This window comes from Phragmites australis, chromosome 4 (genome assembly GCF_958298935.1).
Source record: "Phragmites australis chromosome 4, lpPhrAust1.1, whole genome shotgun sequence".
NCBI lineage: Eukaryota > Viridiplantae > Streptophyta > Magnoliopsida > Poales > Poaceae > Phragmites > Phragmites australis.
The window spans coordinates 9,406,875-9,551,053 of NC_084924.1; the positions used below are offsets into that span (position 1 = coordinate 9,406,875).

Sequence of the window (144,179 nt, forward strand, 5' to 3'; positions counted from 1 at the left end):
CATTTCACATGTGATATTAAAATATAAACAAAAAACGACAAATTACTAACAATGATATATCTCTTGCATTAGCAACAAGTTACATCATATTGTAATAAGCACACAACATACTAAGAATTAAATGGTATAAAGTTTTGTAAAGGTAAGATCAGTTGACAGAACAAACAAAGATTCATGACTAAAAAGTATATATTGTTTCACAATTCTGGCATGTGGAAATATCAAATAATACAAACTTGAATAGTTGTTCAACTACACACAAAAGAAGAAACAAAATATGAGAAGTTCAGGAAGTGATAACACTATTACCGTTCATTCTCCATAGCTTCACCTGCCGGTCATCTGCCCCAGAAACAATGAGTGGCAACGTGGGATGAAATGAGGCCCAGTTGACCCCACGGTCATGGCCTTCCAAGACATATTTCACTACTGCATCAACACCTCCAAACAGATCTGTGTTCATCTGGGTGAGACGGAGGATGTCATCTGCAGGTGACACTGTCTTCTTCCTCAGAGCTCCAATATCCCAGACACGTACAGTCTGATCAAGTGATGCCGATACAACCAGGTCCTCTTTGAGATGGAAAGATGCACACATGACATAGTGGTTATGCCCAGTCAGCACGGCCACACAGGTGCGTGACTGCCAGTTCCAGATCCGGATTGTCTGATCATCGCTAGCACTTACAATCCATGGATACTCATGATGGAATTGCACAGTGCGAATGTAGTCAAGGTGCCCATGAAGTGTGAAGAGGCAGCGGTGTGTCTTGTAATTCCAGACCTTAATCTTATAATCATCACCTGCATCACATCAAAGTAACCGAAAATCTTAGAAAAATCCATGAGTTCAAACATTTCATGTCCAAAGCCTATAGGTAGCTGCTTTACAAGTAACAATGGTAGATGTGCCAAAGTATGCATTAGTTTCATTAGTCTCAATTCTATGATTGCCGGCACCATCACAGCAATCGTTTTGGTTTCAGTGTGTGCTAATATGAATGTATTTGTCTCATTTTCTATTCTACCTCATGTTTCAAGAGATAACAGAATGCACAGCGAATCCAGTCACAGAAAAAAATCAAACACTAAGGATTGGTAGGAAATACTTATCAAACAGATTATCGTAAGCACAGATGATAAAACAAATACCAGATCCGACCAACCCATCCTACCAACTATATTTCCTTACCACCGCCACTCCTAACCAAACGTGAATAGGATTTATAAACAAGTCAAGTCCAAGCGTCCACGATTACACAATCAACGGATCGCACAAACATCTAACGGCCTCGTATTCGCGCGCATGCCTCGAATCCGAGAGAGAGATAGAATTGGGCTAAACATGCGACGCGACACCATAGCCGCCCGTGACGAATCACGCACAGGACGCGCGAGCCAAGGCGAGATCTAGCGGATTACCTCCGGAGACGAAGAGCGGCTGGGTGGCGTGGAAGTGGACGCCGCGGACGGGCCCGTCGTGCTCGTCGAAGCGGTCGAGGAGGGTGCCCATGCGGTAGTCCCACATCTGGATCACCCCGCTGTGGAGGCTCGCCAGGATCCATGGCCGCCGCGGGTGGAAGCTCAGGCCCTTCACCCGGTTGCTCTTCGTCTCGAACTTGGTCAGCATCCTCTGGGCCCGGCGTCCCCGGCCACGACGGCGGCGAAGCCCTAGCCCCCTAGCCCTAGCCGCGGAGAGGAGCGGAGGAGAGGAGGTGGTGGATCTGGGAAGAGGAGGGAGGAGAGAGAGAGAGGGGGAAGAAAGAAATGTGATACTGCAATGGATGGAGTGGGCGGGGGAGGAGAGAGAGAGGTTTTAGATCTCGGAGGAGATCTGATGAGCCTCGCGGCGGTGTGAGGTGGTGGGAGGGGTGCGAGCCCGTTGGATGCCGGGGTATGGAGATATGGGCCGTTGGAGAGGATGCGCCCGGTTGTCAGCGAGGCGTTTGCTTACCGTAATGCCGGCTTAAAGTCGTCCCGAAGGGTAAATTGCAATTCGTAGTTGTTGTGAGACCGCAAGTATGTCCGGTTTTTATGGTAATGGGATTAAAAATGTTTTCTCCACAATCTATAATTGTGTGATAAAATTGACGCTAAATCTGTACTTTGTGAATTTGTTGCTTAAATCTGTAGTTTTATAATAATTTTACTAAAGTATATGAAGTTTTACGATAAAATTGACATTAAATCTGTAGTTTTATAAAATTATTACTTAAATCTGTATTTTTACAATAATTTTATCAAAATATCTATAGTTTTATAAAATTTACTCATTGTAATTAACCCATACATTTAAAAAAAATATCAACGCTTCTAAAATCCAAAAAATCGACCCTACAAAGTTAAAGTTCTTAGAAATATACCATTATACACTAATTTAAACCATATCACACTTGTATTCCTTCTCAAATCCCTCACCCCCAACTCTTTCCATCTACTCCATGGCCACCGCCATAAAATCTCATGCCTCTAGCGACCTCCTCTCTCTCTCATATGCAATATGCTGCCTGCTTAGCATTGGTAACCCAAAGGAGCTCGTCACCTCGATCCACCATGGATCTAGTGCTACAGGAGCTCAACGATGGCGACGGCTTTTGGAGTAGCTTATCAATGGCTGGGTTTGGTGGGAGCGCTTCGGGGATGACTAGACTTGGCGGAGGAATGAGTGATAACTACTAGATGCACTTAGGACGACTTTGCTCCCATCATTATGCGGATGTCATCACCACCACATCATGCATCTCCTTGCCTCTTGGTGGTGTCCCATCTTAATTGGCATCGCGGTCTCCTCAAGCATCAAGCTCGGGTAGCAGGGTGAGGGAGGGGGAGCAGGGAGGATATGTGAGGAGGAAGAGTTCGGCGACGCCACCTCTCACCAGTGGTGGTGGAGTTGAACATCGTCACTGGCAACAGGGAGGTGGGGATGAAGATTAGTAGGATGAAGAAGATGGTGAGGGTCTGAGGAAAAGGAGGAGGAAGAAGGAGGTGGAGCTTTGCGGTGGCATTTTCATATTTCGGAAGTGATAATGGTATATTTCGAAGAAGTTGAACTTTGCGGCGGCATTTTCATATTTCGAAAGTGATAATGACATATTTTATAACTGGTAAAGTTATAGTGGCATATATCTAATTGATTCTTAGAGCATCTCCAAGAGTCTCTGTCGAGGTTAAATCTCTGACAATGATTTCGAGGTATGCTAAATAATGGCTACGTGATCGGCATTCTGGGTGTGTCTATGGAATGTGTTTGGTGGACTAGGGGACACAAGGATTTATACAGGTTCGTACCTCCCGGAGGATAATAACCATACATCATGTGTGTTATGAATGATCTCAGTTGATTACAGATGATGTTTTTTGCTAGTTCCCTGCCCCTGCCTAAGGAACGAGGCCCTCGTCCCTTCATATAGTAGGGAGAAGGAGCACTTATATGTGGGTCCAAACAGAAAGGCCTATGCTCATCCTAATATCTAATCCAAACCACCATTACGGAGGACCAGGCATGCCCACTTGCTCCGAGGGCATCATGTGTCTAGTTGCCGTGCGTTTAATGCCACTGGCTGCTGATGACGTCCCATCCTCCGTGTGCCATGCCAGTCTGCAAAGTTCTATCCCGCAGCATTTAATGCTACGGGAAGGGACAATGCCCTTTTGTGCCGACCCCGTCCACTTGCCTAGTCGGGTTGCTTACAACGTCCCATCCGTCGTGCGCCGCTGTCGGTGACATAGGAACCAGGGGTCCCCGAGTCCCGAGGCCAGAACAGCAGAGTGCCACGTGGTGCCCTCCCGCGGGGGTTATCTCCCCGAGGTACGAGAAGATCAAGTCCCGGGAGAGGATGCTCGGGGCAATAAACAGTGGTCCCCGAGTACCCGAGTTCCCCGATGACCCGAAAAGACCAAGTACCGGGAAGAGGGTGCTCGGGGCTGCGAACAGTGGCCCCCGAGCACCCAAGTCCCCCGACGACAAGAAAAGCCAAGTACCGAGAAGAGGGTACTTGGGGCTGCGAACAGTGGCCCCCGAGCACCTGAGACCCCTGAGGACCTAGGGGAAGTCAGTTCCGGGAGAGAGTGCTCGGGGCCGTGAACAGTGGCCCCTGAGCACTCGGTTCCCCGAGGACCCGAACAGTTAGATCCGGGAGAGAGTGCTCGGGTCCGTGAACGGTGGCCCTCGAGCACTTGGTTCCCCGAGGACCAAGAAAGGGCATATTCGGGAGAGAGTGCTCGGGGCTGCGAACAGTGCCCCCCCCCCGAGCACTCGGTTCCCCGAGGGCCTGAGAAGTCATTCGCCAGTGGTCCCCACAGAGGCCCAGCGGTGAAGTGTCAACTGGTGAGAGATCCGATGCTGCATTTAAGAGGACGTGTGGCCTGTCACTTCCAACTTCTCCCCCCACGCTTGCTATCAGTCCCTGCCACGGCCTGGCAGGGAGGCGTGAGGACATTTAATGCACGGGTCCCATCGCGCGTCATCCGGCGCGCCTCGGGATAACATCGCAGAGCTCGAGGTGCCCCGCCTGCCGCCCTGCCGTGTCAGACCTGCTCTAACCGGGCGGGCACGCCGGACTGCTCGGTGGCTGCCCGGTGGGCCCTCCCCGCGGCGCCCATTGAAAATGGCATGATGACGAACAAGATCGTACGGGGGCGCGTTTTTAACCCTCCACGTCACCTCGCGCAGCAGCCCATGATGGTTGCTTTCCATTTATGACGTCTTGGAACTCGCGCCATCCTTTCTGGGCACGCTATCGCTCCGGCGGGTATATAAGCTGGGCGGGCTCCCCGGAGAAAGACAGGTGGTTAAGAGCAGTTCGAGACCAGACCGAGCTGAGGACAAGTCTCGAAGAACACAAGACAGAAGCTTAGATCCATCGAAGAACAAGGAGCACGAGGCTCTAGACTAGACAAATATTCTTGTAACCTAGCAGATATTCAGAGAAATATTCTCAGAGCATTTATAGCATACACACAGGAGTAGGGTGTTACGCTCAGTAAGGCCCGAACCTGTCTAAAAATTCCCTAAGTATTTACTACTTCCTGCATCCGATCGTTTCATTCCACCTGTATCTCATTTACGCCCATTTATTTCACCTACAAAGCGGATTCAGAATCATCCCCCTGGCTGAATCTCAATGGGGGTCCCTCTGAATCCCCGCTTGAGGAGTTCACCCTCCGACAGCCGCCGTACCAGCCTGCAAAGTTCTATCCTGCAGCATTTAATGCTACAGGACGGGACAATACCCTTCAGCACCGACCCCATCCACTTGTCTGGTCGGGCTGCTGATAACGTCCCATCCGTCGTGCACCATCGTGCCGGCCTGCAAAGTTCTACCCCACCGCATTTAATGCTATAGGATGGGACAATACCCAACTATGTCGTCCATGACTTCATCCTCTGGTGCTGGTGCCTGGGGAAAGAACAACACTTAAGTGGATATTAGCAACTGCGCTTCCTCGACGGTAGAGCCCTGCTGCAGTGTCATTCGTATGAAAGGAAGACTTTAGCCCAGGCTACACACTGGCTTGAGCAAAGGAGCGGCTGCTCTGGACGGTGTTGAAGAGGGCCTGGTGGTTGTGGGCTTTCTTGATGGCGGACTCGAGTGCCCTGCCATGACCGATGTTGGAGCAAACAATTGCGTGCTCGGTTCACTAGATGGCAGAGGAAACACGAACACTAGGGAAGGTAGGAGCTTGCAGCAGTTGTTTGATGTGGATCTGGTCAGAGAAGAGGCAGAGGAGGATGGAAGCTGCTACTTGCCATGGTTCAGCCAAGAGAGCAAATGAGAGAGATAAGAGTAGGGAGAGCCCTAGCAGGAGGATAAGGTCGGTCACTCAGGTTTCTTGAGGGCAAGCTGATGATGTCGGTAGGCAGCGGGAGGAGGTAGGGATGAGGGTCTTCACGATGTTGGATGGCGTCAAAACGAGCGCAGGCGAGCTCAGTCGCATGGCGCGTGGCTTCTGTGTGTGGATGGAGAAAAGAGAGGGGAGAGAGATGACGGGTGGGATCCACTCATCGATGAAATATAAGAGGAAATATATGGAATTAGTATTGGTTTTAGAGAGTCTCTTGGAGATACTCTTAACCTGTTAAAAAAAGATATGATGTGTCACCGTCTCAGTGAGATTTCATCTTTTTTTTATTTGATATCGTAATATTTGTGTCACAAAGAATTCCAACATTTAGCTCCCAATAAAATTAAACTAAGTGGATTGCATGCAATAAGTACTAGTTTTGTCCTTAAAATACTTATGTAATATAATCATGAGGAGTGCTATGCGTAACGTAATACATGAGCCATTAGTATTTCTGATTTCGATCAGTATGGCTTAAGTGTTTCAGTGTAGTGGATTTAATAACACATTGGTAGTTTAGATATGTTGAGATCGGCTTATAAGCTTTTGCGCTCCAAACATAGCACCTCTGGGTTAACCCTTTTACACGAAGTGATGATGATAATGTAAGAGAGATGCTATGTATGTACGGGTCGGCCCCACAAGTGGACTTGGCAACATTGTACAATCCGCTTGCAACTACACTCAAACATCAATCACATGACTTATCATCACTTCACGTTGTCCAAGGTGAGGAGAAAATGTGAGACATTGTGACAACTTTTACGCACATCATTTCCTATAATGATTTTTTTACTAATTGCTAATGTAAAGTTATAGAAACCAATGGACCAAGTCACATTTCAAATACTTGAAAAGTGAAAAAAAAATATCACATAGAGAAGAATATGTGGTGTATTCTTGAAATTATGTAGGTTCTATAAATCATATGTTGAAGTTTTGAAATTTTCAGAAAAGAATCTCATCTAAGGTAAGGATATTTTTGTCTATACAAAATTTCAATAACGAAGGCAATGGAATTACAATCTGTTTCTTTCTCTAGACCAAGACATATACAACAAAACGAACTAAGGATAAAGTTAGAACGCTCACCAGTACTAACGCAGCACCAAGGGCTGCCTTCTAACAACATCTGCCAAAGCGAGCAACAAATAAAAACACTAATGTTCAAACGACGGTGCCAAACATATGGCCTATTGTTAGCGATATAGTTCCAGACCACATAGGTGCCCTCATACCCAAAAACTGTTACAAAAGCCTCCCGAAATATTCTTGCTCTCCTCGAACACCCCCTAGCTGATCTCAATGATTGCATCGGTTGTCTTTGTGGTGCCATCGTCCTGCTTCTTGGGGTGTAAGGAGAGTGCCGTTTCCTGCAAGGTCTACACTCCAACCTCCAACACGACTTTGTGCTGACCATCATGAAGACCTACCCAATAACAAAGAAAAGAACATGCACAATACACAATCTCAGTAGGAGATAGAATAAGTTTTTTTTTAATCTAAAACCACTATATTCCTCATTCTCCAGATGGCCCAAACAACAGCAGCTAAGCCTGACATATAAAGAGTTCCCCCCAGGGAGGAAATGCTTGATCCAAATAAAGTAATGATCAAAGTTTTCTGGGTGGGAGTTAGCTCCAATGACCAAACCAATCAAACTCCAGATATATTTAGCCATTGAGCACCCAAAGAACAAATGGTCTATGCTCTCAGGCTCATAACAGAACATACACTTTGGGTTCCCTTTCCATTTCCTTCTAATAAGATTGTCTTCGGTGAGGATGGCATTTTGATACATCAACCACATGAAGATTTTAATTTTCAAGGGGATTTTTGCTTCCCAGATTATGTTATGATGCAAATCAACCTGGGTTCTACATAAGTGGTTGTACATTGACTTCATTGAAAACTTTTCAGCATTTCCCCAATTCCAAATAGGCTTGTCCTCCTCAGGGGACAAAGCACAAATCATAAGAACATCCTTCTCATCTGGCTTTGAAGCCCTTCATTAAGCCATCTTCTATATGATAAATTCCAATGTTTGCTTGCAGCAGTGACAACAGACAAATTTTGTTCATTACAAATATCAAAAAGCCCCCTAAATTTCTCAATGAAAGGGACCTCATCACACCATCATCTCTCCAAAAATCAGTTTTTTCACCATTAGAAGTTCTTCACCTTTAGTAAGTCATTCCACACAGGGGAACACTTAGGATTTGGTTTAATTTGGGAGATACTTTTATCTGTGATGTACTTCTTTTTCACAATCTGTTACCACATATCATTATTATTCTCAAGTTTCCGCCACCATTTGCATAGCAAGCTGGTATTAAGCTTTCTTAGTTTCTATATTCCGAGTCCCCCTTTTATTTTTGGGCTACACACTTTATTCCATTTCACCAGATGATATCTTTTTTTAGCTCTACCTCCTTGCCAAAATAACTTTTTCCTAGTTTTATCCATTTTCTCATGAATAGTTTTAGGAGGAGGTACATGGACATATAATAAATGGGCACACTACTTAAGCTAGAGTTAACCAGGGTAGTTCTGCCACCAAGGGACAGTGAATTCCCCTGCCAACCATCAAATCTTTTAACTAATTTTTCATCCAATGCATGATACAAAGAGTCTGCTACTGGTAACTAGGACTCCGAGATATTTTATAACCCATTCACCAATGGCACAACTGAACATCTCAACATAGAACTTCTTTTTTTCCTCCTCTAGACCTATCATGAGCACTTCACTTTTTTTAAAGTTAATTTCGAGGCCAGACATAGCTTCATAATTGTAAAGGAGCAACTTTAAGTTGATTGCCATTTCTTCATTGTCTTTTAGGATTATTATAGTGTCATCCACATATTGCAGGATAGCAACCCCACCTTCAATGTAATCAGGAATCAAACCATGGATAATGTCACGTCCCAAATTCCATAATTATGTGATTAAGCTTAATCATGCATCATTAGCGTCATAATTATTTTTGAGGTAAATTATTTTGGCACACTAGAGCACTTCGTTTGAAATCAATTGTATGAGAGAAAGAAATTCGGGAGAGAAAAGAATTGAATTCGCAGTTGAAACGGATCTCTTTCTCTAGCATCTGGGACCCACCAGCTGACCGGCCCCACACCTCACTATCTCTCCCTCACTCGGCTGCCAACCCCACAACAACCCCACCTCACTCCCGTGCCTCTCTCGTGCAAGCCAAGGGAGCCCTCCTCTCTCACTCACTCTCTCAAGCCCCTCTCCCTTTCTCCCTCAAATCCATGCTCTAGGAGCCGAATCAAGGTATGCATGTGGTACCATTGCGATCACAAGCTCATAAGCATTCCATTCCTCCAATTTGTTTACTCATTCCCGAAGGACTTGAGCCGATTTGGATGTCTTTTAGTGTTAGGGTTGAAAAGTGAAGAACGCCGGAATTCTTCGATTTCCCACCGTTTTCTTCATCACCTGGCGGCCAATAACCTTCACAAGTGTCATGGGTAAGTCTCTTAGGCTCCCCATAGCAGGATTCGTGATTCGATTGGTCGATTTCGCAAAAGAGTGAAATTCATGAGTTTTTGTGAGTTTAACCCTAAATTGAGGAATTGGATGAATTTGAGTTAGGAATGGAGTTTCTAGGTTGTTAAATGAGTTCTAGAACCCTTGAACTAGCTCAAACATGTTCCCTTTTGGTTTAAAGAAGATCGTAATTCGTTTCGGGCATTTTTTTTTCCCTCAAAACAATCCAGTTCTGGAGCTTCCCCGGAGTCTCCGAGTGAGTCCCAGCCTAAAATAACAGAGAGGGTGCTGCCGGAGAGTCTCACGGAGTCTCCAGTACCCCGGAGTATCCGGCCTTCACCAGAGTATCCGGGTGCACTGTTCATCAGCCTTTGCTGATAACTTGTAAATTTCATAATTAGTTCATACGAACTTCAAAAATCACGAAACCAATTTTGTTGGTTTTATAATAAACTACTCTATCTATTAAAAATATCCACAGCCATTAAATATCGAATTAAATTTTTGAGGCTAATTAATTAGCCTTAAGCTTCATTAATTCACCATTAATTCTTTACAAGTCCAAAATGGATGAAACTAATTTTGCTATTCTTCTTATGAGTTTTTCTAGCTAGAAAAAAATGTTTTCCTACATTTTAAAGCATATTTTCATAGCATTTCATCATTTGCATCTTGTGGCTTAGATTGTTGTATTTCATTTATGCTTATCATTGCACGCGTTATGTTTCTTAGAACACGCCGATCCGTTGATCCCGGAGACCGAGGTCGATCCCGAGGTGCCGCACCTTTGTGAACCAGTGCATCAAGGCAAGCAACTAACATATTTCACCCATGTCAAATTTGAAAGTCTCAATTGATGAATATGCTTATGTATGTATGCATGTGTCGGGTACCCTTGGGTAGAACCTATGCCGGTTGCATCTTTCTACCTTGGTCAATTGTTCAAGTAATTTCCTTGTAGCCTAGAGATGGTGTTATGTCTAGGTACGAGTACGATATACATGCTTAGCAATGCTTATGTCTTTCGGTAGAAGTCGAACAACGGTGTTTTCTGTTGTTCACGAGTATAGGGATTACTATTGATCACAAATACATGCTGTTGGTGAGGTGGTTGGTGAGTGATGAGTATGAGACGAGATGTGGGCGGTGTTAGAGGTGTCATCTGCCTCAGTGGAAAGTCCAGGGGCAAGTCGGGAGAGGAAACCCGAGCACCATAGACTGCTTGCATCATTTAAGGCCATCCGTCGATACCGTTAGCTTTAGCACTTACCTTACTCACCACATGTCGATCTAATGGTAAGGCGAGCTAAATACCTTCGCAACTGTGGTTTTGTGGGCGTGAACATCGACGGTGTGAGCGGGCGGGTTTGTAAGCGGTACTAGTTTGCTCCGGGAATAGTTCTAGTATCGCCGCGTCGAGCGATGCATGCCCCACACGGTTGGGGCTGGTTGAGAAAGGTTGTCACGGGTACCCCCTTGTGTGCACTTTAGCAGGTGGCAAAAGCCGTATGATCCTCGTGTCGTGTGGGTCCAGGAGTATCCCCCTGCAGGGTGTATAAACAGTTCGAACTGCCGCGCTCTCGGTCATGAGCATACTATTGTTTCATCCGTATCGGTCGTAGAGGTTCGTTGTGGATTTATGGTTCGGGTTTGTGGTGGTGGTATGGACATGGTGGTTATGTGGGAGTGGTCAGAGTTGGTACTTGTTATACTTTTGATACACATGTTGATTTCAATTACTTATTTTCAGTTGGTGATGCAGGGTAGTTTCATATATGTTGGTCAAGTTAGTTGCACACACATATGTCTAGGTTCCTTACCGTTTTAATTCACTTAACCGCATGTTTAATCCTTGCTACTAGCTAATACATGATCCTTGGAGTCGAGCTATGTATATGTACTCTATATTGTGTAAGACTTGCGAGTACCTTCGTACTCAGGGTGCTGCCCTTAAGTTGATGCAGGTTTGCAGGTCGGTGAGGAAGAGGCGGTGTTCAGCTACTTTATGCCTGCCGATCAGGGTGGCGGGCAGGAGTAGCACACTCTACTCCGAACTCAGTGTTTTGGTATGGAGCCTAAGGGCATGTGGCTCCATATCCTTTTGTTGTATAGTTTTCTTCCGCTGCGTAGATCTTTGGGTAGTTAGGAGTTGAGGGGTTTTTGTCTCCTCCTAGCTCGCTTTTGTTATAAATTGTTGGAATCAGTTGTATGCTTAATATTTGTAATATAAATATTTATTACTTGCTCTTTATTAAGCTATGTTGTGATGTACTATGTTGGAGGCATGTGTTCCGATCCTTGGGCACAAAACACGTGCCGGGACTACCGGAATGGTATTCGAGTTAATCGTTGAGGTTGGATTATGAATAATGATTCTCCTTATGATTAATTCGAATACTGTTTGGACAGTTCCTCACAAATAAGTTGATTTTGTTTGGCCATAGCAATCATTTTAGCAAGGGTATCAGTAGCTATATTGAAAACAAAGAGGGATAAAGGGTCCCCTTTTTGCTCTGAAAATAGGTCCCAAAATTCCATTAAATTTCACACTGAGGGTACCACGAGTTATAACCACGCTCATCCATTTGCATCATTTCTCACTCAACCCCTTTTGCTCAAGACAATTGAAGAGGAACTTCCAACTGACCTTATCATACGCTTTTTCAAAGTCAAGTTTCAGCACCAAGTCTTTCTTTTTTTATTCTAGTGTCATGCAAAATTTCATGAAGACACATGACCCCCTCCATTATATTTCTATCTTTGGTGAATGCATTCTGGCATCTGTTAATCAGTTTGTGCATGTATTTCTCGAGCCTCAAAGTCAGCACCTTATTGAAAATCTTATAACTGATGTTTAGGAGGCAAATGGACCTATATTATTGAATTTTGTTAGCCTCTTTGAATTTTGAAAGAAGAATAATGGTACCATAATTTAACCTATAGATGTCTAGTTCATGTTCGTAAAAGGCATAGAACATATTCATGAGATCAAGCTCAATGATGCCCTAGCATTGTTGGTAGAACTCAATAGGTCCATTTGCTCTGGAGCTGTGTTTTTCTCCATAGAGAAGATAGCATATTTAACTTCCTGCACTATGAAAGGAATGGTTAAGGTGACATTGTCCTCAACAGATATCTTTTCATCATCACCCCAGTAATTTGCATCAAACTGGAAGAGAGGTTTATCTCTAGGGCCAAAGAGTTGTTTGTAATAGTCCGTGACATGAAAAGGAGCAAATTGTCATCGCCTTCTATGATCCTATCTTCTTGCTGGAGGCAGAAGATAGTGTTCTTCCTTTTTTTACCATTAGCTATCCTATGGAAAAATTCTATGTTGTTGTCCCCCTTCAGTAGCTACTCCGAGTTGGATCTTTTATTCTAGTGTATCTCTTCTTCTTCCAACATGTGCATCAGTTCTAATTGGATCTCACTTTTTCTTCTAAGCTGGGCCTCATTAAGCATATCATCTTCCTCAAGATTTTCAAGGATAAGTAGTTCATCATTGAGATTTTTCTTCTTTTTTCTGGTCTAACCTTTAATATTGTCTCCCCACCCTTTCAAAAAAAATTGATCCTCTTTTCTTTTATTGACCTCACATCTAGGTTAGACTTAGCTATAACCGGTTTACCCTACATTTCTGCTACTTTTGGCTTGAAATCAGGGTAAGAGAGCCAAAACAATTCCAAACAAAAATGTTTTGGTTGTCTGTTAGGGTCATCACTAGTGTTCAACACAAAGGGATTACAGTAAGAAGTATATCTGGGGATCTTTTTAAGAGTAGAAAGGGGAAACATTTGTTCCCATTTTTATTCATCAGGACTCTGCCCAATTTTTCCATTGTTGGATTCACTCTATTATTACTCCAAGTGTATCTACCACTAGACATAAATAGCTCTCCGAGCTCATATGAGTTTATAATGGCATTGAACATATCAGAGACTCTGTTCTCTTGAAATTTTTTATTTTTCCAGAGCTGAATCTAAGGATATTAAAGCCTCCACCAATTAACATGGGAAGAGTGGTAGCCTAGAAAATGTTAGATAGTTCAAGGAGAAATTGGTCTTTATCTTCCTGAGCAGGACCATACACAATGACCACAGTCCATTACTTACTAGATTTTTTGTCAGTCACAGTAGCAAAGATGTGAGCCTTTCCAGAAGAGAAGGCATCAACATCGAATATGTCCAAATTTATACCACATAAGAGGCCACCTGACCTACCAGTGGAGGGTAGCTAGTGCCAAGCATAGGATTTCCTAGCATCAATTTTTCTAAAGAATTTGTTCCCAAAGATTTTCCTAATTGTTTCTTGTAACCCAATAAAATCAGCTTGTTGTTCATGGATCAAGTCCCTCAAAAAGGTCTCCATTCCTTTTCTGGAGACCCCCCTGCAATTCCAAAAAATTCCTATCATTATTTATATTTTGGTTTGTTGATTGCCTTTTTTTTCTGAGATTCCACCCAGAGCAAATCATGGGAGTTTCTCCTTCGGGAGTGATTCGCTATTAAGAGGTTGGCTTTTTCACATTTTTGGTACACCTATTAACTTTTTTGTTTGCTCATACTTTTATGTTTCTTCTTCTTGTTCCTAGATGAGACAATTTGGAAACCCTCATTGTTAGATTCTTCAGAATCTAGACTGAGAGCTAACTACTCCTCAAAGGAAAGAGTATTTTGATCAATTTGCTCAGTAACAGATGATTATTGATCCTCCATAGCATTCCTGACCTTCAGGTTTTGCCTTGTCACCTCCAAATCCTTATTCACATCAAATTTTTGCAAGTCATTGATAGAAATATTTATACCCATTCCCCTAGATCTAGACATCAATTCTAAATTATTAAAATTAGCAAAGGAGTTAGACTCAGTTAAGGATGTACGTTTAAGATTTTTCTTCTTAGTCGGAAGAGAAGCTTTATTAGCAATGTCCAAGTTGTTGTGTAGCTGTTTTTGGATTCTTCACTCTGCCTAACTTGATTGCTACCTCTGTTTTGCTCCATTTCTACTCCAGCTGACATGGTCTGTTCAACCTACAGACAATCTTTCTCCACCCTAGCAATAGGTTTAGCTTTAGATTGTTTCTGTTGTTCCACTTCACCTTGACTGAGGTCCATAGCTGACCCTTCAGTTCCCCCCTTAGTGCTCAAAGAGACAGCCATTTCTTTTCCTTCAATTTCAGTTCTGAGCACAGAGGGCTCTAGCATCTCTTTGGTCTCAGCAGAGGTGTCCTCAAGGATAGGAGGATCTTTTCTTTTCTCCATTTTCCCAGTGGTAATGGCTCTTTTGGCTTCCACTACAGCCAAAGAATCAAACTTTGATTTGGTCCAGTTAGAGCCATATTCATTGATAACAGTAGTTCCAGAAGCTAGGGTTTGAATAAATCATAGTCTTCTAGTTTCCTCACTTTCAATCTGGTCGTTGGTTTGATCAAACATCAAGGAATCACCACTTAGGGCAATGATGTCCCCAATTAATAACCTTTCATCACTTTCCTCCTCTTCACCAGAAGTAGAATCCATTGTTTTTCCTTTGCCAGTGTCAGCTGCAGGGGTGGGAGATGGACACATGGTGTTGTAGGCTTTTTGGGCATCTACCATAAGCTTCCTCACCGGAGTCTCGGACTTCCCTCCCAACTGAGTGGAAGCTTCATTATTTTTTGGCTCTTCCTAGTGGCCAAAAGACTTGGGTTTCTTAGGGGAAGGCTCATCAGGTTGGTCCTTGTTCACCCTAACCTATTTGTTGTCGACAACATTTCTAGCAGCTTCCTAGAGGACTTCTCTTTGGAAGAGAAAGTCATATAGGTGAAAGTCAAGTACTCCTTCCACCACAGTTGGAACTTTGTTCATAGCTTTACAAGCTATTTTAGTTCTGATATATTCAAATTTACCAAGGTTTTTGATGTCCACCTCCATTACCAAGCCCACCAAGGAGGCAACATAGCAAACAATAGTTGTATCTCTTTTGCCAAAGGGTATGCCTTTGATTCTGGACCAAGCTATTTCAAGAGGACCTTTGGAACCAACAGAGGAGTTTCACTGACTTACTTTGATGGTTCTAGTTGGGACTGTTCTCATTCTCTTTTCCAGAAAGTGTGACAATTCCTCAACTTTCTTTTCAGTGGAAAACCTCAACTGAGACTATTTTTCATTCACTTTCTTGGCATACCATCTCCATGTAGAGCTGGGATCGGCTAGGGTTATAAATTTGGTCTCAATTTGCCTAGCAGTGACAATCCCCTCCTTGACAATGACCATGGCACAACTAGCCATTTCGCGGGCCTTTTTTAACACTCCATCCAGCAGGGATCAAGTAGAAACCAAGCCCCGAGACAACAGAGCCACAAGAAGGGGCGACATGCTCCCATGCCCCGAGATAGCTACCAAATGTATTGAATAGACCATGTACTCACACCAAACTATGGCAGGACAAAGACAAAATCAGGATTGTCTGTAAAAGCTTATGTAGTCGATTTAGCTTTGAGTCTTTGACACAACTATGACCTAACTGTCTAGATGCAGAAAGTTTTGTTGTTTATTTTCACTAACAAGAAAAACGATAATTTGTAATTTAAAGTTGATTCATAGCACTCTTCGATTCCCAATTCGCAAATACAACACTCTTAACACTTGTATTGTTATCTAGTAGAAGAGGTGGTGGAGGAGAAGGTGATGGAAAAGAGGTGGATGAGGGGGGGGGGGGAATAATAAAGAAAAAAGCTCCTTACACTTGGCCATTGCGTCCGCCACTGAAGTCATATATGTTAGCTCCATCCTAGAGCTATGGTAGTTAGAGCTATTTAGAGTGTTCAAAACCCCTTTTCAATTTCTCGTGTCCCAATCAATCATGATTTGACCATACCAAATCTAGTGGACCTATGACTTGACTAGAAAATTAGAGTGTTAATAGATAGATAATAGACAAGAGTTAAAGAGTTCTATTTTTACAAAATAGGGAACCACGAAATGCTATGAGAACTATCTATTAACTTTCCATGTAAGTTTCACAAATCAACAAGAGTTCCACTTAGTTTCACATAAATAATTTCAGCGCTTCCGCATCAAATGTGCTGAGAATCCACCTAGCTTTGATTGAAAGAAAAAATATGTCTAATTTTTGGGAGCAACCTTTTCTTTTAACATTGAGCCGCCCACTCTACCATCAGAAGGTGCAAAACATCAAAAGCTAAGCGGCAATGCTCTGTTCACTGCAGCTGTAACATACAACATGCCAGCCCATAAGAGCATGTGTATTCGTTACCCCCTAAATTAGGTGTTCAGGGTAGTTTTCTAGTATCATATCTGTCGGTGTATTGAGTAAAATGGTACCCTGACAAACAAGTCCCACGAGAGATATAACAGCCAGAGACGTATATTTTCTAAAACTAGTCGGTCATGCAACCAGGGTATGGTTCTCATGACTAATATAGGGCATATGCGACCAATCTCCCTGCACCATCACATACACTCACGACCAGCCTCATTGGTTGCAGGGCCGGATCTGACAAAACCTGTCCAATCGCATTTATTAACATCCACTTAAGTGTTTTTCTTCCTCATATGCCAACTCCAGTGGACGAAGTCATGGACGACGCAGAGGGACCTTGTCCTGTCTCGTAGCATTAAATACTACAAAGTGAGACTTTTACAGGTCGACACGGTGCCGCACGATGGATGAGACATTGTCAGCAGGCTGATCAAGCAAGTGGTCGAGGACAGTCCTCCATAATGATGGCTTGGGTTAGATATTAGGATGATCAGGATCTTCTGTTTGGACCCACACGTAAGTTCTCCTCCTCCTCCCTACTATATAAAGGGATGAGGACCGCGCTTGTAAAAAAAAGGAAGGTCAAGTCCGGCAGCCAACTAGAACTACCTATATAACTAATTAAGATCCTTCATAACACAACACACAGGATGTAGGGCTATTATCCTCCAGGAGGCCTGAACGTGTATAACTCCTTGCGTCCCAGAGTCCATCGTACGTGCACACATTGATTCTTGAAACGCCGTTCACGCACCCGCTATCTAGCATACCCCAAAATTATTATCAGGGACTAACCCTCGACATTTGGCACGCTAGGTAGGGGGCGTGTTTTCGACGTTTGATCAAGTTTGAAAAGCTTGATCAGATTACCCATGGCTGGATCCACGACAACTACTGAGTCCCATTCTGAGGACCCTGGCCGTTGTGAGGTATTCATCATGGGGTACCACCCGGACGAATCCGGTGTGCTCTAGGCATGGGACACCAGGACGGAGTCCGAGAGCTCCGAGACCCAACGCGAGGTTTGCATGGCGGACCATGCAGCAAGGGACGCTGGAGGTCCTCACGTCCCAAGCGCCTGTGGCGAACCCCTGGCTATATGCCTAGAGGGAAACCAATCCGGCGCCGGACAGGCAGGTGCTTCGAGACAACTCCGTATCTCCAGCATCGTCCTGAGGAGCCCCTGCATAGCGTGTAGTCTACGGTGGTGTCATCGCCTAGGCTATCGCTCCGCCCAAGCACCGGGATCTGTCCCCCCGTGACTTATCACCGCTCCGCACCCAACATCTCGACAACGAGACCATGATGCCAGCGCAGAACCTACAGACCCTACGAGTGCTCCTAGATCACCCACCGGTACTTATATCGGAGGGCTCACCTGTGGCACCATGGCTGTGTGATCTTGCCCTCATGGCCGAGGCCGCCCGATGCCAGACCACGTTAACATGCACCGTACCCATTGCAAAGGCCGGTGATGGTCATGGTTGCCAAGGGTCACGGCAGGTTCCATGGTGGAATAAGTCCTGTGCTCCCTCAAAAACATAGGGGGTACTCGTGGGCCACTACCACATCGAGATAGCCAACCTTCCAACCTGTGCGACTCTCTGCGCCAATGTGACCTCCGTGGCGTGATCCAAAGCCAGGTGGCCACTAAAGAGCAGGAGGACCGGGCTAGGCGGGAGCAGGAAGGGGCCAAGAAGACTTACCGCACGCTTTCCCCCTGCAGGGAGGCATCGGACAGCTCCACCTCGTCGCTGGGACCCCGAGACCACCGTCTCTCCCTCCGGATGCTTGCCATCGCCCAACAACAAGTGGCTCCCCGTTACGGGACAGTGTGCAACACCCAATCCGCCTAGTTATAGGAGGTGCGCTGGCCGGATAACTTTCGATCGGTCCTAGCCGAGAAGTATGACGGCTTGACCAACCCGGAAGAGTTCCTACAAATCTATATCACCAAGGCGCAAGCTGTGGGAAGCCATGGAAAGGTCATGGCCAATTACTTACCTACCGTCTTGACCGGTTCCGCCTAGTCCTAGCTGATGAATCTCCCCCACAGGTCGGTTCACTCCTAGGAGGACCTGTGTGACTAGTTCATCGCCAACTTCTAGGGGACATACGTCCGACCAGGGGTCGAGGACAACCTATATCAGGTCCGGCAGTGACAAGAAGAGTCACTACGAGACTTCATACGGTGTTTCACCGAACACCGGAATACCATTCCAAGGATCACGGGAGGGTCTGTGATCATAGCATTCAAGTGGGGGGTCAAAGATCAGAAAATGGTCGAGAAGCTGGCCACCCAGGTAATTTGAAGCACAATCGAGCTCTTCGAGCTCGCGGACAAGTGCGCGCAGGCTGTCAAGACCCCAGAGCGGCAGATCGACGCCAGGACATGACCTGCTTCTGACTAGCTCGCCACTTCCAAAGGGGTCGGCCGGAAGGACAAGAAGAGCAAGCGCAAGGCTGGACCTCCCAAGGTCTTAGCGGTAGAGAAAATCGACCAAACACGCTGGCGCTTCGAGGAGAAAGACAGGAAAAGGGGTCGGGGCTACTGTCCAATCCATTGTACAGACGCCCACAATCTGACCGAGTGTAAGGTCTTTCGAGGCATCATCGACCATGAGCTTGGGGAGCGCAAGAACAAGCATGGCAAGGACGATGAGGATGGGGCCGCCCTCGACCAGTCGATACTGGGATACTAGCAGGCCGATCACATGGTCCACCACATATTCAGAGACACCACGACATATTCTTTAATAGGGAATACAAGTTGGTGGTCTGGGAGGTATGGGCGACCGCATCGGACTTGAGCCCGCGCCTAAAGTGGTCAGAGGTCCCACTCACTTTCAGCCAGGTCAACCACCCCACGTGTGTCAAACGCCCTGGTCGCTACCCCATCATGGTCGAACCCACGGTGCATAACATCCGGCTGGGCCGAGTACTCGTCGACGGGGGGAGCTCGATCAACCTCCTTTTCGCCAACACATTGGATGCCCTATAGATTCCGAGAAGTTTGTTTAGGCCATCTCCACCCTTCTTTGAAATCACCCCGGGCACCTCGGCTAAGCCTCTAGGGAAAATCGAGTTGCCTGTTACCTTCGGCTCACGAGACAACTTCAGAACCAAAGTGTCATGTTTGATGTGGGCGACTTTGGGACCACATATAACATGATCCTTGGATGACCAGCAATGGCCCAGTTCATGACCATTGCCCACTAGTCATACCAAACGATCAAAATCCCTGGGCTAACAAGGACCATCACCATTATTGACAACACCAAAATGGCCCTGCACTGCGACAAGAGGAGCCTCGACATGGTCGAGCTGACTCTCGGATCGTAACTCATGACCGTTGTACCCAGCAGGTGACCAGTAAAGGTCCATGTCGTCACTAGCCCAGACGATCGGCTCAAGACAATGAGCCTGGACGACACCGACCCGACCAAGTCTGTCTAGATAGGGGCCGTATTGGGCCCCAAATAGGGACTCGCGCTCATCACCTTCCTCTAGACAAACGCGGATGTCTTTTCATAGAGTCCGTCTGATCTGCTCGGAGTCCCAAGGATATGATCGAGCACAAGTTATTTTTGTGACCAAATGTGCGTACAGTAAAGCAAAAAGCACGTCGATTCGCAGCCAACCGAAAGAAAGCACTTCGTCAGGAAATCAACAAGCTCCTGGAAGCAGGCTTCATCCGGGAGGTGCAGTACCCAGAATGGCTGGCTAACCCAATCATGGTCCGGAAGCACAATGGCAAGTGGAGAATGTGCGTTGACTTCACCAACATTAACAAGGCGTGCCCAAATGACCTTTCACATCTTCCCCAAATCACCCATGTCGGAGGGTGAACTCCTAAAGCAGGGATCCGGAGGGACCCCCTTTGAGATTCGGCCAGGAGGATGATTCTGAATCTGTTTTGCGGGTGAAATAAATGGGCGTAAATGCGATGGCAGGTGGGATGGAAGGATCGAATGCAGAATGCAGTAAATGCTCATGAGGTTTTTTAGACAAGTTCGGGCCGCACTGAGCGTAATACCCTACTCCTGTGTGTGCTATAAATGCTCTGAGAATGTCTCTCAGGGATGTTGCTGGTTATAAGAATGTTTGTCTATCCTAGAGCTTTGGCCTCCTTGTTCTTCGGGGGTCTCAGCTTCTGTGCCTTCTTCCTCGGCTTCCTTCGATCGAACCCCATCTGAGAGTCATTGTCCAACCGTCCCCTCTCCGGGGTGCCCGCCCGGCTTTAAATACTCGCCGGGCGATAGCGTACTTAGAAAGGGGATGGTGCGAGTTTCAAGGCATCATAAATGGAAAGCAACCATCATGGGCTGCTGCACGAGGTGACGGGAAGGGTTGAAAACGTGCCCCGTCCGGTCTTGTTCGTCATCATGCCGTTCTGCAACAGGCGCCGCGGGGAGGGCCCACCGGGCAGCCACCGAGTAGCCTGGCGTGCCCGTTCGGTCTTGTATGCCTACCACAGCAGGGTGGCAGGCGGGGTGCCTTGGGCCTTGCGAGGTTATCCCGAGGCGCGCCGGATGTCGCGGGATGGGACCCGTGCATTAAATGTCCCCACGCCTCGCTGCCAGGCCGTGGCTGGAGAAGTTGGAAGTGACAGGTCACGCGCCCTCTTAAATGCAGCATCGGACCTTTCACTGGTTGACACCTCACCGCTGGACCTATGTGGGGGCCACCGGCGAAGGACTTCTGAGGTACCCGGGGAACCAAGTGCTCGGGGGCCGCTGTTCATGGCCCCGAGTACTCTCTCCCGGATATATCCTTTCTTGGTCCTCGGGGAACCGAGTGCTCGGGGGCCACTGCTCGCGACCCCGAGCACTCTCTCCCGGAACTGACTGTTCGGATCCTAGAGGAACCGAGTGCTCGGGGGCCACTAACTGTGGCCCCGAGCACTCTCTCCCAGAACTGACTTCCCTTGGGTCCTCGGGGGACTCGAGTGCTCTGGGGCCACTGCTCGCAGCCCCGAGCGCCCCCTTCCCGGCACTCAGTCTTTTCTTGTCGTCGGGGGACTTGAGTGCTCGGGGGCCACTGCCCGCAGCCCCGAGCACTCTCTTCCCGGCACTTGGTCTTCTCGGGTCATCGGGGAACTCGGGTACCCACGGACCATTGTTCATGGCCCCGAGCACCCTCTCCCGGGACTTAGTCTTTTCGCACTTCGGGGAGATAATCTTCGCGGGAGGGCGCCACGTGGCAACCTGCTGATCTGGCCTCGGGACTCGAGGACCCCTGGTTCCTGTGTCACCGACAGACCAGCTAGTTGACTTAATGGCTGGCATTGATCTGTTATGTTTCTTAGATGCTCCATCGGGGTACCACCAGATTAGTATGTTTAGGGAAGATGAGAAAAATACGACTTTTGTTACACCCATTGGGGTCTTTTGCTATGTAAAAATACCTTTTGGCTTAAAAAGCGCAAGTGTCACTTACCAATGATTTATTCAACTCATTCTTCGACCACAGCTCGGAAGAAATATCAAGGCATACAGGGACGATATGGTCGTCAAACGTAGGACCAAGATAGACCTGGTCGCAGACCTTCAAGAAACGTTCGGGGTTTTGTCAGGGAAGTTGCTCAGATTCCTCGTTTCTCATCGAGGGATAGAGGTGAATCCTAACAAGATCAAGGCCATCGACCAGATAAGATCCCCGACCATGTTAAAGGAGGTTCAGAAACTAACAGGATGCATTGCTGCTCTGAGCAGATTCATCTCAATGCTAGGGGAGAAGGGACTGTTGCTTTTCAAACTCCTAAAGAAAAAGGACCACTTCCAGTGGATGCTGGAGGCAGAGGCGACATTCCAAGAGCTCAAAAGATATCTCTCCTCCCCTCTAGTACTGACTGCGCCTCGACCCAACGATGAGCTTTTGCTCTATGTTGCCTCAACACCACAGGTCACGAGCGTGGTCCTGATCGTCGAGCGAGAAGGTCTCTAGTGACCAGTGTATTACATCAGGGAGGTCCTGCACGACGCGAAGGCTTGGTACTCACAAGCTCATAAACTGCTATACGTCATCCTAATGGCCTCTCGCAAGCTCAGGCACTACTTTCTGGCTCACAGAATTAAGATGATTTTCTTGTTCCTAATTAGGGAAATTATCCATAATAGAGATGCGACAGGAAGAACAACAAAGTGGGTAGTAGAGCTTGGGGGATTCGATCTCTAGTTCATCCCCCGAACGTCTATCAAGTCCCAGACGCTGGCTGATTTTGTAGCCAAGTGGTCATCCTTCGAGCCCAAGCATGTGCAGCAACTAGAGGCAAACGAACACTGGACCATGCACTTTGACGGATCGTTCACACTAAAGGGAGCTGGGGCTGGAGTGGTTCTAACCTCACCTATTGGTGACATCCTTAGGTACGTAGTTCAATTATATTTTTCAGCCACTAATAACACTGCTGAATATGAGGGCCTCTTGTCCGAAATATGAGCATCCTCCACACATGGGATTAAACGACTATTGACAATTGGGGACTCGCTACTAGTCATGAACCAGGTGTAAAAGGAGTTTTAGTGCTCTGACCCAACAATAGCGGCATCTCTCGCTGAAGTGAAAAGACTAGAGCGACGCTTCATTGGCTTTGAGGTTCACGTCCCTCGCAAGGACAACTTCCTAGCCGATGAGCTAGTATGTCTAGCTTCTTCTCGTGAACCTGTCTCGGTTAGAGTCTTTGAAGAAAGACTCTCACGGCCATCCACTATGGTCTCAGGCCAAAGTGAAGGGGATGCTCCACTCGGAAATGGAGCACCTGAGGCAACACCTTTGGAGGCAACGCCTCCTTTGATGTCGTCGACCACATGCAGCCATCATATGGTCGCCCTGCTCGATTCGGGTATGACCTGGATAAATCAAATCTTAGACTACCTTCAAAATCAAGCAGTCCCTGATGATGATGCGTTAGCAGAAAAGGTCTTACGGCAAGCCCACAAATACTCCTGGTAGAGGGATGTCTCTACCGCCGAGGGAGAAACAACCTTTTACTGAAATGTATCATTTAGGAAGAGGGGAGCACAATGCTCTCTGATATCCACAAAGGCATATGTGGTAGGCACGCTTCATACTGCACCCTGGTCAGAAAATCGTTCTGGCAAGGATTCTACTGGCCAACTGCCATCCAAGATACCTACGAGCTGGTGAAACGATGTGAGTCATGTCAGTACCACAGCCAAAATATCAACCTACCAGCCCAGGCACTGCAAACCATACCACTCTCTTGGCCTTTCAATATCTGGGGGCTCGATATCGTGGGACCATTCCCTAAAACCCCATACGGTTTTGAGTTTCTTTTCGTAGCAATCGACAATTTCACTAAGTGGATCAAGACCGAGCTCGTTAGGAAGATCACCGCCATAGCCGAGATTAAGTTCATACGAGGGCTGGTAGTGCGGTTTGGCAGTCCGAACCGTATAATCACGGACAATGGAACTCAGTTTGCGAGTAGTGCTTTCCGAGACTACTGTGAAGAGATCAGAACCAAGATTTGCTATGCGTCTGTGGCTCACCCCCAAAGCAACAGACAGGTCGAAAGGGCAAATGGGATGATACCTCAAGGGATCAAAACTCGGGTCTTCGACTGACTTAAAAGATATTTGAGATGATGGGTGGACGAGCTCCCCACAGTATTATGGTTGTTACGAACGACCCCTAGCCGGGTCACAGCCGAAACCCCTTTCTTCTTGGTTTTTGGCACTAAAGCAATGCTCCCCTCTAAAATCGCCCTTCAGTCGCCCCGAGTCAACAATTACTCAGATAACGAACAAGTGGCATAACGGGAGGATGACATAAACCTGATCGAAGAGTTTCGCGATCGCACTCTAATTCGAGCCGCCCGTTAACAGCAGAGCCTCATACGCTACCACGACCGAAAGGTGTGGAAGCGAACACTGGTCGTAGGCGACCTCGTCCTTAGGCAAATCCAGAATAAGGCCGGTCAAAATAAACTCTCTCTTAAATGGGAGGGACCCTACAAAGTAGTCGCCATCACCCAACCTGATCAAGCTAGCCATGGAGGATGACCGTGAATTACACAACTCTTAGAACATCGCCTTGTTACACAGGTTCTATGTGTAGGGCCACTCGAAGACGGGCTTATCTTTATATTTTGTAGAACCTTCCGTACGAGCGTGTAATATAGCTTATAAGTTCTTATATTAAAAAAACCCAGACTCTCTTTTTGCAGGACTTCACAACCAAGCCATGGGCTCATGACATATTGATTCTCCGATCACAGCACGCGACCACGCTCAACGGCCACTACAGAACTTAGTGACCAAGATGCCAAACGACCAGGAGGTCTAAGACAACAACCACCAGGCCACAAGTCCTCACTAGGGCCGAGCACTACTCGCCCCTAACGGACTTGTCGAGTCGTGTCTTGTTCTGTGCACCAAGAACTTGACTAGCGTGCGGGTTAAACAAGAACAGGCGTTCAACCCCCACGCTTTTTCATTTATGGAAAGGTTAGGTTACATGATGACTAGTTGCATATGATTGGACTAACTATCCTGTTACATGCCTACCCTATCCTCCCTGTCTCAAGTGGCTAACGCAAAGTTGGCAGAAAGTGTCCGCCAAACTCTCGCTTCTATTTGCTCTTGAATGAGTCAAGGAACCTCTTGTACTCCTCCTTAGAGTGGCAGCTCACCACTCCAGGGATCGAACGACGACCGACATAAGGTCCAGGGAAGGTGGCAATACAATGACCCTGCTGGGGCTGTTGATCGGCACCGCCACACCCTACAGACCTTCCTTCTGCTTCATCTCCGACTCTTCCTGTTCATCGATTTCCTTCTCTAGAAGGTACTAATTGACCCCCTCCTCGTCATCAGAGATATTGATGACCTCGGTCGAGAGATCCGTCCGGGCTAGAGATCGAGATGGACCGGAAGTGGGGCAACCTTCTTTGGAAGGGTGTGAGCTTGATGGTCGCCGGCTTCAACCTCGCAAGCATACCCATGGCAACTGCCGTCCCTGGAAGCACCATGGCGAGAGGATCCGAAGCTAGAGCCGACTCTGCCACCGCCGAGTCATCTGAGGTCATCGACCTCTCCAATGAAGACAAGATGGAGGCGAATGGACTCTATGCACTAAAAGTTTGAGGGTGAGAAGGAAGACAAGGGGTGGTTCGAAAGACCATCAATCACTCCTCTTTTTTAACCACAACGACACCTCAACCAATGCGACCTCCAAACCACTCGAAACCTGAGGGGGCGCACAGAAGGAACCAAGAGTCCTTCAGGTCCAGTGACAATTAATATCTCTCTCCTGTACCCTCTTTTTTTCCCTTGGGACATTTAAACCTCTCCACATGATGCGAAGTTCAGAGTTGCACTCTGAGGACTGACAGCGTCAATGACCACTCTCTAGGCAGACTACGTCCGCCCGGGGCCCAAGTGGTGTGACCAGGCCAGGCCATGGTCACGAGGAAGCTCGAGGGCTACTGTCGGTGTATTGAGTAAAGGGGTACCCTGGTAAATGGGTCCTGCGAGGGATATAACGGCCAAAGACATATATTTCATAAAACTGGTTGGTCACACGACCAGGGTATGGTTCCCATGACCAGTATAAGGTATACACGACCAGTCTCCCTACACCATCACATAAACCCGTGATCGACCTCACTGGTCGCGGGACTAGATCTGACATAACCTATCCAATCGCGTTAATGACATTCACTCATGTGTTTTCTTTCCCCAGGCGCCAACTCCAATGGACGAAGTCATGGACAACGCAGAGGGGTCTTGTCCCATCTTGTAGCAATAAATTCTATGGAGTGGGACTTTTGCAGGTTGACGCAGCGCCGCACGACAGACGGGACGTTGTCAGCAGGCCGATCAAGCAAGTGGTCAGGGACGGTCCTCCATAATGATGGCTTGGGTTAGATATTAGGATAAGCAGGGTCTTCTGTTTAGATCCACATGTAAGTTCTCCTCCTATCTACTATATAAAGGGATAAGGACCCCATTTGTAAAAAAAAAAGGAAGATCAAGTCCGGCAGCCAGCTAGAACTCTTTCTGTAACCAATTGAGATCCTCCATAACACAACACACATGACGTAGGGCTATTATCCTCCGGGAGACCTGAACCTGTATAACTCCCTATGTCCCTGAGTCCATCGTACACACACATCGATTCTTGAAATGTCATTCATGCACCCGCTGTTTAGCATACCCTAAAATCATTGTCAGGGACTAACCCTCAACAATATATTTTTTATAACTTCCACTTTACCCTTTAGCATCCCTTTATATGTGCTAAAGTAATTTAAAATAATGATTTTTTTTCTAATATAAAGTTAACAACAGTAGCAAATCTGAGCATTTATGTAACATATTCTGTTAGAATATATGTGCTTAGCCCATTATATTTGTATAATTTTAAATAAATCTCAAACGCCCAACTATGTGAAGGAGATGTGTATTTTTTAGTCCCACTTTGCTAATGAAAGTGGATGGAGACCAACTTAAAAGTGTTTCTCTCCTCCACTCACTTAGCATGCGTGAATGAGAGGACGGGAAGAACACATGAGCGCGCTCGCTCGCATCGCAGGGGCGGGTCGGGGGAGCACGGCACTTGTGTGAATGGTTTGCCGAAATCAGATCCAGTTGCTTGAGTAGGTCCGACTTTCTTTTTGTTGATTTTTCTTTTTGTTGCATGGGCAAACAAATCAATATATGGAAATTGTGTTGGTTAAGACTCCGATCGTGGTGACGTAATCATCTCCGATCATGGTACGTTTCAACTGTGCGACTCTCCCTCTATATATATCTGCCAACTGCCACACAAAAAAGAGACACGAGACATCACACGCAAGTAGGGTTTTGCAAATTTCTCTGTGCTACGCCGCCACACGTAGTCTACTCCATCTTGCTGCGTCGGCGTGCACCAACAAATGGGAGAGCAAGTCTCTTGAACCCATCACCCTTGGAGTCATGCACCGAGAGAGGACGGATAAGATTTTTGGGAAACGCTCGTCGTGACTGCTCACGGTCTGCTTCCTCTACATCATTGTGATATACTTCGACTGCTTCATCTTTGTCATTGCCTATTGGATCAACATCATAGTGGCCTCTGTATCAACTACTTTATCTTCATCATCATCAACTACATCGAGCATTGACACCACGATTGCATCTGTATCTCACGTCGCCATCAGGTACGCATGTAAATCCTACTTGAGTACCTAGTCAAATACATCTGTTGGTTGAGTACCTAGTCAAATATCTTATCGATGACATGCACTAGTTGAGACATGTTGAGACTCTCGAATCCTACTCGATGCTAGTCGAATTTAGTCCGGGCTAGCCGGAATACAGTCGTTATTGATTATTTGCATCTGTTATTGTTTATTCTGTTGGTTGATTACCTAGTTGAATATCTTGTCGATGACATACACTAGTCGAGACATGTTGAGACTTGTCGAATACTACTCGATGCTAGTCGAATTTAATCAGGACTAGCCAAAACAAAGTTGTTATTAATTATTTGCATATGTTATTATTTATTTTATATTAAAAATTAAACTAAATTAAATCTGAAAGTACTATTATCTTAGCCTATTCTAGCATTAACCCCCTATCTATACCTTAATACCGGTTCCAACTTATACTCCTCCGATCAAAAATAAGTGTAGTTTTAGAGAATGTTCATCTGACAGCTACGGCGACACCCCCACGTTCCAAACCCACCTCGCCGCGCCGGTCAATGGGAAACCGAAAGCAACCGTGCCGAAAACGAGAACAGCGCGGCCTCACACCTCGACCCCCTCCCTCGCGTGCGTTTGTGCGTAAGGTCTCCTCCCCGCCCGCTTTGCTTCACCCACGGCCTCCTTCCTCGCCCCCGGACGTCCAAACCCAGAACCGCGACGAGGAAACCGACGCAGCAGCGCAGACGCGAGACGCGAGACCCGTTCCCCGCCTCCGCAGGGGGAGCGCCCGGCCGCGGCATTCCGGCCACGCCCAGGTTCGCTCGTTCGATCTGACTGCCCCCATCTCCTCCCTCCTCATCGCCTCCTCGATTCCTGCTCGCTGGGTGCGGGATTGGTGGGTATTAGGGCAGTAGTTGGTCGCGACGGAGCGGGTGCTGCGGTCCTGTGTGCGATTCGAGAATTTTGCTACCCCAGAATCACCTGAGAGTCGAGACGGTGTTGGCGGAGATGTTTGTGGGTTTGCTGGAGCTGGTATTGCTTACAGGGGATTTGAGCGCAGGTGGGGATGGTAGATATCGAGGCGTGGTGATGTTGGTTGTGGTTGGGTACTTCCATTTGGCGTTAATCCGCGTGGGAGGCGGAATCACGGGGCGGTGCATTTACCCGGATCAAGTTTAGCCCTTGCGATTTGAGGTCGAGTGCGTGGTGATGCTGTTTGTCGTTGGGTACTTCCATTTGGTGTTAATCTGCGTGGGAGGTGGAATCCATGGGCCTACCGGGACCAAGTTTAACCCTAGCGATTTGAATTTGAGTGGTGATTGGGTTTCTGTATGTAGGTATTGTACTTTCAAATTATCTTTAGCGGCCTATTCTTTTGCTTCAATCTGTTGTGGTCTGTTGGTGATGCAGTAGCCAAACGATAAAGGAATGTAGCAGAGGAGGAGAAGGAATCCGGTACTTACCATTTTTGTTGTTTTCTATTCTACTTTTTGACAGAAATCCGCAAATGCTTCTCGTACTCTGATGGTGTTTCACCAACTTTGTTACTTGTTTTATTGTACTAGGATTTCTGGTGCCTACCTGTTCTGAATGGAGGATCTAACCAACATAGGCTGCTGTAGTTGTTTTAGCTTTTTAAGGAACCCCAGTGTGTCCGTACGTCAACCTCGAAATGCTAATGGCATGTTATCCGAAGATTTGCTGAAGCATCAATCAACTGAAGATCCTGATGGAACCTTCTACACTGGAGATGATCCTGATGGAACCTTCTATAATGGAGATGATCCTGATAGAAGCTTCTATAATGGAGATGATCCCGATAGAAGCTTCTACGATAGAGATGATACTGACTATCTTGATGGATGTGATGATGGACCGCCAAGGAAGAGTTCTGAAGATATTATACAGTCAAGAGCTCAAAATGGCTTTGCATGTAGAGAGATCCCAGTTAAAGAGACTAAAAAAGTATTTCGCTCAGAGGTACCATCTTCTTAGGCTTCACTTTTTCTACCACTATCTTTGTACTTACTTTTTCAAATTTGAAGCTCCATCTATTGAGGTTTTGCCTAACCTACCCCACCACTTTCTTGTAAGCTAGCCCTTAATTAGAGAAGCCTCATGCACCAAATAGTCCGACTTCCCTCAAGAAGCTGGATTCTATTCATATCAGGCAACTGACACTTCCATTCAAAGTTGCAAGATGTTCTTACTATTTGGCCTTGCTTAAGTATATTTTAGGAGAAAAGAAGCTGGCTTTTTGTTTAGACGAAACATTCTCTCTTTATTTTTTGTTTGTTTTCGCCTTGGAATTATTTGGATATCACATCTTTGCTTTTGCTTATCGCATTGTGGTTGCGTTTGTTACTGGTCTGTTGATACTTAAATTATACATCGAACTTTTAGTTGCTCTTCTTGATGAGCAATGAAAATCAGTTGCACCTGTTATCAAAAGTTCTTCCCCCTAAGCAATTGCTATATACCCTTTCGGAAAATGAGTTGCCTGTTGTTATCCTTAATATCATTTGTGCCCATCAGTAGGGGTGCAAATTAATTAACCTAAGGGTACCTACCAACCCTCCTTAGTTCAACCAATAACACTAGTTTTCTCAAAAAAATGTTCAATTTGAGAAAAGTAATGTTATTGGTTGAACTAAAGAGGGTCGGTGAATACCCTTAGATTAATTATTTTGCACCCCTACCCATCAGTATTTATCAAAGCTAGATTAGCTAAGCATTTTGGCTTCCAAAACTCAAAACTGTACAAGGTGTTCAGTCCAATTCAGGTTGTTGGATCGTTTTTACAATTTACCTCTTTTGAACTGGATAAAACTTCAACTCCACCATGCACAAAGTATGCATTTTCACACCTTTGCTAGGGTTCCAACGTGGCATCTTTTGGGAAGATAACAGAGCCTAGTACCAGTACCAGATATGCCTCGTGCAGCTTCTTTCCTTTTGGAATGATTTAACTTTTAATCTGTTCTTTCCAAATGGTCCAAAGTTAATCTGATTTTAGTGTTTTACGCTGAGATTTGAATGTGGGACCCCCTGCCAGGAAAGCAACAAACTGAGCACCACTAACGGATTATAACCAGTGCAGCTTCTTTCCGGTTTCGAGTGGCAAATAAGTAATCCACTTCTTTCGGAATGATCAACAATTAATCATCATTGTAATTACATTATAGGAAAAGTCCTTTTTACTCCCCCAGCAAAACAACGGCGAATGTATTAGAAGCAAACACAAATTCTGTTACATATGACCTGTTAAAAGATACACATGCGGCGCTTGAAATTTAGTAATTAGTAATTCTGAAACTAAATTTTGCATTGGTGTCACTGTTCTGACTAGGAATCCAAGAGCCTGGCCAGGTTGATGGCCAGTTTAGTTCTAAACTTCTAATAATTAGCCTTTGCATGTCTAATGAAGGGTAGCAAGTTGTATTAGAGCATTTACCTTTTGCATCAAACACTATAATAAGCTTTTCCCTTTTGGCATGTGTAGGACGAAAATAGCAATAAGATGATTAATCAGTATGTCCACCTGGGAAAGATTGGTTCTGGAAGCTATGGCAAAGTGGTAAGATACCTTGAATGTGCTAATAATTAACTTTCCAGGATAGATGACTGATTTTATTTTATTTTTTTGCTCCCTAAAAGGTTCTATACAGAAGCATGAAAGATGGGAAACTATATGCAGTGAAGGTATTGCTTGGTAGTACATAAATGTCTTTTTATAAACCACTTTAACGATAAGCAGGCTTTTATGATTACACATGCTTGTTGAATCTCATGATTAGCTATTTCCTTCTGTTAGTTATTAGCTATACTTCCCCTTTCTAATATGCTGTACCCTATGCATGTTAAGGCTGCTACTTGAATTGCTTACTGCAGGACTTAGTTGTTAACCAACTGTTAAGCATAGCATTTCCTTTTCTTTGCTCAGCACTGTTTTTTTTAACACTTGTATGTGTGCTTTGTGCACGTGCTGATATCTAACTGATGGAACTTTAGTCTTTGCCCTTCTATTTCAGGTTTTGAATAAGCCTCACATGTTGAAAGTCCGTGTTGTACGATCAGAAACTGCAATGACAGATGTTCTTCGGGAGGTGAGTAACTTTGTCAGCTTATTTGTCCGTGTAATACTTGCCTTTTCTTTTGTCATGCATGTGTAACTTAGTTCTCTAGTAAGGTCGTTGTGCATGCTTTGAAGAGGGTATCTCTGTAGGATCTTTCACACATTCATACATACGATAACCATTTTGAGAATGCCAATTGACCTTGTTCTGTCCAATACATGAAATAGGATAAAAGACTTAACCTTTTTCAATTATTTGGTTAGATTGATTGAAATGAATCTGCTTTTGCACTGAGGAATCATTTTTTGGGGCACCCACTGTTTATGGTTACTGGAGAAAAACTAACTGGACGATGCCCTGCTCCTGAGCATATGAGAATGCCTACCTCATGTATCAGTAATGCATTTATCTGATAAAAAGGTGACTAGCAACATAGATTTGCAATATAGTTCTCTTCTGATCGCACCATGAATCTATTTCCCCTGGCTACTGATAAGCAGTTAATTCCACACTCCAGAAGCCCATTTAGCCTCTCAGGAGAAATAGATTCGCGGGAGTGTGGTACAGAATGCTGTATATTTGGGTTTCATCTCTAGCCTACCCCAACTTGTTTGGGACTGAAAGGCTTTGTTGTTGTTGTTGTTGTTGTTGTTGTTGTTGTTGTTGAAATTACCTGTTCTTTGCCATTGTCAGTTTCTTTTCAATTGTTTGGGATAGGCTTGCTCCATCCTTCCGCCCGGCTTTGACTGCCCATATGATTTTGCTGGACGAATGTCCAGCACTAACTACCATGAAGAGGTTGAGTTGTAGTTTCATTTCCTTTCCGAAGTCCTGTGAAATTTACTCTTAGTCTGGAGATGCCGTAAGCGGTTAAATGGATGGCCATCACCAATATATATGTGAACTTAGAGGTTCAACTATTGTTAGACATCAACAGGAATTTTCCTGTCAAAATATGGAAGCACATTACTATTTTACTTTTTATTTATTTTATTTCATCTATTGTGGCTCTTCTTGCGTTTCGTCTCTTGCCTACCCCAACTTGCTTGAGACAAGGCTCCGTTGTTGTAAAGTCTAAAGTGTAGAAGCATAATATTCTGGACAGTGACACTATGTTAGCACAAGTTGTGTGTATCTGCAGTGTGTACCTTGCCTCCTGATTTTACTTGTTAATTGACTGCATTATTTCATTGCGTACAGTATCTAATTGCTTGCCCCTTTTTTTTTATTGGATACAGGTATCCATCATGAAAATGTTGAACCATCCCAATATTGTAAATCTCGTTGAGGTGATTGATGACCGAAACATAGATAAATTCTACATGGGTATATAATTATGCTCCCATTGTTACACTTCTTTTATTTTATTACTCTAACATGGTATTTTGCTTTTTTTGTCAGTATTTTAACAATTGTTATTTACACTTTTCCTTTGGCATTACCAGTTCTTGAGTATGTTGAAGGAAAAATGGTCTGTGATAATGGTTTAGAAGAAGGTACCGCCAGAAATTATTTGCGAGACATAATATCTGGTCTTATGTATCTTCACTCTCATGTAAGATAATTATTTTTCATTTCCTTTAACTGGTTTATCATGGTGAATGCTGTGCCATGCCACAATTGACAATTCACAATTTAGAACACACCAATGGTATATAAGTTAAGCACTTAAGCTATATTATGTTAAAACAATTTTCTAGTGAGGTAGGATTTTGAAAATTTTATTTAAGAACCTCTTAGTTTCTTTTGCGCAGATTAATGCAAGCAGCCAATTTTAGCTTTCACAAATCCCCCCCCCCCCCGCCCCCCTCTTTCACTAGACTTGGTTGTATTTGGTGGCCTTGGTTATATTTGGTGGCCAAGTTGAGCTACAAACTCATCCCTTGCATGATCATTTCTCAGTCTTTCTTTTTTTCTTTTTTTTTTAAGGCTGTGAACTTAGCCATGCTTGCAACTGAAGCTGTAATTCTTTGCAAATTAAAATTGCTCATCTTGTTTTAGCCACTTAATCAATGTTTCAGTTACCTGATTGCATCAGCAAATATTAATTTGGGTTTGTAATGCATGCTCATTTCATGATTTAGGAAGGATCACATATTTGTTCAAGCTACTGCCTATAGCACATGGATAAGTACACTTGTGTTCCTTGTAAGCAACAGCTGCTAGAGAGGGTGCTGGCAATGCAGCTAGATATTTACATGGTTAACTATGTGGTTCATTCAACAGATCAGGTTAGGCATACAGTAGAGGGCAAGATGTGGGCAGGTTGGGCATGAACAGCAGTCCGCAACAAGAGTTTTGGAGGGTGTTTAGTCAGGACTCAGGAAGAGGGTTAGGAAGGCCGAGTTGAGTTAGTAATCGAGTCCATATAAGTTAGCAGTGGCGGATCCACCGGGGGGGCTATGGGGGCTCAAGCCCCCCCTACGCTGTGCTGCCCCTGAGGAGGAGAGGAAGAAAGAAGGGGGGCTGGAGGAGGAAGGAGGAGGGCTGGAGGAGGAAGAAGGAGATCAGCCCCCCCTTCCACTCAGACCTGGCTCCGCCACTGTAAGTTAGTAAAGTAGGCTGTATACGTAAGTTTTATTCAATCTAGACATAATCTATCTGGTCTCGACTCTATTTGCTAACTCTCAACCCTTCAAGTTGTCTCATCTCAATTTTGTAATACCCTAATTCAAGTAACCTCATCTGGCCATCCCCTGCACGGTAGTAAACTCGATACGAACCAAGTTTCACAACAACTCTAAATTTTTATTTAGTTTATTCATGCACTGAGGTGCATGATAGATCGTGCTTACCTATGAAAGTAAACCCCACAGTTCCCAGACTCCCAGCTGATGTTTCTCTCCCTGCTTGTTGGACACATTTACATGAAGTGGTATACATGTGTTTCTGATTGCCTCTGCTTGTTTCTCTATGCTATGCTGTTTGCACTATGTTGTGTGCTTCCCAGCTCGATTGAGATACTGAATCTTGTCATCTTTGTACACAGAACATTATTCATGGCGATATCAAACCAGACAACCTCTTGGTTACAAGTACCGGCAATGTGAAGATAGGAGATTTCAGTGTTAGCCAGATTTTTGAGGTGGTTTCTATAATCTTGTAACTCTGCATATTTTAGTGAATTTTATTATTGTTGTCTGGAAATAATGGTTTTTGAGTTGAATGAACTGTCAAAACAGATAGATGCCTAATTTATGGTTTCTATTGCTAAATTTATCTTGCTCTGATAAAACTTGGCACTATCCTAATAAAGTGCAATCTTGGGATTCAGAATTTCTAAAGCCAGGTCTGTATTGATCGAAACATTTTTAAAGATAATCTTCACTTCCTGCCTTCCGGAGGATTTTTAAGATAAGTTGAGTAGACAATGAACTAAGATGCTTCCATGTTCTTCTTTTGGAAGTATGTTCAGTAGGCACACAACTTTATTTGATAAAACTTGTTTCATTCTTTAACTGCACAAGTAAATCTACTTGATCTTTTCGTAGTATATGTGTGTGTTTTGGCAAATTCCTCAGGACTGCTTTACTGATAAAGTGATACAGTGATACTTACATTAGTGCATTGTAGGATGATGATGATATGCTTTGGAGATCTCCTGGTACTCCTGTTTTCACTGCGCCAGAGTGCTGTCAAGGTACAACTACCTGCCTTTGGTATTATAAGTTGTAAATGCTGCGCGTAAAATCCGTCAATCACCAAACTATATACCTGAATACAACAGTGGTTTTTGGATAGAACTAAATTCTGGATGTTCCATTTTCATAGCTACATGATTGCAGAATCGCAGGTAGACAAAATTGTAATAGTCCCAATTCTTACTGTCATTGATTCGAAATTACTAAATATTCTTTGTCTACTGGGATAGACTTGCTAAATATAGTAAAATCGTTCTCTTTACCTCACTTCAGGCTCAGCCTACCATGGTAGGGCATCTGATACATGGGCAGTCGGTGTTACTTTATATTGTATGATTTCTGGGCACTATCCATTTCTTGGAGATACCTTGCAGGGAACTTATGATAAGGTGCAGGAAAATGTTCGTTCCTTTCATTTTGCTTTCACCCGATTGCATAAAACTAACTTCAGGTATTGCTACCGAATAGATTGCCAATGATCCAGTGCAAATACCTGGCGACATGAACCCCCAACTTGCTGATTTGCTCCAAAGGCTTCTCTGCAAAGGTTCTCTTCTTTTTATAAAAAATGTTTTTATCTTCCTATGGTTTTGATAGATTGAAGTATTGGTGCCATACGTGCTCTGTTAACTGACGTCCTTTTTGTTTCCTCACATGATTGCTTTGCAGATCCAGGAGATCGTATCACCCTGCAGGCTGCGGCCGAGCATCCTTGGGTTGCTGGGGACAAGGGGCCAGTCCCTGAATACATCTGTAGATGTGGCTTTGGCCGCAAGAAGAGGAATGATTTTCGGGAAGAAGTACAATAACAGAGCATCGGATAGTCAGTGTAGACAACTGATGAAGTGTGGCAAAACAAAGCCAGTGAGATGACTGACGATGGGTTTCTCTGTTGTTTTCTGTTCCCCTTTTCCAATCCAGCTGTTAGGTGCTGGACTGAACATCTTTCTTTAATTTTTGGTACAGAATAGAGTGCAGCGCTATGCGAGTAAAACCATAACCTGTTCTCAAGTTTTTCCCCTTTAGGATAGACATTGTTACAAGCCAAGATGCCTTAGATCGTAGTCGACCGTTCAAAGGAAAACAATTTAGTATAAAAGATATCTTTCCGAAAGCTTTGCCCGTAATTTTATTTCATGAGTGAATGATGGCTACTGGCAACAGAATTTGACGCAAACTCACCACAAGTGCAGCCGTTGTCGTGTTTTTTTTTATTTGATCAACGAATAGTTATGACTTATGAATACATTTGAGATAGTGTAAGGCGGAGAGTTAGAGGTGACATTTGTAAGATGGTGCAAAATCCATCTGAAAATAGCATCATCAGTGAGACTCTAGTGTTCCATTTTTTGAGACCCGAGTTCAAACCAACCCGATTGTTGCCCCTACATTTAGCATACATCCCCACAGATCTTGTCAAGAAACAGAGCTGTGGCTGACTCCCTCCCTCCTCAAGATGACTGGCTGCACTCTAGCGAGGTCAAGCGGCGGTGCCTCCACTCTGATCTAGCATCTCCACGCCGTCACCGGCTGAATCCATCCGTGCCACGGGTCGATCTGGCCGAGTGTGACCTTAGCGTCCAATCTAGGTGAGCGTGACAGTCGTGATGACCAACAGCATCTGAGGCATTAGTACTGTGTTGTCCAGGAGGCCAGCACCCTCATGAAGATGTCGTGCGGCTACAAACGACATGGAAGGCGGCCCTCTCTCTAACAAAGATGGCGATCCCAAATCTACCTTCAATGACGATGAGGGCTCCGTGGTGTGTTGATTTGGCGACACGCCCCTGCTCTCCATGGAGACAGTCGGAGCTCCCCCAGGAATAGGGATGGCAATTCGTCCCGTCGGGTTGGGTTCTCGCGGGTTTCAGACCCAACGGTGGTAGGTTTGGGTGGAAAAACACCCCCACGGGACCATCGGGTCGGAGCCCTAACCCAAACCAGCTCCATGTCTGTTTTTTCACCCGCAGGTGCCACTTCAAACCCAAAAATCCATGGGCCAAGTGCCAAACCCCTTGCGGCCCAGTCGATTCCGCTAGCCCATTGCCCACCTCAGCACCTGGGCCTGGCTATTACCTCGCTACTCAGCTGCAACTACTGACCCTAGGCGCAAGGCCACCTATGACCTGCCCACCTCACGCCGACACTGGTCACTCAAAGATGATAGATGATGCTTGTAGATCAGGAGTGGCGAGCAGCGGCGCGTGCGGGCGCTCGGTGGCGCGGTAGCGCTTTCCCCTCCCCTGTTCGGCCTCCCTAGGTTGGTGATGGCTCGGGGACGACGAGTAGCAGCGGATTGGCATCGCCGTGGCCCCACCTTGCCTAGATCAACGTCGCCGCACGTAGATCAGGTGGGCTTAGTTATCCGGGCTTACGTGCCTTCACCTCAGTCCGAGCTCGAGCGCAGCCGTCTGGGTGCCCTCCCCTATAGATTTGGTGGGCGAGAGGGGCAGATCCGCCACCACCACTAACGCCGATAGTGGGTAGACCCCGCGGGGAACGCGAGCGCGCCACGATGTCAATACAAGGAAGCAGCTGATAGCGTAGCAAGTGACTACTCTCTCTTGCCATCATGTCATCGGCATCATCTCCAAATCAAAGCACAGCTAGAGTCTGAGACCAGAGGAGGAGGAGGTGGTGGTGGTGGCGGCGCAATGGGGGAACACAACCACCCTTATGCGTCGGTGGGGCTAGAGTTATCAGGCTTCATGCCACTGTAATATCATAGGGTCAGATCCTCGCACACAACCACCCTTATGCACAAAGTTGTCGTCTTTGCCTAGATTCTTATGGTTCTTGTTCGATGTAATAGCAATTGGAAGATAAGGTTGGGTCTCGGGTCCCTGCCGGGGCCATAGGTAGGGGTGGCTTTGCACCTGATTAGGTTTTGGGGGCTGGGTTGGGTTTGATGCTTCGGGTTTCGGGTCAGGTGCGTTTTCAATCCACCTGACCCTGACCCTGACCACGACCCGATGCGTTGCCACCCTTACCCAGACGTCACAATAGCAAGGCGAACTCCTCTACCCGGCCATCTGCTCGTACTAAGGACGAACGATGAGGACAACGATGTAGAGCTATGAGCTTGGTCCCAAATCTATGGGCTCCTCCCGAAAATCCTTTGGGCGTGCGGCAGATCTGTGGCGGCTTCCTCAACAACATCTCAGCATGGCTACCTCCATAGTCAGGTCAGACCTGAGGAATAATTAAAGTGGCAGGGCGCAAAATGGTCCATATAGAAATACGAATTGAGAAAACGTATGAAATGGAGCTGGATAGGTAGGTAATGGCATGGATCCAATTTTAGTATATTTGCAATGTCATATTTCCAAATACTGGATTTGTAATGGCATATTTCAAAACCGTGCAAATAATCTCAAGTTGCTCTTATACATGTATGAAATGATGTCTAGCCTAAAGATAAATTTCCCAAAAGTGAGGTAATCATCTTAGGAGGTGACCATGATTTAGTTGAGAAATATGCTGACATTTTTTATTATCAGATTGGGTCCTTCCCCATTAAGTATCTAGGAGTACATGTAAGTTCTAGTAGATTTCATCCTATGGATTAGGTGAAAATGGAGGAAAAAGTCTTAAAGAAGCTAGATGTCTGGAAAGGGAGTTTGTTATCCATTGGTGGAAGACTTATCCTCATAAATTGTCACGTCTCAAATTCCATAATCGCGTGATTAAACTTAATCACGCATCATTAGCGTCATAATTAATTTTGAGGTAAATTATTTTGGCGCACTAGAGCACTTCGTTTGAAATCAATTGGATGAGAGAAAGAAATTCAGGAGAGAAAAGAATTATATTCGCAGTTAAAACGGACCTCTTTCTCTCTAACTTGTGGGACCCACCCGGCCCCACACCTCCTCCACTCAAAAGGGGCAGCCCACCTGCCCTCTCTCTCTCCTCTACTCACTCCCCACATTCCCCCCCAGCTGCTGTAGCAGCAGCCCCCTCCCTCTCTCCTGCACCAACTCAAGCACTCTCTCTTTTCCTCCAAAATCCGAGCTCAAGTGGAGGATTCAAGGTATGCATGTGGTACCATTGCATTCTCTAGCTCATAAGCTACTCATCTATCCAAACCATTTTCGTTTTCGTGGAAAAATCGAGTAGTTCTTGAAGTTCTTGGTATTCTTGAGCTTTTTGGAGCAAAAATGGAGTTTTGGTCGAATATGAGCTCTAGAGTCGTGTTGGTAGTTGATGAACAAGTTCTAGTATCCTTAGACTATCCCTAACATGTTTCCTTTAGGCTTGGAAAAGATCGCAACTCGAATCGACCAAAAATCCACTCAACAACAGTTTTCTGGCTGACTCAGATACTCCAGACTCACCCGGATACTCCGGGTTCAGCAGAATTTGTCCGATGAATTGTGCTCAAAATTGGTTAGGGTTAGGGTGTGAGTTTGGTTTAGGATCCTTTGGATAGGGTATGTACACGTTTGTGTAGCACATATTTGTAAAATGAGTCAAATCACCTGAGTGGAAAAATCGTGAAGAAACCAAGTCTGTATCGCTCGGATTATCCGGACAAACCCGGAGACTCCGGGTAGTTATGTAATCGTGTAGCCGAGAGCTCCGTTCGGAACCTCACTCGAAGTGTCCGGTATATTACGGATAGTCCGGACCAACCCGGAGCTTCCGAGTCAAGTTAAAATAATGTTAACCGAGAGCCTTTCCCAGAGGATGGCCCGGATACTTCGGAACCCGGATACTCCGGATTCACCTGGATACTCCAGGCCAGTCGATTAAAAAGCAGTAACCGAGCACCTCTTCCAGAGGGTCACCCAGAGGGTCTGAGCCCGGATACTCCGAACCAGTCTGGATACTCCGGATGGCTGTTATTTTCCGGTTTTTGTTTAGATCGTTTAGTATTGCATTGATTCGTATATCTTATACTTCTAGCATGTTGTTAAGCATTGTGGCATTCATTGTTGCACTTTATTCATACTCATGGCATTACACGCGTTATTCTTTTTAGAGAACATCGAGCCGTTGATCCAGGATAGCGAGGGAAACTTTGGGCAGCCACCTGAACAGTAAGGCAAGTATCTAACATATTGCACCCTGTCAGTTCAATTGAATGAAGTCTAAATATTGATAAATTATGCTTATATATAGGTCTACATGTATAGGGAGTCGATGTCGGGAACAAATAGGTAGAACCTACACCAATTGCATTCTTCTACCTTGATGACTTGTTCATCCATGTTCCTTGTAGCTTTGAGATGATGTTATGTCTAGGTAGAAGTTCGACTTATATGCTTAGCCATGCTTAGGTCTTTCGGTAGAAGTCGAATGACGGTGTTTTCCGTTGTTCGCGAGCATAGGATTTACTTTTGTCACACAAATACATGGTTGAGGTTGTTATGGTTGGTTGAGTGGTGAGTATGAGACAAGATGTGAGCGGTGTTAGGGGTGTTATCTGCCCTCAAGGAAAGTCCGGGGGCAGTTCGGGAAGGGAACCTGGACATCGTAGGCCGCTTGCATCGTTTAAGGCCATCTGTCGATACAATTGGCTTTAGCACTTACCTTACTCACCACATGCCGATCTAATGGTAAGGCGAGCTGAATACCTTCGCAGTTGTGGCTTTGTGGGGCCTGAACATCGACGGTGTGAGCGGACGGGTTTGTAAGTGGTACTAGTTTACTCCGGGAGTAGTTCTAGTACCACCGCGTCGAGCGATGCATGCCGCACACGGTTGGGCTGGTTGGGAAAAGTTGACACGGGTACCTCCTTGTCTGCACTTTAGCGGGTGACACAAGCCGTATGGTTCCCGAGTCGTGTGGGTCCAGGAGTATCCCCTGCAGGGTGTAAAAATAGTTCGAACTGTCGCGCTCTCGGTCATGAGCATGCTATGGTTTCATTTATATCGGTCGTAGAGTTCTCGCTTGTGGATGATGGTTCGGATATGTGGTTTGTGGTTCGGATATGTGGGAGGTGGTCGAGATGGCACTTGTTATACATTGATACTATTGTGATTACAATTTCATATGACCAGTTGGTAGTTGCAGGGTAATTTCATATATGTTGGTTAAGTTAGTTGCTCACACATATGTCTAGGTTGCTTACTGCTTTAATTAACTTAACTGCATATTTATATTCTTGCTAACAACTCAATGCATAATCCTTGGAGTCGGAATATTATATACCCATATTGTGTAAGTCTTGCGAGTACCTTCGTACTCAGGGTGCTGCCCTTGAGTTGATGCAGGTACTTTGGCTGCTGAAGAAGGGGCGGTGTTTGGCTACTTTGTGCCTGCCGATCAGGGTGGCGGGCAGGAGTAGTGCATCCCACTCCGAAGCTCGAGCTTTTTGAGTGGAGCCTAAGGGCATGTGGCTCCACTCTCTTTTGTTGTCTAGTTTATTCTTTCCGCTGCGTAGATCTTTGGATAGTTAGGAGTTGAGGGATTTTTATCTCCTCATAGCTCGCTTTTATTATAAATTGTTGGAATCAGTTGCATGCTTAATTTTTGTACTATAAATGTTTATTACTTGATCTTTATTAAGCTACGTTGTGATGTACTATGTTGGAGGCATGTGTTTCGATCCTTGGGCACAAAACACGTGCTAGGACTACCGAAACAGGATTCTGGTTAATTATCGAGGTTGGATTATAAATAATGATCCTCCTGATAATTAATTAGAATACTGTTTGAACAGTTCCTCACATAAATGCTAGTCTTTCTAATGTACGAGTATATTGAATGTCAATGTTCTTGCTGCCTAAAACAATTTTAAAAAGAATTAATCTTGCTAGAAGAAAATTCTTCTGGCAGGGAGGTGGCTTTAAGAAGAAATATCATTTAATTTATTGGGATAAAATTTGCTTACCCAAGAAAAAGGGTGGTTTAGGCATCAAAGACTTAACTAAGCTAAATGTTGCCCTATGTGCGAATTGTGGTAGAAAATTGAGAATGGTGAAGGCATGTGGCAATCAAGTGTGCACAAAAATACCTACATCAAGCATCAGTCTCTACAGTTAAGCACAAATTTAGTGATTCTTCATGTTGGGCTGATTAGATCAAGATTAAGATCTTTTACTCCAAGGGAGGAAGATTTTAGTAGGAAATGGTAAGAAATTCAGATTCTGGATGTGTGGATATCTTCTAGCCCCTTTCTACTTTGTTCCCAACCTTATATTCTATTTGTAATAAAAAAAAAGGGATTTCCGTTCATGAATGCTATAGTTTGCAATGGTGTCTCGCCTTTAGAAGATGGTTAAATAATGATCTGCAGACACACTAATTCAAAGTTGGGTGATGAATTTTCATATAGGGGACACAAATGATGTGGTCAGTTGGTCCTTAGACGAAAAAAGGTGTTTTTAGTGTGAAGTCTATATATAATTGGCTGGTGAGAGATGCTCTCCATAAACCATACAAGCATATTTGGAAGGCTAAAATCCTCTTGAAAATTAAAACCTTCATGTGGTTAATGGAACAAAATGCTTTGCTCACTAAGGACAATCTTATTAGAAGAAGATGAAGTGGAGATCCCTCTTGCTACTTATGTACACAATCGGAGACTTGTCAACACCTCTTCTTCTTGTGTCATGTTGCTAAGGCAGCTTGAGGGGTTATTGCCACTTTTGTAGGGGCCAACATCATTCCTAACTCTTTGCCCCGGTATTATAGATGGATTGATGAAAAATTTACAAGTGGAAAGCCTTTTGCCACTTTTGGTTTGGCAGCTATCTGTTGGTCCATAAGCTCATAATAAAGCTTGTTTTGATAAAAAAAAAACCCTCCACATGATCCCACTGATATCATTTTTCATGCCTGCTCTTTTCTAAAAATATGGGCAGACCTTCTAAATGACATGAGTAAGGAATACCTCCTGCGTGGTGCCCAAGGGCTGCTGGAAACAGTGAACCATCTCTTATTGTAAGGTGTCAGGTGCAACCCTGCATCGACGGCCAGCTGCTGATGCTACCTAGCTCACCCTGGAATGAAAAGGATCAAAAGTAGATGGAAGAGAATGAAGAATGATCAAAGCATGTTGATACTTCGTTAGTCGTTTGTTGAGCTTCCTTTTCTCTAAAGTTTATCTGCCTGGTTGTGTTGATGAACTTGTTTTGACTTGTTTTCTATTTCTTTTATGATGATAAATATTAGATAATTACCATATCTGGGCACTTCGGAATTTCCTACAATTTTCGAGACATATCTCTATATTTAGAAAGGGGATCCCTGAATGAAAGTAAACTACCCGTAGGTACTCAAGGCATCTCATAAATAAGAAGGTTTATCTCCAAGAATAGAAATGATGACTCCAGAGGATGTACGACACCCCTATATATATACGAAGCCAGGGGGTCCTGCGGAAGACAAGCCCAGACAAGCCAATATAAGTCGAAGAAGTTGCTCAAACCATTCGACAAACCAGAAGACACCTGAAGCTGAGCAAGGGAGTCACTAACTAGATTTAAATCCATCTAGGCTAGCCACATACCCACTTGTAACAGGCTCAGACTAATACAAGACAAACAAGACGTAGGACTATTATCCTCAGGGAGGCCCAAACCTATATAAAAAAAACCCCATGTGTTCCCTGCAATTTGCTACTCAAAGCATCCTCTATTTCTTCAACAAGTTCGTTAGATTAGCGGTTTACAAATTGTCGACAACTGACGTTGTCCGTGGGGATCATGACAATAGACATTGAAGAGTCTACATAGAACATGCAGTCGACTACGCCTGCGCTTAGGACCGTTTTTTTCGGATGAGGGCTTCTACGATGACTTCACCCCTCCTACCGACGAATAGGCAATTGACTCGATAAACGTCGACGAAGAGCTTTCTGGTGACAATTCTAGCGATGAGGTAAGCTGATTTATGATCAATGTGCCAAGGATTACAGCATCGATTTCGAACCACTCGGCTGCCAAGACAACCATGAATTCCATATTCACCACAAGCTAGGATCTTCCCACGCAATTTTCGACAATATGGATTGCCGAGATACCTATCCGAAGCAATCTGATGAAAATACATGATTGATTTGCTATCAAGCTGGTTACGCAAGCCTTTCACGGAATAATACCCAGATCTTTGGCCACTCTCATCGGCCAGATATCGCTCCCCGTTACATTCGGGAAGCAAAACAACTTTCGGACGGAAAAGATTCTGTTCGACGTGGTCAACTTCAAGATGGCATACAATGGCATCTTGGAAAGACCTACTCTCACCAAATTCATGGTAGCCACACATTACGCTTATCAGTATGTGAAGATCTCGGGACCCGAAGGAGTCATCACCGCCCGGGGTTGTCCCAAAGCAAGTCTCTGTTGCAATAAGTGGAGTCTCGACATGTTAGTTCAACACCAAGCAAGCAAGGAACCCAAGAGCTCAAGGATCAAGGTGAACAAAAAATCTCAGTCGGAACTGCGACCACAACGCCTCGAGAAGCAAACCCAGAAATCCGGGGGCAGGGTTCCACGACTAGTTCGGAATCCATGTAGCAACACCTACGCTACCCTCGAAGTAATAAGGGTCACTGTTTATCGATTTAATCTAGTATATGCTATTTAGGTTTAAAATTTTAGATCTACAATAGCTCATGGGCCGTCAATAAGCTCTGTAAATCTCAAGCGTAAGTATTAAGAGTACCTTCGTAATAATAAAGATCATATTGCCTAGAAAGTCATTTGAATTCTTTTTATGCCTTACTTGTCTTTCTGTGCATCCTCATGCCCGACAACGGGATAAGCCGTTTCTCAGGTTCCTCATTCCAAACATGCACTCAGGGTGGCGAAAAGCTTTTCTTGACACAAAGACAATATGAGCTCTTTTCTCTTTATTGTGTTTTCTATTTAGACTGCTTACCCAGAAAATTCTTCCAGACAGTCAGTCTGGGACTTACAAGCACTAGATGCTGGAAACCAAAACAACATATTGTGTACCATATGAAAGAAAATTCCAACGAGAATGGAATGATCATTACGTTATGACCTCTGGTTGCAAAAATGCTCCTTATCGCGTTTCATGAGTGACCAGGGCTACGACACCTCTCATTCAAACGAACCTAAGACTGGTCATAATAAACGCTCCAACTAGTTTTTAACGCGTCTCGAACTAATTGAAGGAAGAAGTCAGTAAGGAGATCATGATATGTTGTCGAATGCATGCAACACGAAGTACTCCCGTCAAATGTGAAAACGTTTAAATTTCTATAAGTCTAACAAATCTACCAAGTTATTATTACATACTGCAAGGTAAAGTTTCGAGGTAGGATGACCTCAATGTTCTTGAAGAAAAAATGACACAAGTGCTAATAATATCAGCATAATACTAGAAAGCTCTCCGGTGTTGCCATGACCATAACATCCACAGAAGATCCTTCAAACTAGGAACCTGGTTCTACAACCTGTTAAGAGCCAACATAACGACAACAAGCTATCCCTGAAATGAGAGGGTCTCTACACCGTGGTCAAGCCTACTCGCCCTGGATCTCTTAGCAATGGAGGATGGATGAGTCTTTGATAATTCTTGGAATGTCAACCAACTCCAAAAGTTTTATGTATAACAAGTCATTGGCTGGATGAATACAATATATCAAGAGCTAATGACAACATATTATGCGTGTGAAAAAGAGACTTCCTACGCGTAGGGACAATGTTCTAAGTTATGACCTTGCGGGATGTGATAAAGGTTCATTATCGAGTCCTTGAGTACCCAGGGGCTACGACGCCTCTCACTCACGCCGGACCTAGGGCTGACTCGATTAAGCTCCCCAATTAGTGACGAAGTCATCCTACCATAGCTGGAGGAGGAAGTGAGTAACACTAAGCATGTTAGGTTGTCGTTATCCCCGATATTGAGTAAGAAGTCCCACCGATTTTATTTACATTCTTTTTGTTTTTTTACTAACAAAAGAATAAGTTTCTATTCCCAAGCACATGCTACTGGACAAAGCATAAGCAGACTTGGCGATTCTTCAATTAGCCATCACGGTGATTTGGAGTACTACTAGGAGCTATGACCTTCTATGCCGCGGTACCCGGATGGAACACCTTCTAGAGGGCTCTTTTGAGAACTCGGAGGCATTCAAAATCCCGAGTAGGTGATTTGAGAACTTGGAGAACATGATTAGATGCTTTGCCCTAATCGGGGACCCGATTCTTACTCGATGACATGGTTGGACAAAAAGTTTATCTTTGCTGACCATGTATTTGATTCGTCAAAACCTCATTTCACATACTGATGGGGGGCTTGATGATAAATACTGGATAATTACAGTATCCGGGCACCCCAGGGTTTCCGTAATTCTTAGGGCATATCTCTATCTTCATGATTAAGATCCCTAGATGGAAAGAAACTACCCGTAGGTACCAAGGCATCCCGTAAATATGAAGTTTTATCTCTAAGAACGGGAAGGACTCCAAAAAACGTACTACACCCTCATTATATATAGAGCCATGAAGCCCTTGGAAGGACAAGCCAATAGAAGTCAAAGAAGTCACTCACACCTTTCTACAAATCAGAAGACACCTGAAGCCAAGCAAGGAAGTCGTCGACTAGATTTAGATCCATCTATACTAGCCACATACCCCATTGTAACAAGCTTAGATCAATACAAGACAAATACGACATAGGATTAGTATCCTCAGGGAGGCTCAAACCTATATAAAAAATCTTATGTGTTCCATTGTAATTCGTCTACTCAAAGCATCTCCTATTTCTTCAACAAGTTTGTTAGATCGGTGGTTTACAAATCATCGACATGTTATGTCTACTAAGTCTGAGTCCATTGATGTTCTAATACTTTTTAGGCTATGAGATTGTTAATTTTTAAGGCTTTTGGTAACGACTATCTCTTATCGCTCTTTTCCTATTAGACTCGATGTCTATGCGTTCTGGATGTAAAACTCAAACTATTATGTTATTAAAAGTTATAGAAACATGGTTCCCTATTGTTGAAAAAAATATTTCAAAACTAGCTCCCAAGAAAAGAAGTGTTTCAACAACCTTTAATACTTGATTTTGGTTTGATTGCTGCAATGCAAGACAAACAATTGCTTTGGACCTTTCTTCCATTCTTTGTATTTCCTTATTTAGTCTTACATAGAGAAGGAAAGGGGTAGTGAGCACCGTAATTGTCGGTGTATTCAGAACCAGGGGTCCCTAAGTCCCGAGGCCAGGCCGGCTATCCACCACATGTCACCACCCTGCGAAGTAAGAAAAAGCTAAATCCCGGGAGAAGGTGCTCGGGGCCGCCGCCTCTAGTTCCCGAGCACCCTAGTTCCCCGATGATCTGCAGGGTCCAAATACTAAGACCAAAGTGCTCGGGAGAGAGTGCTCGGGGCTGCACGTGGCAGCCCCCGAGGACCCGGTGCCCCGAAGGCCCCACCAAAGTGCTCGGGAGAGAGTGCTCGGGGCTGCACGTGGCAGCCCCCGAGGACCCGGTGCCCCGAAGGCCCCACCAAAGTGCTCGGGAGAGAGTGCTCGGGGCTGCACGTGGCAGCCCCCGAGGACCCGGTGCCCCGAAGGCCCCACCAAAGTGCTCGGGAGAGAGTGCTCGGGGCTGCACGTGGCAGCCCCCGAGGACTCGGTGCCCCGAAGGTCCCCCCGCAGTACTCGGGAGAGAGTGCTCGGGGCTGCACGTGGCAGCCCCCGAGGACCCGGTGCCCCGAAGGCCCCACCAAAGTGCTCGGGAGAGAGTGCTCGGGGCTGCACGTGGCAGCCCCCGAGGACTCGGTGCCCCGAAGGTTCGCGCAAGATCATTCAACGACCCGAAGGGTCCCGTCGTCAGGGTGTCATCCAGTCAAAGGCCCAATGCCGCATTTAATAGGCACGCGCGGTCTGACATCCTGACATCCTGACATTCTCAGCTGCCCACGCCCCAGTGTCAGACCCTGCCATGCACTAGCAGGGGGCCGTGGGTCCATTAAATGCACGGGTCCCGTCCCGTTTCATCCAGGTGCCTCGGGATAACGTTGCCAGAATCGAAGCACTCCGCCTGCCACCCTGCCCTGGCAGAAGAACAAGACAGGGTGGGCGCACTGGGCACCTCTGAGGCTGACCGGTGGGCCCCTTTTAGGGCGCCCCGAGGCTTCCGCAGCGGCTGGTGGTCGAATGCGCGCCGCATTTCTCCACCGCCCCTGTCACTTCGCCAAAATGAAATGATTACGCCTTTCTCCGTGGCACCTTGGCATTCGCGTCCCCTCTTTCCCATTCAGGATATGTTGGGGTCGGCGCGCCTATAAAAGGAAAGGATGGAGAACACTAAAAGCGAGGGAGAAAAAGGCCTTCGACCACCAGACGACCAACAATCTCCGACGAACCAGGCCAAAGATAGATCGACAGACACTCGAACCAGCTCAAGTTAAGCTAGAACATAAGAGCCTCAAGCTCTTTGTAAACAGCTCTCCCCTTAGAACCAGATACCTCCTTGAAGAATTCCCTTCAAGGATAAATATAGTGTTCATACAGGAGTAGGGTGTTACGCCTCCGTGCGGCCCGAACCTGTCTAAAACCCGGCGTACCCACTTTTTCTTGCATTAGGGTGATCGTCTCCCGCCGGCCATCATATTTATTTCCGTTCCCGCTTATTTCCCAAACAAGTTTTTCCAGGATCATCCCCCCGGCCGAATCTCTAAAAAGGGGTCTCTCGGGATCCCTGCGACAGGAGTTCACTCTCCGACAGCTGGCGCGCCAGGTAGGGGGGAATATCCCTGGATTGTTTGTTTCACTTTTTTCTTCACAGGAAAAGATGGTAGGTGGGCACCGTCTCCAGCGTTCCGGCTCCACTTCCAGTAACGGAACGCTGCCCCACGAAGAAAGCCCCGTCGCTGCTGCGTACCCGCGGCAGCCGCCATCCACGCGTGCGGCTTTTCCCGCCCAAGGGGATCAAGGCGCTGGGCCCATCAGCGCCGCCGCCGCTGCCAACGTACTTTCCGACCCCCAGCAGGTGGTCGGGACCCCGGCCGCCAGGTCTGCCTCTGGACCACGTCGGGTGCCGCCTCGGTGCAGGCTCGCTTTCAGTGAGGCCAGCCCAGGGAGCGCGTTGCTTGCAGCACAAGCTCTCCTCAGACACCCGCCCATTCAGGCCACGCCAAACACTCCGGAAGGCCGGTGGATGCAAGACGTCGTCGCTTTGGTCGGTACTGCTCGTCGCCAGGTGCAGGCCGGGAGTCCTCGCGCCACTTCTCAGCACGGTGCCGCCAGAGCCGGCTCCTCAGCGGGCAACACCCGCACGGGCCGAGGGGTCTCCAGGCGGAGTGCCGTCCCCCTGGCCATGTCCGGAGCCCGGGACCTTCGTTTGCACCTTGACGAGCGGAGGGGCCACGAAGATGCCCGAGTCACTCTCGAGCGTCAGCGGGAGACCCGGCAGGGGGTTGGGGCAGAGGACCAGGCTTCCTCTCTCCCGGCGCATGACCACCGAGGATCCCCGGCTCGCCGCTTCTCGCCACCAAGAACCCCCGCTCGTGCCGCGGGGTACGGCACCGGTTGCCGTGCCTTCACCACCGAGCTCCGCCGGGTGAGGTGGCCTTCCAAGTTCCGCCCCGAGCTGCCGGAGAAGTACGACGGGTCCATTGACCCCGTCGAGTTCCTCCAGATCTACACGACGGCCGTCCAAGCGGCCGGAGGCAGCGAAAAGGTGATGGTAAACTATTTTCATGTTGCCTTGAGGGGTTCCGCCCGCTCTTGGCTTATGAACTTACCCCCAGGATCTATCAGCTCCTGGGATGACCTGTGCCACCAATTCGTGGCCAACTTTCAGGGCACGTTCGCACGTCCCGGTCTGGAGTGCGACCTCCACGCCGTCCAACAGCAGGAAGGGGAGACGCTACGGCGATTTATACAGCGTTTCAGCCAGGTTCGCAACACTATTCCGCGAGTGGCCCCCCATGCTGTTATTATTGCTTTTCGGCAGGGCGTCCGTGATGAGCGGATGCTCGAGAAGCTAGGTACGCACGAGATCGAGACCCCTGCGGAGCTTTTCGCACTGGCCGATAAGTGCGCCAAGGCTGCGGAGGCCAGGGCATGGCATGCTCCTCGCCCCGTTTCCGACCAGCCAAGTTCTTCCCGCTCTGATAAGCGGGAAAAGAAAAAGAGAAGGAAGCGCGAGGCCGCTCCCGTTGAGCTAGCCCAAGTCCCCGCTCACAGGAAGCCGCAAGAGCCCGATCGCCGGCAAGAGCGTCGGCCGGGTGTTGATCGGCGCCCCGTCTGGGCCCCTGCTCGGGCTCCTCCTCGGGCCTCTGTGCCCGCGAGGGCCCCGACACCGGCTAGGGCGTCAGCTCCAGCAAGAGCCCCGGCCCCTGGCCGAGCTCCTATTCCAGCGAGGGTCCCCGCTCCCGCGGGGCCCGAGCCAGGTAAATGGTGTCCCATACACCTGACCAGATGGCACGACCTCACGGAGTGTCGTACGGTCAAAGGACTCGTGGAGCAGCGCCAGAGGGAGCGCGACGAGTCCCACGGAGGAGGCGATGCCGAGGTCGTCCCCAACAACGCCGAGCTCGGTTTCCAGGAGCCCGAGCATGCGGTTGCCTTCATCGACGGGGGCGCTTACACACCCTGCTCGCGCCGTGGCATCAAGGTCATGCGGCGCGAAGTGTGCTCGGTAACCCCGAGCGAGGAGGCCACAAGACCCCTGAGGTGGTCGGATGCTCCGATCACGTTCAGCATGGCAGATCACCCCGTCAGTACTGCAGCCGTGGGACGGCTACCTCTGGTTGTGTCTCCCACTATCTGCAATGTTAAGGTCGGCAGAGTGCTGATCGACGGTGGTGCCGGCCTCAACCTCCTCTCCAAGGAGGCTTTTGAGAAGCTGCAAGTATCTTCCCGACGCCTAAGGCCGTCACTCCCTTTCTGTGGAGTAACTCCCGGGCATTCCCTACCCCTCGGGCAGGTTGAGTTGCCTGTCACATTTGGGAGCCGGGACAACTTCCGCACGGAGTGCGTCCTCTTCGATGTTGCGGAGCTCCCTCTCCCCTACAACGCCATCCTCGGGCGTCCGGCGCTTGCCAAGTTCATGATGGCCGTGCATTATGCATACCTTACGGTTAAGATGCCCGGCCCCGCAGGCTCTATCTCCGTGGTCGCCGACTCCCGCGGCGCCGTCTCCTGCGCCGAACAATCATACATGGCTCTGGTCTCAGCACAGGCCGAGGTTGATGGCTCTTCAGGGGGCCCGGGACCCTCTTCATCCAGACCCCGACTCGCCGCCGACACCTCTGTTCCAACGAAGGAGGTCGAGGTGGGCGAAGGCGCTACCCAGGTTGTCCGAATCGGCAGCGACCTGGGCAGCAAATAGGAAAGCGCGCTCGTCGCCTTCCTCCGGGCTAACGTGGACGTGTTTGTCTGGCAACCGTCCGACATGCCCGGGATCCCTAGGGAGGTGATCGAGCATCACTTGGCTGTGCGTCCGGACGCCCGCCCGGTGAAGCAGAAGGTCCGGCGGCAGGCGCCAGAGCGCCAGGAGTTTATCCGTGAGCAGGTCCGCAAGCTCCTTGACGCCGGATTCATCCGAGAAGTCCTCCACCCCGACTGGCTAGCAAACCCAGTCATCGTCCCGAAGGCCAACGGCAAGCTTCGCATGTGCGTGGACTACACCGACCTTAACAAGGCTTGTCCTAAAGATCCCTTCCCCTTACCTCGCATTGATCAAATCGTAGATTCAACTGCGGGATGTGATCTTTTGTGCTTCCTAGATGCAAACTCTGGGTATCACCAGATTCGCATGGCCGTAGGGGACGAGGAAAAAACTGCTTTTACTACCCCGGTGGGGACTTATTGCTACATGTCAATGCCTTTCGGCCTGCGCAACGCTGGATCATCCTTCCAGCGCGCCATTCGTATCACTCTTAACTCGCAGGTTGGCCGCAACGTCGAGGCCTACATCGACGATCTCGTGGTCAAAACCCGAGACCGCGCCACCCTGCTCGAGGACCTTGCCGAGACTTTCAACAGTCTCCGCTCTACCCGCCTCAAGCTCAACCCGGAGAAATGTGTCTTCGGGGTGCCGGCGGGCAAGCTCCTTGGTTTCTTGGTCTCTGGCCGAGGGATCGAGGTCAATCCAGAGAAGATCCGGGCCATCGAGCAGATGCGACCCCCGGTTCGACTCAAGGAAGTCCAGCGCCTCGCCGGCTGCATGGCCGCCCTCGGGCGCTTCATCTCCAAGCTCGGGGAACGAGGGCTCCCCCTCTTCAAGCTTCTGAAGAAATCCGGTCATTGTGACTGGACGCCGGAGGCCGAGCAGGCCTTCCGCGACTTAAAGAAGTACCTTACTTCGCCACCCGTGTTGGTGGCTCCCTCTCAAGGTGAGCCCCTGCTGCTTTACGTTTCAGCCACTCCTCAGGTTGTGAGCGTAGTATTGGTGGTGGAGCGAGACGAGTGTTCAGGGCCGGGTGCTGGGTCCCAGCTCCCAGAGGCCCCCGACCACTCACCTGTCCTCGTGGCTCCCCCGGAGCGAGGGGTCGAGCCCGAGCACACTGCTCTTCCCAGCCAAGGAATCGAGCTCGAATGCCCGGCCAACCCCGACCATACCGCCGACCCTGGGGGCTGTGGCAGCCCCCCGGGTGGGGCCACCATCCGGGCCCGCCGGGTACAGCGACCGGTGTACTTCGTCAGCGAGGTCCTCCAGGAGGCCAAGACAAGGTATCCCCAAGCTCAGAAGCTGCTCTATGCCGTGCTCATCGCCTCCCGGAAGCTGCGCCACTACTTCCAGGCGCACAAAGTCTCGGTGGTTACCACTTATCCACTGGGACCCATTCTCCGGAACCGGGAAGGCACCGGGCGCGTTGTCAAATGGGCAGTAGAGCTGGCGGAGTTCGACCTACACTTCGTCAGTCGCCAGGCAATTAAAAGCCAGGCACTCTCCGACTTCTTGGCAGAGTGGACGCCCGTCCCCTGCGTCGTCCCAGAAGAGGTTTCTGCCTATCCCGGGCACGACGCGCCCGGGTACTGGGTCATGCACTTCGACGGCTCCCTCTCGCTGAAAGGCGCAGGGGCCGGAGTGGTTCTCACCTCCCCAACGGGTGAAGAGCTCCGGTACGTCGTACAGTTGCAATTCCGCACATCCAACAACATGGCGGAGTATGAAGGTCTCATCGCCGGCCTCCGAGCTGCGGTGGGGCTCGGGATTCGTCGCCTCCTGGTCAAAGGGGACTCCCAACTGGTCGTCAATCAGGTGTCCAAGGAGTACCAGTGCACGGATCCTCAAATGGCGGCGTATGTGGCTGCAGTCAGAAAGCTCGAGAGACGCTTCGACGGCCTCGAATTGCGGCATATCTCTCGCCGCGACAATGCTCCGGCCGACGAGCTCTCTCGCCTGGCCTCATCACGTGCGCGCGTCCCTGCCGGAGTCTTTGAAGAAAGACTCGCACGGCCTTCCGTCCTGCCTGCCGAACAGGATGAAGGGGAAACCTCGAACTCAATTCAGGGGACCCCGGCGGTGCCCTCAGTGGGAAGCCCCGTCAGGGCGCCGCCGTCCGACGAGTGCGCTGTGCTCGCCGAATGTTCTCAAGATGCCTCGTGGATGTCCGACATCCGAGGGTACTTGAAAGAAAAGTTCCTACCCGAGGATGAGGCGTCTGCCGAAAGGGTTGCTCGGCAGTCCAAACGCTATGCCATTGTGGATGGGGATCTCTACCGACGTAGCGCAGGAGGTATCCTCCTGAAATGCATCTCTCGGGCAGAAGGCGGCGATCTTCTCGCTGAGGTCCACGAGGTCGAGTGCGGTGGCCATTCATTGTTCCGCACGCTGGTCGGGAAAGCCTTCCGGCAAGGTTTCTACTGGCCTACAGCTCTCCAGGATGCTTCCGAGCTGGTTCGGCGCTGCAGGGCATGCCAGTTCCATGCAAAGCAGATTCACCAGCCAGCTCAGGCTCTCCATACCATTCCCCTGTCATGGCCTTTCGCGGTCTGGGGTTTGGACATTCTGGGTCCATTCCCCCGAGCAGTCGGGGGCTATGCATACCTATATGTCGCTATCGACAAATTCACCAAGTGGCCGGAGGCGGTCCCAGTCATCAAGGTGACCAAAAACACGGCGCTCCAGTTTATCCGCGGCATCACTAGCCGCTTTGGCGTCCCGAACCGAATCATCACCGACAACGGCACCCAGTTCACAAGTGCCTTGTTCGGCGACTATTGCGAAGATCTCGGCATCAAGCTCTGCTTCGCTTCCGTCGCTCATCCTCGGAGTAACGGGCAGGTTGAGCGCGCCAACGCGGAGATACTGAAGGGCCTCAAAACCCGGACCTATAACGTGCTCGCTAAGCACGGGAAGGGATGGGTGGACGAGCTGCCAGCCGTGCTATGGGCCAATCGGACTACGCCAAGCCGTGCTACCGGGGAAACTCCTTTCTTCCTCGTCTACGGCGCCGAAGCAGTCCTCCCCTCCGAGCTCACTCTGGGCTCCCCTCGAGTGCATGCATACTCTGAGGGTGAGCAGGAGCATCAAAGGCGCGACGACGTAGACTACCTGGAGGAGCGCCGGTGGCGTGCTGCTGTCCGGGCGGCTCGGTACCAGCAGAGTCTGCGGCGTTATCATCTGCGCCATGTCCGGGCCCGGTCTCTCGAGGTGGGGGACCTAGTTCTCCGACGCATCCAGTCGCGCGAAGGAATGAATAAGTTGTCCCCTGTGTGGGAAGGTCCCTTCACCGTGATCGCGGTCCCCCGGGCAGGTTCTTTCAGGTTGGCGACGGAGGAAGGACAGCCACTCCCGAATCCGTGGAACATCGAGCATCTTCGACGCTTCTACCCGTAGATGGTCGTGCTCGCGGTTCAGGTTAGTAAGGCCGGGGGCTTCTCCCCGCCCGAGCAGTCTGAAGGCTTCGCCCCATGGGGTAAGTCGATGTCACCCAACCTTGTAAATATTGCACATTAAGTTTTTCAATAAGCAATCGCTATATCAAAATACTTTTTCTGGATTCCGTATGTTTAATATGTCTGGTGAGGAGCTCGGTTGTGCGAGAAAAAGTTCGCTCTCTCTTTTTTCCCGCTGACAAAAGAATCCCGATCAGTACGCATGCGAGCAGTCGCCGCTGACCTACGTCCGGCATGGTAGGCTGTGGTGTTCGGTGTCGTGGCAGGCTCCCGGGCACTACCAAGTTTCGGGGTGCTCTGGGTAATCCAATCGCTCGAGCTGCTCGAGTAGTCCGGAGCTCGGGCCCTCGGAGCGGGCTGTCGGTGCTCGGTCTGGTCTGTCATACCCGGACGCCACCGAACCATAGGACCTCTAGGTTATGCCTCTGTCCGCTCTTGTTCGCCGGCTTGGGTATTCGAGAGGTCTCGGGTCAAAAATGAGAACAGTCTATAGCAAGTACCGCACAAACAGAGCGCACCAGACAAAGAAATTCTATATTCTCTCTCAAGTCACAGGCTGGCAATCACAAGCAGTTCGGCCGCGAGGGCTTCAATGCCCCGGTCTCTGGTCGGCCCCAAGGGTCTTCGGGTGGTCCTACCACTTAGGCTTGGGTGGTCGAGGCCACCCGACCCTAGGAGCCTCGTATGCCTCTGGGCCCTCGGGCGCTCCGTTGAAAGAATCAAGTCCCCGGGCCCCCGAGCTCGGAAGCACACCCCTCCTGGATCGGTTGGCCGGAAGGCCGACAGCTGTCCGGTGAGTGGTTATATTCAGACAAGTCTGCTTTCAGTAAATTTATGTTCCCGAGTCATTCTCGGGGGCTCTCGCGCTTTAATCTGTTCGGCGAGGTGGTCTCATTGCACGCAAAAACCCTGCCGCGTGTCTACTTTTTCCCAGAACGACATAGCGGTTTGTAGAAAGGAGTACCGTGTTTGCGATAGTGTCTGACCGAAGCCCTTCGTGGTCGTCGTGGTGTTCGGTCTGCTTTTATGGACCCCGAGCACTACCGAGTCCTCGGGTACCCTGGGTAATCCTATCGCTCGAGCTACTCGGGTAGTCCGGAGCTCAGGTCTCGGGGGCAGGCTGTCAGTGCTCGGTCCGGCCCGTTTCAAGCCCGGGCACCACCGGACCGCGAGGACTCTTGGTCACATTCTCTCCCACACACGTCTCCCTTCTACTAACTGAGTGGTCGCAAAGTGAAAAAGTGTTCATTAGGCACGGCGTGTTCCGAGCAGGATCGATCTATCTCCCGGGCAAGGGAGTCTGTGTCTTCGTTTCTTAACCTAGGCAGTGCGGACTCGCGAGAGCTTGAGGGCTGGCTGCGCCAACGCCAGCGACAGGAACAACTTCATTTCTCGGGGATGGGAAGGTCGGGAACGGCCCGACTGAGTACTCCCCGGGACTTCCAGGCAGAGCACCAGAAGAAACATCAAACACACAGAGAAATTGGAGTTGCGAGCCCAAGGAAAAGCTGCCATTATATTCACAAGACATATACAAGGCGTTTTCTAAGGGTTCACTCCTAATATTCACTCCTACATCTACAACAAAAGAAAAGAGGGCACAGAAGGCCTAGTCGGCGGCAGAGGCGTCGGCTGAATCCTCCGAGTCGTCCCCGGGGGCTGGCGGCGGCGGCACCTCTCGCCTGAAACCGGCCGCCACCACGGAGGCGGTACTCCTAACCGCTGCCCGGGCGGCCTCCTCCTCAGCCTCGACTACTCCCTCCCGCGCCGGCTCCAATGGGAAGTTCGGGTCCCTGCTTCGGTAGCAGGCCAGGACGTGCTCGGCCACGGCACGTGCCAAGCCACGTCCCTCCCGGGCGGCAAGTTCCTGAACTGCCCAGGGCAGGGTCTCGAGGCGCTCGCAGACCTGCTGCAGCCCCAACACTTGTCGCGCGGGGCCGTCGCCCTTCTTGTCGTCGACAAGCCGTCCGAGACCACCCTTCTCCACGGCCCGTCGCATCCGCCGGAGGATGTCCTCCAGCATATGCTCAAGGTTGACCCGCGAGACAAAGGCGGTCTCGAGCTTCTCCTTGACGGCCCGCAGCTGTGCCTCGAGTCCCTGGTCCCTGGCCGGACCAGAAGAACCGCCAGCTGCGGCGGGGACGGCAGCCTGCTTCGCCTTGGCCACCATCTCGGACAAGGCGCGCTCACGGGCGGCCAGTTCCGCCTCGTGCTTCGCATTCTCTTCCGCCCTGGCAGCCGCGGCGGCCGCCGCAGCAGCAGCTTCGCCCTCTCGGCGACTCAGTTCGCCTTCTCGGCGACTCAGCTCATTCTCCCGCCGGGCCAGCACTTCCTCCTGCTGGACCACCGAATCCTCCCGGGCACCGAGTTCAGACGCCGACAGCTCGTTGTCTACTTCCCGGATGGAGACTTCCTCTTCCCAGCGCTTGATTTCTTCTCTGATCTTCCGGAGTTCGTCTTCCCAGCGCTGGAGGTCGGCGCGCGTCTTCTCGGCCGCGCCCTCCCGGCGGGTCAGCTCGGCTTGCCGCTCCTCCGCAGCCTGCTCCCGGGCTGCGACTGCCACCTCCCTCTCCTGCGCCTGCCCCATCCTGGCAAGGGCCTCGGCAGCTTGCTGCCTCGACGCCTCGGCCAAGCGGGCGGCGTCTTCTCGTTCCCGCGCGGCTTCTGCCCGCGCGGTCTTCAGAGTTTCTCGTTCCCGCGCGGCTTCCGCGCGGATGTCTTCTAGGAGCTTTTGCTCCCGCGCGGCTGCCGCACGGGCCTCCTCCTGGGCGCCCGCCAGCTGCGCCTTCTCCAGTGCCAGGCGGGCGCGCTCGGCCTCGAGCTCCCCCTCCTTGGCGTTCACCACTGCGCCCAGCCGCCCAACCGCTACTTGAACGCCTTCAATGGTGGCCAGAAAAAGATCGGCGGGCTGACCGGGCACCGGTGGGGCCCAGGCTTCTCCGCAGAGTGCCTCCAGGGGGGCCGAGCTCTCCGCAGGGCCTTGCACCGCCATCCGCCCCGGGCTCTGCCTGCCCGGGGTAGGCTCCGCCGGAGCCAAGGTCTCGGACTGCGGCCGCGTTCCCGCATCGGCCGCCCTGTCCACCGGCCCCGGCAGAACATCCGCCTCCACCGTTATCCGCCCCGGGCTCTCCGCGCCCGGGGTAGGTTCCGCCGGCACCCTTCTTTCGGCTGCCACCTCCGCCTCTCTCCCAGGGGCCGCCACGTCGATTGGCACCTCCGCCGATCCTATGCCGGCCTCCGCCGTCGCAGCAGGCAGGCTCGGCTCTGGCTCCGGCGCCTGCTCTCTCTCCGTCACAGCAGCGCCTGCAGCTGGCCTGCGAGAGACAAGTAAAAGTTGTCAAAACTTAGTTCGGGCCGAAAATGCCCATGGAAAAGCAAGAAAGAAGACTCACCGATACCGCCATTTGGCCGCTGGGAGCCTGATGTCCGAGTCCGGTGCCGCCGGTCCGGACTCCTCCCGCCGCCTCTTCCGCTGGGGGCTCGGCTGAGCCACTACGCAGGCCACGGGCGCCGTCGTGCGAACCTCGGGTGCCGCCGGACGGGTCTCGGTCTCCGCCGTGCAGGTCGCAGGCGTCGATGCAGGTCCCATCCGCACCAGGCGCGGCTCCAGCACCGGAAATGCCGCCGCTGCCGTCGGCGACGGCGGAGAATCCGGCACTAGGATCAAGGCCCGGGGTCGCTTTCCCCGGTCTCCCGGCGCCAACTCTTCAACAACTTCAGTGGCGCCCTCCTCTCCGGCACGGCGGCTGCTGCTTGCGGCGGCCCCGTCGCCAGCCCGCGCCGAACTACCAGCGACCTCCTCGCCAAGAAGTTCCTCCAGGCCGGGGAGGTCGGAGGCCTCGGGACTCCGGCTTCGTGGCCGGTCCACGGGCCCCTGGGCATCGAACTCCGGCAGCCCCGCCATGATGGCCACCCGGTTGAGATTGGCGCAGAGCGCCATCTCCGGCCACGGGAGCTCCGCCCGGCTCATGTCCTCCGTCCCGGTGATCACTCGGGTCATCCCCCGCAGCTCCGCCTGCCCCAAATCCCAGCTCGCGCCAATCTGGGTCCTGGTGATGTCCTCCGGCCCGGTGTAGAACCAGCTTGGTCGGGCCCGCTCTCGCAAGGGTGCCAACCGACGACGCAGAAAGTCCACAACCACCATGACTGAGGTCAGCCCGGACTCGCGCAGCTCCAAGATGCGCTCCAGCACCGGCTTCAGCCTCGCGTCTTCTGGCGGCGGCGCCTCCCACGTCGATCGCCGAGGTTCCGCCGCCCTCTCTGGCAATTCGAGGCGCTCGTGGGGGTCGATGTCGACGAACAACCAGTCCCGCCGCCACTCCTCCCACTTGCTGCGCAGCACCTGGGGAATGTAATGATCCCCCAGGCCTTCCCGGAGCCGAAGGTTGCAGCACCCCGCGACGTCCGCCGTGGAGTGCCCCCTCTTCTTCCCCACCGGCCGGAGAACGAAGAAATGGCGAAGCAGCGTCGCCGACGGCATCACCCCCACGAACATTTCGCAGAGATGCGCGAAGACCGCCAACGCCACGACGGAATTAGGGCTTAGGTGAGCCATTTGTATGCCGTACGTCTCCAAAACTTGCAGAAAGAAGGCGGAGAACGGCGGCACTAGCCCCGCCGCCACGAAAGAGGTGAAGAGAACGGTCCGCCCAGGGACGGTCCTCGCCGGCGTCAGAGTCGCCGGCCTCACCACCACGGCACCTTCCTGACCCTCCGGTACCAACAGCTTCCTAATCTTATCCGCCGCCTCCTCGTTCCTCAGACGAGACTCCGGCAAGATGCTGTCCGAAGTCCTATCCCGGCGTCCTCCTCCAACCCTCGTCATCTCAACAGGGTGGAAGGTGTTTTTTGGTGGAGAAGAGGGAGAAGGGAGAATGCTCCGGTCGCCTGGGATTTTCCTGAGGGCCTCGGAGCACCAAGAAGGCAGGAGCGCAAGTGCAAGAGAGCGTAAAAAGGGGAAACGGACCGATCCGTTCCCCCTTTTATATCTCAAAATTCGAAAACTGCCGCCCCAGACGGTTCGCTCGGCGAAGCGTCGCCTCGATCGACGCAACTGTCAGACGAATCTCCCGCCGCTCGCGCGATGTCAGCGGTTGCCAGGCGTATTTTCCTCGATCTGCGCGGCGACCGCGCGTGCCGCCCGTATGGTTATCATACCCTTCGGAAGTTGTGTGGACACGCGTCCACTCATTTTCCCGTTGGAACGTACTTGAGGTCTAGGTCCGCAAGGGCCACCTCTCGAAAGCTTGCCACATGGCGTCCGCGCTAGCCTTGGCCTCGGTCGCGACGAAGGGCCCATTCGCAGTCTCCGTCCCATCGGCTACCAACGGGCCCGGGGGCTACTGTCGGTGTATTCAGAACCAGGGGTCCCTAAGTCCCGAGGCCAGGCCGGCTATCCACCACATGTCACCACCTTGCGAGGTAAGAAAAAGCTAAATCCCGGGAGAAGGTGCTCGGGGCCGCCGCCTCTGGTTCCCGAGCACCCTAGTTCCCCGATGATCTGCAGGGTCCAAATACTAAGACCAAAGTGCTCGGGAGAGAGTGCTCGGGGCTGCACGTGGCAGCCCCCGAGGACCCGGTGCCCCGAAGGCCCCACCAAAGTGCTCGGGAGAGAGTGCTCGGGGCTGCACGTGGCAGCCCCCGAGGACCCGGTGCCCCGAAGGCCCCACCAAAGTGCTCGGGAGAGAGTGCTCGGGGCTGCACGTGGCAGCCCCCGGGGACCCGGTGCCCCGAAGGCCCCACCAAAGTGCTCGGGAGAGAGTGCTCGGGGCTGCACGTGGCAGCCCCCGAGGACTCGGTGCCCCGAAGGTCCCCCTGCAGTACTCGGGAGATAGTGCTCGGGGCTGCACGTGGCATCCCCTGAGGACCCGGTGCCCCGAAGGCCCCACCAAAGTGCTCGGGAGAGAGTGCTCGGGGCTGCACGTGGCAGCCCCCGAGGACTCGGTGCCCCGAAGGTTCGCGCAAGATCATTCAACGACCCGAAGGGTCCCGTCGTCAGGGTGTCATCCAGTCAAAGGCCCAATGCCGCATTTAATAGGCACGCGCGGTCTGACATCCTGACATTCTCAGCTGCCCACGCCCCAGTGTCAGACCCTGCCATGCACTAGCAGGGGGCCGTGGGTCCATTAAATGCACGGGTCCCGTCCCGTTTCATCCAGGTGCCTCGGGATAACGTTGCCAGAATCGAAGCACTCCGCCTGCCACCCTGCCCTGGCAGAAGAACAAGACAGGGTGGGCGCACTGGGCACCTCTGAGGCTGACCGGTGGGCCCCTTTTAGGGCGCCCCGAGGCTTCCGCAGCGGCTGGTGGTCGAATGCGCGCCGCATTTCTCCACCGCCCCTGTCACTTCGCCAAAATGAAATGATTACGCCTTTCTCCGTGGCACCTTGGCATTCACGTCCCCTCTTTCCCATTCAGGATATGTTGGGGTCGGCGCGCCTATAAAAGGAAAGGATGGAGAACACTAAAAGCGAGGGAGAAAAAGGCCTTCGACCACCAGACGACCAACAATCTCCGATGAACCAGGCCAAAGATAGATCGACAGACACTCGAACCAGCTCAAGTTAAGCTAGAACATAAGAGCCTCAAGCTCTTTGTAAACAGCTCTCCCCTTAGAACCAGATACCTCCTTGAAGAATTCCCTTCAAGGATAAATATAGTGTTCATACAGGAGTAGGGTGTTACGCCTCCGTGCGGCCCGAACCTGTCTAAAACCCGGCGTACCCACTTTTTCTTGCATTAGGGTGATCGTCTCCCGCCGGCCATCACATTTATTTCCGTTCCCGCTTATTTCCCAAACAAGTTTTTCCAGGATCATCCCCCCGGCCGAATCTCTAAAAAGGGGTCTCTCGGGATCCCTGCGACAGGAGTTCACTCTCCGACAGTAATATTTACAATGGCATATATCTAAATTTCCATTGAATATAAAGAAATCCATCCATTCATGGCAAGTCTTGAATTCTTGATAGACCTAAACAAAGTAGAGTGTTGATATAGAGGTTGCACATTTGGGTGCCTTAGAGCATCTCCAATCCTTAGTCGATGCAAGGGGAAAATGTGCACCCATGGAGGATGGGTTCAGTTTCACCTCCTCTGCTCTCTAGTGCACAAATCAGTTGAAGCCAAAAATGTGGGAACCAGAGCCAATAAAAAACTTCATTTCCTCTCTCCATCCTAATCTACTCGTGCGCTGGCTTGGAAGTCTCCGTTCCCCTTTCCTCTTGATCCCCTTCTTCTTCACTCGATCCCCAATGCTTCTCAATAAATCAGGCCATAGCGATGTGTAATCCGAGTCGGAGGTCCACATATCGGGGTCGCTAGAAGCCCTATTGCACGAGGCCAAACTGATTTGGGGACATTGGATCCCCAATCTAGCCAAACAAGATCGACGAGGCGGAGCTCCAGTGCGCCATGGAGAGTGCGTCGACGTTGCTCCGTCCACACGAGGGGCCACAAAGGTGGAGTACATGTGCCACGCGTGCACTACGTCATCTACTGGGAGCTGTAGAACAAGGGGCTCCGGAGAGGCGACGCGCGCGGCCGTGGACGGCAACGTGATGGACTGGTGCTACCGAAGCCATGCATGCACTCACCTATCGTAACACAAAAGTCCAACGCCAACCACTTTGCCTCCTAGGGCGCTGCTGCATCAATTGTCTTCACTCCAATAGTTAAGCTATTACTGCACGTATTTAATCACCTCTTGCTTGTGCAATCATGGTGTGTTAGTTTGTTGAATAGCACATGGATGCTTAATAATGTTACATACGGGAGAAAATTTTACAAAAAGAAGACCGATGGAGGAAAATGACTTTATTTTACGTCTTGGAAACATGTATACACAGATGATGCAAGAACTAAATTGATTGAAAAAATTACACAAGAGTAAGCAGCACACTGATTGAATTGGAAGAACTAAATATACTAGAAGCACATAACTAATTTAAGATAAAGTAATCAGTCCTGCTCTTGATTGCCTCCGTATCATTGCCATATATGCTCGGTCAAGTCATCCTTTATGCGATGATGTGTGGGCCGATCATGAATAGTAGTGTTAATCTCAAGCATCCTAGCAAACTCATGAATTGGCCCTTGATGATAATGGGGCAATGGAGGGGAAGAATTCTCCTGGTCATAGTCATAATCATTGCGAGCCCCATAGGAGTTATGCTCATTCTCTACGATCATGTTATGCAATATAATGCAAGTATACATGATCTGAGAAAGTGATTCTCTTTGCCACATGCGTGCTGGGCTACGTATTATTGCAAAACGAGCTTGCAACACACCAAATGCACATTCAACATCTTTTCTTACTGCTGCATGTTTCTTCGCAAATAACTTATCCTTCTCACTTAAAGGCCTTGGTACTGATTTGACAAATGTTGCCCACTCCGGATAGATACCATCTGTTAGGTAGTAGCCCATGATGTACTCATTTCCATTAACCATAAATTCAACATGTGGAGCTCTTCCTTGCAATACTTCTATGAGCAATATTGATTGGTTCAACACATTAATATCATTGTTTGATCCAGGTGTGCCAAAAAATGCATGCCATATCCAAAGGTCATGCGAAGCAACAACTTCTAGCATGACAGTGACCACATTATAATCATCATGAGTAAATTGTCCCTTCCATACCACTGGACAATTTTTTCATTGCCAATTCATACAATCAATGCTTCCTAGCATACTTGGAAAGCCACGAGCCATATCCCAGCATACCTGAATATCATCATTATTAGGCCTCCTAAGGTATTTCTCCCCAAATTTTCTATGACACATTCGCATAATTTAGTCAAGCATTAAATTGACTATAGCTTCAGCAATTCTCAAGCTTTCATCTCACATATCTACACATGTTCCATATGCCAACATCCGCATAGCAATTGTGCATTTATGCAAGGGTGAAAAACCTAACTTACCAACGACATCACTTCTTTGTTAGAAGTATGGAGACCAATCACTAAGTGTTTGCACAATATGTAGGAATAAATGTCGTCTCATCCTAAACTCCGACGGAATTGCACATCATTATACATTGGGTAGTCACAGAAGTAGTCTGATATCAAGCGTTTGTGACCAGCTTCAAGATTTCTTACAACATACATTTGAGAAAATTTATGATGTTGAGTAGATGTACCTCTCATTTGCTCTTCTATTTGAGCTCCAATATGTGCTGCAATTTGATCTTCAATTGGATCATTGATGAAGTCCCAAATGGCCTCAATAGGGGGATAGGAGGAATATGGGGAATAGGGTGAACATTGAAACCATAATCTTCAGGATGGTCCGATTGGGGGTCTGATTTTGTGGCTATTTTTAGGTAGAAGAATAGTTTCTTGCCGAAAATGGTTCAAGACAGTTTGTTTTTGTTGGGACTAGTATGGCTAAATGTTGGGATAGGTAGTTTGTTGGAGTGAGCATGACCCTTTTATGTGTGCAAGATGATTTGTAATGGCTAGTTCACAACAACTACTTCTACAACGGCTAGTTTCTAGAATGAATTAAATAATAGTGGGCTGACACCTGACACCTTATCTACAATAGCTAGTATCTTGTGTGGACTTTTTTAATAGGTTATATAATGTCAGTTGTGCCATTTTCCTTGATTCTGATGCAAATGGAGCAAAGATCTAGATTACCACAATAACACAACAAAGTTACATTGCTATTACTAAAAGAAAGATTACAAGTAGAAAAGTTACATTGCCATAACTAATAGGAAAGGTACAAAGAAGAAAAGATACATTGCCACAATAAGTAGTGCATCTAGGGTTTGTCTTCAGGAAACAAATCCTTAGCTAAGTAATTCAGCATCATTTCATGCCGAGCCTTTTTTTATCACTGAAGTTTGTAGTATCAATGGCCATTAGTTTGAGGTACCTATCCATTTTTTTCTAGCTTAAGCTTCTCTTTTTCAGCTGCAGCTTGCTCAACAATGGTTTTAGCATGCTCAATTGTTGCATCTGCCGTTTTTTCAACTGCTTTTGACTTTTGCTGCATGAACTCATTGAAAAGTTGCACATTTTCATTGGACAGGTTGCCTTTTGAACACTGCGACACTGCTTTTCCCTTCCCTTTTCGTTGCGCTAATGTTGTCTTCTTCACAGGAGGGCGTGGATTTGCTGCAGTACTTGCTTCATCAGTATCATGATTTGAAGAAGTGTAAGCTCTAGATTCATTTAACTTTGTTCTCTTATTCTAGGTGAATATACTCTACCTCATTTAGGCCGATCCTTCACTACTCTCCACCAGTACTCCAGTAAGAACGACTTTTCTGAGTTTTCATTTTTGCAAAGTGCATGAGCTCACTCTATTATTTGATCATCTGATTCACCACTTCCATGTGCACTTTTCATTCAACTTCAACACGAATTGAACTTTGTAACAAATGGTGCGTACCTATTCCAATTGTTTTTGCATTGTGAAACTGATCTTCGACGATCTTTTAGAGAATACTTGTTGTATTCTTTAGCGACTTCCTTCTAATAGTGATCATATTTCTTATCGACGCCTTGTACTTGATTATTGGAATTGTTCAACCATGCACTTACTAGCCATAGGTTCTCCTCTTCACTCTAATATCTGCATCCAGAATTCTATTTTCCCTCCTTAGGATTGCTCTTACTATGTTCTTCGTTGACAATAGGGCCTCTATGTATGGGATGAGGAATGGATATAGGAGAACCTGATTCATCACCACGTGAAGCACTACCATGTGTGCCTTCAATGAAGGTAGTTGATCCAACCAGGGATGATGAATCACCAACCATGCTGACTCCAAAAACTCCTTACTGCCCCACACCGCTTTAGTAAGGAATGCCACGGTAGCTTGATGATATTATATGGAATTGCTGATAGCGTGATTCAACTCCATAAGGATTGAAATGGTGTGGATAATGAAGCAGTTGGTTGGGTCCATATGGCGGTAGTGGGAAATTTGTGGGAGCATGGAGTGGAGGGAAGCTCTGGTACTGCTGTGTATTGATATTTTGTGTCCATGATAAATTTGGACAAATGAAGATGATGACTCAATTTTTTTGTTTTGTAGGTTAGTTGTGAATGGTTGAGCTTCAGAAATTTTGGTTTGTGTTTTGTTAGTGGAAGAGTTCAGTGTAGCCATTTGGAAGCCAAATGAGTAAATGCATGGATATAGAGTCAAAATGAAGCAACGACTATTTTATTCCAACGGTCAGGTAAGAAACAGTTACATAATTGTTATTTTAATGTACATGCATCGAACCATAAGTTGAGGTCCGAATCTTTTCTCCTGCGCAAGGTTTAACTCTGTGCAGTGGGTACGCGTCGACTCATACACTGCTAGATCACTGTATGAGACGCTTTATTTCCTATACTGGAGATGCTGTTAGATTCACAAATTTGATAGGTAGTTGATACGATCTTACAGACGGACAGCGCCAAGACGCCGGCTTCCAGAACTACTGCGATCTCCAAAGATAAGCGTATCAAACGTAAACCAGAGCATAGAACCAAAAGATTCGCGCAGTAATAATCGCGCGTCGTACACGTCCGGACCACTCTCCGTGGACAGCAGCAGCATCAATGCATCACTCATGGGACGCCACCGGTGATAATCGTGACAGGCTCCCACAACTCCCCCCCCCCCCTCTCTCCTCGCGTCGTCGTCGTCCTCGCCTGCGCTCGGGGCATCGCATCTCTCTCATCAAGGTCGCGTTTCTTTTTTTATTTTCCCTGCCTGGCTGCCGCCTACCCCGGCCCCAACAATCGGCGGCCGAGTCAACCGAAAAATTTAACACGAGCCATTCACCCAAACCACCCCTCCCCTCCCCCCCCCCCCGTCCTCGGCTCCACCTCCACGAATCGCTCTCGCGTCGAAGGAAGGAAAAAGCCAAAGGGAGGGCGCAGCGCATCTCCGCGTCGTCGTCGTCCCCAGCGCACGCGGCTCCGCTCCGCGCCCCACCCGATCTGCCCCATGATCTGACCGCATTGCCGCCGCGGATCCCACGATGGAGGCGCTCAACGAGCTCTGCGACCTGGTGGCCGCGCACCCGGATCTCCTCCTCGCCGACAAGCTCGCATGGCTATCCTCCCGCTGCGGTGGCGCCGCCGCCCCGGCCGCGGCCGCCTTCCCGCCGCAGCGCGCGTCGAGGGCGCACCTCCACTCGCTCCTTGCGCTCGCGCGTCTCCTCCCCGCCGGCGCAGCCGGCGCCGCGCCCCCGCCCCCGCTCCTCGCGTTCCTCGCGTCTCACGCGTTCCTCTCCCCGGACTTCTGGCCCCAGTCCTTCGCCTCTGCACCGTTCCTCTCCAGGCTCCTCCCGCTCTTCGCCGCGGCCCCCGCCTCCCCCGCGCTGTCGTCCGCGCTCTCCGCCGCGCTCCTCGCCGCGCTCGACGTCGCCGACCCGGCCTCCGCGCCGCTCGCCCGCGCGTTCCTCTCTGCCGCGGCGGCGGCGGCTCCCCTGCCTCTTCTCCCCGCGGATGCCGCGCCCGTCGCCGCGCGGCTGCTCCTCGAGTTCCCGGGCTCCGAGGAGGCGCCGACCAGGGCGAAGGGGAAGGGGGAGGACGCGGCGGGCGAGGAGAACGGAGGGGTTAGGGAAGTGGTGCGGAGGTTCGAGGAGGAGGAGATCGAGGCGCTAGAGCGGAAAGAGGTCGCATTCAGGTTGATCGTGCATATGATGGGGGGCCAGGGCGCGCTCGAGGCCGAACAGGTTGGGAAGGTCAGGAATGCCGCCGCACGGCAGGTCCGGTCGCTCACGGATTTCCTCAAGGTGAGGTGTTGTCTTCCCTCTGCTTGTGCCTGAGCATGTTTCGTTTGCAGATTGCCTTTTGTGTGCCCATCTGAGAGTGTCTTCCCTCTGTTTGTGCCTGTGTATGTTGATGCTTGTTGTGGTTTACTCATGATTGTGGTGATGGTTGACAGATTAGAAAGCGGGACTGGAGGGAGCAGGGTGTGCAGCTGAGGGCAAGGATAAACACCAAATTGACGTGTTGCCAAGCTGCGGTGGTGGTGCTGGTCCGGAGTGTTTCCGCTATGGATACTGATAGCAAGTCTTCCAAGGATATGCTCCAGCTGACTCTAGCTTGGTTCATCGAGGCCACCAAGTCATGCATTCTGTCATCCTGGCGGAAACTGAAGCTCTGCGAGGAGCTATTTTGCACGCTGCTTAATGGGATAAGCCAGATAACTGTTTCACGTGGGGGCCAGCTCCTGCCAGTGCTGCTGATTCCCTTAAAACCGCTTGTTGTCAGCACATGTTCGCAGGCATGTTCTTTTGTGCCTTTCTTGCTTGGACTACAGAAATCTATGTGTTTATGGTGGTGTGGTCTAATGTGGAATCGTCATGCAGGCTGATATGACAGGCAGTAGCCCGGGGGCTTTGTTTGAGGCAGTGGTGAAATTGAGCTGTGAGATCATAGAGTTTGGCTGGACAAAGGATAGGGCTCTTGTTGACACATTCATTATGCGGCTAGCTGCATATGTTCGTGAACGGAATGATTATGAGGAGGAGGTATTCCTTTTTTCTCTTCTATTAATTAGTAAATGAAAGTTCTGTGCTCCAGGAAGATTTGCTAAGATCCAGGAGTCTTCCTGTTTAAAACTGGGGTGTTTTTGTACCATATATTAGGACAGCATCCCCAAATCAACCTTACTAGATATTGCTCCTGCGTGTATTGTGAAAATATTTTGCCCATGGCAATCCTAGTTACAGTCAGACATGACATAATGCGCCATGGATCTAGTTGGATATGCTGGATGGCATTCCAGCTACTAGGGTTTGCAACAAAACTCTAATAGTCATACTGTGAGCTTGAGTGATGAATTTGATAGAACATCCCATTTGATAGTGCAATGTTTTTGGGTGAAGAATTGGATGGATCATGTATCATTGTGTAATTTTGGTTAAAAAAATCAGCACTAGTAACTATTTGAAGCTACCATGCTGTCATTAGAAGGGCATCTGTTGTTATTTCAGGGTTGTGACCTGATGCATTGGTGGGTTTTATGTTAAGATAATGTTTCCCAGTTTTTCTGAAATCTTTCAAGCTGCAAAGCGGAGCCAGCTGGTTGGTCTTTGTTTCGATTTAACAGTTCACTGTTGTAGTAGAGCTAGCATACTTCTGTCAATCCCTTTATGCATGCAGATACATGATGCAGGTTGCAAGTACCACAAAATTTGTCATGTTAAATTGTTTATTGTCGGGCTGGATCATTCTGAAAATTAACTTCATTTCTATGCTTGGGACTTGGGAGCATTTATTATATTACAAAAATAAGCTTGGTTGCTGCTCCTGCAGACTTCCTTTGTAGGACTTACTGACTACTTAAAGTGACGAAACATATGCATTGCAGTAGCATTGATAAAATGTAAAGTCCTGGTTTTTACTTGGCTGTGAATCCATTACAGGATGGCAAAGAAAAAGAGGCAGTTCCAGTTATTCGACTTAATGTCATACGCCTTTTGGCTGAGTTATGTGTATGCTTGAAAAAATGGGAAGTTGTAGACATGATTTTGCCCCTTTTCATTGAACATCTAGAAGAGGGTGATGCTTCATCTCCAAGTTCATTGCGTCTAAGAGTATGGCACTTTGTCTCTTACTTATGTACATACTGCGGTCTTGCAATTTCGGTTTATGTTTCTTGCAACTTCGTAGTTTAAACAAATCACCTTTTTCGGTACTCAGTTGCTTTAAACTACTGCAGTTATTAGATGCGATATCCCGTGTTGCATGCTTGGGTTTTGAAAAGTCATACCGTGAGAGCATTGTATTGATGACAAGAAGCTATCTCGATAAAGTTAAAGCTGTAGGGGCTTCAGAAAACAACACATTGCTATCAGAAGCAACAACTGAGAGAATAGAGGTATGTGATGAGTTCTGTTAGAAATTTTCTCTATCTTACAAAGTAGTAATTTCGACTTCTGTTCCATGTTCCATGCTAACTATGTCAACAACATTCTAGACTCTCCCTGCAGGCTTTCTACTTGTCGCTTCCAACCTCACAAGCACAAAACTCAGGTCTGATTATCGTCATAGGCTATTGTCTCTGTGCTCTGATGTGGGGCTTGCTGCTGAATCTAAAAGTGGGAGGTAAAATGCTGTGCTGTTAGTTTTTATCAGTCTTATATTATTGATGAAGCTCAAGTATTATTGGGTCTTGAATGGTGTACACACTATTTGCTGGATGCCAACACACTTTCTTGTTTTGTATAGAATCTAATGCATATGCCTGAGTTTATTTATCCTGAAACCAACAATTTATGGATCCTGGTTTATCTTAATTCTGTAGTGTTGTCTGTTTATTGCCTGATTCTGTATGTTGCATTCTTTTTGTTGTCTTTATTCATTTTACACAATTTTACTAGGACTCTTAGCTTGTCATAACTAAGTAAGCTGGAGCGAAGTGTGCTTAGCATGATATTTTCATTAATGCAGGAGTGGTGCTGATTTGATGGGCCCGTTACTTCCTGCAGTTGCTGAAATATGTTCTGATTTTGATCCAGTGTCCACTATTGAGCCATCATTATTGAAATTGTTCCGAAACCTTTGGTTCTACATCGTCTTGTTTGGGCTAGCTCCACCCATACAGAGCAATCAGGCACCTACAAAACCAGTTTCCACTTCATTAAGCACAGTGGAGAGCATCAGCTCTATAGCTCTTCAAGCTGTTGCTGGACCATACATGTGGAATAGTGAATGGTGTGTAGCAGTGCAACGTATTGCGCAAGGAACTCCTCCTCTGGTAAGTTATTTGGGAGCACAGAACCGGAAACAGTTCATTTTCTTTGTGGTTAGAAATTTAAACTTCTTTTCCATGAGCTAGTGAACTTTTGTATCCGCATATTGCCAAACTCTGTTTTGTGGAAGGACTGGGTTCAGAGGTTCACGAGATAACTTTGCCATAGCCAATAAAATTCTGAATTTAGCATGAGTTTCTTTTGTAAATACTTTGCAAGACTCATTACAAAATAATTTTGTTCACCTGTTCGGTGAAAAGGCCTGTTTTATCATAATGTATTTGGTAAAATAGATAGAAACATGATGGGCTACGACGCTTAAGTTAACAAATTAGAATGGCATATGTTACTCTTGATCATTTTTTTGCGGGGCATCACCTTGATTAGGCATAAATAAATGTCCAAGGAAAAGTCCATGTTACCTCCGTCCACCTTCACAGAAGTCTACTATGAACTTGGTTTCAAAGGTGGTTAAACCATGTTCACCGCTAACATCCTTTCTGATAGGCACTACTTGTCATCGATCACGTTGGAGTTTTTTATCTTACAAAAATACAAAATTACCACAGTTCACAATTGCTTCGGATGGATGATAAAATATCTTATTTCATCTCCATTCCTTGTGATTATCTAAATATCATTTCGTATTGATATTTGTTCAGTTTTATGTCAGTTTCCTCATTTTTGAAGTGCCATTTGCTAAAGTCTTATGCTGTTTATCCTAGCAATTAATCACTATTGGATTACCAATATGCTAATGGCTGGTACTCTTGCTGCACGTAATACCCTGTTTATATCCTATATGCTTCCCTGATTTCAGGTAGTCAGTTCAGTGAAATGGCTTGAAGATGAACTAGAGTTAAATGCTTTGCACAATCCAGGTAGTCGTCGTGGCAATGGTAATGAAAAAGCTGCTGTTGGACAAAGAACTGCACTTTCTGCTGCTTTGGGAGGTCGAGTTGAGGTTGCAGCAATGAGTACAATTTCAGGTCAGTGTTTATCCTCTGTTGAGTGTTTCACATCTTTTTTATTTATTTTATTTCCAAAAAATACAATATTGCCCTCTGATCAAATATAGACATAGCTGTAGAACTAAGTTATTGCATTGTAGGTCCTTAAAACATTGTCACAAGGCCCATAAATTTCAGTCTTCTTGGCTGGTCACTATATATCGGACCTCTCCTTCGGGTCACCTTGTGCAACTCATACCATTCCCCGGATCAGTAGCTGGTACACATATATTTCTAACAGAAGTTGACATCACAGACATACATCAATTAGAGTACGATATTAGGGAACAATATAGAGTTCATTACAATAAAAGCCCGTAGGCATAATTAAACAAAGCTTCACAACACAACGAAAATGACGCAAAAGCGACCCGAGCCCTATAGGTAGCTGGAGTGTGGACGAAACCCATCTTTTTTATTCTTCATCTTCACCTTCGATGAAGTCGGCCTCTGGATCATCTGAATCCACATATAGCAAAAGTGACTATATAAGGTACTCAATAAGCCCCACCTCAAGGGGCGACATTAGATGTATAAAGGTAGATCAAAGATAAGGCTGTAGAGTCTTTAGGTTTTGCAGAAAGCTAGTTTCCGATGTAAGGTTCAATTTGCAAAGACTATCTTAAAGCATTGTTGAGGGAACACATAAGTTGAGTTTGTTGGCTCTGGGGGAGATACTTCCATCCCGCCAGTTCCCGTACTTTTTTGGCTGGTAGACACAGTCTGGGAGCTCCAGGCATATAGCCAACATTTTTTGAAAGCACGGGCACACTGCCCACTCACGCCAAGGAGGTACTCGCATCGGAAGCTAATCATTGTGATCGAACCATAGCATGTCCTTGACTGAGGACACGATTATCCGGATAGATTTAACACTCTGCAGAGGTTGTACACTTTACCCACAATATATGCACAGACTCCAACCTTAGCAACTGGTGGAATTGTCATAACGAGACACAATGTCTTTACAATATAGCCACAATATCCACTCACAGGGCACTAAGATACCAGGGGTTTTAGAATATTCACGGGAAGGACCACTTAGCAATTCCAAGGCTTTGACATAGCCTTAACATCATCACCAGCCGGGCCTTGGGTTACACACTGCCTAAGTCTTCTCCTGATCCCCGTTGCCACTACCGGCCTTCGAGTGGGTACCGAACTAAGTTGAAGGGGTTGGGTCAAGTCCTACCCATTTAGATCATGTGGTTGTACGATTGAATACTAGTTAGAATGTCACAACGAAGGTCCTTATACGACCGAGGCAAGTGTCTCCCAGCAAGAACACCACAAAGGCGAACCTTGCTCTAAGGTAATTCCTACCTTCGTGGGGTACCTTACTCACCCCTGTCAAAAACACACTAGAGTTTCCATGAACCCATCTTACACACACCAAGCACACAACACTTAATACTTTTTGAAAAGGCATGATTAACATATGTAATTATCCTGGTTCTTTCATTTGAGCAAAGCAATCCTAAGCATGCTAGTAAACAAGCATTCATCCAAACAATCATTATAGTTGATGTTGGGGACCTTGTAGGGTTTCAACGGAATAAAGGTGACAATATTAAGGTATGACATAAACAAGCTAGGTCATAACTACATTACTATATTCTTTTAAATTACAGTTATTAATTTAAGCATGCACATCCCTATGATTTGAAACAATGTCTCTACGGGTTGTATTTGAAAACATAAGATCAACATGATCAACGGTGTATGACTTGCTTTCGTTGAAGTCCTCGTCCGCTCCTTCGTCAAACTCCGGATCCTCTGTGTCTTCCTTGAATGTGTCTTCCTCTAACAAACGTAACAAACGGCAAAAGCACACATACAAGCAACCAATCAAATGATATTAAAAACTAATTAAATTACAAAACTTATGAAATTTACATGATTGGGTAGATCTTGAATTTAGATGAATATCGGTGGAAGAATCGTCAAAAACGGAGTTATGACGGAGGAGAAACGAGCTTTAGAAGTTTTATCGGGAGAGAAAAAGCAGAAAAGGAAAAGAAATATTCTCAGAATATTCCTCGGCTCGGGACTGGGCTCGGCTCGGGGCTAAAGGGGTGGGCCCACCTGTCAGCGAGGGGGAGAGAGGATAAGGGAGAGGGAGAGGCGGCCGTCTCGGGCGGATCGAGTAGAGAGAGCGAGAGGGAGAGGTGGAGGAAGAGAAGTGATTGGGGGGGGGGGGGGGGGCGGACGGTGTCACGCCGGTGACGGAGAGCGGTGGTTGGCTCCGACGAGCGACAGGGTAGGGCTGTGGCGGTAGGATCCGGCTCGGGCGGGGGCGGATCTGGCTGACGAGGGCGAGGGCCGACGACTAATTGGGGCGGGAGAAGCTCCGGTCACCGGCAAAACGAGGCGAGAATGATCGGATCTATACCATGATGGAGGTCGCTCGCGGTGAGGCTAAGGTATGGGGCCGGATTTGCGGATTTTGGGGCTTCTCGTTTGTGGAAGAGAGGAAGAGGAGAAGGGTGGTGGAGCTCACTGGCGGCGGGCTTCGGTGTGGTGGCAGCGGCGGTGCTCGGAGAAGGAGTGAGGGAGGCGGTGGAGGTGAGGGAGATGGTGCGGTGCGGAGGGAGGAGGAAGAGGCACTGCTCATCTTTATAGGAGGCGGCGGGATGGGCGCGGCGGCGGCGCTGGGCGCGAGGATGGCTACGACGCGTGGCGACGGGACGGGTGGCGCGACGCAGCGCAGAGCAGAGAGCGGCGTCGGGTCACGAGGATGGGAGAGAGAGATGAGTTCTCAAGATTTTTTTTTTCTTTGGGGGAACACGGGTGTGACACTATACCTGCAGATAGTCTCATGTAAATCTATCTGCTAGCCCAGTTACCAGAATGTGCAAGCATAGAAGCATTTTAATGGCTCACACAGATAATCTGTGACAGATCTGCTGCAGTTTAGGGCTTTATGCATTATGTTAGCAGAAGCCCAAGGACATTCCTCTGAATTGTGGTAGATGGTTCAAATTTGCTGGGGTCCTATGTTCTAGGAATGTTTGGGGAGCACCTGGCCTTCCTGAGAATACAAGACACCCAACTTTCACCCCTTGGGAGTAATTTTGCAAGAGTTCATGGAGCCTCTCAACCTTTCCCTTGGATGTGATGGAAGAGGTACCACCCATGACAAGGGACCTTTTTAGAGGATGAAGACTAGACTCTCACGACTAAACCCCCATGAACCCTGACAAATGGACCCTCATGTACTTGTGGGATGCTCTATCGGGAGCTTGAGGGCATGACTTTGGAGGGTCTCCCGATCAACCCAAAATGTGTCTAGGCTCCACGGTGAACCAGGCAGACGGTCCCACTACTAAGTGGTATTCGTATTATAATATATTATTTCCCTGTATACAAGGTGATCGGCCTATAATTACCTCAGCTCACTTATAACTAAAGATGAGGCTTTGGAAAAGTGTATCTTTGAAAAACTGCCTCCTAACAAGAATGATGGAAAACGATGCTATTGATGGATATGGAATTGCTGAAGGAAAGAGCCAATTTTTTTTGCCTCACCTTCAAATTTGACTGCAGAACAATTAGATATTTCTTTGCTTTGCTTTGATGTCTATATCCTTAACATAAAGTGTCATGTATGGTCTTGATGACCTTAGTTTTTTTTTTCTGGTCTTGTAGACCTTTTGTGCAGCCTATTATTATTTCTAAAATATTTATTCAGTAGGGTTCTCCCTACAGTTTCTCCTAAAAAAAGAGAGGAAAAAAGACTGTTGTGCTCTTGTGGACCCCCCTCTCCTAGAGGCTCGGTATGATGGGAGCACATTGTCGACAAGAGTAGAGCTCCTACATTCGCACGCATGCCTGTATACACATCAGCAACACTTGCTCTAAGGGACGGCTGAACTGCCAAGCGGTTGTTTCATGCTCCTCACATGTGCGATAATTTTAAGTCTACTCGATGAATCGCCCGATTGTGCTAGCGATCCTTACAATTCCTAGTGTATTGGTTTCACTCCTACGACAGGATGTTTAGGCCATTCTTGCATAGCATTGTGGACGAAACCTTGAATACTGGACCACAATTATCTTTGGGCACCACCTCCATAGCTACCAAGCGCAGATTGAGGGGAAAAGCCAAATAGTTGAGAAAATGTTTCCACATCCGAACGTTTCAACGCTTGAGCTAATGGATGGGTTTATGTGAAACTTTATAGGTCCGCTTGGATGGTTTTGAACTTTTTCACAAGTGAGGCATTGATACGAATTTGGACTTACAATGCAATTTACTCCAAAAAATATCAAATTCCAAAGTGACCCACATAAATTGAGCCAGGAATCAATACTCATGCCATATACATTGACCCACATAAATTTACTCCAAAAGATACAATGTCGGGACCGGTCCAAGGATAGACCAATACTCATGCCATATATTGAGTCAGGAATCAATCTCAATATACGGAGACTTCATAGATGATAACAAAACACAATGTCATAACTTAACGTGATTATTCGTTATTATAAAGTGGACCTTCAGGGGTCAAAAAGCAATAAACACCACAGCTAGCACAATCTTCTTATTCCGCATCTCCCACAGGCAGTCCATGTAAAGCACCACTTTAGAATTCTCCGTCCTCAAAATAATCCTCAGAGTCTTCCCTGATTGAGCATTATGTTTATAGCAAGTGTGAGTATGTCCAGTACTCCGCAATTTGGGGTAAAAGATGAAATGAAGGCATTCACAATAATAAGGCTTATAGGGGTTTATTTGCATAAAGGTAGAATCTAAAAAAACATTTAAAAAAGTGAAAGTAAATAACTGAATAAAAGCCACCTCAAGAATTAACCCTCTTTACATAAACCACCTCAACCGAAGTTGACCACCTCAAACATGGTAGAAGGCGGCTCTGACACTCATGCCCAATGCGCTAGAGAGAGAAAGAGAGGGAGCAGGAGCGCGAGCCGACGCGGCTGCGGCCTAGGGAGCGGTCGTGCGGGGGAAAAACGGGCCAACGACTCGGCCTGCTAGAGCAGGAGAGGAGGGAGAGGGAGTGGGCCAGAGCGATCTAGGCTGGGGAGGCGAGGGAGCGGGATGGACTGTGGAAAAAGGGTGGGGAGGGAGAGATGGGCTGAGAGAGAGAGAGAGAGAGAGAGGGAGAGAGAGAGAGAGAGAGAGAGAGAGAGGGCCCGGGTGAGGCTATTTTTCTTTTTATTTCTTTTTTTCCTCTTTTCCAATTGCCAACAAATTCATTTCTTGGCTTATTTTTAAACAAATTTTTAGGTTACAAATTTGGGGTGTTACAGATACACTTCGTTTTCCTTGTTGGAACTAAATTGGATTTGTTGGTATTCACATACCCTTGGTTTTCTTTGAGCAAATGGTATATTAGGCAAACGAATTTTTGTTGAAGTATCCATTAATCCTTGTTTACTTTATTTTCAGGGGTTAAAGCTACATATCTCCTTGCAGTTGCTTTCCTGGAGATATTGCGTTTTAGTTGCAATGGCGGCATACTCTCAGCTACTTCTACATTGAATAAATCAAATAGTGCATTCAGCTGTGTGTTTGAATATCTGCTAACTCCAAACTTGACACTAGCAGTATCTCAGTGTTTGACGGCAGTTGTGCATAGAGCTTTTGAAACAGTGTTGTCATGGCTGGTACACTCATCACTTGAACAATCTTTTGAAAATATCTTTGGCATGTGATATATTATCTTGTATCCCATCAATTACTTTGAAATATGTAGCAAACTAGAAGTCTTGTTCACCCCAGTTATTATCTATCTACTCTGCTGAATTTAAATCTGTATGTAAAAGGACTGGACAGCTTTCTACTGTAATGGAGCACACTCTAGGTCATTGCTACTGTCTCGATATCTTTTGGTAGGCACTCGCATTTCCTTTTGCATTGGATGCATGCTCACATCTAGGATCCTTGTGGATCTATCAAGTTGTTAGGAGATGTGTTGTAGCAGAAGGATATTAAAAGTGTAGAAATAGTTGCTTTGTTGATCTTAAATGAAAGACATTGTGCCCCACAAGAAAAAAGCCTCATCCACTGACTGACACTTGTTTTTTGTGTCCGTTATTGAAATCTGCTTTGGATCTTGCTTCGTACATTAGTATTTTTCTTAGCGTTCTGTTCCATATCACTTAGTATTCCATCACCCATTCAATGACTATGCATTATATTCATTTTATTGAATTATGTTCAGAGCTAATGATAAACCTGTAATTTGTAGCTGTGCACCAAATGATGATTATATTTTCTTGTGCCCAGGAGGATCGTATATCTGACATAGGTGAAGGAGCTGATGTTAGAGAATCAGTTCTTTCTGTTCATGCTTGCTTCCTCATAAAGAGCATGTCTCAGAGGGATGAAAATGTTCGTGATGTGAGCGTTAAGCTGTTGACTCAGTTGAAGGAAAAGTTTCCACAGGTTGGCTGCTTTGATTTGGCTGGTCGTGTTTAATTTTATTGATTTGAGACAGACTGATGGACACTAGTATACTGAATTTTCAGGTCCTCTGGAACTCGTCATGCTTGGATTTACTTCTTATTTCTGTTCATAATGAGTTGACTTCTGGTCCAGTCAGTGATCCTGCTTGGGTTGCAACTGTACGCTCACTGTATCAGAAGATTGCTAGAGAATGGTTAACAAGTGCTCTTTCATATGCTCCGTGTACCACCCAAGGCCTTATACAGGTTTAGTGAATATAATATTATTTAGCGTGACTTTTATTCCAGAAACATTGGTCTGAGGCTGTGTGAAGCTGGTGCATTATTTCTTGTTAGTAGATGGTCACTGTCGACTGCTTTCTTGTTGAGGTTAAGGTTACTGATCGCATAGATCCTTTTTGATTCATTAGATTTCCTGTATAATATGTTTTCTTACACTTCTGTTGCTGCTGCTCTCTCTCTCTCTCTCAGGATTTTGTCTTTTTATTCCTTTGTTTTAACCTTTAACTTCAAGAGTTCATGGACTCCATGATATTACTTTCAATAATAAGTGAAAGTTCTTTCTAGTTGGTAAGCAATATTGGCTATTGTTTTGGGGATAATTACCAGACACATATAATCTTTACCGGATATAGCATTTACAGGGAAACTCTTTCCTCTGGATCTAGCTATCCTGTATGAAGAAGTCTATGAAAATATTTTTTTGCCAACTAAAATAATTTGCTACATTTTGAGTGTTTGCCCATTGTTTGCTTGAACGTAATACATGAATCATTGATAAATTGTTTGGTTGAACACAATATGTGAAATCTATGACGTTTGCGTGTTTGCTTTGAATATTGCATATAGATTTCACATTCCATACCACAGCTGAATGACATAGGTCTTCTTGCTATCTGATCCAACTAAATGTTTTAATTATCTGATTAGCAAAACTTAAACATGGTACTAATAATGGCCAATATGGGATGAACTAGCACTGTCAATATTACTGCCAGAAAGAAATCACTGAAAACCTTTCACTAGTGGTATGACACTATTGTAAGTGGGGCATCACTGCATCAGCTCGCTAGCTCATTATCCCATCATTTATTATCAAAAAGATGTCCATCGTTGTCATATGTTGTGTCAAATGATATACACATCTAAATTGTTTGCTGAAAAAAATAACATCTGACCAGAGAAGAAACTGATTGATTGTTTGTGCATTCTATATTTTCCCCCTGAATATTACACTTCTAGATCATCCTTTGTTTTGAATGTTTATTGCACAAACTTATGCCACAGGCATCATCATTGCTGGCATAAGAAGTTCGCACTTGTCATTTTCTTTTCCACTGAATGCCTGATATAGCTATTGAAGAGGTTTTAGTTGTATTGCTTAGGAAAATTTTTGCAAGCCAAGTGGAGTACAGAGAACACAGCATACAGCAGATGTCGTCTCACTTTTATCTGAGATACGTATTTGTAATGGAAAGAATGATTGGAACGGCATCAGGACGGCCAACGTTCCTGCAGTTATGGATTCTGCTGCAGCAGCATCAGGAGCCAAAAAAGAAGCACCTGACTTCACTCTGGAAGTACTCTCTACTGCAGTAGTGACTGCAACTGTGAAATGCAACCATGCTGGTGAGATTGCCGGTATGAGAAGGCTATTCAGTACTATGGGAGGCTTAAACATGGGCTTGTCTTCTCTTGTCACACAGTCTGCCCAGCCTCATCAGTCATTTGATGAAGTTTTTGTGTCCAAATTTGTTCATCTTCTTCAGAATTTTGTTGTTGCGGCGGAGAAACAACCAATAGATAATTCACAATTTCGTGAAACTTGTTCTCAGGCTACAGCTTTACTTCTCGATCACATGGTAAATTGTTTGCACCTTGGTGGCCTGTTGTTTCCTTAATTGTTGGCTTTGATTGTATTTTTTCAATTGTTGTAACACAGGTTTCTGATTCTAGAGCAAATCTGGAAGGGTTTTCTCAGCTTGTACGGCTTCTATGCTGGTGTCCTGCTTATATTTCAACCCCTGATGCAATGGAGACTGGAATATATATCTGGACATGGCTGGTATCAGCAGCACCTTCTTTAGGTCCTCTTGTGCTCGCAGAACTTGTTGATGCATGGCTGTGGACAATAGATACAAAGCGTGGCTTGTTTGCATCAGATATGAATTACTGTGGTCCTGATGCAAAATTGAGGCCACATCTCATCGCTGGTGAGCCTGAGACACCACCAGAAAAGGATCCAGTTGAAGCAATAATAGCCCATAGACTCTGGCTTGGCTTCTTCATTGATCGGTTTGAGGTTATAATCACACTTTTTCATTTTTTTATGTTATGAATTGTTACAGTTTCTTTCTATACCTAACTAAGGTATTTGTGTGCATGCAACCTATCTTCATTTGTTCTTATATAGCTGTTGAACCTTTTTTAATTTCTCTTTTTGTGCATTGTTTGAGTGTGTTCGATATGGTGGATTTTATGGTAATTTTCGTAAATATCTCATTTACACTACATACTGATTAGGGAGATTTGGACCTCGAGTGGCACACTTAACAAGTTTAGCAACTCAAATCTGCATTTTAAAAGTTTAGCGATCTGGATGACACCGCGGGACAAGTTTAAGGACCGCTAGTGCATTTTAGTCTTAATAAATCTTTTTATGAAAACTGTTAAAAAAGTACTATTGTGATAGATATCCCCATAATATGTTTATATTTTGGATAGCTGTTTCTTTCATCCTTAAAGGTCTTGAAAATATCTTTATATATAATCTCTTTTAAATCTTTTGCACCTGTGAATTGAAAGAAACTTATTTGCATTGTTTCTCCAATATAAGAGTAAACCTATAGCGCTCCGTAATATTCTGAAGAAGCATTACTGTACTCTCTTCCCGTCAGGGATGTATGTTTGGATTGGTTCCTATCTAGGTCTTGTTGCGTTGAAATCATCATTCGTCTATCTTTTTAAAGCTGGAACTTAGCAGCCTTATACAGGTATTATTCTGACAGGTGGTTCGGCATGATAGCATTGAGCAACTTCTACTTCTAGGTCGGATGTTACAAGGAACAATGAAGTCTCCAACTCATTTTTCTCGCCATCCTGCTGCTACTGGCACTTTCTTTACTGCAATGCTCCTTGGGCTGAAGTTTTGCTCGTGCCAGTCTCAATCTAACCTGCAGAAATGTAATATGGGGCTTCAATTATTAGAGGACAGGGTATACCGGTAAAAATTACTTCATGTGTGCTAATATATTTACTCACTGGGTTTCATGATATGGATACTACAGTGTTTGTTACATTGATTTCTAAGTTTCTATATATTGAATTATTTTGGCACAAATATTAATCATTAGCAAAATCTTGATACTTAGAGTAATAAGGTGAAACAAAATGCCATGGGCTAGTTTTAGATGTCCCTGAACCCAAGCAGTGCGGCCTCGCCAGCGAGCAGCAGCCACACCACAAGGGCAGAGATAGAGAAAGGGATATGGGGCAGATTGACATTTCTTATTGCCTGATGAATAATGAGATGCCAGCTTCCCTTTTATAGGGCTCCACACGGGTCTAAGAAACGAACTATAATTTTATCTCTAATCGATAACAAATCTAATCTTATGTCTAATTGATCCTTTTAGGTAACAAAACCAAATAACTAACTAATAGATAAGGAGGCTTATCTCTAAGTTGCCACGTTAGCAGTACCCATGAACAGTACCCCTAATATCTGCACTTGATACAAAGCATGTTCAAAGGTGTATATATGTTATGGAAAAAGTCAAATTAGTTTAGGCCAGTTATCTAGTTGTTATGGGCAGGAGATAAGTTGGATTTGATTAGGAGATAGGCTTTGATTAGTTTCAATTCAACTAGAGATAAATTAGGTAAGTTAGGATTTGGATTGTAATTTCCCCTCTATATAAAGGGGCAGCTGTGCATCATTGGAAGCAAGCAAGAAGAATTCAGAAAAGGGCTTTTGCTCAGATGGTTAGATCAGAACCTCTTCTCGGCGGGAGAAGCTCGGCGATTAGAGGGTGATCTGCCCTTGGCGTCGATAAGAGCCTCGAGTCTACGGGAGAAGCCCTATCCTACCACTTGTATCCACGGTTCCTCTCGTTGCCATAATAATATAATATCTAGAATAATAATTTTTAGTATTGGACTTCGAATTTGATTTATTTGTATTTTGGTTGTTTGGTCACAGAACATGTTCTTACTGTATAACATCACCAAAACTGATATTTGATATGTTAAAAAAAGATATGTGATATTCATTTCATTTGTTTAGTTTCAGTTGAGACATCTCTAGCAATATCAAGAAAATCATTGATACCTATTTCTTGTTATTAAGAGTGATTATGTGGCAATGGAGTATCTTTTATGCTTCAACTATCTCTTACCGTTAAGTATGATCATGCAATAATTTCATATTTTGATGCTCCATGCTTACTGCTTTGCAATTGCTAGTTTGCATCTTTGTTGTTTTGTGCCAACCATCTTTTGTTGCTTGCTAATGCACTTTTCTTGTCCCATCTTTTGTTTCAGTGCTGCTTTGGGATGGTTTGCTTATGCACCGGAGTGGTATGAATCTCCAAACAAAACTTATGCTCAGAGAGAGGCTCAGTCAGTGTCAGTATTTGTCCATTTTCTGCAAAATGACCGCACCAGTGGTTCCATTGATTCTGTTTCAAAGTCACAGGGTCATGAAAGTGAACATAATATGGTATGATTTGACCAACAGTTCTGTCCCAATTGGCATTCCCCATCTTGGGAGAATTAAAGATTCCTCTCCTCTCACCTATCTCCACTAAATGTTTGGAAATGCTTAACCTTTATCTCCCTGTCTTTTTTCTTCGGTTGCAGGCGGATCAGATACACCCTGTCTGGGGCTGTGTTGATAACTATGCAACTGTGCGGGAAAAACGTAAGCAATTACTGCTGATGCTTTCTCAGCATGAGGCAGACAGGCTTGAAGTGTGGGCGCAACCAATAAATACAAAGTAATTACAATACCTTGAGTTTTTATTCTTTTTCTATTCTATTGGTGCTTTTGAGTTTGAATTCACATGTATCCTGTTATATATGGCAGAGATACGACGACGTTTCGTGGTAAAATTAGCTCAGATAAATGGACTGATCACGCTAGAACTGCTTTTGCTGTTGATCCTCGAATCGCTCTCTCTATGACTTTGAGGTTCCCCACAAATTCAGCATTGCAGTCTGAAATTACTCAGTTGGTACAGGTATGGCTCTATTCTATTTGCCTACAGCTGCTAGCCTGCTGCCTTCTCAGATATTAGATTTTTACCAGGTTCCTTTTCTCTTTACATGCAAGTCCTGTTTCTATCTCTGCTTCGCATCTTGTTCCATGAGCACATGTATAGAGCCTTGTTATAATCATGTAGGAATATATTACTGACTTAGGCTTCATACCTGTTGATTGTGTTATTTGTTTGATTATTTATCGACTTATTGTGCATCTTTGAAATCCTTCTACCTGCTGCTTTCTTTCAGTCACAAAGCTGATTGATGTTGGTATATGCCTATATCTTATCATGCCATTTCTTTGTAGACACGGTTACTGGAGCTCCGCACAATCCCTGAAGCATTACCCTTTTTCATCACTCCAAAGGCAGTAGATGAAAATTCAGCGTTGTTACAGCAACTTCCGCACTGGGCTCCATGTTCTGTTACACAGGCACTGGAGTTTCTTACTCCACCTTACAAAGGACATCCGCGCGTTATGGCATATGTCCTTCGTGTCTTGGAGACTTACCCACCTGAGACTGTCACCTTTTTTATGCCACAGTTGGTACAATCTCTCAGATATGATGAAGGGGTAAGAATTTCATTCAGTGATATGGATAATCTGTCATCATTGCAGACCAGGAGAAGCACCAATTGTTTCAATCTGCATCTTTTGCTTTAACATTGCTTGTTCTTAAAACTTAACATATGTATCTCATCAGAAATTGGTTGAAGGATATTTGCTTGGAGCTGCTCGGAGAAGTAATATATTTGCTCATATATTGATATGGCATCTCCAGGTGAAATTTATTTAGCTTGTACTCTGTTATGTCTAGAATTGCATATTCTCTTTTTTTTGTCAAATGAAAAGATTTCATGTTTTTGTTCTGTAAATTATTCCTTATGTGTAATTCTTTCACTGAGTTGTTTTTGGGTCTGGGAACTTGAAATGTAGGGCGAATGTGTTCCTGAGGAATCTGGGAAGGACACAGTTGTTCCAAAGGTATGTCCATCTTTTATTTTTGTATAGTTGGATTCTTCCATACCCTGTCTTTTTGTTCTCAAAATAGCAAACAAGTACTGTGGTAGCCATGGTGTGTTTATATGGAAGATATCGAATGCTATCAACCTATCACCCTTATGCTGCAATCATGCAGGTTTAGGCGCCAAAACAAATATGAAAAATGTAGAAAAAATAGTTTTCTTTTTCGCATGTATAAATTTTCATTTCATGTGAAGAGCAGCCAAAATGAAAAGAGGAAATAAAAGGATGCATGTTACTTTCCCAGCTAACTTATTTTCGTATCTTCTAGCAAGTTTGAAGTTGCAATTTTGTTGGGTGCTACAAAACTTCAGATGCTGCAGCATCAATTCTTTTTTGAATTTCTTTCATGTTTGTTTGGCGCAAAAATGAAAGTTGATTGCATAATTGCACAAAATTTGTTAGCGTTTTTAAAACATTATATCATAGTTGTCTTTTCAATCTGATCCTTTTGACTAAAATCATAGCTCTCGTTTACTATTTTGTTGCTTGTAATATAGTTGGTACATTCTGTTTGTTCTGAAACCTGCATCATTTTAGTTGATTATATCCACCATACAATGCTTTTTCAAGCTTGAAGGTCACAAGTATAATGTTCATATTTCCCTTTCTTTTCAGGCCAGTGCATTCCACTCCTTGCTTCCTGCCGTTAGGGAGAAAATTATTGACGGTTTCACTCCAGAGGCTCGTGATATGTTTGAAAGAGAGTTTGATTTCTTTGACAAAGTCACCTCTATTTCTGGTGTTCTTTTCCCTCTTCCCAAGGAAGAGCGGAGAGCTGGTATTAGAAGGTAGTTCGAGAAGTGTTGTTGCAATGTTTTGTTGAAGAACTGAGAACTTACTATCATAAAACCTCCAATGTTCTCGTCTGTGTTTTTGGGCGCTTGAATTCATCATTTTGAACTCTTTGATGCAGGGAGCTGGAGAAGATCACTGTGCCAGGTGATGACCTATACCTACCTACTGCAACAAACAAATTTGTACGGGGTATACAACTGGACAGCGGTATCCCTCTCCAGTCTGCTGCAAAAGTTCCAATAATGATTACTTTTAATGTGGTTGATCGTGACGGGGACCCAAATGATGTAAAACCACAGGCTTGCATTTTTAAGGTAAATAAATTTTTCTTTGCGGTGCAATCTGCACAAATAATGTGTATTGTGGATGTAACCTTAGATCTAGAATTTTTTTTATCATATATTAAGTTATAATCCTCAATTCATCTATCTTTAGGAGACGTTTTAGTACCAAAATATTAGCTAATTTTAAGGACTATGAGATTATTTTGTAATTAACCACAAAAGTTATAGTGGCATTGATGATTGGACTATATGAAGGCGGGAAAAGTTGTGGCTTATAGAAAAAATTGTAGTACCAAAAAACTGTATTTTGGCTGTTCCATTTCTTCATTTAGCTAGATTAGTAGTTCCTTATCTTTCATGCCTGATACTTTTCTACCATCTACTATGCTTGATACAAGCTGGTTTCTATGCTATAACAGGTTGGTGATGACTGTAGACAAGATGTGCTGGCTCTCCAAGTTATTGCTCTATTAAGGGACATATTTCAAGCTGTCGGATTAAACCTGTATCTCTTTCCTTATGGAGTTTTGCCCACTGGACCTGAACGAGGCATAATTGAGGTGAGCATGCATTTGCAATTGTTCTGTTCCTTGTGTACCTGTATGGACTATGGAATCGCCAAATACTGATCTTGGACAATCATATGTTTAATTGATTTTTTTTTCTACTCAAACAATTTTGTGAGGTAGACACTTAAAACTTAAAGATCTAGGTGCTTGAGGTGAAAAATCCCAGTAACTTGTGTAGAAGAAAAATTCCATGCAAGTCAAACTTCACTAAATTCATGAGTAAATTAAACTCTTTGTTGGTACATGATGTTTGACTTTTCGTCAACTAAAATGTACATTTCATTCACAACCATACGATGTTTTGGGCCTTGTACGATCTCCAATTTTGCCCCTCCCCTTCCCCGCCTCGCCCTCCCCCCTCCCTGGTGCAACCCATCTCCACAACCTCATGCCGGCGCCACTCCCGGCTCCGGCAGCCACAATCCAAGTTTTGCCTTCTACGCGACAGACCTCTCCAACTTTCCCCGCGTCGGGTTCGTTATCACCTCTCGCGCAGCCATTTCTCCTAGGTGGTCGTCCCAAGGAACTACGCTGGTGCGATGTATTCGGATTCTCCCTGCTTGGTGCAACGTGGTTCCAGCTCCTATCGTGATGTGGTGGCAACGGTTCTCCCAGCCGCCTCATCTTCGTCGGTCGCTAGTCCATTTGGACACCCTCGTCTCCCGGCAACCGTCACTATCCCTCGTCGGCCCTTCAACATCCCTTATCAGCCGCGTTCTTGCGTTGTTGTCCGCTCGTCTTCCCGCTTTGGAAGGTTGGTAGATTGTTGAAAGCTGGCGCACTCGACGATTACGGTTTTGTCCTCTCCGCAGGCCTATCCCGGTGGACCTCCAAGGCAAATGCTTCAATTGTTTCTTGAAAAGTCATGGTGCTACAGCGTGCCGGTGACCGACGCGTTGCTTCCAATGTCTTGCCACAAGGCACTTTTCGTTTGAGTGCGCGCGTGTTGGTCTACGGCAAAGGCCCACCACCATAAGTGGCCATCCTCTTCCTCTGGAGAAGCGATGGTTTGACTGGCGCCGTATCTCTTCACCATTGGCTCCTAGGCAGGTTACCTCAGATTTTTCGCCGCCGCCGCCTGGTGACGTGTCTGCTGTGGATGGTCTTGATCATGATGGTGACCATGATGTTCGGGATGGTCATACGTCCTCGGCGTAGGCCACGCCAATGTTGTCCTCCTCCGGGGTCTGGCGACGAGGCTCCCCCCTCAACTCCTCCGCGGGCTTCTTCCCCTGTCCGACGGGATGTTGAGGGCTCTGCTTCAGCCAACGTTGTCAGTCCGCCGAGGTTCCATGTGATCGATCGTTCCTGTAGCATTGTGCGGGTTGAAGACGATCTGCATCGGGTGGTGTTCATGACGGTCGTCGGCACTAAGCCTTCCATTTCCCGGCTGGATGTTCTGGAGGCCATTGCGGATAAGTTCGGTTTGGATTCAGGTTTGCTATCCATTCACTCTTTTGCTCCAGAGGATTTTCTTCTCCCTGACGCCTGAGGTGTCGACAGAGACAATTTTCAATGGTGGGCAACCTATCCACACTTCTGGTCTAACGTTGCTTGTCAAGCACTGGACTTGTCAAGCTCATGCGGTCAAAAGGTCCATGCCTTGCTCTATCGAACTGGTTCTGCATGGAATTCCGACGCATGCTTGGGAATTGGCAACAACGAAGCGTTTTGTTGGGTCGTTCTGTTGGATTTCTTAGCTGCATCCTTCTACGGCAGGTTGTTCTGATTTGACTTATTTCCTTCTTATGGCTTTGTCCTTTCATCCTGATTCTATTCCGCCTTTTTGGATCTTCTCATCGCTGAGCTGGCGGAGCCTAAGGCCGGCGAAGGGCCAACGACGAAGAAGTTCCTAGCTTACAGAGTTGAGGTTGTGCTTTCTGCGATGAATGAGGTCTCTGTTCCTCTGTCTGTCAGCCATGATCCTTTGGATGACAGTGACAATGGCGATCGGCGGCGGCGACGGCGACGGCACACCGGGCCTTCGTAGGATGGCCATGGTTCCTCCTGCGGTCCGGCTGGTCTTGGTGATCGTGCGGGTCGTATTTCGGTTCATTCAAGGCTAGGCCCACAAACTGTTGGGAAGAGATATGTCACTTCGGAGGATGGGCTGGCCATTACTCAGCTTCCTGTAGCTGTTTCTTCAGATTGCCCCTATCTTCAATTGATTTAGTCTGTGGGGGGGGGGGGTTGAGGTGGGTCCGGGACTCACAGCTTCGGTCGGCCATCCTGCTGCAGATGTTGTTGATCTTGCCTCCTTGTTTCTTTCTGGTGTTACTCCTCCAGCTATTCAACGCGACGACTCGATGATTTTGAATGTTGTGGCCTCGGCTTAGGTGGATCCTCATGCGGCTTTTGGGCCTTCTGAGATCATTCGCCATTTCCCGATGCCCTTGGTGCTGGTCCTTCGAAACCTCTGCTCGTTTACACGAGATGTCGACACCAGGCCGAAGATGGTCCCGCCTCTACTGTTCTTTCTCTGTATTGCGAGAGGGAGTCTGTTCCTGCTGCTACACAGGTTGTGTCGTCCATCACCCCAGTCATGGCAACATCCAAGCCTTTGCTTGTGTATTCTAGACAACGACACTGGTATGTTGAGCTTGTTGCTCCAGTTCCTAGCCTGGTCTCAAACAGTGCTTCTTCCTCTTCTCAATCGCAATCAATTGCTGAAGGCTTTCTATCTTTAATGACCAAGCCAGTCTATGCTATCCGCTCTCCGCCCAAAATTCTAAAGAGAAGGATTAAGTAGCCACCTTCTGGATCGTTGCCGAGGCACAATAGGAGGGTGGCGGGTGCCTGTCCTTGGTCTTTTGGTCTTGAGGTCAGTATTGCTCAAAGGAATGTCATGAAGAAGTTAGGTCTTATCTCTGATTCTGTGCATGTGGATCATAAGGTTCAAGATGTTTACATCAGTCTCTTTGAGAAGCAGCTTACGAGTGTCCATTTGTCTACTTTGGTTGCCATTGGTTGGGTGGCTGAGGACGCCGACCAACTCAGGGCTGTTGATGCTCTAACAATGTGTTTGATGCTATGCCTTTTTTCTCTTTGGTCGATCTGTTTTAATCTTTTCCAATGAATCAATATGGTCGCTCATCAGGATGCTGTCCGAGAAGTTGTGCTTTCTTCTAAGGTTGATATTGTTTGTTTTCAAGAGACCAAGTTATCTTCCATTTCTCCTCGTTTGTTGTTGGCAGTGCTTGGTTTTGAATTTGATTAGCATGCTGCAATGTCTGCTGATGATACGAGGGGTGGAATTCTCATTGCATGGAAGGGGGTTGTTTGTCGAGCTTTGGGCTCTAGAATTGATAACTTCTCGGTGTTGGTTTTGTTTGCTGATGATGTTCACAACGGGTGGTTCACGGGTGTCTATGGGCCTTAGGAGAATGAGGATAGCTACTGTTTTTATAGGAATTTTGTGATGTTCGTGCGCTCTGTGATGGCTCATGGCTTTTGGCGGGTGACTTCAATTTGATTTATCAAGCTGAGGATACAAACAATGGTAATTTGAGTCGGGCTATGATGGGTCGTTTTCGCCGCTTCTTAGATGATACTGAGTTAAAGGAGATTAATCTGTTAGGTCGTAAGTTTACTTGGTCAAATGAACGACAACCTCCTACTTTGGTGCGTTTAGACTGGTTTTCTGTTTGGTAGATTGAGAGGGGATTTATCCGGACTCTTTGCTTCAAAGTGCGGCCTCTTTGGTTTCTGATCATTGCTCGTTATTGCTAGGCCTCAAGGTTAATATTCGGGGCATGCAGCGCTTCCATTTTGAATGTTTTTGGCCTTCTATTCCGGGTTTTCAGGAAGTGGTTTCTTCCAATTGGGAGGCCCTTCCTGTCCTATTGATTGTTTCTTTGTTAAGCTGAAAAGATTGTCTAAGGGTCTTCAAGGTTGGAGCTAGCGTAAGGTTGGTAATACCAGGTCTTAGCTAGCCATGGCTAAAGAAATCCTCCACCGGTTTGAAATTGCTTGTGATCATCGTCTTCTTTCAGATGAAGAGGATTGGTTGAGATTGAAATTGACGAAGCATTGTCTTGGTTTGGCCTCTCTCGATCGCATGATTGCAAGGCATCGATCTCGTATTGTTTATGTCAAGGAGGGGGTGCTAACACATCCTTTTTCCATCGGCATGCAAGATTTTGCAAAAGGAAGAATTTTATTGCCAATCTAGAGAGAGTGTTGTCCCTCAACATAAGCTTTTGGTGGCTGACTTCCGCTTCCGGATACGTGTCCAGCGGGATAAGCGCGCTAAAGTCGCTAGAACGAAGTGGTGGAAGCTTAGAGGGGAAGCGGCTCAAGCTTTCAAGGAGAGGGTATTTAAGGAGGGCTCTTGGGAGGAAGGAGGTGATGCAAACAATATGTGGATAAAGATGGCGACTTGCATTCGGAAGGTGGCTTCCGAGGAGTTTGGGGTGACGAGGGGAAGTAGAAGCGAAGCGAAACATACCTGGTGGTGGAACGAGGATGTCCAGAAGGCTATCAAGGAGAAGAAAGAATGTTTCAAATGCCTACACTTGGACAGGAGTGTTGACAACGTAGAGAAGTACAAGGTGGCGAAGAAGACCGCAAAGCGAGCAGTGAGTGAAGCAAGAGGTCGGGCGTATGAGGACCTCTACCAGCGGTTAAACACGAAGGAAGGGGAAAGGGACATCTATAAGATGGCCAAGATCCGTGAGAGGAAGACGAGGGATGTCAACCAAGTCAAATGCATCAAGGATGGGACAGATCAACTTCTGGTGAAGTAAGATGAGATTAAGAATAGATGGCGAGAGTACTTCGACCAGCTGTTCAATGGAGGAGGTGAGAGCTCTTCCATTGAGCTGGACGACTCCTTTGATGATGCCAATAGGCGTTTTGTACGAAAGATTCAGGAGTTTGAGGTCAAGGAGGCTTTAAAAAGGATGAAAGGAGGCAAGGCAATGGGCCCTGATGGTATCCCTATTGAGGTGTGGAGATGCCTTGGAGACATAGCAATTGTATTGCTAACTAAGCTTTTCAACCTCATTTTTTGGGCAAACAAGATGCCCGAAGAATGGAGGCGGAGTATATTAGTACCAATCTTCAAGAATAAGGGGGATATTCAAAGTTGTACTAATTACCGTGGGATTAAGCTGATGAGCCATACGATGAAGCTATGGGAGAGAGTCATTGAACACCGCTTACGAAGAATGACAAGCGTGACCAAAAATCAGTTTGGTTTCATTCCTGGGAGGTCGACCATGGAAGCTATCTTCTTGGTACGACAACTTAATAACTTATGGAGAGATACAGGGAGCAAAAGAAGGACTTGCATATGGTGTTCATTGACTTAGAGAAGGCCTACGATAAGATACCGCGGAATGTTATGTGGTGGGCTTTGGAGAAGCACAAAGTCCCAACAAAGTATATTACCCTTATCAAGGATATGTACGATAATGTTGTGACAAGTATTCGGACAAGCGACGGGGACACCAATGATTTTCCAATTAGAATAGGACTGCACCAAGGGTCAGCTTTGAGCCCTTATCTTTTTGCTTTGGTGATGGATGAGGTCACAAGGGATATACAAGGTGATATCCCATGGTGTATGCTCTTTGCAGATGATGTGGTGCTAGTCGACGATAGTCGGACGGGGGTAAATGGAAAGTTGGAGCTGTGGAGACAGACCTTGGAGTCGAAGGGTTTTAGGCTTAGTAGAACTAAAACTGAGTACATGAGGTGCGATTTTAGTACTACTAGGCACGAGGAGGATGAGGTTTGCCCTGACGGGCAGGTGATACCTCAGAAGGATACCTTTCGATATTTGGGGTCGATGCTGCAGAAGGATGGTGAAATCGATGAAGATGTGAGCCATCGAATCAAAGCCGGATGGATGAAGTGGCGCCAAGCTTCCGGCGTCCTCTGCGACAAGAGAGTACCACATAAGCTAAAAGGCAGGTTCTATAGGACGGCAATTAGACCTGCGATGTTGTATGGCGCAGAATGTTGGCCAACTAAAAGGCGACATGTCCAACGGTTGAGTGTAGCGGAGATGCGCATGCTGAGATGGATGTGTGGCCACACAAGAAAGGATCGGGTTCGGAATGATGACATACGTGATAGAGTTGGTGTAGCACCAATTGAAGAGAAGCTTGTCCAACATCGTTTGAGATGGTTTGGGCATATACAACGCATGCCCTCAGAAGCGTCTGTACATAGCGGAAGAATAAAGCGTGCGGATAATGTCAAGAGAGGTCGAGGTAGACCAAGCTTGATATGGGAGGAGTCTGTAAAGAGGGATCTGAAAGACTGGAATATCACCAAAGAACTAGCCATGGACAGGGGTGCGTGGAAGTTAGCTATCCACGTGCCAGAGCCATGACTAGACTTGCAAGATCTTATGGGTTTCATCTCTAGCCTACCCCAACTTGTTTGGGACTGAAAGGCTTTGTTGTTGTTGTTGTTGTTGTTGTTGTAAGCTTGATGATCACATTGTCACTTCTCAAGTCGATAAACATGCTACTGTGTTTGACTTTTATTCTAATCTGCTGGGTTCTTCAGAGCATAGATCCACTACTCTTGATTTAAGTATGTTTCATCAGCAGCAACATTCCTTGGATTCTCTTGACGATTTATTCTCCAAGGAAGAAGTGTGGGTAACAATCCAAAGTCTTCCTCAAGACAAAGCTTTGGGCCCTAATGGTTTTACCGCGCGTTTCTATAGGTCTTGTTGGCCTGTTATTTAAGATGATTTGATGAGTGCTCTGATGGTGGTGTAGCAAGGTAGGAGTGCAAATTTGAGCCTTCTTAATTTTGCATTCCTCGCTTTATTGCCTAAAAAACCAGACGCTATTCATGTGAAGGATTATCGTCCTATTAGTTTGATTCATAGCTTTGGGAAATTGGTCGTCAAAATCTTAGCCAATTGGTTAGCTCCATTGTTATCCTCTATGGTCTCGCCTAATTAGAGTGCTTTTGTTCGGGGGAGGTGTATTCATAATAATTTTCTTTTGGTACAACAAACTACTAAGTGCTTACATAGGAGCAAGAGGCCACACTTTCTTCTCAAATTGGATATTTCTAAAGTATTTGATTCGGTGTCATGGCCCTTTCTTTTGGAGGTTCTTAGGAGTTCAGTTTTTGGTCGACTTTGGTGTAATCTCTTATGCAGTTTGCTTTCCTCTTCGTCAACTCGTGTGCTGTTAAATGGGGAGCTGGGTGAGGTGATTAGGCACTAGCGTGATCTCAGACAGGGTGACTCCCTCTCTCCTATGTCTTTTCTTTTGATGATAGATGTGTTGAATTCTTTGATATCCCGTGCTTCTCAAGACGGTCTACTGCATCCGTTGGCAGCTCCCGGGCTTCAACACCGGGTTTCTTTATATGCTGATGATGTGGTGCTCTTTATCAAGCCGATCAACGAGGATTTGAAACTATTTAAGGGTGTGCTTTAGATCTTTGGGGATGCCTCGGGCCTTAAGATCAATATTATCAAATGCTCTGTTACTCCTATTCAATGTCGGGAAATAGATTTGGCCATCTTTCAAGACATTTTGCCTTGTGAAGTGAAGAACTTTCCTTGTTCTTATCTAGGTTTACCTTTGTCGGCCAGGAAATTAGCTAAATCTGATTTGCAACCTCTTGTTGATAAGGTGGCTGTGCACGTTCCAAGTTGGAAGCTTCTCTAATGAACCGAGCTGGGAGATTATTGATGGTTTGTGTTGTTCTAACAACAACTTCCATTTATCAAATGATTGCAATGGATCTTCCTAAGTGGGTCCCTAAGGCAATTGATAAAGTGAGACATTTCCTTTGTAAAGGTCAAGAACAAGCAAGAGGAGGGAATTGTTTAGTTTTGTAGCAAAGGGTTTCTAGGCCTCTTTTGTATGGTGGCCTTGGTATTCATGATTTATCGACTCTTGGTTGGGCTCTTCGTATGAGGTGGCTTTGGCTGCAAAAAACAGAGCCTTCAAGATCAGCATATTTGATAGTTGTCGGGCTCGGGAGTTTATTCCAGCAAGTCAGCCTACAATGCCTTTTTCGTTGGTTCTATTAAGTTTGCTCCCTGGAAACGAATTTGGAAATCTTGGGCGCCTATGCGTTGCAAGTTCTTTTTGTGGCTGGCAATCCTTACTCGCTTCTGGATTGCGGATAGATTGGCTAAACGGGGGCTGCCTCACTCTCCTTCATGCCCTTTTTGTGATCAGGCTGAGGAGACCATTCAGCATTTGCTTGTTCATTGTGTGGTTGCTAGACAGATTTCGTTCAACATTCTTCAGAAGGTCGGTCTGCAAGCTGTTGCTCCACAGCCAGACAAGGGTTTCTCAAGTTGGTGTTGCTAGGCGCTGAAACAAGTGGACAAATAACTCAACAGGGGTCTGAATTCTCTTATTATCTTGGTCACTTAGGAAATCTGGAAGCATCGGAATGATTGTATTTTCAATGGAGCTTCCCCTAATTTCGAGTTGGTGGTACATGCCGTGGCTGTGCAAGGATCTCTTTGGAGTGCGGCTGGAGCCTTGGACCTTCAGGCTCTTTTAGCTGGGTGCTTAGTTTTCTAGTCCTCTGTTCTTTCTTTTTCTTTTTCTGTGGCTTGTCTGATTTTTGTGTTGTGTTTGTTTTCTTTTTGTTGTGTGTTTTGTGTTGTTTGTATTGTGTTTCCTCTTCTTTAATGAAACAACACGCAGCTCTCCTGCGTGTTTGAGAAGAAAAAAAAGATTTAAATTGAGCCATTGATCTCTGTGAAATTATGTCTAAAAAATACAATAGAATCTCAATACTATGATTTTAGTGCCAAAATTACTTACTTTATTCTTGTGTGGCCAATCTCAATACTTATACGTGTTATTGGTCAAAGTTAGGAAAGATTTACTGCATTGTTTCCCAGTGTGCCCATACATCTGTAAATGGTGGGGTTAGCATTCTTGTTGCAGCTTCAGCAATGAGTTAAGTCAACAGGGAGTCTAGATTTGTAACCCCAATCAGTACTCTAGTATGTGCTATTGTGCATTCATTTGCTTTTGGAGATATTAGAATATTCCTTTGGTGCCAAAGAGTTATTCTCCAGTCTCTTGGTTTCCACTATGGTTTATCGATCTTAATCTGAGCATCCTGCAGGTGGTCCCGAATACTCGGAGTAGAAATCAAATGGGTGAAACAACTGATGGTGGTTTATTAGAGATATTTCAGCAAGACTATGGCCCTGTAGGTTCACATTCTTTCGAAACTGCCCGAGAAATGTTTATGATAAGTAGTGCTGGATATGCTGTTGCTAGCTTACTTCTTCAACCGAAGGATCGGCATAATGGCAATCTTCTGTTTGATAGGTATGTCTTGCTCTGTTGTGTTTAAATGATTGGATGAATCTAGAATTTGCTGCTTAACCTTCACCTTGTCTGTGCAGCCATGGGAGACTAGTTCATATTGATTTTGGATTTATTTTGGAGATTTCACCTGGAGGTAACATGGGGTTTGAGAGTGCACATTTCAAGCTAAGCCATGAGATGACTCAATTGCTCGATCCATCTGGAACTATGAAGAGTGACACCTGGAACCAGTTTCTCAGGTAAGCATATTTTGCACATTTCTAGTAAATTGGAATTTTGGGTGACCGTGGTATGCTTAGTAATCTGCACTTGCATACGCTTTTGCCACCATCAGTATTCTAGTATCGTTCGGGTGAGCAAGGGATCTAGAGAAAATGTAGGGGGGAGGAAAAGATTGGGAAAGTTTTTGTAGCAAAATGCTAATTGCATCATGGCCATCATCGTTAACTAATGGAAAAGTCAACTCAAAACTGAACTCTCAATACCGTTCAAGCTAGGGCCCCGAGTCGATTCCAAAGCGGTTTTACGCTAACGTGGAAAATGATTTGACACATGGACGTGTAATGGGGCCCACCTGTCAAGCGTCACGCTTCCCTCCTCGGTACTTCGGCTCCTGTACGCGCACTTAGGGGTGGAAAATGGATAGCAGGTATCTGAATTATCCGATATTTGTATCCGTCAAAACACGAATATGGATATCCGTATCCGTATTTGTTTCTAAAACGGATACTAAAATGGATGTATCCGAATTTGTTTTCGAGAATCTGATTCAAATGTGGATATCCGAATTGCGTTAAATTTTGATGTCGAAATGGATAATATCCGTATCTGCTAACCATGGAACCAAATTTTGCTAATATTTTAGAAATTTCAGAGGTGAACAAAATTTATATATTCCATCCCAATCAAATTGGAACAAATTTTAGTCAAATTTGAACAAATTTCAATCAAATTTGACCAAAAAATTAAATTTCCGACATGAATTTCAAATGAAATTTCTAAAATTTCGGTAATTCAAATGTAAACTAATTTTTTGCGCACCAAAATAAAAATTCTTGTCGTTAAATGTGTAGTATATTTGCTTACAACCCGATCGAGTAGATATTCGAATGCGGATTCGGATTAGAACTATCTGATTTGTATTCGCATTTGAGGATATTCGGATTTGTATTTGTATTCGTATTAAAATATAGATAGCAATGTGGAAAGTGGATTATTCGATCCATATCCAATCCGTTTCCATCCCTACGTGCACGACCCGCCAGGTGCCTGATTCTGCGCAGCCAGCCTCTAGCCTTTCTAGGGGTTTATGTGTCAGCGGTGGTTTCTTGAGCCCTCCAAATCTAGGCTCCTCCTTGGCTGCCTCCACCACCATCGACCGTGGCAGAGGCGGGATGGGGGCGATGAATATGGGGGGCAACAGGATGGAGGTGGCATGGGCTCAGAGAGACCGAGGTGTTGGAGGGGGAGGGTGACGCAGAGTCACTAGGAACTATGTGCGTTGCCGCCGCCTGTCGGTGTTGGCATCACCGCCAACGCATGTGTTCGCTCGCTGCTGATTCGAACCTCGCCTACTCAGTCCGCCCACCTGCGCTCCTCAACTCTGACCGTCGCCTGCTCGGGTTGGTCTGTGCATGAGTGAAGCAGGTTGAATAAAGGGATGGGGAATTCAACGCTGCTTCGTTTGCTGCACGCTCGCCACCACCGGGCCAGGTCAGATCTATTCTGAGCAGATGCGCTCGTAGCTGCAGGCATGGAGGCCCTACTGTCCTTTTTATTGTCTGGAGAGAGAGTGCACTCTGACGTTGCAAGTTATGCCACTGTCACCGTGGCAGCCACCAAATTGCAAGACCGGGGTGGAAAACGAACCAGGGTGGTCATTTGCCCGGTTTGAAAAGTTTAGGGGTGTCTATTGTCTGGTGTTTGAGTTCGGGTGGGGGGGGGGGGAGGGGGGTGTAATCTGACTCCGGCAATAGTTTAGGGTGGTCAAGTGGACTTTTTCCTTAACTAAGTATTATGGTGGAAAAAGGGCATGGCCTTATTGTTCTGACAAGCTCGTTATGGACTATGATGGTTGGAAGACAAAATTACCTCAACGCCGAGCATAGTTCTTACAAACCAATTAATCCATGGATTTCGGATTACTTCCCTTCATTTTCTGGGTGGAGCAAATATTGAGAGGGATCAATATTCAGGCATGCAGGCACCAACATATGCAGATTATTGAAAACCTGCAGTTGCTGATTAGCATTTTCTGGACTGTAATGGGCCATATTGGTTTAGGACTGAACAAAGGAAAGCTCACTCTTCTGGAGCAATGGTGATATTATATCGATTTACATGATTTGAATTACTTTATATAGTTTTTTGTAACTAGAAAGCAATTGCAAGGTCGAAATTGTAAAAATGCTCTTGAACCTACGGATCATTAGTTAATTCCCTGCTGAATGGTTTTGTTTTCGTCGTTTTTCTGACCCATGGTTCAAATATAAAGTGATTCTCTCTGCTATAAAATATTCTCCACCAAGCAGTTTGTGTTATTTATTTAGTGATACCAGTATGATGTTTTGATTCGAATATTGTCCTTTCAGATTGTGTGTCAAAGGATACCTAGCAGCAAGGAGGCACACGAATGGGATTTTAACTACAGTCAACCTGATGGTGGACAGTGGGCTTCCTTGCTTTAGCAGGGGAGATCCTATTAATAATCTTCGGAAGCGGTTTCATCCAGAGATGAACGAGCGTGAGGCCGCTAATTTCATGGTACGGACATGTGTGGATGCCTACAACAAGTGGACTACCGCAGGGTACGACTTGATTCAGTACTTGCAGCAGGGTATTGAGAAATAGTTCATTTCTCGTTTGTATATGGTATGTTCGTGTACATCAACTGTATGTAGGCACTGATTTTTCAAGCAGAATTGATTTTTTGAGCCGTTCCATTGTATGGTAAGGATGAGGGAATTCAAGTGATTAACAGAAGATGTACGTTGCACAGAGGCAATTCTTTTTTTTTTTCTCGTGCTGTAAGACAGTCTAGCCAGTAGCTATCAAGTTTTTGTATTACGTCCACAAAATTCATATTTTTTACTAGACGTGTATGACGTATGATTTTGTTGGTTCTTTTCTTTTCATTACGACACATTGTTCAATGTTAGATGGGGTGTTGTTGAGCGAGTGTACTGGGCAGTATTGTGTGGACTTGTGACTTGATAATATTGTGATCAAATGCCCCCCCCCCCCTCCCCCCAAGAAAGTGTAATATGTTGGAAATGGCTGTAAGATACACATCCACGCCAGGTAGTGAGCTCAAGGTACATCACAGAGTATGCATTTGCACATTTTTGCTAAGGCTGATAGAAGAGGTTTGCAAGATAGGTTTCCAACTATTCAAACTCAAATAATCATTTTGCGAGAAAAAATAGATAAGATTTAACAAATGAGATGGTATATGACATCACGCGAAACACAGTAAGCTAACCTTAGCTTAGTGACCTGGGGAGTCAAATAAGTGGCATGCTCAATGGCGGAAATGTCTCAATTACACAGAGAGCAAAGGTGGCATACATACAATCTTTTTTGTCAGCAGAAAATCGTAGTAGGAGCATGCATCAACCTACGACCAACATTGTGGCCTCGACGAGGCCACCCAAGATCCAACACAGAATGGAAGACATCATGCATAAAGAACTATGCGGCCCCAGCAACATACATCCTCTAGTTACAACTTACAAGCCATTTTCAATAGGAACTCTAACCCAACCACATAGTATACCCATCACTTTGATGTTACACAGTTTCAGTTAAGAGTTTCAGATCTTTACACATGTATTCCTATGTTCTGAGATCATCGAAATCTACACCCTTGTAATTAGTATATCCTTCTTTACAAATAGAAGAAAAGCAGCCAACGTAAGTAAGCTACTTTGCATATGATCCTTCTATGCACTAGGTACGTTCAGCACCAATACACAAATACTTAGCTACTTTGCACATGAAATTCTGCACAAGCAGAAGCTAATGTTTCAGTCGTAAGTAGGCATCTTGGGGAGCCTAATTCACATGAATTCTGCTCAAAACTAGCACTAGGTATGTTCAGCCCCAATTTAAAGTAGAGTAGAAAGAACAAGCTACGTGAATACGTGATAGTGTTTATGCTTATATAGCATGCAGATGCACCGATGCATCATGCACGTACGAACGCGTGGTCTCAAAACCGGAAGCGCCCGTGCGCTCCCAGCTCGGGCGCGAGCACCATGCCCACCTGCGGCAGCGCTCGCGGCGGCTGCTTCTGCTTCTGTGGCGGCGGTGGCCTCGGCAGCGGCGGCAGCGAGGCGCGCTTCACGAACCGGCCCTTCATCCGCGGCCGCTTCTCGGCGTTGAGCTTGCGCACCTCGTACCGGATCTTCTTGGCGAACAGCCGCGTCCGCCGCTTCTCCCTGTACCGCGACACCCGCGCCTCCCGCTCGCCGCCGGTCACAGCCGTCACGGCACCGCCGAGGCATCCCCTGATCCCCGCCTGCACAAGATCGATCCATGGCAAGACAACTGATCAGCCATTTGGATCGGGCGACACGGTGCATGGAAATGGCAGAAACGTGAAGATCCCATGTTGATACTTACCGGGAAGTCCGGCCATGACTCGCCGGGATCGAGGTGAGGGCGCTCGCCGTGGAACCACGGCGGTCCGCCGTCACGGGCCCAAGAAGCGATGACGCCCTCGTAGTTGAGCTTGAGTATCATCTCCGGCCGCTTCCTTTTCTTGTCCTCTCGTTCAGGCGCCGCCATGGCCTCGAAGTCCATGCCCAAGTCTACGTTCACCTGAGGCTTCTCGTCGTCCAAGAACCCCAAATCGTCGAACCCGTCGTCGACTCCCATGAGGAGGCTCTCCATGTCCGCGGCGAAGCTGGCGAGCTCCATGTCGGGGACGTCGAACCCAGAGAGCCCATCTGCCTCCGCCAAGCCGGAGGCGAACTCTGGCGACGTCTCCGTGAGGGACGAGATCAGACAGGCCGGCTTCTGCCCCCCCTCGATCACGGGGTTGTACAGCTCGGCAAGCATGGGGTCGAACACCGGCACGCGGTACAGCAGGTCCTCGTCGTCGTTCTCCATCCCGTGGTCGTTGTAGCCCACGGTGCCAGAGCCAGACTCCTCCTCCTCGAGATCCGGGACCGCCGCTGACGAAGCCGCGGCGGACGCCGCCTCGTGCTTGCTCCCGGGCTTGGACCGCGGCGTCCGGGGCCGGCGCTTGAGGCCGCTGAGCCACGCGGGCGCTTCGGGGTCGCGCGGAGGTGAGGAGGAGGATGCCGAGGGGAGGCGGACGCGGTGGTGGCGGCGCGCGAGCGGGTTGGCCGAGTGGACGGCGGCGTCGCAGGTCTGGCACAGGAAGGCGTCATCCGCCGGGCAGTGCCACCGCGCACGCCGCCGCATGCAGCCGTCGCAGGAGCGCGCTGTGCGCGCGCCCAGTGCCACGCCCTTCGCTGCCGCGGCGGCCGCCCCGGCGTTCGTCATTTCGTCGAACACTTGCTTCCGGCAGTTAGGTTAAGCGAGAGCTTAACAAAAACGCCAAACAGTGCGGGGGGCCGAGCTCAAAGCCCTCTCCTTTATAAAATCGAGTACTCGGCGCGTAAAATCGGACCCACATGTCAGCGACGCTGGGTGATCGTGAAACGGGCATGTGGGGCCCGTGAATGCGCTTTTGGGCCACGTGTCGCGAGGACGCCGAGCGGTGGGCCCAGGAAAAATGCCTATCTCGAAGCTGATTGGCTGGCTAGGCGCGCGGAATCCGTTGGGATGGACTGCTATTGGGCTGCCTGTCACGCCGTTGGATTTCCGATGGGGCCCACGAGGTATGGGCGATGACGTGGACTCCTTTGCTGCTAACTATGAGGTTCAGCTTGATCTTTGGTGACTCGTCAGCTGATGTACAATATTCTTTGCTCCCATGAGGCCATGATCTGTATCACCACGTGTCCAACTGTCGAGTCATGTTTTTCTTGACCTAATTATGGATCCATGCGTACGTGCAGTAAATAATAATGTGCGTAAACTTTTAGCATCAACAATTTAACATGATCAACGTACATTATAGGGCGTGTTTGGATGGTCGGCTCTCCTCATGTTTGCATCCGCGTGTGCAGTCGCTTGTGCTCAGCGTGTGTTTGGTTGCTTAGACCAACTCTCTCGCCTGCACCCGCCCGTGCAAACGCATCGAGCGAGCCTGGCCCCGCGCGTACGCCGGAATTGGGCGTACGCACCGGGGCTGGCTCGCTCGGTGCAAAAATACTGTACATGATAATTTTTTTATTTAACTTTAGATTTTATTTAGTGGTACAAGAGTGATCCAAAAATTTTATATATTTTCGTGAGCAAACTAGAACTCACTGGCAACCCATTTTAATTAATTTGATCAAAAAATCTAAGTCAATATTTAATTAAAATTCTTTAAAAATTATAAAAAATTTACTAATATTCTTATCTTGTGATGTACTAATTTATAAAAATATTTTCAACCTAGTTATTTAGTAAAAAAGTAAGTTTCTTTGTAATACAACGTATACTCATGCGGGCAACCAAACACAATCTTTTCTCAGCCAGACTCAGCACATGTAGCCAACCAAACAGACCCTTATGCATCAACTCAGCCTGTATGACTCGTACGAACTAAACTGAGAACATTCGGCAACCAAACAGACCCATACAGAAGCAGCGAGATGAAGAATCACACTAGTACCGTTTCTTTGGGTGGGGGCGGGGGCATAAGAGTAACGTTACACCTAACTAAAAAAAATCATCACATGGAGAGCCACCACTTTTACTGTTGTATTCATGGGAAACATTTTAATTGATAATTTCGAATCAGCATGCAAGGTGTTTGTAGGATTATTCGGGGGCATAAACGGAAGAAGGTCCCAGAACCAAACCCGCGGCACAAGATGACTAGTTTCGAACAAATACAACACTTGACGACCTAAATAATATCTCATACGGAAAAGAGAACAAATGGCTAGTTAAAAAGCTCAAACCCAAATCTTAGTCTGATAATTCAGTAGCTACGGTGGTGGCTAGACAACTAGTGTCATGATCATTATATTGTTTACATGAATGACACGCTAATGTTTGGCGTGTTCCCGAAAAAGAAAATGATTCGGATCACTGATGGTCACATGGATCACTTCTAATTTTGCTGCCACATACACATCGACTTTGCAACAGATAAGGCAAAGAGCAATGAGGGCTAGGTGGCGAACAAAAATGGTGGCCGACTTCTGCGGTGAGGAGGTCATCAGCCACCGGGAGGAGCTGGGCGACAAGCAAGTGCTACCTTAGGGTCTATCTGGTAGGGATTTAAATTTTTTCATAAATATTTCGGTTTTAGATTTTCTTCGGAAATATTTCTGAGTTGTATTTAGCTTATCGAATGAGAGAATGATGGTGTGAGAAATCAGGTTGAAATGTGCCTTAGTTTATTTGTAATGAGTGATTGATATTGTCATTTATTTGATTTGATGATCTTCGGTTTTGCATGAGCTTTGATGTGATTTGAATTTATTTGAGATTTTATTTGAGCATATTGATTATAGACTAATTGGAATTAGAGTTGGAGATATGTGTTTGCTTGTCTCATGGTGTGCAGCTGATGGATGCAACTTGGCGTTCAAGGACAGGATGATCGGAACCAAGCGGAGTACTTGGTGCTAGACGATCAAGAAGGTCAGGTGGAGTCAAAGGTGATCCTAGCTGAACATGTGGAGGTCAAGCAAAGCATTGAAAGTGGATGGAGACGACGTGTTGACAAAGTCAAGCGAAGAGGATGCTGGTGCAAGTGACAAGACGACCCGAGAGATCGGGAGCGGGAAAGACTTGCTGGCAGTCAGGATCGCATGATGGAGTACACGCGTTGATATTGAAGCACTTGCTTAAGGTGTAAGCAAGACGGTGAGTTATGCTTTGAGAAGCGTGTAGACGGTTTCGCTGTTTGGCCTCAAAACCGTGGGAGGACTGGAGGAGTATGTGGCACCATCGCGAAGCTTGCATCGAGGAGAAGCTAAGTCATGAAAGCGTCGTGTCCGTTCGATTAATGTAGAAGAAAATAGACCAAAATGCTCTCGATGGTAAGTAGATGTGTACTACAAGATAGAGGTATTTTGGAAAAAAAAAAGCTAGTAAACTTAGGGGTCAAATTTTCTAGCCCTATAAATAAAGGGGTATGGCTATGGAAGAGTTAGAACATGCCACTTGTACCATCCATTTGAGAGCCTTAGAGCTACGGTTTTAGAGGAGAGAAGGATGAATGCTTTAGCCTATGTAATATGTGAGAGTTTTGATAGATAAATCTTTGTAATCTATCTAAAATAGGGCTGATCTCTTTGAGTAATGTAGTTTATGTTTTTTTGCATATGATTGAATTTCCCTCCTTCTAGTTTCCCTCTATTGGTTCCCTTGCAGGTTTGCAAGTTTTTCGGTTTTCGATTTTGATTTTTGTTTTGGTTTTGCGCTGAAATTTTAACATCTTGTGAGGTCATTCTTCTCGTGCTAGAGGTATAAAAACTCACATAGAGTGGATTCTCATGGGTGTTGAATACCCTTGCCTCTAGATCATCAACTTGGAAAGATTCTTTACCCGGTGATCTTTTCTTTGAGCTGCAGTTTTTCACCTTTTCAGGATTGTTTTTCTTGATGCTAGTGGCTTAAACACTCACATACTCATATATTTAAGCGGGTCTTGAGTCCCCTTGCTACTAGACTATCATCTTGTAGGATAACCTTGTCCGATGTCCATCTTTTCTAGTTTTTTTTTTAAAGTTGTAAGTTTTTTTGCGCACAAAGACACATGTAATAGTCTTGAATGAAACCTATGTTTCATATTCCATCCGTGAAGTCATATTTCTATGGAACTAATCTTCTTGCTTTGTCTCTCTGATTCTTTTACTTCCGCTTGAGCGTTTTGATATGCGTTGGATGAAAAATAGGAAAAGACTATCTATTTTGAAAGAGATTTGTTGAGACGCCTTTCACCCCCCCTCTAGTCGTCATTCTTATTCCTACATGGTGAAATTAATTGACCAATCTATCATTGTCTTATTTTACTATTTTTATTTCTTCAGTGAGTATTTCATAGTTAGCAGTAATTTTAACATGTATAGCATGTCAATATCCACTCAACTCTCTCCCTCACTCGCCATTTTTGCGTTGGGTCGTGGCCCAGCCCATGACCGGCTGGCACTAGGGCACAGCCTACCCCCCTCTCTCTTCTGATCTTTCTCTACCTTGCACACCGAATGCGACGACGGCAAGGCGGTGGCAGGGAGGTGCTAGGAGGCACATTTGGGTGGTTCCCTACCGGATCTGTCCGAAGGGGGCAGAAAGTGCAAGTAGGAGCGGCGTGGGCACGAGCGAAGGAGCGCGGAGGCATGTTGGGAACTCCCCCTCCCTCGTTTCTCCTACGAAACGCCTTCCAGCACATCTCGTGAATCAACCTGTGTTTCGGCCATGATTTCGGAGAGAAACGGGAGTTGCCCACCCATTTGGGTCGTGCGTTAGTCCGTTTTGCTCTAAAAACGGGTCCGATTCTGAGAACCAAATGGGGCCTTAAGATCATGACCCACCCTTTGCTCTCTCGACTTAATTGTATGTTCCTATGATTGATTTTTTGTTAATATAACAGCTGTTATCTTATCTAATTCGTGCTACATACAACCTTTTCATTTTCAAAATTGTTATTTTGCAAAAAGCTCTCCACGCCCGTAGCTAAAGATATGTCTCTCAATCTTGTCTATTCTTTTGTGCTGCGAAGCGGTTGTTAACCTTTCAGTCACCACTCTTTTCTTAGACAAGCCTTTCGTCGCAACTTAAGTAGATACTACACAGCATATACAACTTTCATTTACCAAATGTCTGTGACGTAATCCTAAAAGGAAAACAAGATCTTTCATCAAGTAAAAGGATCGACGTTCCTACGATGTGGGGGGGGGGGGGGGGAGGGCAAAAAGATTGTTTTTTAGAGAAAAGCAAAAGGGAAGTTATTATCGTTTGTGTTCCCTCACATATGATACGCTAGCTAGCACCACGTACCCCCCCCCCCCACCCCCCAAAGGATAACGCCTCTTTGGTAGAAGGGATTTCTGTGTTGATAGCATGACTCAGACTCTTGGTCGTCCCCATCAATCAAGAATCAATCAAGATGGGCATCTCTGCTCGCGGACACTCGTAAAACCGACAACGGTTGCATACGCGGCATAACAAGTCATTTCCCTTCGTTCTGATTCCTGAGCTCGGCCATTTATTTTCGAATGGTCGAACGACTTCTGTGAAGAAAATTTTATTCTCTTACATCATCAATGTTACTATGAAACGTTTGGAGTATTGCACGCGAGTTGCAAGCAGTATATTCATATATAAATAAGAGTGGCACGCCTTTGTTTTCGGCTACTCGTTGTCGAATCCTCTCCATGGGGAAAATGAAACACATGCACCACAAACTATATGTTTTAATCAATAAGCAGAAATAGTTAAATATACATCAAATTCAAACTGGAGATCGAAGGCTTCGACTTAGGTGGCCGCAACTAAATTGGCCAGGAACTCCAAAAAAACTCAAAAGCTAAGTTAATAGGCTCATTAAGAGATAAAACTAGCTCATTTCCTGATCAAGGACCATTAAATCCCCTTAAGAATTTGTTTGGCCGAGCTTCACCTCTAAAAACCTTTATCTCTAAAATTTATGAAGTTAAAGATAAAGAATACACCAAAGATGTTTACGTGACTCATTGTATTTATACTTTAGACTAAAAAATATATACTTAAATTACTTTATATTAATTTACAAAACATTGATCAAATCAAGAATCAAGATCCTGCCAAATAGGGTACGACCACCAACTATGGCTCTCGGCTCCCGCCCCATATTTCCCTCGCGGCGCCACACCACTTGACGGATGGGCACGCCAGATCACGCCGACGTCGACCCCGGCCAGGTCTCACTCCCACGGGCAGGACAACCCCTCCCCTCCCCTCCCCTTCCCTTCCCTTCCGCGGCGACGTGACGTGGCTGCATCCTTCCCACGGCACGCTTGTGGGCTCGTACGCAACGATCATGCCACGCCACGCCACGACCGGTGGTTCTCCCCGCGCGGCCCACCGCCCGTACAGGCGAGAGGACCGGGCTGCGGCGCCTATTCGGCAGCCAGTCGTCGATGGCTCTGCCCATTTGGTGCCTTCCCCATTAATTGGCCACAGCCCACAGAGAAGCGACGATCTCGTCTCTTTCGTTTCTGCTGCTGCGAGTAAAAACCCTTCGGCTCGCCGCTTGGCGATCCACAAGGTTTGTTTCAGTCGCTGTTGCTGCCACCCGTGAGAGCAGAAACAGAGAGCTGTGATAAGCGAAGAGCCACGTAACGGAACTGAGGCGTGTCGCGCGGCCACTGCTTCATTTTTACAGAAATGGCGACAAGTGTAATAATCAATAGTATAGTTCTACTTTACGTTTTTTACTATAAAATACACACACATATACACTATATATATATGTAGTATTATGATATTACCGTCAAAGATAAATCTAAGTTAAGTTGCTGCTTTCTGTGATTCGGAGAATTTTAACTGTAACAATAACAAAAAAAAAAAACCTATTCCTCCCAAACAAGCTAGGATAGACTAGAGATGAAAAAAAAACTATCAACTAAAGAGTAACGGAAAAGATATTAGTAATAGTAATAATATCTAGGGAGTGGTGACAAGTGAAGAACCACATAAACGAACTGGGGCGTATCACACCACTTATTAGAAAACTGTTCCTTTTAATCAAATTTGTTGGACGGGGGCATATAACGAAGGGAGTACAACTTATAGCACTCATTCGAAATATCTAGGCAGGAGATTGACTTTCGAGGACATATCAAGAACACTATGATGGCATGATGTACCTCTTGGTGACCAGGTGTGATTTCATTTACCAATAAAATGGTAATTAGTAATACAACAGTATACAGATAGACTTAAAATACACATCCACTGCCCCCAAAACTGGAAAAAAAAATCTACAGAAACATAACCAAAATGCCTAAGGGAACAGAGAAAACAAGTCAATTTCATTCATGATCCTATGCTATAAACCTAGAAGACCTCTTTTTGCATGATACTGTCGCATGGAAATTCAATTTGACTTAGGCCACTCCAATAGATCCTTAAAAATTATCTCTTATAATACTATTATAGTATTTTTTATTTTTTTATCTCCAACTACTACTCTATTTCTTACCTTATATTCCTCTTCGAACCCAGTCATCCTCTGTAAACAGGAGCGAGAGGCTGCAAATTTGAAGTATCCACCCTCCTGGCCTCATCCTTGTAGCAGGAGATACAGTATACTTCCCCTGCTGGAGATGGCTTTAGAGCATGTGCGATAGCGTCTGATTGCCAGCGTCCAGAATGTTTTCATAGTGTCCAGGTGTTGTGCTGTGTAAATAATTCATGTTAGCCATGCTCAGGCACTCGGTTAAAATCTGCTTCTAGAAACTCAACTTAAGTTTCTATAACATTGCATACTTACTTGAGATAGCTCAAAGCTGACATTCTGTACAGCAATGTAAATACAAGTAGATGCAATCCAATACTGTAGAAGAATATAAATGTCCGGGCGTATCTGAGAAAAGAAATAAATAGCTGTAATATCAATCTCATTCCATTCCATATCGTGACTAAGATAAAGAAACTCTGGCATCATGCAGTACAAACATATATGATCAATTATGACACTCTGATTTCCAGATTTCTCAAAATTCTAAAAAAAATCCAAAATTAAACTATAGTTTGAATAAATAGAATATGATAAAACCTATTATCTAAATTAAATTAAATTTGACATGGTTATATTTTGCTTGAAGTCTGAGAATAGGCATTAGAGTTTTATTTGTTTTCGGTTGGATTTGATTTGTTGGCTTTTATTGGATTTGGCTTTGCTTAGGTTCGAAACCTTAGGAATAGAATTAGAATAGAAATAGATAAAAAAAAATAGAATAAAGATAAAAACCCTAACCTCTACCAGCCCACCCTCTCCCTCCTGACCTGGTTTCCAACCCTCTCTCCCCGGCCCGCTCCCTGCCCCCCCCCCCCTCGGCCTGGCCAACCCGCCAGCCGATCTGCTGCCCCTCCCATTCATCCGCTCTCCCCTCCTGGGCCACTAGCGCGCTCCGCTCAAACAACCTACTTCACAGCCTAGCTCGCTAACATCCCTGCTCCGCAGCCCGCTTGCCCGAAGACGCCCCGGGCTGTTCCGTCTTCATCATCATCGTCTCCAAGTTGGACTCGAGCGCACCGCCATGTCCGTGTTGGAGTTTGTCGCCGCCCTAAGGTGTCCTGGCCCGTCCCGAGACCCTCCTGTGCCGCCTATATAACCCAATCGTCCCCTCGGGCCTCCCCTCACCAAAACCCACCGCATCCAGTCGAGCCCACCATTGTCGCCGCCTGCCTTTGCCGAAGCCCCTTGTTGCCTTGCTTCCCCGGTCGCCGGAGCTGCTTTCCGTCAAGTTCCCGAGCTCTCTCGCCGTCCTCGTCGCCGCTGACCATCCTCCTGTGTCGCGTCGCTCTCGGTAAGCCTCAAAACGGATTCGATATCGCCTTCTCGTCGTAATCTGCCGCTCGTCGTCATGCTCTGAGGCCGGCGACGAGGTTAGCGCCCTTCTCCGGCAAGTGCGTCGCCGTGATCTCTCTCGGCTCCACCATACCCTTCCTCTCCGACAGCCCCTTCTCCTATGTGCCGTCCGATCTGATCTGCACGGCCCAGATTAGATCCCACCCGTACCTCTTCATCCACCAGTAGCAAGTCGCCATGTGTCGCCTCTGTAACCAAGTCAGAGCTTAAAGCCATGTCACCCAGCCACATCAGCTGCCTCATCGCCAAGTCAGCTAACTTGCCCACGTGTCAACCTAGTTAACCCTACGCAATTAAAAGATGATACTTAATACAAAAATAATTCCAAAGATTTCCAGTAATTGGTAATTTTATAAATAGGTCCCTTTGTTTTTACATAAAGACCCATAATCTTGTTTTTAGTGTAACTTTGACGTCCTAGTTCCATTTTAAGTGATTCTTGCGCTGTTGAATTTGTTTTTCAGATCTCTATCTTTCTAGATAGGTTTTGTCTTGTTGCTCTTTTGTTTTGTGTACTATTCTTAGTGTATTTTGTTTGTGTGTTTTATCGATAATTGTGCGATTAGACATCAACGCCCCGGATCAATTTGAGGAACGTACAAGAGCTAGAGTACACTGAGCAGCAGCAAGGAGCAGGCAAGCGTACTTAATCATATTGAACCTATGTTTTTAAATTGTTTTATTTTACAAAATTACATGTAATATCAATTTGATAGGTAGTCACCTATGTTAGGATTTGTTCTAGTTCTTCCTTCACATTCCTTGAAGCCTAAGTGGTGGTTGGTATGAGTCTTTAGGTAGATTTGTCTAGCCATGCTGTTAGGATGTTAGTAAGTGTCATAAACTTGACTAATGAATAAATAACAATGATGCTTAATATGATGATGAATTTGATAATAGCAACATGGACCTTCAGCCTGAGCAAATAGGTGGTTATGAAGGTGATTATAGATATATTATCGGTTTAGTGTTTGCTCAAGTGACCTAAATAAGGACCAGCTCGTAAAGTAACAACCCAAAAAGATCCGTACAAACACAAGACCGATATAGGTAGGCTTAGCCGATTAATTACAATACTCCCAGTATTGTGTGGGCCAGATTGGAGGTGTGGATGAGAGAAGTTAATTCTCAGAATCTACACGGCACAGGAGGAGACTTCTGGGTAAGAGTTAGACTCGCATAAATCCTAGCGGTAAAACCTAGAGTGATGGTGACACATACTGAGAGGATTCTTTGTAAAGACTTCGTGGCTAGCAACACACCTCGGAAGTGTGTATAATGCTTGGCCGGCATTGCAACATGTAGACTTTAGCCATCTGCTTGCAGGTGATGAAATCACGACTCATGGGAAAATTGTACACCTCTGCAGAGTGTAAAATCTGATATATCAGCTGTACTCACAGTCATGAGAGACTTGGATCCTCACATGATTAGTTGGTTTTTAGTACGGCTATGGTCATGGTTTTGGTATAGTACAGGTGGTACTAGTTGATTATGGTTTATAGGATAGTTAGCCTTGGATGGTTAGTTGTTTGGTGGTTTGGATTATATTCACTTAACAATTGTCTAATGCTTTTTAAATATATAACTATTTTTTTTACTCACATTTATGCAAATATACCATGCGTTAGCCTATTCTTGTTGAAAGCATACATATCATTATTTTCCTACACTTGCTGAGTACTCCATGTACTAACCCTTGTTATCTCCCACAATACATACGCTGCTCAGTGGAAGACTTTGAAGACTTCCAAGACAACGACGTGGTGTTCTAGGAGCGTGTCTTCCGGTCGGTGCCTATGGAGTGCTTGGTCGCCGATGCTTTTGTCCCGCTGTTGTCGTTTAGTCTGCTGTCGTTTAGCTAATAGAGTTGTTTATGTAAAGTCTTTAATGTAAAAGTTTAATGGTTGTAAGTTAAAATATTACTTTTGTTACTTCAACTATAATGTCTTTATGTGTGATGAACTTTCTAGGAAAGCCGCACTTGGTTTTGTCCGTTAAAACTGGGTTTGACAAATTATCATCATGGAAGATTGATACATATGTTTCAACCTCAGACGAGTTACTCACAACATTAAGCTAAAATTAATTACATAAATGACAGGTTTAGACATAGCATATTGGCCAAGCATATAAATTTAAGAACACCTGCAATGAGCAGAGCATAATTTCAAGAAGTTAGAGCCACATTAACTACTTTCATATCATTAGTAATAGACCCATGACCCATCCATGACCCATATCACTGAGGTCATAATTCAAATTCCAAATTTCTCTGGCACTGTGCAATTTGAAAACACAATCTAAAAAACACACAACATGACAAAATCGAAAATGGTTAAATAGAGACATCTCTAACTTACCGTTTCTACAAGAACTTAGCGGTCATTATCAAACATCAGTATGAAGAATAAGAAAAAGGAAACCCAAGTTTTACACAAAGGGAAGATAGTATCATACTTGTTACCAAGGAGAAAACGGCCGCTACTAAGAGTGATTTTATCTCTAAAACCAAGTTCCTTGTATCGTTGATCCTTTTCCTGGGTATGGAAAGGAAAGTCTAAATAAACTATGTGCAATACCATACGTATCAAGTGTTACTAATGACATGTTAAAACATATAACTACCTTCTTTGAGAATGCAGCAAAAGGATTTATGTCATCCTCATACATTTTCTTGTACTTTGATTCAACATCTGAAGAACCACTTTCAATATCTTCTGCATACTGCAAATCACAACACAACAAAGGTCAAATGCTAGAAAACATAAATAACACAAATTTGCATCACAAAGATTTATGCTAAACCTTCTTTGGTACTCTGGAAACAATCTTGTCGTGGCTGTAGTCCTGGACGTATCTAATCTTTCCATACAGTTGAACATTATCTGCTTTAGTTTTTTCCAGTTCAACAGTTAGCATCTCATACTTCTCTTTTAATCTCCTCAGTTCCTAAGATACGCAAAAATGACAATAGATGATCAGTGATGCAACATGACACCATCATGTTTCACAAAGCAAAGAGGCATCATTGGATAAAAGCATAATCCACAGAGAAGCATAACAGATCCACAGCTGTGAAGATAATGAAGGCAAATGCACATCTCATTTCAATATTCACTCCTGTAAATATTAGTCTAAAGGTCAGCCCGATCAGTGATAGAGCCAAACCACATTGTGGTTCTCAAGCCTTGTCCAACGATAGAAAACGGCTGTAGTTCATCGTACAACATGTTGTTTAGCATCTAGTTATCCGAAGACTTGACAACCACTATCACTTGAAACACTAGAACGATGCGGCCATTTCCACAATTTCATCAAATATACCTCCTCAGTTTCACGTAATCGTGCACGGAAACGATCCCTCTGACTGCAAATGACCTTGAGCATAGAACTTTGATATTGATCTGGTGATGCATGCCTTGAATCAGTGCCCTGTAAATAAAAAAAGTACACATGAATTTGAGTGAAGTGACGATCCCATTATACACATTGAAGGTAGCTAAACAATCAGAACTATAATCGTCTATCTTAACAGTCCTATTTTTCTTCTCAACAAACTGAAATCACTGTTGCATAGATAATCTGAGAGATATTTCCCTAACAAATCTGTTCACTGTAACAAAATGTTTCGGCAGTCAATATTGTAGCAATAGTACATACATTTATAACCAAGTATGCTGGTACAAATCAAAAGGTAAAATACAAGCAAAATTCTCTTGGCACGTCTCGAATGGTGGACTGATATGAACTCTGGTAATAAACATCTGCATATACTGCTAAACATTATTATTACTAGCATGTTCGCAAAATCAGACCATCCAACCTTTTACATTTCAAGGCAACAGACCGTTTTATTAACACTGTTAATGCAGAACCAATGGTATTTATTGGTTCAACGAAGCAGCACAGATGTGTAAACAGTTACAAGCAATAAGCCAATAACCATTAACTCAGCAACTGATAGTAATACAACTATTCCAAAACAAAACTCTGCCAGCACATCTTTAAGTAATCAAAAGGTATTGCAGAATTACAGCAATATAGGGTGTGGTAAGCGAACCTAAACTAGAAATTACCTCTGGTGCTTCACTTGAACCGATGTCTTGAAGATCCCAATCATTCAAAAGTGAGCCCCTCCTATCAGTTGAACTATAGCCCTGCACCGAGGATAATGAATATTAGTTCTATGTCCTTCCAAAAATGAAAGTAGAGCAATAATATAGCAATCTTTTGGTTTCTAACATCCGAATTACAGAATTATGTAGTTATATCAACATAATGACAGTATTCAAACTGCAGCGCTAAAGTGATCACGAAAACTAAATGCAGAAGACATATATCTGTTATGGATTCTACGATATTTATAAGGAATCAAAAATTAATTGGTACTAGGCAAATTATCAAAGGAGCAAGCAAAGCAACCTTTAGTATGTCATCCTCAAGTTTCAAAATCAACTTTTGTTGCTCTTCAACCTTTGAAGTTAGTATAGTGATCCTTTTTTCAGCTTCCTCAAGAAGAATTGACTTCTCTGATATTTTAACCTTTAAAAATACAAGCAACTTATCAGCCAGTTCCAGTAGATAAAGATAATATGTACATCTTGGAATTTTGCATACATGAGAAAAAAGTGTCCTCATAGAAAGAACTGCCTAAAACACAGCTTCCAGGTTCCAGCATCCAAACTAGATACTAACCTTCAGTTGTGTTAGTTCATGCTCCGTTTTACGGTTCTTGTCAAGAAGCAATGCTTCCAACTTGCTCATTTCTTCACCATTGGTAGCTAGCTCCCAGTCTTCAGCTTCAATAGAGTTGTAACCAACAGCCTATTGGAAGAGATACCGGTATCAGCAGTAAAAAGGACCAAAGAATCAAAAGGCAGTGAAGTCACATGTAGTAATGACAAAATGTACAAACTGCATAGCTGTATGTCAAATATATCATTTCAGTGTCACTACCAAGGCAACAACACAATGGGACTCATCTACTCATAGAACGCAACACAGGAAAGCTGATCTCATGTATTATGTAAAGTTGAAATTACATTGGAAGAATGCATATGAGTTCAGGCTTCAGAACCAACTTTTACGGATGGAATCTAGTCACAGACTCAAAGTAAAAACTAAGGAATTAACAGAGTTAGAGGGTTTAAAACCATGGAGGTCTCAAAAGAAAGCGGGCTCAATGTTATTATTGCGGTACGCAGGGGTATTTTTGTTATAAATACCTGCAAAATCTGAACCTTTTTCTTGAGATCATCTACTAGTTTTTGTGTAGGTCTTTCTTGAAGTTCTTTCTTCAACTCCATAAGAGCACTTTCCTACAAATAGATAATTAATTAACAAAATTATACATAAAAAGTGAAGTATAGTTGCATAGAAACAAATAATTCCAAGAAATATGCATGACAAAGCAGTTTACATTCATGAAACAACTGATCGAAGCAATAAATATGCAACATCTTTTTGCCTCACCAGAACTATTTTGTCCTTGTTTGTGTTTTCTAAGATGAGATGCAAACCTGAAGCACATAATCATGTTCTATCCAACTCACCCCTAACAATTGAGGTGAATAAAGAATGCCAAGTGAACAGTAATAAAGGCAAATAAATTAGCATTTACTGAACTACATATGGACAATGGATTACAAGAGGTGAGTCACTAGACAAGTTAAAATCCATGTATGAAGTCTTTATGTCCTTCGCATTAAGTGAAAGATCAAACAGGAGGTTCTCTAAATAAGAGAGTAGCTTTAGTCCCTTCCAGAATTCTACTTGACGAAATTCACACATTAAATAAAGTAGATATAGTTTGGTATTTAGTGGTCAGGATCAAGAATACTGAGTTGATCCAAGAATACCAGGTACCGAGTTTACACAGGACAACGCTCACCTTTTCAGTGAGTAAAGCGGTCAACTTCTTCAGCTCGTTCACATGCATTTCTCGCTCACTTGATAAAGTACTTTCGATATTGCGAAGTTCTGCATTCAAGTCTGTGATAATCTTCTCCTTGGCATTCAAGGAACTCTCAAGTATATCACTTGATTCCAAATAATCACTGCAGAATAATATAGTTCAGCTAACAAGTTCAACTTTAAATTTTCGATAGCCATAAAAGCCCACTGCTAAACAGCAGCACTACTGAAAGACACTAACATCACTGGTGCATCAACCAGGAATGATTAACATTCAAGAAAGACACTAACATCTTTTTAGTTGGATCTTGTGGGTTTCATCTCTAGCCTACCCCAACTTGCTTGGGACAAAGGCTGTTTTTGTTGTAAAGACTACGCTTTACATTTCAATTCGTACAATGAACACAAGCAAAATGGGAAAAAGACAAACTGACCTACTCTGGCTTGCATCTTCATTTGTTGTCTGCAACTGAGAACGTAGATCCCCCTGTGGGAAAAAAGAAAACTGGTATCTCAGGGTCAGGGTCATGCACTGAGCGAGCAATAGCTTTGCATATTTCAGATCAACGCATCGCAAGTTATTTACTGTGTCTAACAAGTTAGGCATCTAAATTTGATGATGTTAACGCCTTCACACAGTTTAGGCCAAGTTCCATGTTGAATCACAGTATTTTCACCAAATTCTCTGAGGAAAGAGTGTAAACTCCGTGGCAATTACCATATGTTAGAACCATCCACATATGGCTGGTGGTGACAATTACCATAACATGTTGGACTAGTTATGCAGTAAGAAACATTAAACTGGAATTGCAAATCGCAAGGCTACCTTTTCCCTTTCAAGACTAACTAATCGGGCTTGAGCCCGTTCAACTTCATCCAACAGAAGGTTGACTTCAGCCTCCTTTGCAGCTCGATCCTCCTCTGAAAGAAATGAGATACTTCAATTCACTAGAACCTTTAAAAAATATTGTGCTCAATCAGTCACAAGTTGAAGGTAACACAGCTTGGAAATAGACCTGATTGAGTGCGAAGCTCAAACAATTGGCTTTGTGCCGATTCATGTAGCTTCTGCATATTCTTTACACTTTCTGTAGCTTGCCTTAGTTGGTCCTGCAATGACCATTCCCTACAATTACGGCAAGCTAAAGGTCAAAATATACAGTGTGAGTAATAGCATATGAAGTAGCCTTTGATGTCACGCAAGAATTCTGTATTGCAATTGGGGTGATAACAGAGCAATTTTGTTTCATAATCACTGTTTATTTAGCATACCTATCTTTGAGGGCTTCAAGAGTTTTCTGACTATCTTCTGCCATGCTTCGCTGCTTCATTTCAACCATCTCCCTCACTTTCTCCTCCATCTAAAACCAGTGAAAGTTTAATTGAACATTAAAAATTGCAAAGTAAAAAAAAATCTTAAAGTTTTTTTAGATTAAAAAAAATCTTAAAGTTGAGAAACAAGGAAGATGGTTATTTAGCCTATCTGTAGTAGTGTAAAGTATTTGTATAAACATGCCAAGACTAAATGCTTGCTGCTGGTAGATAAAGGTAAATTTCACCCTCTATACACCATTTAGACAACACTGACAAAATAATTTTTAATTAATAATATGATGCAGAAACAAAATTACTAGCATATTAAAATTAGGAGAAACTTAGTATTTCACTCTCTATCATTCTATATTTCGATGGATAAATTGTCACTTCCAACTATAAAAAGCAACAGGACGTGAAGAACATCATTTTCTCAACAATGATCTCCTACATGTAAAAGAACAAAAATGGAGACAAAGATAAGAAAAGAGACCAAATAACTGTGGGATAAGTTGCTAACAAAACAGACCTGCTGTTCTAATTGGCGGTTTCGCTCCTCAAGTCGCCTGATTGTTGCCTGCTGGTTCTTCAAGTGCGCAGCTTCAGCACGGTATTCTTCGAGTTCTAATTTCATTTTGCGATTGTCAGTCTCCAATTCAGATAGTTTCTGGTCTTGATCCTGCATGCACTGAGATCATTAACACTAGAATTTAATGATTGAAACCCATCTATCATATTCAGATGAGCTTCTTGTTAGAGACACTGATTCAAGATAAAATGAAAAATAAAGTTAGTAATACATGATTTATCAGAGGAGATCACATAGCACCGTCTACTTCCAAATCTTTTCTTGACAGTTGACTGCTTGTACTTTCCTAAGTTGGTATAAATTACCGCCATATTTCACAGTTTGACAACTTACCACCTAGACTTTTCAATGTTAAATTAGCGCCCTTTATTGCAATAAACTAGCTTATATTTATGGAGGGTGGGAATGAAGCTTGATTTGGTAGAATAGGTGTTATATAAGAATTTTAATCATATAAAAATATCTTATGTGTCTGGGAAATTACAACGAGATGACAAATGCTGTTTTGCTTCATCATGACATTGTAATCTTGAAATCTTGGAAAAGTAAGAATTGTTTTTCTATTTTTTTACAGCACATTTGCAATTCAGATTACAAGAGACAATTGAATTAGAAGAGCAACAAAAGAAAATATTTGAAAGAACATACAGCCATAGAAGCAAGAACTGGATAGGGATCAGGGGCTTCATAGAGCTTCTGATAAATGTTGAGAAATGCATTTTCTCCAAACTTTGCTCTCTTTGTGAGGTTATCGACTTCCTCTTGATAACTCTTCAGCAAAGAGTTGAATAAAGTCAGCTTCTCATCTGGAGATGCCTTTTTGAAATCCCGAGTGCTCTCAGCAAGCTTGCGTCTATTCTTCTGGCTGGTCTCTTGATTCTCTGCAATCTTTAAACCCTGCTCATCCAAGCCACTTCTTTCCTTCTCCAAATCAAAGTCTAATGTGCACAAGAAGCCAAGGTCAGATTTCCGTCATTGATAATGCTTGACAGCATACGACCATTCATAGTATATCTCAGCATTGTAAGCCTCAACATGGAAACCAGAATCAGCAATGAAACTGCATGTTATCTCATAGCTACTGACATACTTAGTAAGACATAATGATCAGGCAAAACGACACAAGCTCACAATGCCTGTGATCAATCTCTAACTCCTTATGCAGATTCAGATGCTAGTTCCTACAAAACAAAAACCCTATGGACAGAACTAACGTAGGGCAGTAAAAGTTCTGCGTGCAAGTTTGAGATGACGACTAGAGCCTTTTGTTACAGAAATGCTTTGCAAACTTGTGCTCAGTGTCTCGTGACTTATGTTGTGAACTTGTGATTAAGACTTGCAGCGATTCGAGGAAGTAGGCAGAGCAAATTGCAGACGGTAATGGAAATGCCGAATGTATGTCAACTTTTCAGGGCAATTTAGATCTATCGACGCGCAATTAGCGACAAATTCCAATAAACCTGCACCTACGGGTCGGTACGGACGCGGCACGATTCAAACATCCAATCCAACTGCTCCCCGGAGCTCACCAGTTCGAACCTACATCGCCTTCTCGACGAACGGAACCAAACCGTCACGCTAGGATCGAGGCGCACCTTTCCAGAAGCTGCAGACGACAGCGAGCGGCGACGAGATTGCCGCTGCGGCCGACGACTGGGGCGGGGGAGCCGGTGGGGGCGGCGGCGGCGAGCGGTCGCGGTCCGACGCGGCCGCCTGCGCCGGCGAGGGCTCCATGGGCGCGGGGGTCCGGGGATCTGGACGCCTGGATCTGGCCGGACGGCTGGGATCCCGTGACCTGCTTCCGGAGTCCGGACTCCGAAGTGGGTTTCGTGTAGTTGTCGCAGCGATTGTCCCCGGTGTGCGCGTGGAGAGGGCGATCGGGAGGCACCTGGTTTGATCCAACCGCGCAGGCTTGGTTTCGGGCGCCCTAGACGTGTATTTTTACTGTTTTCCGCCGTAAAATGTAAGTGGAGTTTGAACTTTGGGGATGGTTTTTTTAGCGTGTGACTAATTTTCAGTAACAGGGGTCTATTTCAGTCGACAACACCTATCGTTAGATTAAGATCTAAGGCGAGATGTCTTTCTTTCTGTTTTTTCGTTCTATTTTTTTTTATCGGGCCCGCCACTTCATCCAATTAGGATTTGAACTAGCTAAACGGCCACGCGATGAAGATAAACACAGACCCGCTAAGCTATTATTGGACTTTAACAGGTCCGCCAATAGTCTGGGTCTTGTACAAATCTTTTTTGGCTCTCTAAAACATCTAAATTTTGAGTCCGATAATGTAACAAATACATGTACAATTTAATTAAAAAATCTATCAAATATACTTCACACTTTGAACATAGATTTTTTGCATGAGATTAGATTTTTTTTTACTCAAATCAAATTCTAGTCTCCAAAAATTGTTTACCAAATATCAGATTTCTAGGACCAGAATAATTTTCTCTAGAAATGAAACAAAAATCTAAGGCAATTAAAGACCGACAAAACAAATCATTCAATTAAATACCAAATAATTTAAGGCAATTAAAATGAATCAGAAATATCGCAAGTTAACAAATGAAACAAATCTAATATGAACAAAATAGACTTGTTTGCATTTGAGGGCTTCTAAAACAAAAATAAATAGATATAGAACTAAATAGAATAGATTAGATAGTACATAATATGTTCATATTAAAATACAGTAGATAATATTACAGAATATAACTTAAAGAAGTTCAACAAACTATATAATACTACAGTTTTGATGCCATAAACTACATAAATTAAGATAACTTGGCAGAGTCCCCTGCAACATTATCAACTATGAGCGAGAGCGACAACCCTAGTTAATACGCTTGACACTCATCTGAAGTTGAAGGCCCTCGTCATTGGACCCATGTTAAAAGTTGAGGTTTAGGACACGGTTGAAATGCATCGTGTCACAAAGCTATCCAACGTCAGCAGGCTCATTCACAAAGAACAACGGCGATACAAATAAGCAGCATCAGTGGCAGTCGCACAAAGAACAAAGCATCTGTTGCCCCTTAGGTCAAACGCGATGTTGAAGTTGTAGTTGGCATCCATAGAAAAATGAACAATAGCAACTACAACTACCCACCTATTGGGATGATTTCGATGACCATAAATAGAAAGAAGATGCTGCCGAGGTCCTTCGACAACGCCAAGGTACCGAGCCACCAGATAACTCATCCTAACATGCCTCAAACCATCCAAAGCATCAGACAAAGAACCGGCATGAGACATCTTGCTATAAAGTAGACGCACAAATCATTTCAGAATTTTCATGTAACAACAAAAATTCACAGACCATAAACTTCTAGTCATCTCAATAACAGGTGAGACAACAACAACATTACAAAACAATATTCCATAAACCAATAATATATATATATATATACTCATCAAATGTCCTATGTAAACTCATGAATTTTGTATTATAATCATATTGTGCATAATATAAAACAAAAATATATATACAAAAGAGCACAACTAACTTTTATGCTACAACAAGTAGCAGATTCAGGGCCCGTTTGGTTTGGAGAAACGGGGGGTGTTTCTCGTGAGAATCGGTCCGTGGCCAACCAAACGCCGCACGAGAATCATTTCTAGGAGAAACATTTCGGAGAATCGGACAAGAATCGAGAAACGGCCTAGAGGGAGTTCCTCATGAGAAACGGGGGCGCATTCCCAACATGCCCCCGACACCGCTCCTCTCGCCCACCGCTCGAGCTTCGCCTGAGCCGCCCGACCTCCGTCGCTGGCTGCTCGAGCTCCGCCTACCCGCTCGACCTCCGCCACCGGTCGCCTGACCTTCACCGCTCGAGCTCCGCCCGCACTGCCCGAGCTCCACCACTGGCTGCTCGACCTCTACTCGTGTCACCCGAGCTCTTCCTCCACGCTCGCCCGCCACGCCACCTGACCTCCATCCGCGCCTGCCGCGTGCTTGGTAGTCGTGCTGCCCGCGCCGCACGCTCTGGAATGGATAAGGAGATGAATGGATAAGGAAGAGAGAGATGAGGGAGGGAGATAAGAGAGATATATTATTTGTGTTAAAAGAAAAGTGAAATCAATATTGTTTGTATTAAAAGAAAAGTCAAATAAAAAATAGCATATTAGTAAAGGGTAAAATGTTCAATTACACCACTATCATCTCCGAATCTAGACAGCTAGCCAAACGATTTTCAGAGGTGATTTTGATTCACCGTAGAAACGTTTCCAAAGATAATCTGAACCCAAAACGTTTCTGAGATAATCTGAATCCCTACCAAACGCACCCTCAGTACACCAGAACATCAACATGCATTTGATTACTTCTGCATATACAAAAGAGCACAACTTTGATGTTCTTTATATGATTTACTTACTTATATAGGAAATTGCAACAAAAAGATAATGCAAATGCTACAAAGAATTCAGGATAGATCATACCTAAATAGGAAAATGTGACTACTTCACTAGATTCAGTAGGGAAGTGAAGATATTTGAAAAAAAAGAAAAACACAACATATTGTCAAAACACATCAATATATTCATGTACTGTGATTCATCATGGAAGTTTCAGAAAAATACAATAACTATCAGATTTAGCATAAGTAATAAAATCCTAACAATAATAAGAATATTAAAATAACAATAGAAGAACAAGAACATGATATGAATAGAAGAACAAGAACAAATGTATAGCAAGTATAAGAAACTTGAAGGCAAACATCTACTGTCAAATGTCAAATGAATTATAATAAGAACTAAATATACATGTACTCTCGTTGAACAAACCTCGAAAAATTAGAGGAAGAACATATCATATACAAGAACATTGCAGATGAATATAACATAATCATATACAAGAAAAGAAGAACAAGAAAGAGAACATGAGATGAAAACTCTTTCTCTCATACATCTATCTGCGATGGGAAATGAAACTAGCGCAGAGAAATGAGAGAGAGAGGAGAAATAAATAAAAAGAAGAAGGCAAAGGGCCGACGCGGAGATTGAGGCATGCTGATTGGTAATCGTATTTATGAGAAAGGGTGTAGTAAACCAACTGCCCCGCATTACACCCTACCATACTGGAGACGTGACAACCTCCTTATCGATTCAACTGCTCCCCAAACCGTTGCCTTGCCAAAATAGGTCAACAACGTTGAAGCCTAGTTAGCCCACAAAGGAAAGCCTAGTTAGCTCAGTTACCCTACACCGTAAAGTGCACTTTACATACATACCTAAACTACCCTTAGCCCAATCTACAAGAAAGAAACAGCGAGGGACACGCTGCCTCGTGCCTCCTGAACCAAATCGATCTACTACAGAGAAGAAACGAGCAAAGATGAGCACAAAACAAATTGGAGATCTAAAAGATTGGGGATGAAGAAGGAAGAAAAACAGGAGGATTCAACGTGTAGGAAGGAAAGAATGCAACAGGTACATTACCTGATCTCAAATTTTTTATTCTTCACATGGACACCATAACTTCCTTCTTCTTCTCATGAAAGACTTGGTTTGATGTACTTTGATTGGTTGATCAGCAACAACTCTGTATAAACAACAGAAACTAGGAACTTGGTCATGTAAATAGCGGCTGCAATGTCCAACTAAAAATTCTACAATGCACTGCATATCTGACTGAATGCAATGCATACAAAGTTATTGTACAAATTGATGAACAAACCGAATGCATAAATATCTTAAAAATGTACACTGCAATGCATATATGAATGAAATCAGCACAGAAGAAACATAGACTGCAAATTGATGAACTAATTCATAATGACCAAATTCTACAATGTTTCACTAAATCACAAGTGAATGAAACTAGAAGCTTGTTGATGTCAGTATTATTGATATACACAGATCTTGTTGTTACATACACTAATCTACATATCTTCTTAGGCAAATTGATGAACAAGACAAGTAACTGATATACAAGAGAACACATTTTTTCCATAATAGGACATACAAAACTTCCTAGAGCATGCCGAACAAAAATCCCTTATAAAATACATTACAGAGAACTGAAACAATTCATGACACCAGTGTACTTACCAAATTATCTGCAGGGAGGGCCTGACATAAACATTCAAAAAGGAGATGCAGGTACAATAGAACGTATGAAGGTAATTGCTTCAGCATAACCAGCAGTGCTTTTTACTTAAATTTCTAGTACTAATGATCAATTAACATTTATTTCTGATATATAATAACCATTCTTTGCATACAGGGTGTGAGTCAAAACAAGATTTCAAGTGATAATCAGGATAATTTCTATAACACCTATTATGGACAGGAACAAATTTCACTATTTACACTTACTGTTCTATACTAATTGCAACAACTAAGATATGCAATTTGCTCATTGAACAAATGAAATTATCAAAATTATGCCAAATAACCCCTCAAATGATAATTGCACGTACCTCAGACAATTATGCCAAATAACCCCTCAAATGATAAATGCATATACCTCATACAAGTGAAAAAAGAATGAAAGTGCAAAGCACTCAGAGTTTCAACTATGGACAAAATATTGCAACTACTTCTGCATAGGTAAAATACAGATGTATTAATTGCAAGTTCCATAGTTACTAATTGCAGTTTCTTCCAAGTACAATTTTTATAAATGTAATAAGCAAATTTTATCGTTTAGTAATGACAATTTTACAAAACAGGGAACAAGTCATTCAAATGATGAGATAATACTGTCACAAGGATCAACAACTTATCCTGCTACAAAGGCAATTGCTTCTCTTTTCTAGCTTGACATGTCAATGACTGGCAGCTACATGCAACTGCTACAAGAACCAATTGCCTATGGAGTTAGATAATCTGGTGTATAAATTCAAATAGTATGACATAAAATAGTGTATAATTTTTTTACCTTTTTAGTAGGAAAACAACTTGTACATGGACAACTAGCATATTTGACGAGCAACAACAGTTAGAAGCTGATTACCTATACAACATGAACACAAACTTTGAGCAAACATATTCACTTACATAAGAAACATAAAATGACTATGCTACAATTTTTTTTTAAAAAAAAACAGAAACAAAAATGGACTTTTTATATGATTTTCCTTGTCATTGTCACTTATCTCTAAGCTATCGTCTTTAGAATTTTGCTCAAACTTACTTTTGTCAATGCCAAGAACAGATTCATTATCAAAAAAATTATCTTCATCATTATCCATGGCTCAGAACTTGACAAACACCCTAAACACTATTGACATGAACCCTAGACAACAAAATTGCAGTGAAATTAGATCAATTTATAGAAAAATTGGATCGAATGAACAAGCAAAAACACTTGAAAAATGGCGCATGACTAATTTACAACAGAGAATCACATCCACAAACAAAAATTGCATGAGACAGGAAACATTAGGGGGCCACAAGCAAACAACACACAAACCAAAATTGAAGAGAAGATGTTCTAGCGCACGGGAGAGGGAGCAGTAGACCTAGCACGAGACAAACTCAAGCATGTCATCGGCGAAGAACACCATTGACGAGCTCTGCCGCTTGGAAACCGCAGACTCCACGACTGAAAAAGGGGAAATCACAACCAAACAGAGAGCAAACAAACAAGCTGAAGCATGTCACCGGCGAGCATGCTATCGCACGAGAGATGAAGCAGCTCACTGGTGAAGAAGTACACTGCCTGGAAATCACTGTCTCGAGGACTCCGCCTACCAAATTGCTCAGATCCAAAGAGACAAAATGAGAGAGAGACGAAACGACGAACAACACAGATAATCCAGTCGGAATAATGGGTCAGATCCAGATCCATTAACAAAGAGCAGGCCTAATAACTAACTAAACATGTCAGGCTTGGTATCTCAGCCGCATGAATCGCGATGCGATCGCACGAACACGCCATCGCGTGAGACAACGTGATTTCACTCGACTGTCATGTGGTAAATATGATTTTTTTTTTACTGTGGGGATGGTTTTTAGAGGAAGGGATATATATTGACAATTGTGGTTTTTCTTGTTTCCTTTTAGGTATAATGCAATTTTTACCTAGGTTTTGGGGTGTCGATTGACTGCCGATAGATTTGTATGTAAATAATATGGATACTTTTATGTAGTAGGAGTATAGTACAACCTCCCAAAGGATAACAACTCTACATTATGTCTTGTCTTTGTTAATTATCCCAGAAAAATTAATTATAACAATGCGTGGGTGTATGTGTCTAGTCCTAAGAGTACAGGTGAACTATGTCATGTTCTTAGTTTTAAGCCCTAGTCGGATAAAGAGGTTGTCTACCATGGATCTTTGCTGGGTATATGGTGTCTACCCGACTAGGATTGATCTAGGAACTCGTGATTTCAGGGATCTTGAAGGCATGAGCTGCTTTTATGTTGAAAGACCCATAAACTTGTATTGTTATTGCTTGTCTTGGACATATCCCCTCCCCTCCTTTTATAGTTAGGGTATGACGGGCGTAAGCTACCTAAACTCCTTCCAAGCACGGCCAGCCCTAGAGGGGGCAAGCAGGGCGGCCGCCCTAGCCCCCCAAAACCCAGAGTGCCCCTCCCATATAAGTATGCATGTATATTACTTATGACCCAACAAAGCACATCAATCGAAATTCTAATCGACTGGCGGGTGCAGTTACATAATCGTGCATCGGCTTTGGCCTTTGAATGGCACAAAAGAAGCAACTTTGTTGCTTTGGTTCCTTCATAGCAGGTTAGCAGCAGCCTAAATTAGCGATCCTCTTGTACAGTCTTGATCTGACTCCTACGCCATCTCCTTAGACGGGCATCCAACCCTCGCGCTCCACCTTGTCAAGCACCTCGTGCCTTGTCCAACGGCTGCCGACGTCACCTCCTCCACCCGTGCAGGCAACATCGTGTTATCACCGGCGTCTGTGTATGTGGCGCTGGGACTGGTGGTCACAGGCGTGCACGGTGGCACGCTGGAGCAACTTCTCGACTTCCTGGGCGCACCCTCGGCCGTGGCCCTCGCCTCCTTTGTGCGTCGCGTGGCAGACCACATTCTCGTTGGTCGGAGCAGGCCGTCTAACCTTCGTGAGCCGCGCATGCTCTTCAGAGGCGGCACCTGGGTGGACTGTGGATGCCTCCTGCGGCGGGCTCACCATCGCGTTACGTGACGTCGCCGCTGAGTCCTATAATTTATATATTAATTATTTTTTTGATGTTACAATTTAAGGGACCCCATTTTTAGTTTCGCTTCAGGACACTAAAATCTCAGGATAGACCATGCTTCCGAGTGTGCCTTCCTTATGTTGTAGATTCTCTAGATATTTAGAAGAGCACTACCATTTAGAGATATCTTCCCTGTCGGGTACAATTACCTACCCATTATTTATCTACATGTCTCAGATACTTCATGGCAGATATGAATCATACTAAAATGGGTAAATCTCACATGCAATATGGGTATATCTTGTAGATGCATCATATTTATAGGCAAAAATCCAAAAATAAACAACATACTGGATCATATTTACAAAAAATAGACATCATGGTGTTGTATTTACAAATATAGCAAGTGTATTTGGCATGTTGTGTGTCGAAATAAAGTTTTCGGCACACGGTATGCTGAAAACATATAGGACAAATAGTATTCGGCACACGGTATGCTGAATATGTGGAACCTCAAGCCTATTCGGGACACCATGTGCCGAATATGCCTAGATGCCCTGCATTTGGCATATGGCGTGCTGAATACAAGCAACAGTGTTGTATTCGGCACACCATATGCTGAAAATAGCCTGCTCCGTGTCTTGTCTGTCGATCGGCTCCCTCCCTATGTTGAGAACAACATGCTTCTATCGGTCGACTCCCTCGGTCATAATTCGGTGAAAGCATAGCGAAATCATATCGATCCACTTGCCTGCAATAATGAAGATGCATGCATGCATGATTGCTATAATTGCGTCGCGTTGTGATCATGCCTTTGCCCAAAGTTGATGTCAAGGGAGAAAAAGATCACAAGAGTTTGCTTAAGCCAAAAACAATACCATTATATGCATAGTGCATAGCTGTTGAATACTTAGATCATCTCAAGATGGGGGTGGAAAGTGGTGATGTAAATTAGCGGAAGAAAGCGAGTTGTGCCAGTCAATACAATCAGGGTAAGATGGTTATCGTCTCTGAGGTAGTGATGGGAAATTGTAAGGATGGGTTCAAGCAAATCCACTATCATCTTCAGGGTTATCAGTGTCCTTCGGAGATGGTGGCCTCGGATGTAGGAGTCATTATGGTATGAAATTATTGTCATCATTGTCATCTTGAGCTATCATGATAGGAGCACATCCTATTTCCTTGTTGGTTGTACATCATCTCGATATGGTGCGTGAACGTCTTCTTGCAGTGTTCCTAGAACCTTCTCCTGTATTGCTACTGGAGTGTCAAGGCATTGGTGGTATGAAATCGTCATCCTCAATGTCCTCATCATTTTCTGGTTGAATAGTAGAAGGCGCCCTTGTACCCATTAAGTTCGCTGATCTTTGTCATCTTCTACGAGAACCAGGCATCACACCCTGCCGAATAGCATATACATCACTAAGAAGTTTTGGATATCTTTGTTGATCAACTCCGCATCTACCAAGAACAAATAACGCAAAATAGGAGAATTTGAATCAATGGAAAAAAAGTAAGTAGGGTGACCAAATAGAAAATGATGAACCTAAATGTGGGATGCATGCTGGTCGAGCAACATCACTATCCTTCTTTGCCTCCTAAAGAAACCTAGCACAGAAGGATGATCGACTAGTTTGCACACCCTGAGAGACATTTGACGCCGCTCATGCAAGAGGGCTGCGAGGAACGGTGATGTCCTAATAGAAAGGTGAATTATGACACTTAGAAACCTAAAACAAATTAGCTCCAAATACTTCACAAGATAAACCTATATTAATTTCTATCTAAATGTACTCTAGATTTATCTAGTGTGTCTAGTCTACCGCTTAAGAGGATTGCAATCTAATCTAGTAAGATAAATTACTAGTATGTAAATACAGAAACGTATATAAGGTAGAGAGACAAACTCGACACAAGGGATTTTTATCATGTGGTATCGATGGTATGAATGTCACCCCTCGTCCATATTAGAGGTCCACAAAGTATATGCTCCCAGTTGCCAAGTCTCTTCTAGTCACGGCTCTTGAGCTACCAAATCACCAAGACAAGGTCTCAAGCACGATGAGCCACCAAGCTACCAAGGCAAGGTCTCACCACTAGCCTCTCTTCTGGTCATTTGCCGTCATGATCACTTCAGGCTTGAGCCACCAATGCAAGGGTCTCCGTGTCCCTATACACGTGTCTTACCATCGCTCCACACCAAGTCAAAGGGTCAACAATCTTGAGCCACCAAGACCCAAGATGCCGGCAAGTCACAAAGACTCCAAGGCACCGGCGTACCACTCGGTACAAGTTAGGATCACTCCTTGATCCTTTCTTCAAGCCGCAGCACCTAGCTACAACTCACTCTATGCATATAAGCACTAAACACTCTCTAATATTGTGCTTAATCGCCTTGGATGATCGCTTTAAGCACTTTGGTGGTTTTAGTGTCTTCTCAAGTGTATATAAGCTTCCTCTAGACTCCAGCAGTATACCATACCTTCAAATGACTGAGTAGAAGGGTATTTATAACCTTAAACCCGCCAACTAGCTATTTTTCCAATGACTAAAAAAAGTTGTTAACACCGGATGATCCGTTGAGAACAATAGTACTAACACCAGATCATTCGGTGAGTACAAACTCAAAAACTAGCCATTGGAACTCTACTCAAAGCCTCTGTGGACACCAGACATTCCGATGTGCCTTCAAATCTATATCAATTGGCTTCAAAAATTTCACAAGATAAACCTATATCAATTTCTATCTAAATATGCTCTAAGTTTATCTAGTGTGTCAACTCTATCACTTAAGAGGATTGCAACCTACTTAAGCAAAGTAAATTGCAAGTACGTAAATACAGAAACATAAATAAGGTAGAGAGACAAACTCGACAAGATGGATTTTTATGCCATGTATCGATGGCATGAATGCCATTTGTAGTCCATGTTGGAGGTCCACAAAGGATATGCACATGGTCGCTAAGTCTATTGCGGTCACAGCTTTTGAGCTACCAAATCACCAAGACAAGGTCTCAAGTATGATGAGTCACCAAGCCACCAAGGTAAGGTCTCACCATTAGCATCTCTTTCGATCATTTACCATTGTGATCACTTCGGAGCTTGAGCTACCAGGGTAAGGGTCTTCGTGTCCCTGTACACGTGTCTTGCCGTCACTCTACATCAAGTCGGAGGGTCAACAAGTTTGAGCCACCAAGGCCCAAGATGCCGACGAGTCACCAAGACTTCAAGGCACTGACGTACCACTCGGTACAAGCTAGGATCACTCATTGATCACTTCTTCAAGCTGTAGCACCTAGCTACAACTCACTCTAGACCTATAAGCACTAAACACTCTCTAATCTTATCCTTAATCGCCTTGGATGATCACTTGAAGCACATTGGTGGCTTAGATGTCTTCTCAAGTGTATATGAGCTTCCTCTAGACTTCAGCAGTATGCCACACCTTCAAATGATTGAGTGGAGGGGTATTTACAGCCTCAAACCCGCCAACTAGCCGTTTTCCCAACGAGTGAGAAAAGCTGTTAACACCGGATGATCTGATGAGAATAGTACTAAAACCGGATCATCCAGTGAGTACAAACTCAGAAACTAGCCATTGAAACTCTACTCAAAGCCTTTATGGACACCGGACATTTCGATGTGCCTTTAAATCCATCACCATACCTTCTGGTGAATTATCTTAAGCCAAACCGTGCCACTTCTTCTTTGTGTTAAATGCTCCGGTGCATTGATCTTCAGAGCACCGGACCTTCGGTAGGTTATTCTTTATTCTTCAACATTTGCAGTCGCCTCTGCAAGAAATGATATGGTGCCATACTCCGGTGTGCACAAACCAAGCACCGGACCTTCCGGTGGGTTGATCTTCAATCTTTGCACTTGCATTCTTCTCCGCAAGAAATGCTTCAGTGCTATCTAGTGTAGATCACCGGACTATCCGGTGAGGTCCTCAGCCTTCTCCCATTTGTCAGAAATGCTACGGTGAGTTCAACACACAGAGCACCAGACTTTTCAGTGAGGCTAACAGTCTATGAACACAAAGCTCCGTTGAGTGCAAACTTCTCTGCACTGAACCTTCCGGTGAGGTGAATTCTCCTGGAACTTCTCTAATTCAATCAAACTTTGTCCCGGCTGTGGTGACTTCTTGATGTACTACATTCATGAGACCTACTAACATATATTCTTGACACACATGTTAGTCCCAATGACTATATTGTCATTAATCAACAAAATCACTATCATGACCTAATAGGGTTATTTTTGCTACAAGGGCTCTAAGGTCGTTGGTGGTTACATGTTGAAGTGGAGCGGTTAACGCAGAACAAAAGATTCTTGTATGCAATTTGGGCACGGCTTGGATTAGATTGTTCTCCTTGAAAAAATCATCATTCCCTTCATGCACAACCTGCAATGAGACATTAAGTGTTATATTGATCATTGTAGGTGTCCATGAAAAGCATGTACTAGAAGATCCTACCATAGATTTATTGATCCTTGGTTGTAATGTTCTAGCTCTACACCAAAGCACGAATCCCTATTATTTAAGAAATATTAAATATCATAATTAATATGTAACAATGCTTAATAAATAACTAATAAATAAAGTTATGTGCTACAATTATTTGACAAACATTAAATAAATTAAAAGTAATTACATTAATAATATATAAATAAGACATAATAGAGATGACTATGATAATAAAGTGAATAATACATGTGTCATGAGCAAGTACAAATGCACTGTACAACTGCATTGGCTACTCAACGACGACGTTGCCACACGCAATCCCAAGGAGTGTAAGTGTCTAGAGAGTGTGTGAACCTCATCCTAGCAGTCCGTGTTGGCCCTGCCACATGTGCCCTTACTTGTCATTATCATCGTCCTGCCCTATGGGACCCCCACTGAACGTGTATATAGACCCGCTAGCTCGGCCCTACATATACCATGATGAAGGATCCTCATGCAAAAGTATGGACACCTCTAGTACGTGCTCCGATGGAGTTTGGTGTGCCGAAGACTTACCCTGTTGGTACCACTATGCCCGAACGTGTTCCTCACGAGTATTGGACAAGCTTCTGTTGTGGGAGGTATGGGATGGGTCCATGGCTGGTAGGTCATACCTCTTCCAACGCAGGGCACAACTACCTAGACCATATATAGCGGACAACAAGAGGGACCCTCTCATCCTCATGTAGTCCCAAAGAGGGTTTCGATCCCTCCGCGTTGATGACTCGCTTGCTTCCCCACAAGCTTGGTCTGCCTGTATATGCTTTTTGTACGCCTCTTCAGTTTATATAAGATGAGAGTCATGTCAATAATATGAAGGTTTAACCAATGTAAATCGTTAGAAATACCACATCACTTACCACAACATGAAGAAGGCGGGCATGATCCTTGGGGAAGGGTCTGGGGGCTAGATCTACAAGTCCGCTGAGTAAGGTGACACGTGTGCATGGACGGTCCCACAAAAGGTACTTTCATTATGTGGTGTCATCGTATTGTCTAGCAGAACGGTGGCATCTACCACAGCTGACTCCTTCCACCTCTGTATGTGCTCAGGATTTACAGATGCCTAGTCCTGCATGCCTTCGCTCCCCTGTGTTCCTCTGTACATGATATAAACAGTTATAACTTCTTAGCATGGATCACCTAAGACATTAATGCTACCTACAATAACACACTTACTCGTGCACCCATCCGACGTCTCGTGGGGGAGGTACTGGCACCACCTGTCGTTACTCGAATTGCCTTTTTACACGCTCAGGAGAATATACTTCCACGTTTTTCATGTACAATAAGAAGCATCTAGTCATCCATAAGTCTGAGTCACGCAAATAAGAGGATGCGATGAGCCCTCCAGTCGCGATTTCAGCCACTCGTGCCATACGACATGGATCCCACTCCACGAGATCGGCGTTAAGGACGTCCAGATCACTGGTCACCCGGGAGTAGCTAAATGGATAATGATGTCGCCTAAAGGGAGTCGATAGACATTTTTGCAAAAAATTATCCCCTTTTGAAAGTTGGCCTAAACTTGTAGCGGAAATAAACTAACAAATTTTTCACAAGTGAAAAAACTAAATATGCTAAGCTCAACTAGTGCACAATCACCCTAAACAAATATGAATATTACAATCCTATGGTGACAAAGATTATTCAAATCTAGCAAGATAGGCAACAAAACTCTAATTGGAAATTCTAAAATTATTGTTCATCAGATGTTTTGATCAGTGCAAAACAACAGATTTGAATATCACGAAATTAACTTAATGCACATACAAATAAGCATACAAGCACGGATATCAAGATAATGCACAAGAGCAAGGAAATACGGAGACAAATTATTTGTTGCCAAAGTTCGGATATCCACTGATATCCTACATCTCTGTTGAGAAAGCTTGGTCACACTTGAGCCGAGTCATTTTTAACCCTTTTTCTCACGAGGTTGCACACATGCACTCCTCATCTCCACTATGGCAAACTCTTCCTCCACTCCGGAGATGGTGAGTTCCGTAACCACTTCTGAGTTCCCTCACAATCTTTGCTTGAGGAGATCTCTGGCAATCCACCACCGAGCCGTCTAAGAGATGGTGGTCTCCAAAAGTAACAAACTCTCGAACTCGCGCACAATCAACATCAAGTACTCAAACACACACAACTAATATGACACATGCGAGCAAACTAAGCTCCGCACACCTCACTCTATCCTCACTAAGCCACAAAGGCTTGATTTTCTTAATAGAGAGAGTAGAGGAGCACTCAAAAATAGAACACAAAGTTCTAACACCTCTCATAAGCACCATAAAGACAACCAAGCAACTAGCCACACTCAAGGAGGCCAAGGGGTATTTATACCACCACTCTGAAAAACTAGCTGTTAGACTCAAACTGCATAGATCGGAACTTCTGATCCCCTGATTGGAACTTCCGATCACAAGAATCCCAATAGTCAAATCCAGATGAAATTCACTCTCGGATCTAGTAAAAACCACACATTTAAACTCTCGATCCTTAGATTGAATGTTTTGATTAAAAACATCCAAACCAGAGAGCACTGGATTTCTAAAAAATTGGACTTTTCGACTGACATCGGAACTTTCAATTCTAGGATTGGAACTTTCGATCAGCACAACCAACACTTAGAAAAATGGCGATAACTTTTAATCCTGATGTCCGATTTATGTGATTTCGGACACTATAGAAAGCTTATTCAGAGGGATACATCCCTATTATATTCATGATCTCAAACATATTGGATCAAAACTAGGAATGCTCTAAAACCCAATTCGAACACTTCCACCCATTATACAAAGGTTAATCCCCTAAGATTAAACTAGGTACCACATGGAATATGCCAACCACCACTAAGGCTTAGCTACAACCACTTTTCACCACTAAGGTTGACAACAACAAAGGGTTAAATCTAAAACACCTTTTAGATACCCTGGACTTATAAAGCGCACTCTCAACACAAACACATCCTGCACTAAGCACATGGTTTGAGCACTTGACACAACAATCGAGCAACGCTTTCGGCAGCCCCTCTTGATAGTGTGGCTATCGATCCTATAACCCGGTCTCCCACCAAACTCGTTAAGACCAACAAAACTAGAAAATATATTCTAGTTATACCTTTGTCTTGAGCAATCCCATTGGACTTTACGAACACATGATCGAAACCTCGACGCTTCTCATAGCTATTCAAGGCTCATCATCAGCTCTTCTTCTCTTGATGACGATGGTCATCCTCGCTTCACATCTCGATCCTCTCTTGATCTTTTGGAAGCTTGATAAAGTTCACTTGATTGCTTCACATGCACCAAGCATGGAAGACTTCACTCTCCGTGTTATCTTCATTTGGTTCACCACCAAGGCATGAACCGTAAGTATCAAGCATACAAGTTGTCCACTAAACTTATCTTGATCTTACTTTTCTAACTTGGCATATTGAATATCTCAATTTAACTCATGCCTTCTTATAAAACCTAACCCCAACTCACTTTCAATCACAAAGCACATGGGTTAGTCCATAAAATCTAATTGATAACTTTATACCTTAAGTCACTTGATGTTCAAAAGTAACTTTGCCTTCATTCTTATTGTTAACCTTCATATGAAACCTAACCTCACTCACTCTTAAGCACATAGCACATGGGTTAATCCATAAAACTCAATTTATATTCGCATACCTTTAATTACTTGATCTCCACAAGTAACTCAGTATTCACGCTTATTGTCAATGTTCTTAAGCTTCTCTTTTATCTCATGAGCATCACCCAAGTATCTCCTAGGACTCATTCATCTTGATGCATCTCTCTTGATCATACGGAATTCCCCAATGAATCCATGCTCTATTAATCATGTATCACCTATAGAATATACTATAAATAATTCTCAACGCAATTGTTAGTCCATTGGTATTATCATTAATTACTAAAAACACACTTAGGGGCTAGATAAACCTTAAATCTCTCCCATTTTACTAATTGATGACAATATAACTAGATGGTTATATTTGAAAATTTTAAGTTCTTACTATACATCTAAAGTGAAAATCAACTATATATTAAGAATAAGTTTTGGAAACATCAAACATCACAAAGATATTTGAGGTTACCAAAACTAGTTTTACTAGCATCAAACACCACTAAGGTTTTGATGTTAGTAGAACTAAGCATATGTATACAGCAAACTTCATCACAATATATGCATGTGTGAATGAATCTTGAATATCATTATGTTGTTATCTATCTCAAATTTTGGATAGAGTTTCCTTTATTCATATGAAGCAAGCATAACAATGTATATATCAAAATGAATATGCAATGTAAAGCAAAACCAAGCAACTTATTCATGTAAAATCCTTCACCTTCATTTATCGAAGACACGGCCTTTAAAATTCCCATAAGCAAAGCCCTCTTACAAATATAACATCTAGTATAAATTCTCCCTCAATTGACATCAATGCCAAAATAGAAGAATTTTGAAAGACTTGCCAAATAGAGAGGATTTTTTTTCAAAAAGAAATTCTCCCCTAAGAACATTAGCTATATCCCACGAAAGGAATCATCGAAAGCTAATGCATGACCAAATATAGTATGAGCTCCCCATGATATGTGTATTTATCATAATTTGAGTTAAACTAAATATACTTATCCAATTATAAACCATGTGAGGAGATCATGCTATACAATGGATGAAAGGGGTTCAAAGAGATGACAAATGAGATTTCAAAAAGATACCAATTTAAAAGGATATCAAATGGAATTGCAGAAGATACCAAATAAAATTTCAAAAGATATCAATTTGATACCTACAAGAGATACCAATTGAAAATCCAAGGCATGTCGAATGAAAGAGATACCAATTGAAACAAATTCAATTGAAAGCAAGTCAAGCATGAGTCTAAAATTAATATCCAAAACACAAGTGTAATAGATTAGGCTCAAAGTTGAAAATAGAAAAATTATTGACATTATAATAATTTTTTGTTTATCACAAAGAGTCAATATCTCATAAGCTTACATGTTCAATAATGCATTCAATGTGGACTATAAACCTCAAGCAAAAGACAAAAATTGCAATTTTCATCAATATTGCATATAAGAGCAACTCAAGCATTTGATTTGAATTCTTTTGCATATTTGGGATTGTATGAATGATAAACATGATTATAGAGTTCCCATAAAAAATATGCTACTTTAAATTGTTCATATTTTGTATAAAGAGGCTTTTAGGCACTTGCATGAAAAACAAATTTTCGTAAGTCATTTTTATCTATGATGCAACCTACACAAGGTTGAATCTATGATATTAAATGCATCAATTAATAACAAGTTACCGAGAAGATATTGAATTGATGTAGTAGATCTTTCATATGATTATTTGTTCATCCTTGCTTAGCTTTACTTTGGTATGGTCCTTCTGTATGATTCTAATTGAAGTTGAAGGAGATGATCTTCTTTATAAGTTTGCCTGTTTAGTAGAGCTCTCATTAATCCAAATTCTCTGCGGGGAGTGATTCTCTGGAGGAAGTGATTATGTGGCTAAAAATGATTCTCTAATAATTCTCTAAAATAAAATATATGGATGAAGTGATTCTGTGCGAGAAGTGAAATAGGGGAAGCTGCTTTTTTCAGCTCCCAAGTTCTAGTCCATTTCAGAGAATCACTCTCATGGATTCCACTAAGGGAGCTAAAATCTGAAAACTGTTGTTTGGCAGAGCTCCCCTTGATTCCAGCCAGGAAACTACTCTGGGAGCTCCCCCTGATACCAATTGAAGGATGAAGACCTTCTTCATTATTTCCATTTTAAATATTTTTCTTTTTAAAGGATATTCATTATGATTAATCCAAGCATCCAATGCATCTCTATTATATCTAACACTCATTCAAGTATAATTTGGTCCCCAAACTCATTAGGTCCAAAGAGGTTAGCAAAAATCTCAACACATAGAGCAAACTCTCCAATAAACAGTGCATATTGATTTGATATGTAATTGATACAAATTAAATTTCGTATCAATAGATAGATTGAAAGCATTGATATCAATTGAAGTCAAATGAAAACTATATGCACCTTCTAGCCATTAAGAGCTTTTAAGAGATGCTTACTCTATATGCTGGATTAAAGAAAACAAACATGCTATAGCTATTAATAATTAAATTAAAACAAGTATGCTCATCACTTTCAAAGTCAATAAAAATATAATTTGGACAAAGTAGCATACAAGCAATAAAGATACCCAATGAAAGACAAATATAAAAAATGTTGTCCAAATTACATCTAAGATAAAAGATCAATAAATGATCACTCATAAATTTCAACAAATGAACTAAGCGAATATATTGAGCATATAAAGAAATGAATTGCATACATGCTCAAAATCTTATCTCAAACAAGTATATTGAGAATGATACGAGCATTTAGATAGCAAGCTTCTATAAACTCAAAAAGGCAAGTTTCCTTAAAGAAACCAATTTTTCTAACATAAGAGTTAAAGAAAATCTTTCGCTAAGAAATAAATCACTAGAAGGACAAAATTGAAATAAAGTTGATCGATAAATATTACCATTTGTATCATTACCAATTGTAAGAGAACAATGGTATTTAGAGATATCACAAGTTGGTAATTGCGACAAAGCATATATCACCTTTCTTTCAAAGAAGCATGTAAAGAAATATCCAGAAATTAAGCACCATGCTTCTAATGCCTTTTTTTTCTTCACAAAATCAACTATCACAAGTAAACAAATAAAAACCAAAGTTTATTTGATCCAAATAAGAATGTGATTCAAATAATATCTCGAGATTAAATATATCACTAAAGAAGTACTAAGAATCTCAAGCTTCAATTTAAAATCAAATATGGATCAATTAATGGATATTTACAAGATTGAGCTTTATATGAGCTTGAAATACCACATAAATGCTAGATAAATAATTATATCAATTCTAAATTGTATTGCTCAAATATTCACAATTGTGGGTATTTGAGATATACAAAGCATAATACTCCCCCATAATTTGACAATCTATTAATTTCTTCAAAGAGCCAAATAGAATTTCAATGAAATGATTAAAATTGAATAAGGCTCCAAAACCACACAATCAACAAAAGAATGTGCAATGCATCCTACCCACACTAACACATGCTAGTGGGCAAGAAAAGCTAGATGTGCTAGAAATAAATTTATAGCACACTTAGCAAGCAAGCAAACAAGACATGTTCAAAATAAAAATATGATCATTTCAAGGATAAAATAGATCCTACACATGCTAGATGTATAATCTAAAAAAGCTTACATAAAGCACAAACTCTTAAGACAAGCATAGATACAAAGCTTATATATGCAAAGAGCTAAGAATCTTCAACAATTTCTGGGACTATCGTATATTCCAATTTTTCAGAAAACTAAAGAACAAATCAGATGTTTCGATCTCAAGATCGGATGTTCCGATACATGTAAAAACCCAGATTTTACAACACCCGAAACTACATCAGATGTTCCGATCCATATGATCAGATGTTCTGATTTGTGAAAAGTTCTAGAAATCCTAATGGACTGTGTGGCTATCACAAAGATGAAAATATAAATTTAAGACATTGTGATAGAAAGGTACCTTCATAAAGTGATATTGGATATATGATAATTATATTTTCACATTACTTGGCTCTTTAATCAATTAGATGATGGCGACGGTGGATGTATGAATTTAAGATATTGTGATATAAAGTTATCTTCATATAGTGACATTGGATAGATGATAATTATACTTCCATATACTTGGCTCTTTAATCAATTAGATAGATGATAATTATATTATCCCTAAACCCAAAACCCTACAGCAATGTCCACCTCCTCCTCTTGGCGATGATGGTGATAGTGCTCAGAATCAAAGGAGGCAGCTGCTACATGAAAGGCTCACCTTCTCTATGGGATCGTCGGAGCGGCCTCATGACGGTGGTTTTGATGGCTCCCATGGCGGCGCCAGCGACCCCTGTGGCAGCCGCTTTTCCTCTTCTCAACCTTCAGTATCCAGACGATGCGGTGGGCCAGCATTGGGGCTGGTGCTCGAGGTGTCTCCTCACACGGTATTCGAATCTGACCCCTCTAGGAGATTGGTTGACCTGGGTGAACTCTGCTCCCAATGTGTCCCAGCTACTACATTGACAAAAGTGTGTGCTTTCAGCAGCGGTGTCTTTGCTTCCGCGTCGTCTCATGGTGGGCCTACATTGGAGCTGGCGCCCAAGGCGTCACAATGCATGATCTTTGAATGTTACTCCTTGAGGCACTCGGTTGACTTGGGTGAACTCTGTTCCCCATGCGTCCCAGCTTCTTGCTCGATAGATGTGTGCACTACTGGAGGTGGTGTCGACATTGCATCCTCCCCTTCCATCAAGACGGGTGCACATAATGGTGTAGAAGTTGAGGTGTCCATCCTTAATGAGGTGACAATAGGCGGAGTTCTGTAAGTGTGCTTTGACCCCGATGTGTTGGCTGGAGAGACTGAGGGGACATCCTCAGTGGCCACCATCACTGCAACGATCACGGTTATCACTCTATCGCATGAATCGGCACCCGAGGCTGACCATGCAACCTTGGAGTTGGGTGCTCACGGGCCTTATTCGCTACATCAAGTCAGATTGGGCCCAAACCCCATGGGTTGTTTCAAGAAGGACCTTTCCCGCGTCTATACCAGGAGAAGACATAGGCAAGAGATGACCCTCGTACCTGAGCAGCGCACCAAGCCGCCGGCAACATCAAATCCGGACACCCAAAAGGCCTTTGTGAATAAGTTGTCAAAGACCATGATTGGTTTACAACTGAATCCCCTTATTTTGAAGAGGAGAAAGAAAACATAGCGCCTAACTTCATTCCTAGATGTAGTCACTGTCATGCTAACCAGTCAGGACCATCCCCTCCCAACAATCAAGCCTCCACCAGAGTGATGCATGCATTGGGTTTCCTTGGTGAACATGAACAAATCTATCAAGAAGCACGAGATGATTATGCATGGATGTTCGCAACCCCTTTGAGCAAATCACATCTGATGGCTTAGTTGTGCTTTTTGGTTGGTCAGTACCTAACGACAACTGGTTTGTCTCGGCTGACCTCGTCACTATGATGACATAAGAATTTATGGTGTATCTTGGTTGTCCTTCATTATGTGATCACCAATGAATGCTACTAATATATTGATATGGAATGTGCGCGGGCTTAACAAATGCTCGCATCGTAATTCGGTACGTGAGTTGGTTGATTCAGTTAAGCCAGATATTGTGTGCTTCCACACAAAATTGGTGACTATCATTCCACATCTCCTCCTATCCTTGATGGGAGTTGAGTTCAACCAATTTGAATTCCTCTCTGCAGATGGTACGAGGGGTGGTGTTCTGGTGACTTGGAGAGGCGGTGTTTGTCAGGCACTCTCAAATCGTGTCGACATTTTTTGTCTCAATTTTGTTTTCTGGCATGGATTACCCGGACTAGTGGTCCACAGGAGTCTATGGCCCTTCTCATGATAATGTCAAGCCTCAATTCCTTCAGGAACTACGTGACATCAGAGCTAACTGCCCTAACCCTTGGATTATAGCGGGAGACTTCAATCTCATCTATCGTTCAGAAGACAAGAATAATTCTAATCTTAACTGGGCATTGATGGGGCATTTTCAACGCTTATTGGACAATCTCGTACTCAAGGAGCTTAATCTACTTGTTCGGAGATATACATGGTCCATTGAAAAGCGATCTCCCACATTAGTGCATTTGGATCGGGTGTTTTACACCGTGGATTGGGAAACCATGTTTCCTGATAGTCTCCTCAGAGTCTAGCTTCAATGGCTTCTGAACACTACCCATTATTCCTTGGACTTAGGGATAATATACAAGGAAAACATCAGTTCCATTTTGAAAGCTTTTGGACAAGGATGGATTGATTTCAGGAAGTTGTTGCTATATCAGGACAAGCTTTTGGATAATAAATGACCCTATTTTGAAAAATTTTAACTTCTTGTCCTCTAGAACTGTTCACTGGCAAGCTCAAAATATTAACCAAAGCTCTTCAGTCCTGGAGTCAAAACAAGGTTGGGCATATCATGTTTCAGTTACAGCTCGCTAAAGAAATTCTACACCGCATTGAAATACCTCAAGACGCCCGGTCGCTATTTGATGACGAAGATTGGCCGCAACATAAACTAAAACTTCATTGTCTTGGATTGTCTTCACTTAAACGAATGATCATTCAATTACGTTCACGTATTGGATGGCTAAAGGAGGGCGATGCCAATACTGAATTTTTCCATCTTCATGCTTGACACAGAAAACGTAAGAACTTCATTACACTTCAGTTTAGCGATCGGGTCATGACTTCACATGAGGATAAACACCAGGCGATCCATGATTTTTATGAGGGGTTACTTGGTACCGCCAAATCTCAGGAGATGACTCTAAACCTTGACGCGTTCTATCAACCCGCTCAAGATTTTTTTAGGTTTGGAGGCACCTTTCACAGAGAATGAAGTCTGGGATACTATTAAGCATCTCCTACTAGACAAGGTGCCTGGCCCCGATGGTTTAACGAGGAGGTTCTATCGTGTTTACTGGCCGATCATCAAATATGCTTTAATGTGTGCTTTGTGCACATTACAGGGAGGGGATTTTCACAAGCTACATCTTCTAAACTCAGCCCTACTGACCATAATTCCTAAGAAGGCCGTTGTTATTGAAGTAAAGGACTACATACCAATAAGTTTGGTTCATAGCTTCGCTAAGCTGGCCACCAAAATAATGGCCAACCGGTTGGCTCCAAGGCTGGGCGTGATAATATCTCCTAATCAAAATGCATTCGTAAAAGGTTGCTCAGTACATGATAATTTTCTTCTCATGCAACATATGGCTAAATTTCTTCATCGATAGAAGGAACCAATAATTCTCTTGAAGCTAGACATATCTAAAGCTTCCGACTCTGTCTCTTGGCCCTTTCTATTGGAGGTGCTTACTCATCTGGGATTTGGTCCATGTTGGTGTGCTATCCTCTACGCTCTTTTATCCACCTCAAGTACTATAGTCTTGCTCAATTGAGACCCAGGGGATGTAATTGAGCACCGCAGAGGCCTGAGACAAGGGGATCCCCTTTCTCTGATGTTGTTCATAATTGAGGAGATAAAGGAGGTAGTGTCTTGTGAAGTATCCAATTTTCCCTACAAATACCTAGGCCTTCCCCTATCTTTGAAAAAGCTCTCCAAGGAAGATATTCTTCCTCTGTTGGAAAAGAACATAGATTACCAGGATGGAAGGCTGATGTTGACTAAAGCATGACGTGCTATTCTGGTTGGTGCAATGCTCACTTCAATACCTATCTATCTGCTCATTGCAATGGACATCCCTAAATGGGCCATCAAAGCAATCGATAAAACACGTCTTGGACTCTTGTGGAAAGGTAGAAAGGAGGCAACTGCGCGGTAGCATGGCTGAGAGTTTGTTTCCCACCCGAGCTTGGAGGTCTTGGTATACATGATCTTCAAACTTTGGGGTGGGCTCTCTGCATGAGATGGCTATGGCTACGGAAGATAGAACCAAACCGTCCTTAGGCTGGCCTTGAGCTACAAGTGCACGCCAACTTGAGAGCAATGTTTGATATTTCTGTCATAACCATTGTGGGAGGCAGTAACAATACCATATTTTGGACGGATAGATGGATTCATGGCCACTCACTTCGAGAATTGGCACTTGCGCTTATTGACTATGTGCCCAAATGTGCACGAACTTAAAGAACGGTTTACCAAGCCCTACAAGATCATAGATGGGTAAAGGATATCAAGGCAGGTTTGTCAACGGTGGTGCTAATTCAATATCTTCAGGTGTGGGATTGTCTCTAAAATTTTGCACTGAACCCAGAGGTGTGGGCATGGACTGAACCGTTGCAGCCCATAAATCCAGAACACATAGAGTCCAACATCCTTCATGTCATATTGGTCAACGAAGCTTGAATAGCACTAGAATATTTGAAGTGCATTACATAACAAATAATTACCTTTCCTCAACGTAACCCTTCTACTACTCCTTTGCTGATCGTGAAACTACTAACGGGTCACCCCTAATCAGCAGCCCGATCAGCATGGCAATGTGCCTCAATGTTATAGCCATCTCGCCATAAGAAAAGTGGAACATGTGCGTCTCAGGATGTCACCGGTCGATGAGACCTGTGAGCAGTGCTGACTCAATAGGTGAGAGAGATGTCCTGTCACTGCTCACCGTGGGAGCTCTAGCCATCATGAGAGCAAAATGTAGTAGTCTTGCCCGTGCGAGTGGCTCATGGAATCGAGGGTCTAACTCCTTAATCGTGTGGACACTTCAGGCACGCAACGGAAGCAACTGCAAAGGTATCCAATACATGTACTAAATAAGTAATATATTATTGTGGTAATTAAAAAGCACATATAATCGTGGTACATGTTGCCTTATTAAAATCACCTTTCCCTTATGGTTCTCGTTGTACCGCTATTGAAGAAGCTTGAAAACACCACCATGAGCCATGATAATGATTTTAAGCTCCATGATTCAATAAAAAAACCATCGTCTGTGATGCCAATACCGTATGATATATTACAAAATAGGTAGTATAACTAATATGTGAATAACAATTTAGAATACAAACCATGTATGTGAATAATTTCATAAAATAAACTAAATTGCAACAACTCAAATACAATACAATACGATAGTGGTCTGATAGTTTATTGTCGAGTCGGGCAAGTCCTCCTATCATGGCTAGGTTGTTTGTAAATTTTACACTTATGTAGGCCATCAACAGCATCCACTGCATCCATGTTACCTTGCAGTCTCATGCCTCTAGGCCTTCCAGGATCCATGTATCATGCTTGGGGATAAGGTATCCACTTAGGCCCCTCGATCGCTTTTAGCTGCTTTCGATGTTGAAGGAACACATCTTTGAAAGTCATGTACTTCTCAATGCATCGATCGTGAAGTATGGTGATATATATTGTGATCAATCGTTGCCGTCCATGTCCCTGCAAGCAACGAAGACATGGGAGTACGAGATATGGTGTAGTTTTAGTTTATTGTATGTGCATTTCACCTCATGAGGCCCAAGTTGATATTGCTGCACAGTGTCCCTTGCACTATACCCTAAAGCATATCTGCTGCGGCACATGGTCTCGAATTTATTTTTGGTCAAATCGTATATCTTGGTTTGATAAAAGTGTGCTATATTCCTCCTTCTGGATATGATTTCCCCCACCTTAGGTGCGAACCGCGTGCTGCACTCCATAGCAGCATTACCACGATCTCGAAAGTAGTCGATCGTTCTATAAAATGTGAGCTTAATGATGACACACCACAGGAGGCCCCGTATACCCTTTAGGGCATTGCTGAACGCCTCTACTATATTTGTTGTCATGATGCTGTACCTAATA

The 144,179-nt window shown here is 45.0% G+C and overlaps 5 protein-coding genes across 11 annotated transcripts in view; 2 read left to right on the forward strand and 3 right to left on the reverse strand.

The window, feature by feature from the left end:
• The window catches only part of LOC133915605 (coatomer subunit alpha-3-like), a 5,115-nt gene extending 3,227 nt beyond the window's left edge, over window positions 1-1,888 (reverse strand). The window contains exons 1-2 of the mRNA XM_062358818.1: window positions 1,423-1,888; window positions 310-804 (exon numbers count right to left, since the gene is read on the reverse strand). Of these exons, the coding sequence (XP_062214802.1) occupies window positions 310-804; window positions 1,423-1,630 (703 nt within the window). The 5' untranslated portion in view covers window positions 1,631-1,888. The remainder of the gene's footprint in view (window positions 1-309; window positions 805-1,422) is intronic.
• A 26,436-nt stretch (window positions 1,889-28,324) lies between these two features.
• LOC133915606 (serine/threonine-protein kinase GRIK1-like) lies at window positions 28,325-36,637 on the forward strand. 2 transcript variants are annotated; one of them, XM_062358821.1, is made up of 13 exons: window positions 28,325-28,589; window positions 29,112-29,229; window positions 29,340-29,754; window positions 31,277-31,351; window positions 31,432-31,476; window positions 31,806-31,880; window positions 33,089-33,176; window positions 33,296-33,405; window positions 34,840-34,935; window positions 35,424-35,490; window positions 35,765-35,880; window positions 35,960-36,038; window positions 36,161-36,637. In XM_062358821.1, exons 3-13 carry the CDS (start codon window positions 29,365-29,367, stop codon window positions 36,298-36,300), a joined length of 1,281 nt encoding a protein of 426 aa, XP_062214805.1. In that variant the 5' UTR covers window positions 28,325-28,589; window positions 29,112-29,229; window positions 29,340-29,364; the 3' UTR covers window positions 36,301-36,637. The 2 variants fall into 2 exon arrangements, with proteins under 2 accessions (XP_062214805.1, XP_062214803.1); XM_062358819.1 differs by having other exon boundaries at window positions 29,185-29,229.
• Window positions 36,638-66,947: 30,310 nt separating this feature from the next.
• Window positions 66,948-98,786, forward strand: LOC133915607 (phosphatidylinositol 4-kinase alpha 1-like). 5 transcript variants are annotated; one of them, XM_062358823.1, is made up of 26 exons: window positions 66,952-68,019; window positions 68,172-68,513; window positions 68,599-68,760; window positions 69,658-69,828; window positions 69,954-70,112; window positions 70,212-70,339; window positions 70,685-70,991; window positions 71,807-71,975; window positions 77,410-77,627; window positions 78,250-78,408; window positions 78,492-78,674; window positions 79,814-80,290; window positions 80,371-80,730; window positions 81,437-81,651; window positions 82,971-83,148; window positions 83,289-83,425; window positions 83,515-83,668; window positions 83,998-84,264; window positions 84,395-84,472; window positions 84,628-84,675; window positions 85,333-85,505; window positions 85,631-85,826; window positions 86,216-86,356; window positions 95,441-95,649; window positions 95,727-95,888; window positions 97,845-98,164. In XM_062358823.1, exons 1-26 carry the CDS (start codon window positions 67,261-67,263, stop codon window positions 97,891-97,893), a joined length of 5,601 nt encoding a protein of 1,866 aa, XP_062214807.1. In that variant the 5' UTR covers window positions 66,952-67,260; the 3' UTR covers window positions 97,894-98,164. The 5 variants fall into 5 exon arrangements, 2 of the variants coding, with proteins under 2 accessions (XP_062214807.1, XP_062214806.1); XM_062358822.1 differs by lacking the exon at window positions 97,845-98,164 and adding an exon at window positions 98,241-98,786 and having other exon boundaries at window positions 66,955-68,019; XR_009909358.1 differs by lacking the exons at window positions 95,727-95,888; window positions 97,845-98,164 and adding an exon at window positions 93,917-94,868 and having other exon boundaries at window positions 66,948-68,019; window positions 95,441-95,565.
• Window positions 98,787-99,157: 371 nt separating this feature from the next.
• Window positions 99,158-101,236, reverse strand: LOC133915608 (zinc finger protein CONSTANS-LIKE 16-like). The gene is made up of 2 exons (XM_062358824.1): window positions 100,273-101,236; window positions 99,158-100,168 (listed from the first exon to the last, which is right to left on the reverse strand). The coding sequence occupies exons 1-2, from the start codon at window positions 101,158-101,160 to the stop codon at window positions 99,860-99,862; spliced, it is 1,197 nt and encodes a 398-aa protein (XP_062214808.1). The 5' UTR covers window positions 101,161-101,236; the 3' UTR covers window positions 99,158-99,859.
• Window positions 101,237-107,560: 6,324 nt separating this feature from the next.
• On the reverse strand, window positions 107,561-119,023 carry LOC133915609 (protein CASP-like). 2 transcript variants are annotated; one of them, XM_062358825.1, is made up of 18 exons: window positions 118,715-119,023; window positions 117,768-118,057; window positions 117,060-117,209; window positions 116,489-116,577; window positions 116,233-116,342; window positions 116,043-116,137; window positions 115,651-115,721; window positions 115,194-115,359; window positions 114,529-114,621; window positions 113,999-114,127; window positions 113,726-113,845; window positions 113,380-113,460; window positions 112,628-112,735; window positions 112,109-112,252; window positions 111,929-112,027; window positions 111,761-111,840; window positions 108,200-108,292; window positions 107,561-108,105 (listed from the first exon to the last, which is right to left on the reverse strand). In XM_062358825.1, the coding sequence occupies exons 1-18, from the start codon at window positions 118,851-118,853 to the stop codon at window positions 108,039-108,041; spliced, it is 2,124 nt and encodes a 707-aa protein (XP_062214809.1). In that variant the 5' UTR covers window positions 118,854-119,023; the 3' UTR covers window positions 107,561-108,038. The 2 variants fall into 2 exon arrangements, with proteins under 2 accessions (XP_062214809.1, XP_062214810.1); XM_062358826.1 differs by having other exon boundaries at window positions 115,651-115,703; window positions 118,715-119,022.
• Between the last annotated feature and the right edge of the window lie 25,156 nt (window positions 119,024-144,179).

What these genes read in the sequence shown, in the direction of transcription:
- LOC133915607 (XM_062358822.1), top strand. Translation starts at nt 67,261, where the DNA reads ATGGAGGCGCTCAACGAGCTCTGCGACCTGGTGGCCGCGCACCCGGAT. An exon ending in CAAGTTCATTGCGTCTAAGA is followed by an intron (nt 69,829 to 69,953) that starts GTATGGCACTTT and finishes AAACTACTGCAG; the next exon opens with TTATTAGATGCGATATCCCG. An exon ending in GCGCAACCAATAAATACAAA is followed by an intron (nt 83,426 to 83,514) that starts GTAATTACAATA and finishes TATATATGGCAG; the next exon opens with AGATACGACGACGTTTCGTG.
- LOC133915609 (XM_062358825.1), bottom strand. Translation starts at nt 118,853, where the DNA reads ATGGAGCCCTCGCCGGCGCAGGCGGCCGCGTCGGACCGCGACCGCTCG. An exon ending in TGAGCTTCGCACTCAATCAG is followed by an intron (nt 116,138 to 116,232) that starts GTCTATTTCCAA and finishes CATTTCTTTCAG; the next exon opens with AGGAGGATCGAGCTGCAAAG. An exon ending in TCAGCTTTGAGCTATCTCAA is followed by an intron (nt 108,106 to 108,199) that starts GTAAGTATGCAA and finishes TTATTTACACAG; the next exon opens with CACAACACCTGGACACTATG.
- LOC133915608 (XM_062358824.1), bottom strand. Translation starts at nt 101,160, where the DNA reads ATGACGAACGCCGGGGCGGCCGCCGCGGCAGCGAAGGGCGTGGCACTG. An exon ending in AGTCATGGCCGGACTTCCCG is followed by an intron (nt 100,169 to 100,272) that starts GTAAGTATCAAC and finishes GATCTTGTGCAG; the next exon opens with GCGGGGATCAGGGGATGCCT.
- LOC133915606 (XM_062358821.1), top strand. Translation starts at nt 29,365, where the DNA reads ATGGAGGATCTAACCAACATAGGCTGCTGTAGTTGTTTTAGCTTTTTA. An exon ending in CTGGAAGCTATGGCAAAGTG is followed by an intron (nt 31,352 to 31,431) that starts GTAAGATACCTT and finishes GCTCCCTAAAAG; the next exon opens with GTTCTATACAGAAGCATGAA. An exon ending in CATAGATAAATTCTACATGG is followed by an intron (nt 33,177 to 33,295) that starts GTATATAATTAT and finishes TGGCATTACCAG; the next exon opens with TTCTTGAGTATGTTGAAGGA.